Source organism: Melospiza melodia, chromosome 6 (genome assembly GCF_035770615.1).
Source record: "Melospiza melodia melodia isolate bMelMel2 chromosome 6, bMelMel2.pri, whole genome shotgun sequence".
Taxonomy (NCBI): Eukaryota; Metazoa; Chordata; class Aves; order Passeriformes; family Passerellidae; genus Melospiza; species Melospiza melodia.
Window position 1 is genome coordinate 23,294,408 of NC_086199.1, and position 139,214 is coordinate 23,433,621.

General features: G+C 46.7%; 9 protein-coding genes across 16 annotated transcripts; 5 read left to right on the forward strand and 4 right to left on the reverse strand.

Annotated features, from left to right (window-relative positions):
• Window positions 1–880: 880 nt before the first annotated feature.
• Window positions 881–4,082, reverse strand: ZC2HC1C (zinc finger C2HC-type containing 1C). The gene is made up of 2 exons (XM_063160274.1): window positions 2,362–4,082; window positions 881–1,714 (listed from the first exon to the last, which is right to left on the reverse strand). Exons 1-2 carry the CDS (start codon window positions 3,598–3,600, stop codon window positions 1,448–1,450), a joined length of 1,506 nt encoding a protein of 501 aa, XP_063016344.1. The 5' UTR covers window positions 3,601–4,082; the 3' UTR covers window positions 881–1,447.
• A 387-nt stretch (window positions 4,083–4,469) lies between these two features.
• ACYP1 (acylphosphatase 1) lies at window positions 4,470–5,726 on the forward strand. Its single transcript, XM_063160275.1, is given in 3 exon segments — window positions 4,470–4,590; window positions 4,593–4,711; window positions 5,078–5,726. Coding segments are annotated over 3 exon segments (456 nt in total). The 3' UTR covers window positions 5,294–5,726.
• Window positions 5,727–6,147: 421 nt separating this feature from the next.
• MLH3 (mutL homolog 3) lies at window positions 6,148–26,324 on the forward strand. Of its 4 annotated transcripts, none has more exons than XM_063160278.1 (13): window positions 6,148–6,161; window positions 6,834–10,169; window positions 13,679–13,777; window positions 14,437–14,507; window positions 15,482–15,586; window positions 17,574–17,646; window positions 18,290–18,361; window positions 19,327–19,435; window positions 22,545–22,704; window positions 23,366–23,389; window positions 23,589–23,670; window positions 24,950–25,101; window positions 25,834–26,324. In XM_063160278.1, the coding sequence occupies exons 2-13, from the start codon at window positions 6,893–6,895 to the stop codon at window positions 25,942–25,944; spliced, it is 4,335 nt and encodes a 1,444-aa protein (XP_063016348.1). In that variant the 5' UTR covers window positions 6,148–6,161; window positions 6,834–6,892; the 3' UTR covers window positions 25,945–26,324. The 4 variants fall into 4 exon arrangements, with proteins under 4 accessions (XP_063016348.1, XP_063016346.1, XP_063016349.1 ...); XM_063160276.1 differs by lacking the exon at window positions 6,148–6,161 and adding an exon at window positions 6,215–6,326; XM_063160279.1 differs by lacking the exons at window positions 6,148–6,161; window positions 13,679–13,777 and adding an exon at window positions 6,215–6,326.
• Window positions 26,325–26,686: 362 nt separating this feature from the next.
• Window positions 26,687–32,471, reverse strand: EIF2B2 (eukaryotic translation initiation factor 2B subunit beta). The gene is made up of 8 exons (XM_063160281.1): window positions 32,309–32,471; window positions 31,643–31,763; window positions 30,966–31,114; window positions 30,086–30,249; window positions 29,717–29,812; window positions 28,750–28,887; window positions 28,048–28,114; window positions 26,687–27,169 (listed from the first exon to the last, which is right to left on the reverse strand). The coding sequence occupies exons 1-8, from the start codon at window positions 32,469–32,471 to the stop codon at window positions 27,012–27,014; spliced, it is 1,056 nt and encodes a 351-aa protein (XP_063016351.1). The 3' UTR covers window positions 26,687–27,011.
• A 9,763-nt stretch (window positions 32,472–42,234) lies between these two features.
• PGF (placental growth factor) lies at window positions 42,235–48,671 on the forward strand. The gene is made up of 7 exons (XM_063160282.1): window positions 42,235–42,300; window positions 42,452–42,491; window positions 43,107–43,303; window positions 44,407–44,483; window positions 46,129–46,158; window positions 46,249–46,311; window positions 46,996–48,671. The coding sequence occupies exons 1-7, from the start codon at window positions 42,235–42,237 to the stop codon at window positions 47,015–47,017; spliced, it is 495 nt and encodes a 164-aa protein (XP_063016352.1). The 3' UTR covers window positions 47,018–48,671.
• Window positions 48,672–52,443: 3,772 nt separating this feature from the next.
• On the forward strand, window positions 52,444–60,258 carry RPS6KL1 (ribosomal protein S6 kinase like 1). Its single transcript, XM_063160283.1, has 10 exons — window positions 52,444–52,681; window positions 52,970–53,094; window positions 53,937–54,029; window positions 54,815–54,862; window positions 55,582–55,714; window positions 57,063–57,959; window positions 58,766–58,855; window positions 59,007–59,089; window positions 59,368–59,463; window positions 59,589–60,258. Exons 1-10 carry the CDS (start codon window positions 52,444–52,446, stop codon window positions 59,697–59,699), a joined length of 1,914 nt encoding a protein of 637 aa, XP_063016353.1. The 3' UTR covers window positions 59,700–60,258.
• A 2,061-nt stretch (window positions 60,259–62,319) lies between these two features.
• On the reverse strand, window positions 62,320–78,550 carry DLST (dihydrolipoamide S-succinyltransferase). Of its 2 annotated transcripts, none has more exons than XM_063160285.1 (15): window positions 78,443–78,550; window positions 74,030–74,063; window positions 72,810–72,858; window positions 71,703–71,758; window positions 71,275–71,349; window positions 70,828–70,883; window positions 70,020–70,131; window positions 69,383–69,538; window positions 69,016–69,101; window positions 68,258–68,355; window positions 66,263–66,393; window positions 65,624–65,697; window positions 64,653–64,736; window positions 63,962–64,129; window positions 62,320–63,505 (listed from the first exon to the last, which is right to left on the reverse strand). In XM_063160285.1, the coding sequence occupies exons 1-15, from the start codon at window positions 78,509–78,511 to the stop codon at window positions 63,371–63,373; spliced, it is 1,383 nt and encodes a 460-aa protein (XP_063016355.1). In that variant the 5' UTR covers window positions 78,512–78,550; the 3' UTR covers window positions 62,320–63,370. The 2 variants fall into 2 exon arrangements, with proteins under 2 accessions (XP_063016355.1, XP_063016354.1); XM_063160284.1 differs by having other exon boundaries at window positions 73,985–74,063.
• A 3,973-nt stretch (window positions 78,551–82,523) lies between these two features.
• PROX2 (prospero homeobox 2) lies at window positions 82,524–88,146 on the forward strand. Its single transcript, XM_063159483.1, has 5 exons — window positions 82,524–82,559; window positions 83,489–85,060; window positions 85,575–85,679; window positions 86,128–86,322; window positions 86,422–88,146. The coding sequence occupies exons 1-5, from the start codon at window positions 82,524–82,526 to the stop codon at window positions 86,605–86,607; spliced, it is 2,094 nt and encodes a 697-aa protein (XP_063015553.1). The 3' UTR covers window positions 86,608–88,146.
• Window positions 88,147–102,601: 14,455 nt separating this feature from the next.
• Window positions 102,602–138,231, reverse strand: YLPM1 (YLP motif containing 1). Of its 4 annotated transcripts, XM_063160289.1 has the most exons (22): window positions 137,203–138,231; window positions 131,872–132,108; window positions 130,778–130,972; window positions 128,853–129,595; window positions 124,430–126,742; window positions 121,965–122,070; window positions 119,386–119,464; window positions 119,221–119,274; window positions 117,963–118,055; window positions 117,429–117,603; window positions 117,122–117,267; window positions 116,601–116,788; window positions 115,914–115,976; window positions 115,510–115,629; window positions 115,035–115,211; window positions 114,737–114,820; window positions 114,426–114,509; window positions 112,896–112,982; window positions 109,872–109,923; window positions 104,960–105,090; window positions 103,356–103,535; window positions 102,602–103,004 (listed from the first exon to the last, which is right to left on the reverse strand). In XM_063160289.1, the coding sequence occupies exons 1-21, from the start codon at window positions 138,229–138,231 to the stop codon at window positions 103,389–103,391; spliced, it is 6,303 nt and encodes a 2,100-aa protein (XP_063016359.1). In that variant the 3' UTR covers window positions 102,602–103,004; window positions 103,356–103,388. The 4 variants fall into 4 exon arrangements, 3 of the variants coding, with proteins under 3 accessions (XP_063016359.1, XP_063016358.1, XP_063016357.1); XM_063160288.1 differs by having other exon boundaries at window positions 116,601–116,755; window positions 119,221–119,464; XM_063160287.1 differs by having other exon boundaries at window positions 119,221–119,464.
• Window positions 138,232–139,214: the final 983 nt, after the last annotated feature.

The following is a 139,214-nucleotide window of genomic DNA, read 5'->3' on the forward strand; positions in this document are numbered from 1 at the left end:
CTTAGCTCCAAAACATGTAACAATGAAGCCTGGTGATTTAATTTTAATAACTTTTATTTAATCTACAGTGTCAATCTTTTCAATCTCAGCCATTTGCCTGTCAGTTATGAGAAGTCCCATGGGTTTATTTTACAGCATCAATGCTTTTTAGTGTGTATCCATGTGTCACTATTTACACTGCTGACCTTTAGGGTCCACTAAATACAGTCAATAAAACATAGTGCAAGGAAAACAGAGTTAATATTAGAAGACAGGCAGTGGTGCTGAATTTTTAAACTAGTGTGTTCAAATCACTTGTTCCTTTCATGAATTCAAGGAGGCATAAAGGTTTCAATTTACCCCTTTCCTACCTTTTGCTATCCTGTTTTTCAAAACTCTCAAGTTAAAGCATTGGTCTTGCTTCTCCAATCAGTTTGGATACAGTAAATTATTTTCCCTTCTTTTGAGTCTGCTTTTTGTCTCAGGTTTGTACATGGGTCGTTGGCTGGCACAGTGCAGCAATGATCCTTTCTGGGACCTTCATGCTTTTCCAGGGTGTGCCAAGGGACTGAGATTTCTGCTCATGTATCCATAGGACAGAAGCTCTCCAACCTTTTTCAGGAGTCAGGTTCAGTCATTGTGGCTGGTTCACTCATTGAAAGCTGGAGTATTTCTTCGTATTCAGCTTCTGACTATTCCAGCTTAATCTAGTTGCTTTAGATCTTTCTCTAGGTTCCCATGAGCTGCTGCTATTGCTACCAGGGACTTGCAAAAGGAGCTTCTGGAGCTTCTTTATTCCTTGTTCGTTTCTGTTGCAACTTTCTCATACAAAGTAGTCGTTCTTACTGTGAGAACACAGACCACTCTGTGACCATTTAAAAGAAGTTTTACACAGGAGAACTAGTTTAATATATTTAATAATCAGAATCTAGAAAAATAGCATCTCGAGAAGAAAACAAGGGATATATTTTTGTCATAATTCCCTCCCATTGCAGCAACCAAGACGAAATAAGCAGATGACTTCAGGAAGGGTGAAAGCTTTGCTTTTAGAGGTTCCTAGCAACTTGGCCTGCAGGAAGAAAACTCCATTTTTAAAAATCTGTTTGTTATGGTTGTTCTGTTGCCTCAAGGGCCTGGCTGATTCAGAGTATCCTTGTTCTATGCACATGAATTGACTTAAGGATTTAAACAGCAAGGGCCTGCTATTGCTAGCTTTTCTAACCCCTGGAATTTCTGATCCTGAGCTTCTTATGCTGAGGAAAGGGACATCTTTTGTGGGGCAACCTAGGGTGCAGGTCAAAGTATACAATTTCTGTTTTTCAGCTGATTCATCCTGAGCTGTTCACTGGCTTTTCATAGAAGCTTGCAGCCAGTATTGAGACTACAGAAAACACAAATGTGCATAACTGTGGATCTGGCAAAAACCAGGCAGGGAATCACAGCAGCAGATACAGCTGGCACTGCCTCATCAGAGCCTCCTCTGTGGTGGAGGTGGGGGCCTATTCCTTATGTTTTTGCATTTGGGAATGTGCCTCTCAGCTGCTCGGGGAGCAAACTTTCGTCCGCAGTAGGTGCAGGCAACGTAGTCTGGGTTGTCGATGGGAGGCAGGGGGGGCAGGCCAGAGACCTTGCTCCCCTTAGCGAGGGTTTGCTCCACCTGGCGGGCCTGTGACATGATGTGCATGAGAGCCTCGTGCTTCTGTTTCCAGTTGTTCTTTCTGGGTGGTGTTTTACTCTGTGGAAGGGAAAGGCAGTCAGGGCAACTGGGACCACCATCAGCCTCCATCCTCAAACTTACACTCAGAGCCCAACCCATGTCACCTGTCCTGTGCATTCCCTGTTGACATAAAACCCAGCCTGAGAGGGAGTCAGAAAGACCAGCACAAAGGAGGATGTAAAGGAAATACTGATGGAAACATCAGTATTTAGGAAGAGCTTCAGGATAACCAGAAAAGCAAGCAGTAGGGCCAAGGAACTAAAGAGGGTTGCTACATCTCCTTTTCAGGAAGGCCTGTTTCCACTGCCTTCATTAACAGATTGTGCTATTATCTGGATTTTCAGTCAGCTCCCTGCAGTCCCTGATGTCACAGAGCTTTACTGCAGCAGAACCACTCTGCATCCTAACTACAGCAAGGAAGTGAGCTTTCTCCAGTGGTACACCCTTGACACGTTACAAAGCCAAGTCAGGACTCCTGCCTCCATCTATGACATTTTAAATGGATCTATTTATCCATTTGGCAAGAACCTTTCAGAGACAATAGCTGCATTGTATCCCTTGGCCCCATGTACATGGGAAGGTGCTTGCACCTCAGTCAGAGGTTGAAGTGGAAGGAGTGGGAACAGTAGATGTGGATCCAGGGAGGCAAAGGGACTGCACTTTACCTGAGGACTCCTTGAGCTCTGCTGCTGCTGCTGCTGATACTGTTCCAGTTCTGTTCCCCTAGCTCTGGCCTTGCTAGAGTCAAACACTTTCCTCTTGGAGTCTTGGTTCTTGCCACAGATACTCATGTGTTTCTCAAGCCTTTCGCAGAGAAACTTACGTTTGCAGAAGCTGCACTGTCCAAAGCCCTCTGGCTCCACAGCACTGGCAGCCTGCATGTGAGGCATCTCTGCAGATGGGTGGGCGTCAGAATCTCGGTCTGAGAGGGCAGAGAGTGAAGGGCTCTGTTTGGGGACCAGTTTTGAACTAGAAGCTAAATGCTCCATGGGGATGTTGTCTTGTATTTTGCTGTTGTTTGTTTTGTTGTGTTTTGCGACCACCAGCCACTCCTTGAGGTTCCCCACAGCCAGTTCTTGGGGGTGGGGAGTGGTGCCAGGCTTGGGGATGGAGTCCTCTGCAGACTGTGCCCCGCTGAAGGTCCCAACACCTGGCGTGTCTGCAGCTCTGAAAGTTTTCTCTTCAGGGTGCCTCGTCGCCTTTTGCTCATGGGTCCTCTCCACTTCACTTTCTCTTCTCTTCTCTACCTTGATAAGCTCCTTCTCTCTTTGAATCCTCCTAAGTGTCTCCTCTGTCCTCTTTAGCTTCTCTCCAAGAAGGGCCTTTTTCTTTTGAATTGCCTCTTCTAGGTTCCTTCTATCTTCCTCCAGCTTTAGGATGTAGGCCAGCTCTCTCCTGCAGAGATGGAGAGCTGATGGTTCAGGCTGTCGTGTCCAAGGGCAGAGCACTGCAGCTAACTGAGATCTCCCAGCTGGAACCATCTCTTTGCTTATTGAGCTTGATTTACTATTTGGAGCTTCCTGCACGTGGGGGGAACTTCCAGTGCTGAGCAGTGGATCGCTTGCACTCTTGTGGTGAGAAATTGGTTGCAGGGGATATGCACGGTCCACTCCTTCTTTATGTCTGCCTAAGGACTTAGCTGACAGAGTGCAGGTCTGGTTGATGAGATACTTGCTCTCTAGTCCACCTGACTGAAAGCCTCCATGCCTGGGTTTGTCCTGAGTGCTTTCTGCAGACATAGAGTAGGAATATCTTTGGTTCTTTTGTGCATAGAGATATTTTAAACTTTCCTCTTTGTCAAGTATGAGTCTACGCTGAAAGTTGTCCTTCTGGTATTTCAGTTGGGAACCAGGAGAAAACTTAGTAGCTTCCACCACAGGAGCCCCCGGTGGAAAAAAATCCATTCAGTGCCTGAGAAAGAGCCTGAGGTTAGAAGCTAAGCCATTACAAACAATTTTATCCAAAACTGGACAAATCTTCTCCTAACAGTTTATGCATGGACGCTGCAGACAGAGGTTATAAGTATTAGTAAAGGTTTTGTAACTTTCCTGCTTTCTATAAACCTTTACATTCCTTCCATCTAGGGAGTTTCCATGCTGCCTCTTCCAGTCCCAACCGTTTATGCAGACAGAAATAAGACACACTTTTATTTCTCTTTCTGTCTGAGCATTTCCTTACCATGGTAGCAGCAGAAATATACTGCAATGACAGAGGAATTGTTATAGTACCCAGCCAGTTCCCCATAACGTGTCCCTTCACTTTGTCACACACATCTGACATGCAGGAGTCCGACCAAGCTCGGCACGATCTTCCTGTGGCTCGTTCCACCACATCCCCCGAGGCGCGGCGGGGCGAGCGGGGTTACCTGCGGGGCGAGCGGGGTTACCTGCGGGGCTGCGCCCGGCGCTCCGCCGGCCTCCCTCCTCGGCAAGCTGCGCGCCGCACGCTGCGCTCACGGCCCGAGAGACCCGACCCGTCCTGCCGCTGCCCGCGGCTCCCGGGGCCCGGCGCGGAGCTGTGCCCGCCGCGCCGCCCTCGCGCTGCCGGCGGCTGTTGCCGGGAGACCGGCGCCGCTCCGGCCGGCGCGCGCCCCTGGATCGCTCCCGGCCGCGCGGCCGTTCCACCGCGGCACGAGCGCGGCGCCCGTGGGCGGCCCTGCTGCATTATTCATGAGGCGGTCCGAGATGCGCTACTCGTGAGGAGACCCGATATGCATTATTCATGAGGCGGTCCTATATGCATTATTCGCGAGGCGGTCGGATGTGCATTATTCATGAGGCGGCGAATGAGGGACCGGCCCGACCCCGCTACGGCTCTTCATTGGCCGCGGGAGGGAGGCCACGCCCCCGGCGGCCCGTGCGCGGCGCAGGCGCAGCAGGTCGCGCGGCGGCTGCGGCAGCCGGCGAAGCGGGAGGCGGCAGCGCTGCCGCCATGGCGGACGGCGAGGGCTTGGTGTCCGTGGACTACGAGGTGCACGGCAAGGTGCAAGGCGTGTTCTTCCGCAAGTACACCCAGGTGCGTGCCGCGGTCCCGGGGGCGTGCCTGCTGCCAGCCCGCTGCGGGCGCCTTGGAGGGGCCGAGCCCGCGGCTGAGGGCTGAGCTCCGGTTGCTGCTAAAGGGGGCCGGCATCGCGGTGCTGCTGGCAGCCCGGCCGGGTTATGTAAGCATGACTGAAGAGAGAGTTTCAGCTCCTGTATTTCGCGTGAAAGAATATATTGAGTAGTGGAGTGAATCCTCTGCTGCTTTCCTGTTGCCTGAGCCACAGGAACTTCCTTGGAGGTCTGTGTCTTGCCCGCAAAATTGTCTCCTGTATGCGAATGCTGTTCTGTTGCTCTCTTACAGTTTGGATTAACCTCATTTTGCTCTGCATTGTCTTCTCAGGCAGAGGCTAAGAAGCTGGGGCTTGTTGGCTGGGTCCAGAATACCAGCCACGGCACTGTGCAAGGGCAAATCCAGGGTCCGGCTGTCAGGGTACGGGAGCTGCAGGAATGGCTCAAGAAGATAGGAAGTCCCCAGTCCCGTATCAGCCGAGCAGAGTTCAGCAATGAGAAGAAGATCAAGGCGCTGGAGCACAAGGAATTCCAGATTTTGAAGTGACGTTGTCCAGGAAGAAGCAAATTCTGAAGCGTGAGCTGCGCTCATGGAACATTGCCCCTCTTCCTCACTCGTTCAGTCAGCCAATGTTCTGCTTTAGAGAACTTTATTTTATTAAATTTCTAATTTATTGTTTTGTTAGTTTGATGCTCAGCTTTTCACAGAATTCCTGTGGATAGTGGAAGGGCTGTGTTGTCTCTGTTAAAGGGGCTGTTCAGGGCCAGAACCTCTGTTTCCAAGTGTATGTGGTTTCGGGAGTTGTACATGAGATAAAACTGAAATTTGTAGTGTGGTGCTCATGTGAAGAAAATCACAGGGTTAGTGCCGCTAGAAAACATCACTAAAAATATTATTTCTATGTACTGAATGTCTCAGAAACAATTTATTTTATCCCAGAACTTCATATTTTCTGTAGAATAAAATTGCTTGGATTTCACCTTCTCTGTGGAATGGATGTCGGATGGAGGGGCTGGAGGGGCTGAGTGGATGACGGCCCTCGGAGCGGGGTCTGGTTGCCAGATCTGCCCCTCAGTCTCCCCGCTCGGTGCCGCTGTGCGGGAATGGCCAGGGGGGAGCCGGGCCGAGCTCTCTCCTTCCCCGGCCTCCTTGGGCCCAGTGGAAGTGGGGGGGGGAACTACAACTCCCGGCGTGCTCTTCGCCGGGCCCCGCCCGCTCGCGGCTGCGCACGGGCTGTCGGCCCGCGCGAGGGACCCGGAGGCCCGGCCCCGGCGGTCTCGCGCTGCGGCCGTTGCGGGCCCGCCCCTGTCCCGGTGGGTGCTGAGGGGCCGGCGCGGGACGCGGGAGCGGGGCCCAGGGCGGCCGGGGAGAGGAAGCAGAGGGCGCTCCGCCCGTGAGGGGGGGGCACGAACAGGTTGTGCTGGCGAGCTGAGCCGCGGGTCCGCGCTGCCCTCCTCAGCCCCCGCGGCCAGGGAGCCTCGGCAGACCTGTCCCAGCGGCGGCACCGGGTCCCCGGGCACGGCTAGCAGGCCCCTTGAATGCCACTAGGAAACCACTAGGCGCCAACGACTTGAAAACAGTGGGTTCCCTTTTGCATAAACAGCTTGCTCTTTGTGCCTGACACCCATTGCTAAGCGTGCTTTGCTCCTTTCCTGCGTAAGTAGCAGCAGATGCTATTTGACCAGGACTGTCAGTTTTTGTGGGGATGTAAAAACAGGAGAAAAGCATCTTTCTGCCCACTTCTTGGTGATATTTACTCTATAATTCTGATGAAAATTGCAGTAGAAACCTTTTGCTTACAGGTTCTTTGAGTTTTGCCTCACACGGTAGGAGTGTGATTTGGATATGGTAAGTTTGAGAGCACAGCATGTTAGTAAGGAGCTTAGGCTCAGGCTCTGGCTGTCTACCCTGAAGGCGCTGACAATGTGTAGTCAGAGCATGAGCATGAAAATAATCACAGAAAAAGCCTCTGAATGCCAAGAAAACTAAGAAAAGTGTATCTATGAAGATGAATGAAATAAAGTCTTTTCAGGTCTTTAATTTGTATTTATTCAATTTTTCCCCCTTTATCTCTCCGTGTTTTAAGGAATATGGAGCAGTGAGCTCCCTGCGGTTTCTTGTGGCTCTCATCTATCAGATTTTGACATGATCAAACGTTTGGTGGAAGATGTGCGAGCCAGGCTGCGTTCTGGGGTCACTGTCAACTCACTCGGGCAGTGTGTTGAGGAGCTTGTCCTCAATAGCATCGATGCCAAAGCAACATGTGTAGCTATCAGGGTGGATTTGGAAGCTTTTAAGATCCAGGTGGTGGACAATGGCTCTGGGATTGGGAAGGAGGACCTAAAGGCTGTTGGAAAGCGCTACTTCACCAGCAAGTGCAGCTCAGTGAGAGACTTGGAGAACCTGACTTTCTATGGCTTCAGAGGAGAGGCTTTGGCAAGTATAGCCAACATGGCCAGTGTAGTGGAAATCTCATCTAAGACCAGCAGGACAGCAAAAACATTCTTGAAGCTGTTTCACAATGGGCAAGCACTGGAAGTGTGTGAAGCTGAGTTGAACAGACCAAGTGGTGGAACTACAGTCACCGTGTGCAATCTGTTCCATCAGGTGCCGGTGAGGAGAAAGTGTATGGATCCTGTGCTGGAAATTGAGAGAGTGAGACAGAAGGTAGAGGCTGTTTCGCTAATGCATCCTTCTGTTTCTCTTTCCTTAAGAAACGATGTTTCTTGTTCCATGGTGCTTCAGCTCCCTAAGACAAGAGATGTGTACTCTCGTTTTTGTCAAATTTATGGACTGGGCAGATCCCAGAAGTTACGAGAAATAAATCACAAGTCTGGGGGATTTGAGATAAATGGTTTTATCAGTACTGAGGGACATTACAATAAGAATATGCAGTTCTTGTATGTGAATAGGAGGCTGGTTTTAAAGACAAGACTACATAAACTAATTGATTTTTTATTAAGAAAAGAAAGCCTAATTTGCAAGGCAAAGAGTGTCCCTGCAAGCCGACAGGCTAATTCAAGTCCTGGTCGCCATCGCTGTGGGCCAGAGTTGTATGGGATCTTTATTCTCAATGTAACCTGTGCATACAGTGACTATGATGTGTGCCTGGAGCCTGCAAAGACTCTGATTGAGTTCCAGAACTGGGATGTTCTTCTAACTTGCATAGAGGAAGGAGTGAAAAAATTTTTGAAACGAGAGCATTTATTTATTGAACCTTGTAGTGAGGACATCAGAGAATTTAATGAACACAATGACTTTTGTTTACATAATGCTCCAGTTCTGAAGCCTTCAATTCTTGATGAGAAGAGCATCCAGGAAAATTTTAAGAAAACATGTAATGAAATTGTGGATTCTTATGAAATATGTAGCTTGCAATCAAAAGATGTCAAGAGGAAATCTATTACTGGGAAAAAAAGTTCAAGTCTTATAGAGTCAAGTAAAAATGTACAGGAAACTAAAAATGCCCCAGTTCAGAACACTGCTGAATCATCTGATCCATGTAGAAACAATAAAGCAGAGATTCCATTGCCAAGCAAAGATGACACAGTTTCTGATTTAATTAAATCAAATACCTCAGAACAGAAGCCAAAATACACTAGCGGTTCCCAAAAAGTATCTGATACTCGTCTGAAACCTTCAGAACATCTTTGTTCCTCTTTCAGTGGAGGAGCCAGATCAGAAATAAGGGAAATAGATGGTTGTGGTGACCTAGAGGATTGTGCAGAGAATAATATAAAAGATGTGGGCAGCCAGCAAGGTCAGGTAATGCAGGAAAGCAATAAGGTTCTTGTCTTAAATAAGGATGTTATTCAATCACTGCTTGAGAGAGAAGACCCCACTGAAACAGCAGTGGGACCTGAAACTGTCTCTAGAAGTTCATTAATAACACTGTGTAATGCAAGAAGAAACAGGGGAGCAGCTGAAGTGATAGATGATGCCAGAAGAGGGGCTGTTAGTTCAATACCATTAAAGTCGCGCCTTACAGACCTTATAAAAAGTGTTGTGCAAAATGAGTCCCCACATGACTGTGAACAGACAGAAACAAATCTTGCATCAAACTCACAGTGTAGGCCTGCCCGTGTCAGTGCCAAGGATATTTTTGACCATAAAGTAAATGTTGTGATTCAGTCTTCAAATGCTAAGGGTATTTCCAGTGATGCTAATAAAGAATATACAGCTTCTCTTACCAGAGAAGTATGCAAGACTGATGGTCATGAGAACAAAGCTTTGTCACATCGGGTGAGGGAGGAGACAGCTCTGCCTGCTGCTACCAATAAACGACCTTATGAAACATCGAACAGTGCGGAATTGCCACTGGCAACTTCTTCAGGTATTCCTCGCAAGAGAATTGTTATCAAAAACACTAGAAGGCAGATAGCTGTGCCAAGATCGCAGCCCTCTAAGAAGCTGAGCTTGTCCACACAGCTGGGATCATTAGAGAAGTTCAGGAGATATTATGGGAAAGTTAAGTCTACACTACCAACACCCACATCAGAGCAAAATGAATGTGGTCTCCCAGTTCTTAATTCAGAAACTAACTCTGACTTTTCAAAGGATGGGAATGGCAATCATGATAACTTTGGCAGTTGTGAAACTCCACCTGCAGCAGAAGATAAAGATTCTAATAATATTAGCCAAGGTTTTGGTTCCTTGGAAAAGACTTTATTTTGCAGTGGAGAAATGTCACAGGACAAACGAGCCCTTTGTCAGAGTCCTTTGACATTGTCTGATTACTCTCTGGTTAGTAACAAAACCACAAGTTGTAGAAGATCTCCAGGATCGTTATCATCCAAACTATCCAGAATGAAAACGGATCACAAAGAAGTAGAACAACTTGGTGAACAGTTCCAAACAGACTCAAATAGAAAAGATGTCCATTCTTTTGATTGTGAATCCTCAAATAATGATTTTTTGTATAATGTTTGTCAAACATACAAATCCTCAGTGGAAAAAATGAGGGAGTGTAAGTCCAGCATTTCTAAGGAGGCTGTGTGCTCGCAATCAGATGGTGTGATAGCAGAGTCTGTGAAGAGTCCTGTCAGCTCATCACCACTCAGCAGTATAGAAGGAGAGTACACAGTCTCTTCAGTTTTAGCATCACCTGCTAAAAATGATTGTACTGACATCATCTGTAAAGTCAAAAGTACATTAGGTGAATCCTCAGAACAAAATATGAAAGATACTGAGGTTCCCCATGTGACCTTGCAAAGGCACTTGTTCTCTGATGACAACATGAGCACAGGCAATCTGAGGAATGATTCTGTCTGGCTCCAAGATTTCGATGCTTTATCGGGTAAGACAGTGTACATCAATAAAGCAACTGGACTCAGCACCTATGGCACTCCTCCTTGTGAAGGATTTCAAACTGCCTGCATTCAAGATATAACAACAATGGCTGTGAATGTTGTTTCAGAAAATGGTAAGAGGGGTGGTGGTTGTAAAAATGGAATGAGGAAAACTCTTCTTCTAGGTGCATGAAATAAACTTGCTGGCAGTACCTGAGAGCTTTTACTGCATCAGTTACTACCTTATAGTTAATAGCTGCATGGAAAACAAGAAAGTGTTGGGAACTATGGAGACAGTAAAACATTAACAGTAAAGATATTAAAAGATCTTTTTAAATAAAATGATAAAAAGAAATTCAGCAGCATGACCATTAACTGATAGCTGCCTATTTTTCGCTGGGCATCATGACATTCTCTGTGATAACAGTTACATATAGCTGTTGTCACATGTAAAATGAGGAATATACTTCAAAAGAGGTGTACCAGAAAAGAACTGTGTTTTTTACCATTTTGTCCTAAATAGTTATGTTTCTAAGAATGTCTAGTTAAAGAGAACCTTATATTAAAATGATCTTTTTTCAAACTGCATACAAAATTTAAAGCTATCCATGAAAGATAAAGAAAAAATCTAACTTCATTGAGAATGTGTAGTCTCCTGTCCATGGATTTTAGAAGGGCTGTTCTTTCTCACTTTGTAGCAGATGTTGTACAGCATTGTTGCTTTTTTGTTGGTGGGCCTTTTCCACTAGTGAAAGAATCCTGCATAGTATTATTTTTTCATGGGCACAGTGTTCATGAGTCTTGCAGATCTGTCTAGGAATATCTCTATATTCCTGATCTAGTTTGTCTGTCTAGTACTGTCTTTGATAATTTTCCCTTTAAGGGAAAAAATATCTGTGTTCTTGTTTTGCATTCTGTCTGTAGGCAGATTGTATGAGTGAAGATGCAGCCATTCTTGGTGTGGACTTTATTTTCTACTACATAAATTATTTTGAAAAAGTAGTTTGGACTTCTTTCTAGTTATCATATTAAAAATTTGTCTAATCAATTGTCATGGCCTTTGGTTTGTTCCATTTTTGTCTGTTACTTCCTTGTTTGTCACCAGTCACAGAAACACTGGTGCAGTAGGTGTTTCAGTTGTTGAGCTATTCCCCTTTATGTATAATAATTGATGCCAAAAGCTTTTAATATCTATCTAATTATCTGAAGAAAATGTGATGCAAGTTTTTATTAAGCAAAACTACTTGCAAGTGCAAATATACACTTCTTGACTAATATTTTTGTTTCTGTGGTATACCAGTTTTGTTGCTCACAGTACTCTTTAGTAACCAGCCAAAGCCCTGAGATGCAGAACTTGACCTTCTATCCAAAATGTTGGATAGTGCATTCATGTTTATAGAGATATGTACTCTTATGCTTTCAGATGATGTACAGTGTGTAGGCTTTGAAGACACATGTTGTATTGCATCTTTTTACCTCCCATGGCACTGTCCTTAGCCTTAGCATTGGTGTTACTCTTTGTTGTATCAGTGGTGCCAGTCTTTCTAACTCTGCCAGTTCCTTGGCAGTATGTCTGATTTTATTCTTTACTTAGATTAAGAGCTGGACCTCGCAATTCTTCACAAGGTGTTTGAACTGTGGCTAGATCCTGTGGGTCTTAGGTTTTCAAAGTTCAACAAACACATTCTTTCATATGTTTTTGAAGCAAAGGATGGTTGCTCCTTTCAGCCATAGGAATGAATATAACTGTGTCCTAGCACAGCATTCATGTCTCTTAATGTTGAGCACTGTTTTAGACTGCTGTTAAGGCCCAGGAGCAGAATCATTTCCTCACTTGTATGCTTTCATTTTGGTTTTTAGAGTAGTGTCAGTAACCCCATGTTGTGTTAGAATTTGACTTAGAATTTCATAGCCCCTAAGAATAGCATCTTTACACAATTCTAGGGAAGTTACACTGCTTAGCAGTAGGTGGAAGTAGGTAAGAACAATCCATACCCTCCTTTTCATGACAGCAGTGGCTGTCTGACATCTTTTCCAGCCACAAGCCACATGCTCCACAGAGATGTTGGATTTTGTAGGCCAGACCCAGGCAGCTTCATACTGATTAAACTGATTGCTACAGGAAAATTCATCAAACTTCATTTCACCATTGGATGCCTTCTTTAACAATGCATTTGTAGTAGGAAACTATCCTAGCTCAACCTGGTCTTTATTGTTATGCCAGCTATATTTGCAATTTTTGTTCCTTACATTATGTTGTGTCATTACACGGGAATATCTTCATGATCTAACTGAGGCAAGTGAAAATGAATGCTCAAGCATGGTAGTTGTATGGGGCTTGCCTGCATGAAGTATATACCTTACTATCCTCTCCACCTTTTCTGATGCTACTTGTCAGAAGAATCATATTAATAATATCTCTGCCAAGTCTGAAGTCTCACCAGCCTTGAAGCAAGTAAATCCTAACTTTCTGAGCAATATATATCTTGAACAAGGATTTTTCCTTCAAAAAAAACCCCCAGGGAGATGACTCTTTGTCTATCACATGTATAAAATACTGGACTTGTTTTGTTACAGATGGTAGATTCTTCCCTGAACTTGAGAGATATTGTCTTTTCATGACAATAGTTATAAAAGTTATGCCGGAGTCTGAATTAGGCAGCACTCTTCAATTTGCCACAGTTTAGCAGGAACTACATCAGGCCATTTTGTCCTTTCCTCTGGGTTTTGTGACAATGGGATGCTGAGTTACTCTCCAGTGCTGGGCTGCCCATTTGGATTCTTGAAAGGATTCTCAGTCCCCAGGGTCACTAGTCCTCACTGGAATGGAGCCAACAGTCAGGAGTCTATGGACTGGCCCAAGATTTTATAGAGCCTTTTCACACTGAGCTTATCAGCACACAGCTCGTTTTCTTTGGCATTATCACTCTGCCTCTTTTCCTGATGCACACCCTTAATTTCTTGGTAGAAAGGAACTTTATTAATTCATTATTATTTCACAAAGAATAGAAGACTGAATTGTACCAAAGGAAGGGTGAAATGTTTACCAACGTGCTGGAAATCTGAGCCACTTTTCTTAATACTCTTGATAACAATACAAGTTTGTAATATTAAATCATTTCTGGGTGGGTGAGAACATATTGTTGGACTAACTCTGTTACCTCATGTGGGCTCACTGATTTGTAGTTTTCAGTTTTACAAATTCCTGATAACTGTATTAAATATTGATAGGAATGGTGATAGACTGACAGTTTTGCTGCTCCTTAACAGAGGGAATTCAACAATGTTTTGATCTTTGATAGACTACTATGTGCATCCTTTCTCTTTGGGGAAAACACTTCTGGTTGCACTAATTCTGGAAATAATTATTACAAGTTTAAGGCATCAGCCAATTTTTACATACAGTCCTGCAGAAACCATGGTAATATTTTTACATTTCCTAAGGTGTGTATGTCTGATAATTCTCAGCTTTTTATGTGTGTGTTGTTATTTCTCAATGTTAGGTTGCAGAATCTGTGTGATACTTGAAATTTTACAGGGCTAAGCACATGCTCATTTATAAGAATATGGGAGTTGTATAGCTTTTAGTAATTTTGCTTGCTGCTTATTAAGCAGCAACAAATAATTATTATTATTTGTTTAGGGTTTCAGTTCAGATGCCATCCCTTTAGAAGTGAGATTGTGCTTCCCTTCCTTCCTAGACCTCAGAAAGAGAAGACTCAGACAAGCCAGAATCTGAGAGGTAGGGCCAGCTTTCCAGGACACAGTGTTCTGTGGTAAAAACAAATAAAAAAATTCTCCCAGATGTCCCAACAGGAACCAGAATTACTCAAGGTCTGTTAACAATGGGACTGTGTGAGTCATCTCAGATCTAGAACTGGAAAAAAAATTTTTGGGTTGAAGGCAGGTTAAAGAATACTTATTTACAGGATGAAATACCCAGTTCTTTGTTGAATTATGTCATGAGTTTAAAGAATAATTACCTACTCACTTCTTTGTACTCATTCCAGCCTTGGAATGTGAAAAATAGCTTCAATCCTCACACTTTTTTTTTTTTTTTTTGTAGTGGAAAGGATGAAATAATCTTTTTGGTATGTAACTTTGTCCAGAGGGAGTGGGTAGCTAAACAGGTCTTTCTTTCCCTACAATCCCTCCACCCCTTTTCCAGGCCTGTTGAATTGTGCTGTAGCATTTTTAGGAGTCAGAAGGATGCACACTGCCCTTCCTAGTTAAAGCAGACAGTACAGAAGCCTAGTGCCATGTTCCATTATTTATTTGTACACTCTCCCCTTTTTGTGAAGGAAAAAAAAGAAATAATATTTGAGTGAGGTTGAGGTTCCCAGTGAACATTCTATTGACAGATGGTGGTAGTTCCTCTATTATCTGTGTGTTCTTTCCTAGATGCTGAAGGGGAATCCCTCCAGTCATTGCTTTTGGAATGGGATAATCCTGTTTTTGTTCCCTGCCCAGAGGTAAGTATTGCCTTGCATCTCATGCTGAAATAGGAATAATTTTAGATTTTTGTTATTTTCTGACATTGGGTCCAAAATTGCAAATGTAATGATTGTTGCCTATAAGTTATTCACAGATATATTACAGTATGGACCTGGAAGTTTTGGTTTTTACAGACTGTTTAGATGCAAGTCATTGTTGTGGGTTTATTCAAGGAGAGGCAGGTATCAGGCTAATCTTTCATTTTACATAATTCCAAAACCAGAACATTGTAAACTGTCTTTCCCTCTACAGAGACAGTCATCTCAAAATTAGAAGTTATCGAATGGCAAAATTGTAATATATTGTTTGTCTGCTTTGTGGACAGAGATAAAATAACCCAGGTTTGAACAGGTCTTAAAAGTGTATTTTAACATAGCTGTTTTTAAAGCCTGGCAGGGTTACAGCATGTGAGAGGGAAACAATGTTGGAGCTTTTATAAAAACTTCCTTTGCTGTCATGAGGTAGCATTATCTTTAATCCTCATGTTGTGTGTGTGTAAACATATGTATGTAACCATTTCCACCTGCAAACAATAGGCACGGAGTGCAAACCACCTGCTGGTGAGTTTCTGGAAGGGAACACTTCTGTTCAGCCTTGCAGTGACGTGTGCTCTGACTCATTCCGGGGTAATGCATCCTTTGTAATGCCATCCCCTGAGAGCTCACGTAGGCTGATCATTAACTTCAGCTTTTGATAGCTACTTGGAATCAGCTGGATGCATTGAAATTAGCAGGTAATAGCCAGATGGGAAAGATACGTGGTGGTAGAAGCAAAGGTATTGCCAGATGGTTTTTTAGTTGCTGTTATTCTTGTATAGAAAGCTTGGTTTGTGAAATGCAGAGTTATTTCTAGTTTTTGTTAAAATGGTTCATTGGGAGTATCTGCTCTGTGTATTTGGGGTTTTTTGCCACACTGTTGAGCTTTTCCTTGATGTGGAATCCTGTTTTTACAGATTGCAGTTGATGTGACCAGTGGTCAGGCTGACAGTCTGGCTGTGAAAATTCACAATATCTTGTATCCTTATCGTTTCACCAAAGACATGGTTCATTCAATGCAGGTACAATATAATCTATTACTTGCTTTCATCCCCAAAATCCTGCTCAGCAGATGGGATTTGCTGATGTTTCTACCTTCTAGGAAAGAAATATCCAGGAAAACAGTTCACATTCCTAATTTTCACAAGCACTAACAGAATTCTTGGTCATATGTGATATCAGCAGACATGTGTGTCATGCCATATCCTGGTATCATCTCATGGTTAACCAGCTATCTGCAAGTGACTCTAAAGCTACTTGACTAGTATGATTAGATCAAAATCAAGAGATAGCCCTGTTACTGCTGCTTAGAAACATTATTAACTAAATAATAGTTCAAAGTACAGTTTTTATATTTGTTGTTTAGCATTTTCTTAGTTCTTATTTCTATTAAATCTGTGCCCTGTATCTTCCTTTTTTATTTACCTTAGAAATGTAATTCCTTAGTAGAGTGATTTCAAAATCAAATCCAAATTTTAATGGAAAAACTTGAAATTTCACCCTAAAATTTAGTCTGCACTTAAAAGTGATCTTTAATAGTGGCATAATAACATCAAGTTTTATTATTTTGGTGGTTTTTTAATCAAATGTTTTGAGTGTTAAAAGCTAATGTAAATATAAGTCTTCAGCTTACATATGCGATGGTTTGCTTGGGTAGGAATGCCAGAGTGGATTCTCTCCCTCTCTTGCATCCCAGTGACAAAAGACCCAAAGGTCCAGCTGACACTTCTCTTATGCAGTCAGGCTGCTGACTTTGAGATTGCAGGTTCTGACTCTGTGAGGCATGGTAATGTTCATCTCCAGGGTGGAGATGATTCAAATGATTCCCTTACTTATGTTGTGAGTGCATGAATAATAGGAATAAATAAAGTTACTGTAGTGGACAGGTTATGTTTCACAAAGACAAGAGAGGAAAGATGGAGAATAGAAGGTACCATTTGTCTGTTTTCTCATAATAAGAACTGTTCTTTAAAACTTACTGAATGTTTCTGTGTTTACCTGTATTGTGTTTTCCTTTCTATGTTTTCAAGAAGGCAAAACTAGAGGAAGTTACTACTTTCTGTCTCTGAAAAAACAAAATACTACTTCCAGTACCCTACAGCAATTTTGAGAATCTCTCTACAAAGATTAAAAGCAGAAAATGTTGCATCATGCAACAAGAAAAGAATAAAAAGAATCATTAGTCTTGTGTCCCTTCAAAGAAATAGAGTCATCCATTAATTTTTACCTACCAGGTGAACGTGTTGTGAAACAGAGAATTCAGGGTGAGCTGTCTATGTAACATTGGGAGAAATTCCTCCATAACATCATATCTGTATATTTGAAATCTAACAATAAGATATGAAAGCATTGTGCACCTCATCTCAGTATTGCATGTTGCTCTGGTGGATTTCTGATGCTTGAGGGGAAAGTCGAATCAAGTCACAGAGGCAAATTCTGCATCAAAAATGAAGGGAAAAACTTTTCCTTTCTTCTGCAGATGATTATCAAGTTTAAAAAAAGTTGTTTACATTCTCTTTTGGTGATAGCAACAGATCAATTACTCAGAGTCACTGTGCACAGCTTTCATTCCCAACTCAAGGAGGTTTCTACCTGGCCATTTCATTCACCTTAGAACAGTTAGTACTCATGCCCTTATTATTATCTTTGAAAAAGTTTATCCAGATTTTTTAAAATATATTTTGAAACTTTCTCTTAGATCCATTTAGATAAACTGTTTCATGACCATTTAATGGTCATTTGACCTTCTGCCAATATTATCTTTTAGCTTAAATAATGTCTGCTTTTTCCATATTTAGTTCCCCAATGTATTGATAAAGAATAACTATGTAGCTTCTCAGTCCAGTTTTGCTAGGCCTTTTGGGTTAGGAAAGATGTGGCTTCCAGTCCTCTAGTCATCATACTAGCTATTTGTTGGTCTTGATCCATTTTGATTGTTGTTTCTTTTGTTTGCCTTCATTTTAAAAAGAATTGTACTGCCCTATAATGAGTTTTTTGAGCATTTTACAGGTTCTTCAGCAAGTGGACAATAAATTTATCGCTTGTTTAATTAACACTAGGAATGGAATGGAAAAAAAGGCAGGTAAGACTGGTTAATAGCATGAAGTTGAGGTGGCTGTCAAGTGGACTGCAGAGGGAGCACTGTCCTATTTGTAATCTCTTCTTGCCTTGGGCTGATGTTGTTAGTAGAGGAAAACCTTAGTCTTTGCTTGAAATTTCTTGGATCTTCTTTATCTTTATTTTGGACATTGTTGAGTGTTCCTACCGCCTTCAGATTAATGTTATAAAAATAGATGTACTCAAATTGCTAATATCTTTCAGTCTCTGTTCACAGTGTCTGGACATATTCATTGTTGAAGCTTTCTGAAGCTGTACAAAAAGGCATTCAAAATCAGTAGGTTTTGTAACGTTTTAAAAGATAGTGTCAAACAGAACAGTTTATAGGTGATCTCAGCTCTCATTCTGAAGTTAGATGAACATGTCAATAGACAAGAGTTTCTGACTCAATTTAGTTACCTAATTTAACCACCATTTTGGATCACTGAATTTCTGTTCTATGGTAACTTTATGTTCTGCCAACACAGTCTCCTCCTCACTTTGTTTCTGTGAAACAAGCTGATACTTATCTTCTAAATGTGGCTTCTGGGAAGTGGTTATTCTTTCTGACCCCTGCAGTTGCCTGGTACAAAGTTGCCTATTTCTCATCTGTTGTGGTACATTTTTAGATGGAAACCTCCTGATTTTGGTGGACCAACATGCAGCTCATGAACGGATCCGCTTGGAGCAGCTGATTGCAGGTGAGGATTCAGGTGGTCTAAGAAACAGATAATCAGTGCACAGAAAAGTACAAATGAGCTCTCTGGCATGTACCAATAGGATATTTATCCATTTAACATCTTTATCCTGATCCCTAGAAGAGTGCAGGCATTCAGTATCTGTAGCAATCATAATATTGGCAGCTGAAAATTCTTACAGCCTTTCCAAAAATAAAAGATATGCTCCCTACCCACAGAACTATTGAACTAAAATAGTCCTGACATAATGAAAGAGCAGGAAGACTGATAGGAAAAACAATGAAGAGGAAATAAAACAACATCAATAAGTTTGTGTGGTTACACTGTGAAGAATAAGACATGGGATGCTGAATAAAGAGTCTAGTTCACTTGGTTCCTTTTTAGCTGAATACTGTGCTTAAAGCCTAAAATTTCCACAGTCTGACTGTTTGCAAAGGGATAATAGTCTTCTGTGTAAGCTCATTAGCCATTGGTTTCAGTGTTAAAAAGCACAATAGCCATCCATCAAGCACTTAAAAATCATTGACCTTCTCTTACATCAACAAACACTGTGCAGTTCCTGCCGAGTGTTCCAGGAACTCTGCTCCTTTTGGTCAGGTACTGAAAAAAGGTAAAGACTGAAGGGAGAAATGCTTAATGAATACTATTTTAACTCCATTTATATCTGACTTTCTGTGGAAAAATTGTTCTCTCTGAGTTGAACCAAATATATCAGTAGGTTGTTTTGCTATTTAGGGTGACTCTTTTTTGGAGCTGGTGGGAAAAAACAAAGTGGCATTAACCAACCCTTCCCCAGAGACTGGATGTCTGGTTTGTGACATTCCCAGTCCTCCACAAGTTTCAAGAGAAGGCATTCTGTGGTCATTTTTTAATCCAAGCAGAGGATTACATGCCAAACCAGAGGGTCATTAAGGGTAATGCCTCCGTAAATATTTTAAGAGGGATACTTCTAAATGTTTCATTCACAGATTCCTATGAGAAGGAAGCTGCAGCATGTGGCAAGAAGAAAATACTGTCATCCTCCATCTCTCCCCCTTTGGAGATTGAAGTTACTGAAGAACAAAGAAGATTTCTACGGTTAGTAGTGACAAATAGCTCTCAATTTTGGGGGATGGCTCTGTTGATCAGGAAGATATCTATATATTGTGACCATGAAACTCAGGAGAAAAATTGTTGATTCTTTCCTGAGCAGAGCCCAGTTGGCTCTCTCTGTACTGAGGGAAATGGATACACTTCTTAGGCACGTTGTTACAACATCTCAAGACAAAACCCTGGGGTGTGCCATTTTTGTGCCTTGCAATGTGCTCTGATTTCCCTGGGAAAGTAAACCTTCATGTGTGGGCCAGAAGACTGCCAAAGCAGCTTCCAACAGTTCCTCCTGTCTGGGGCTCAGGACCTGGGAGTGCTCAAAGGACTGCAGTGCCCAGACTGTCGACCTAGGTACTGACTTTACAGGCACTTTCTGAGAAGAGGAGGATGGGATATGGAAAATCTGTATTGTGAATCCTTCAAAAACACATTCCTTTTTCCTAGGTGACTGCCAAGAGTAACTAATGAACACTGTTTCCCAAATGTTTCAGAATGGTGACCTAGCTACAATTAGGATATTTAACTTTTGTTCTTCAAGAATTTAGATACAGATTTCTTGTTGGACTATTGCAGACCTATTGGACACTCATCGAAATTTCTTTTCCCCCACATCCTTGCCTGTCGCCTGCCACATCCATTTGTAAGGTTTTTTCAGTGCATTGTTCTGAATTTTTAGATGAAGTTCTGTCAGTATTACCTCATTACTGTTCTTTTTCTTTTTTGTGATTCCTGTGGCAAGCTCAATAGCTGCTGATTCAGTCCTTATTAAGATTGTTGCCTACTACAGGGATACACTTGCTTAGTGTTGATCATATTTCAGTAATATTTGGATTTTTTTTTTTGTTCCCACCTCTCAATGATGTTGTTGCTAACATCACAATATTTGTAATGCCTCTTCTTCAACTTTGATTTATTTTTGCTCTGATCTATGAATGTCTCTCATTTCTAATAGATCTACTTTAGAGAATGGATGGCTAAAACTGAATACAGTATTCCAAGTGGGAGAATCCCATTGATTTGTACAGTAGCTTTGCAGCTGTGCTCATGTTTTCTGTTTATTATATCCACACCTGATATTTTGTCTCCTTTTTTGTCTATTGCTGCTTGCATGAGCTGCTTCTGTGTGGATGGTCAAGGCAAAGAAACAGAGTAGGGGAGGTTATTTTTTGAATTTCTGTTGTTTATGTAGAAGCCAGCCAAAAGTAGAAATAGATTAAATTACTTCTGATAATTTGTATTTATTTGTCTTTAGGTGGAGTAAATTCTGGTTTTCTGCCCATTTTTCATTCATCCTACTGATTTCTATTCTATTTTTCTTCTATTTTTCTACTTGTTTTAAATTCTGGTTGAGTTCAACTTTGTCTCTATCTAGTCTCAGCTGACCAAAATAATTTTGTGCTTTCTACAAATTTGCTTGCTTGACCATGCTTCTTCTTTTCCACATCATTAATAAACAATCATGAAGATACAGATGAGGACTTGTGTTGAACACTGACCATCTGTTGCCGGCACACCTTGCTTCCGTAGTCTCTAAATCATAATAGATGTTCCTTCTCTATCCATGACAACCTTTTGCATTTCCTTTTTTATCTACTTTTAAGTGGTGACATGAAAGACTTTTGGAAAGAGCTAATAAATTATGAGAGCTACTATTTTCATCAGGTAAATCACAAACATTCTACAAAACTGAGTAAGGAAGTAACTCAAAAAGGCATGTGTTTCTTCTAAGGACATTGGTTGAATATTCAGCACAGAGGGATGCCAGTTGTGATTTTCAGCAAGAAGCTTACTGGTGCTAGCTTACTAGTACTTTTATTGTGTGACTTAATAATTTTTCAGTATGTATTAGCAGTTCATCCCTTGCTCTCTGAGACTATCATTACTAAAAAGTTAGGAATTAAAAGTATTATGTGAAAGTCTAAATTCTATTGTTATTGTTACTCTCAGATTGTGACTGTATTCTGAGGTAAAGTTTGGTGTAATAAAATAAAATAACCTGTCTAAAAGACCTTTCTCTTCAGCTGTGCTTGCAATTTAATCATTCAGCTGGACCTCTGGTTCACCTGCAGCTTTGGTTCTGTTATTTATCTACTAGGCATTGTAGTAATGCATTGTTCTGTTGACTCTCTTGAACTTCCTTCTTTATTTTTTCTTTTAATAATAATAAAAAAAAATAGAAAAGCCCAGTTGACTTCAATAGCTGCTTGGATTTTGTAATTTCATTCACAATAGGCTTTTTGTCTTTCTTTCTGTATAGCCTGCTGAAGGCTATACATGTCTTCTTTTTTTTTAAATAGAATTTCACAAGCCACGTTCATATGGAGGCTAATAATTGTACTATTCTCATTATTGATTTAGGTAAGTTTAGATTTGCTTCTTTCTATTTTTTGCTCAAGGAATTTCTTTTCTAGAACTAACCTTTACCACCTTTGTTTTAAGTGAATACTCCCTGAATTAATAAAATATATATTGTTACAATTGTTTTCATTTTGGAGATAAGCTCTCATCTGTCTTTGAAGTCTCATTTTTGTGTGTATTTTTCCATCCACAGGCTGACATATGTCATAATTAACTAGAGGTTGTTCTTTCCTGTATTCTCTTTGCTTAACAGGATATAAAGTTCATTAAACCATCATAAATTTCTTAAAATACTTTTTCCATTTTAAGAATTTGCTCATATGTGTTAATTGAAATCACAGTTCTTTTAGATTAGACTTAAAGTAGTCTTAATGCTGTGTAATTTCAATATTTGGAATGTTTTTATGTTGAACCAGACATCTCGTGCACCTTCAGAAAAGGCAGATTTATAGATTTAGAAACAAAGCCTCTCTTTACATAACACAGGAACTCTTAGATCTTGTAGGTGTGGAACATGAAAAATGCACGGTTATTGGAGTAAAAAAACGTGTCTGAATGTAAGCTGAAAAGGCAAAATTACTTGGAATCTCATGAGGCATGGATTTCGAGATGGGAAACTGTTACAGGAAGTGATATGAGAAACCATGTATGTGGACAGAAATACAGAAATATTTACATGTGCTATGGAATCATAGACACAGTGGTTGATGTCTTATTTCTCTTGGTTTTTCTTCCTCAGATGCTGCTACAAAAATTTGGAGGACTTGGGTCTTGAATTATCATTTCCTGAGACAAACAACTCCTTGATTCTTGTGAGGAAAGTGCCAATGTGTTTTATAGAAAGAGAAGCCAATGAATTACGGCGGAAAAGACAACCTATCACTAAAAGTATTGTGGAGGTCAGCTGTGTATATGGTGAAGTTATGATAGTGGGTCTTGTTCTGTATTCATGGCCCAGGAAATTACAGGATCTCTGTTATGAAGGAGACAATGAACTCCCCTGGCAAATGTGAATGCCATCCCTTTTTCGTAGCTAAATAGTCCCCAAACTGAAACCACTGAACTATAACTGAAATGATAGAAGACTGTTTCAGACTTGGACTAGTGGAGAAGCTAAGAAAAACTGTGTATAGCAAAGATATTTTAACTGATTACTGCACATGGATGCTTGAATGGACAGTAAATGCTTCTTGCAGGAACAGAAAAATTATTAAATGAAGGAACAGTAAAATGAATAAGTAATAACAATATTTATGTATCAGCAATATTAAAGTTGCTTCCATGAAATCTCTATTATCAGTAGGGTCAGTGGGGCTTTCTAAAAACCACTGTTTCAGATGTTCTGCAGTTTTAGGGTGAGAAATTTCTGAAGTGATTACTTGCAGTGGGAGGTCAGGATTTTCACCTAGGTCTTCTACACCATGGTCAGTACATACAAACAGTATCACTTTTTCTTATTCTGGCAGTCACACAGTAAGTTATACACAGATATGAACAAAATAGGGTAGGGGGATGGAAGGGAAAAATAGCAACTGATGACATTACCTTTTTTCTTTCTAGGAGCTTATTCAAGAACAAGTTGAGGTGAGTTGCTGTCTACTTCTAGAGTTGACTATAACATCCAATGCTTACTGCATGAATCAAAGGGAGCCTGTTGAGCTTCAAATGACAGAGTGGGCTAAATAATCCCCTAACTTTTCTTCATTTTTAATTTCCTTTGTGTTACAGTTCTTTTTTCTCATATTAGAAGGAAAGTAACCTGATGTTCCCTTACTGCTTTTAGCTATTGCAGACCACAAGAGGAGGAGCGCGAGGGACACTGCCTCTGACGTTTCTGAAGGTGTTAGCTTCCCAGGCCTGTCATGGTAGGGAAACTCTACTTTTCTTTCATTCTTTCTTTTTGACTTTTTTTTTCCCCCAAACCTTTGTCTCTACACATCATCCTCCCTGGGACAGTGTCTGGATGTGTTTGCAGCTATTGTAGGGTTAAAGAGTATATCTTAGGGATGAGGAGGTAATGCTCATGGACAGCACTAAGGGATAAACAATACTCCCCCAATTTATTAATGTATGGGCCTAACATACTTCCCTTCATGTGAAACATACAGTTCTGAGATGCATTTATCTGTGTGTGCTCTAAACCATTCAAATAACAGCTCTATGATGGGCCAACGGGGAAGGTGCTACAATCTGCTTGTAAGCATGCAGGAAAGAACACTTAACCACTCTTTCCAAATTTTTAATTTCCTTTAAGTATCCCAAGTGGTAGTTTAAGTGTGCCCGCAACATTTCAAGTACTTTTGGAAGGAGTGTGGTAAAAATTTACATCTTCTCAGGGAACTCTTGCTTTCCAGCACCTGGCAATGAGCAGGCCTTCTTGGTCTTGACTGCAGTAGCTCCAGCATCTTGTTGCAATTCCTGTGCCATATACAGTATCAATGAGATCACGCTGAAAGGGCAAATGTGAACCAGAAGTATCTGTTTTCTCAACAGTGTCTCAGTTTTCAATTGGCAGTCCATAGGTTTTGGGTTTTTGTGTCTAAAAAAGTCTCAAGGCTGAAAGCATATTGCAGATGGTCTTTTGCATCTGTGCAGGCTGAAGTTTGCAAACACCTCTGGAATAACTCCCTAATGTTGTGCTTGAATTTCCTCTGGATGCCTTTAAGTGCTCACTTGTGAGAATGGACCCAGTGGCAGGGCTAGCACTTGGTTTCAGAAGTGAGACCTGTCCGTGGCAGCCACAGAGAGCCACTCAAGCCTGTGAAACTGTTACTAACTGTTGTCTTGGTGTAATACTTCTTGATTTGTGAACTGTTTCCAATTTCAGCTGTAACACACACACACACACACAAAAAGCCCATTTGCCTCTTGCAACATTACCTGAAATGCCAAATGTAATAATCTTACTGTCCATCAGACTTGGAGTACGTTAAAGTTTAAGCCATGAAAAGCTGATCTCCTTGTACAGCAGACTCTTTAACTGAGCCAAGCCTCAAGTCTGCCACACTGCAGCCTTTGGGTTGCCTTTGCAGCCTCTCAGCTAATCTCTGGGAGATGCCCCCAAAGTTTTCACTGAAAATCACAGCTGTAGAAGAAAGTGGAGTCCTCTTTGGCAGCAGGGGCAAGAATGTGTCTCTTTTTCAGGAGCTATTAAGTTTAATGAGCATTTGACTTTGGAGGAGAGCTGCAGGCTTATTGAAGCTTTGTCATCTTGTAAGCTACCCTTCCAGTGTGCTCATGGAAGACCTTCAATGCTGCCTCTTGCAGACATAGACCATCTACAGCAGGAAAAACAGGTACTGTGTGGGACACACCTCTGGTAATCCGTGCTCTGGGTTATCAGAGGCGCATCACGTATGTGTGCTAGAGCTAAGATCATACTGTTTGAAACCACCACCACTGGCCTTATATTACTTGACTTGTTACATATTGTTACCAATAAAATGAAACTTTAGGACAAAAGCCTCTGTCCTGTAAACACTTAAGCAAGGATGTTATCATACATTATTTGAATAGTCACACTGACTTGAAGAGTGTCCTTAAGGTTAAGCATACATTTAAAGTGCTTGCAGTTTTGAAGTGTAAAATTTGGAAAGCATGGAAATTCTGAAACTCTGCTAGTGGCAAAGAGGCTAATTAAACCAATGCTTACTTTCCCAAAGTTTAAGATGCTATAAAATGGGGATAAAGCACAGGAATAGCAACATTTATTATAAAATCATAGAATGGTTTGGGTTGAAAGGGACCTCAAAGATCATCTTGTTGCCATGACTACGAACACCTTCCACTAGACAAGGTTATATTTAAATTATATTTAAATCAGGTTACATTTAAATTTAAAACAAAATCATTACTCCTCCCTTTTGCTGTTACTGTGCTTTATTGTTATTAAATTGGATTCTGTTGAAAGTCAGGTGGGACTTTGAATTAGATATTAACTTAGGAAGGGCTGTATTAGGGCAAAGAGTATGGAAACACTGAAACTTATTTACTTAGTTATGACTTGTGCTTAATTTTTCTTCCTCCAGCCTAAACCTAATTTAACTAGACTTAGGAAGATGGCAAGAGCATGGCAGCTATTTGGAAAAAAAAAAGAACCTATTTTAAAAAAAGTTAAAACTGTAAACTGCAACCAGTAGAAGCATTGGTATGATCCATGATCCTGTGGATAGACTACCCTGTGTGAAGCCAAGTTCTGAGCCAGTGCAGTCACCAGAGCTCTCCTTTGACTACTGACCGAAGGAGCAGAGACCAGCCAGGAGAACATGGCAGGAGGAGCCCACCCTTGGAGCCTGGAGAAGCATCTTCAACCTTAAGGAATAGCACTGGAAGGCTGGGCGCTATGTCACTGCTGCACTGCTGGGTGTAAGGAGTTGCAGCCACTTGCAGCTACTGAAGCAAAGCACTTCTTTTCTGCAAGCACAGCATAATTCTGCATAATAGGGGAATTTTAATTAGTGTATTTTGTAGTACTTTGAAAATTGGAAGGTATTTTTTAATAAAGTTCACATTCAACTCACTCCTCGGGCTCATGGCAGTGGTTGGAATGAGGATTAACCAGCTTCATAGTATATATAGGCCAACTTAGACTCAAGAAACACTTCACTTGGCAACGAATGACACACAGCTGCCTTCTCCAACTCCTTGCAGTTTGTGTTCTTGAGTGAGAGATTCTAAATCCCCACCTATCCCCACTGAAATAACTCAATAGCTAAATAATCCATTTTGAAGACAACTGTTGATGGGTTCCTAGTCCCACCATATTTACATGTGAAAGCACACTGTAAAGCCGACCACAGCATCATGCAGTGAGTGCAGGCAACTGACTACACTGGTAAAACTCCTGCTAGTTAAATAAACAAAACAACTGCATATGGAAAATGTGCTTAACAGTGAGATCACTGTCAACAGCCTTTATTGCAGCAGACTTTGAAGTAACAGCTTAGCTGCCCCAGAGTTACACATATGCCTTGCTATTTCAAAGTCAAAGTGGGTTAGCAGCTCCACATGGTTTCTCACACAGCATGTGATTTAAACCTGTACAAGAGCTTTGCCTTCTTTTGCTTTTGGGTAGAAAAGACATTGCTGAGCAAATTCCCACTGGCTCCCCACAGCAACTTGCCTTTGCAACATACACTTTAATTAGCTGTTGTGTCTTTCTAAAGAGAAAGGTAAAAGAGTCTGAACAGTGATGTGCTTCACAGTATTAGAGTTCATAGTCATCGGGATGGTAGAGCTCGCTCATCAGGCGGTAGATGTAGGAAGGTGCGTTACCCCCAATGTTAGAAATGAAGAGAGTAATGAGCTCCGGAGGGACGTAGTCAAACACTGGGCAGTGAACATTGATTTTTGCCAGGATCTCCCCTGTGAAGTGAGTAGCAGCAATATCAGTCAAAGCAACTCAAAGTACAGTTAGTCTTTTGCACAGCTTCTGGAGTCCCTAAACAAACTGGCTATGCACACACCACCCCGAAGTCAGTACCTGAACATCCTGAATACTTTCTGACTTCTTCACTGATGTCATCAAATTACAGCTATACAGCAATCTTCAATGAATGGCAATACTTTGTTTCTGGTCATTTTTGCTGGTAGAAACCCCAGATCCCCTCTGATGTAGACTGACTAATTGCTAAAAAAACCCTACCAATATGTAAGACAGTCCTGATACTGCCAAAGTTATTATTTAAAGAAATGCTTAGAAGGCCAAAAGTAAAATCTGCTGCCAAGCTGCTATCTTCATTTCAAAACCCTTTGTCACATAGAAATGGGGCTTTGAAAGAGACTTTGCTAACTGAAAATGGGCTTGGGCACTGAGGCCTTTCTGAAGATGGTGCTTGTGTGGGAAGCCCATGGCAGAGACACTGTTTGTTTCAATGGCTGTATCATGTAACAAAGTTTCAAAAAGTTACAGGAAAGAACGGAAGGTGCCCTTGGTGACGGGCATCGGCCCTGTCCCACAGAAAACTGCTACCTACCTGGCATCATTATCACCATCCTATAATAAAACAGTTTCAGAGCAGAAGCAAAACTGCCAAGACAGTGTTTAAAAGAAATCCTTTTTCTCTACGTAATATACAGTTACAAACTGGATGGTTCAGAGCACTCTTTTCTGTCAAAGACAGTAAAAAAGGATTTTCTCTCTAAGGTTATAACATGCTCTGATGTTTAATTTTTTGTATGAGTTACAAAAAAAAAAAAAAATCTGAACCAGCTTGACCAGATGTATAAAGAATAACCAGTACCTTCTGTGAATGGCAGCACTTCCTGTGGTGACACAAACTTGTGGAATGAATCTTCTTCATTAGGGAACTAAATGAGAAAGAGGACAGGAAGATGAGGAAAAAAGTCCTACCTGATTATCCTTGTGAAAACAGATCCTGGCACTGGAAGGAATTAATGCAGAGGAAGATGACTTGCCAGGTGATATTAAGTCTGTTTACAATAATGACATAGTGCCTGTGTCTACAACCTCTCTAACATTTACAGGTGAAAGGTTTTTCCTCAAAGCTTTTAGGGCCTTCTATGACATGGCTGCCCTTACCAAAGCCTAGTGAACTGGAGGAGTGACTTCCTCAGTCTGCAACTTCATATTGACAATATTGAAAAAGTACTGAGTGTAAGAGTCTCATTCTGCATTCTCTGCCTTTCAACACTAATGGCATAAACTGAAATCTGTCATGGTTGAGGAAAAATAAGTGTGGCAATGCCAGTCTCAGTCTAGGCAGTGGTTTACATCCTGATATCCAATGTACTGCTTTGCACATGTGGCAGAGGTGCTTCAAGGAGATCCCGAGGTGTGCCAGATTTGGGTAAGGATCTCCTCTCTGAAGTAACAAAGCTAGATGGGGGAGATGGCCCATTTACTGACAGATGGTGCTCTCCCCCCTAAGCTCCTACAAGCAAAAGCCCCTGCAGGCACAGTCCTGAAGAGCTGCTGTACTTACCTGTGGTGAAAGCTTGAACATGGGGGCACACACGATGAGTGGAGTGGAGTGGTGTTTAGCTGCCAGTGCCAGAGTGTGAGTCCCACTCACAGCAATCAGGGCACCATTGGCCAGGATTGTCTTTGTACCAATGATGACCTTAAAAGGGCAAATCAGAATTAGATAGCATGTTCCACAGCAAACTGGGGAAGGAACACTTCCTGGCTCAGACCCTGACAGATGAGCTGGAGGAGGACTGTGTCGGTAGAGCCAGCCAGCAGCTGGAGTTCTAGGGCAGCTGAATGCCTGATCTGTTTCATCTGGCACTGGCTCTGCACTGAGTTCCTCGCTAACAAGAGCATGACTCCAGCCCAGAGAACTTCAGGAGACAAATGTATGTTCCACTGCAGGGAACACCAAGCAGAAACTGGGCTGTGGTCCCTTTTCTACAAGCTTTGTACAAGTAACTTGACTACTCACTGCAAAAATTCCCTTGCGTTATGCTTGAGGGAGTAATATAAAACAGCTCAAAATATATAGATAAGAACTGATGTGGCTGCATTTTAGTATGTTACAAGTACTTTTTATTCTCCCCATTTTGGGGTGCCAAGTTTTCATCTCTAAAAGTACAGAACATGTCTGTTTAACAAGACAAACCTTAATGATTCCCTTCATCAGTCATCTTCTGTTTCAGGCAAAGGGGTGTTTCTTCCCTTTAGAAATGCTGCTTTTTGTTCCATCTCCTTTGAAAACTGAGGCTAATCCTTTGAGGCTCTCTTGTAAGTGTAGCCACTAAGCCAGAAAAACCTGTCACCATTCAGTCAGTCATCATACTGACTCTGAATCTCCACTCCAGCAGTGAACAGGGACTATTACAATTCTGAGTCTTCATTAAAGAGACACATCATCACTAGGACCTGCAGCTGATTTGAGAGGCCTAAGCACCCAATCTGCCATGAAATCCCTCCCCCAGTGGAGCCCTCCTTACCTTGTTGACTCGAGACATGACAGCAAAAATAGCTGCATCACTCATGACAGTAGTTTCAATACCCTCTTTAGACAGTCGGACAGCCATTTCATGACCCTAAAAAGAGGGAGAATCCAATTGGTTCCCTGTGACATAGCTCCTGCAGTGTAACTGTAAAGGTATCAGCACTCAAGTCTTGTCTGAACTGCAAAACTACCAAGTGATGAAACCTGAACACGGCCCTTCAACTGAAGGATGCTGCGGTAGGATAATGAGCTATCTCCAATCTCTCAACTACAGAGGAATTTCCATAATGTTCACCCTGATTCCAGACACAAGACTTCAGTAAGAACACGCGGGACAACAGGGTCCAGCCAGCGTGGGCCTTACCTGGCAGAAGGGCGCGCACTCTGCCACGATGACCTGGAACTTGCGCTTGCGAGCAGCTTCCTTCAGGAAGGCCTCAACCGTGCGCGAGTAGCTAATGGTCATGATCACCTCATTGGAGTGGATGTGCTCCAGGGCCTGCATTGCAATGTTATCAGTCGTGCCCTCTGGAACACAAGGAACGCGTGGGTGTAAAGGCAGCCAGCAAAAGCAACACTTGTGCTGCTAGGACTGTCCTACAACAAGAGATTTTTCACTAAAGCAATGTTATTAGCACTGGGAGAGCAGGAGCAGTGTTTCTCTCCGTTCTTTTTGCCAGTGGAGTGGAACCAAGAAGCTGGCCCTTGAATGCCCCATGCTCCCTAGCTATACCCTCATTATATATAACAACAGCTGTACTGAAAACTCCATTGTGAGGAGAGGGGATTATGTCAGCACTGCTCCAGATAACCATGAGACCCACAAAACTTCAACACTTTTGTAGTTCAATAGGGGGGCAACTTGGGCCTCAGAAGGTGGGTCGGGTGCCTGATTTGTCACAAGAATCACAGAAAAAGAAAACTGTATCATGGTTCTTTGTGACAAGGGTCAGGTTATATGTGCACAGGGACTTTACACTCTTCTTTACAGGACTCAAGACTTCCCAGAAGACCAAGAGCACAGCCTACAGCCCCCCATATTGCTCCTTCCACAATCTACCCATCTCCCCATTAGCCAAAGAGGACTTAAAACTAATTCATGGGAGCAGCAGGGCTTCAGTCCCTTGGTTCCTTCAGATTAAGCCTCCCAGATCCTTATTGTTTTATTTCACCTAAAGAAGGGGGAACCATCAGTCCCATCCCATAAGAATTTTCACTCAGGAGCAATTCAGACCCATCCGTACCTAGCTCAATTAGCATCTCATTAATAGCTTCAATAACATTAGCTCTGAGGGAGGGATAAGGGGTTCTGAAATCTTCGCTCAGTCCTCCAGAAGTCAGGAGTTTGTGCAGGGATTCTTGCTGGTCGCTTTCCTCACTGCGCCCGTGAAGCCTGTGGAGAGAAGTGGCCTCTTCAGCCTCAGGAAAGAGCACAGGGCCACAGCCAGGCTGAGCTGGCACACCTGGATGTGAAGAGACAGGAAGGAAAACCACCCACAGGAGGCACACCATGCCACACCAAAGAGCCTCCCATAGCTGTCTTGGCAGAAAAACATCCAAATCTCTGCCAGAAAGTGCCTTCTTAAGACATGTGCAAACACTGCTGTCCACAGACAAGGAGCAGGCTCGAGTCTACTGCTCCAGTGGCATGGACCCCCCTAGGCACAGAGAGAGAGCTACCCAAGGCCAGGGCACAGACTTGTCATGCACTCACAACACATACACCAAGGGGTTTCTAAAGAGGAAATGTCACCATCCATAGTGGAAACAACAAGGTCTCCTTTGGTGTTAAACTCCCTGAATCCCTCTCTAGGAGAGGTGGGAAAAGGGGCTGATGGAAACTTAAGGGGTTTTACAGAAGCAGCTTAAAAGGGCAGTTCTGGGTTTTCAGAGAGGTACAGGGAGCAAGAGGGCGCTTTACCGGCCATATTCCTCACGAATGACCTTCAATACCCGTCGCACCATGTTGCCCACTGTTGTCTCCGACGGCTGAGCTGCTGTCATCCTCTGGCCCTCTGTCCGGATCAGATCCATGAGCTCCCCTAAAAGAGGGGAGGGCCTTGGTTAGCGCTGCCCAGAGCAAGCCCATGTGAGCATCAAACCAGCGCACCCCCTCAATATCCCGGGGCCAGCAGCTGCTCCAGCACAAGGACCACAGCACCAAGAAACACCAGCAAGGGGCGAGCAGAGAGCCCTCACGAAGCAGCCGGTTCCACTGGTGGGTTTTGTAGGAAACGCTTGGACACAACACAGACCTAAGAGAAGGCCATCAGCAGTGCATCTGGCCTTTCCTTTGAAAGAGAAAACGGCGTGCTGCTGGAAAGGCCCGTGCTCGGACTGCCGCCGCGGAGGGGAGAGCACGGCTGGAGCAGGGCAGCTCCGCAGTACCGCGGCCGTGAGCGCGGCAGGCCGCGCCGGGGCAGCCACTGCGAACGCGGGGGGCGCTGATTCCTCCGCGCCCGACAGCCGCCACTGGGCCGCAGCTTCCCTCCCGCGGCTCGCCCCGCCGCCGCCTCCTCCCGGCGCTGGGGGAGCCGCAACCGCCCGGGGAAAGCCCTGCGTCCGCCCGCCGCCGCCCGGCCCTCACCGGCCCGGCTCCATCGCCCGTGCCCCACGATCTTCCGCAGCAGCGAGAGCGTCTGCCGCGCCGTGTCCTCGGAGCGCGGCCGCTCCCCGCCGCGCCGCAGCCGCGCCGCGAAGGCCTCGATCTGCTCGGAGAGCTCCGAGCCGCGCTCCGCGGCGCCCGGCATGGCGGCGGCACTTCCGCTTCCTCCGCCCCCCCCGTTCCATTGGTGGAGGTCGCGGAGTTGTGCCCGCCCCCCCGCGGCGGCTCGGCCAATGAGAGGCGCGTCCGGCGGTGGGCGGTGCCGCGGCCGGGGCCGGGCGGTGCCCGGGGCTGTGGGAGCGTCGGGAGCGCGCACGGGCGGGTTTGCTTTGCTTTGCTTTGCTTTGGAGCGCGTACGAGAGGGTTTGGTTTGCTTTGCTTTGGAGCGCGCACGGGCGGGTTTGCTTTGCTTTGCTTTGGAGCGCGTACGAGAGGGTTTGGTTTGCTTTGCTTTGGAGCGCGCACGGGCGGGTTTGCTTTGGTTTGGTTTGGAGCGCGTAGTGCCGGCCTCTGAAGGGCCAAATCAAACGAGCTGGGAAAGGCGCAGTTCCTGGCAGCCCAATTGTTCTTGCTGGCAGAGCCAGAACCGGCCCTGGATAAGGCAGGAATGTAGCTCCTTTGTGTCTAGTTCCTGGAGCCATGGAATAATTCTCATTGCTCTACTGCTTTACTCTATCGCTCTGGTCTGTGTCCTGTTGTTTGAGATTAGGAAATAAAAGCAAAGAGGTTTATGTTGGAAGCTTTCAGTGATTGCTTCATGGTGAGGCCGGTAGGGCCTTGGATGTTCATGACATCTTTTGTTCATCTGGTTAGTTTAGGACTCACCCTACAGCCAGCTCCTGTCCAGGGGCTCCTGGGTCCCCAGCTGGTGTGCTGGCTCTGAGCACTTAATGCAGGTGATTTGTCACCCAAAGCCTGCAGGGGACTGAGAGTCCTTCCATACCTCTCTTTTCCTCCTGCTTGCTCTGCCTGCCTGGCAGCCAGAGAGCCCAGCAGCCTGGGGCAGGGAGCTCGCTGTATGCCTCCCATGCCTGGCAAAGGGCCACACATCTGAGTTTGGCTGGATGTGCTCGGGGAGTGCAGCCCTGGGTAGAAGTCAGAGCTTCACTCCATGATGAGCTTGTGCCATCCTTTGCCCCTGGCCAGAGTCAGTAGAGGGTGACAGGGTTTGCCCAGCTGTTGGCTCCACTGTGCTGGGCCCCACTGTCCCAGCTGGACCTGTCCTGGTTCCCGCTGCCTTGTCTCCTCCTTCCCAGATTTAGGTGTGTGTTTTCTTCCACAGTGCGTAAATCAGAGGCTCCCTGGAGCAAGGTCTGCCCAGCTCTGCATTTGTGCAGGGAAACCCCATTCCCCTTTGCCCCTGTGCACAGCCACTTACTGGCATGCACTGTGCCCATCAGTTGCCTGCTGCTCGTCCTGCAGGGCTGTGTGCCAGCTGCCTTGGTGTGCAGAAACAGCTCCCACATGTGCACCCAGAGACTGGGACCTGCAGATTGGCCAGAAAAATAAAAATCACTGCGTTGGAGCTTTCCTTTGTTTGTTTACTTATCTTGCTAGTAAACAGAGCAGCTCTTGAAGATTAGGCAGGGTGGAGAAGAGGAAGGGAAACAGGGCTCTGAGGTTATGACCTCCTTGTGGATGCTGGGCTGTTTACATTCCCTGCTTTGGTCCCAGCAACTACTGCAGGACAGTTTTTTCCCAGTGCTTTGCCAGGCTGCAGAGCTTTTCCCGTTTGTGCTGTTTCTGTTCTTTCCCCTGTGGCACTTTCTGCTGGGCACTGCTGCCACGGCCAGTTTAGGCAGCTGGCAGTCTGGTGTCCCTTGAGGGACAGAGTCCTGTGCTTGGTCTGCTGCCCTGTGTTTCATGAATGAAAGCCTCTGAATGGGGATTTCGGAGCCGTTAGCTCTGCAGAGCTGAGCTGGGCCAAGGCCTGGGGCTCTCTGGAGAGCTGCAGGCAAACCCCAGGCAGCTCACAGGGACCATGGCTGCGAGACATCCAACTGTCAGCAGCCAGCTGCTCCTGGCAGGACCCAAGGAGTTAGACAGGAACTGTCCAGCAGGACTGAAAAGGAGGCATTGAGGAGGAGGATGGGCAGCAAAGACAGCACAGGGACTGTAGGGCAAGGGGGGAAGGAAAGATGCATGCTGATGCCCTGGTGTAGTCTGCTAAAATCCCACTGCCTTGAGGCTGTGGCAGGGTGCAGAAGGGATGGGGGGTGGGGAGGTGCAGCCCTGTACAGCTGGAAGGAGACTCACCTGCTGCTCCACAGCTGCTGGATGTAATGGACCCCCCTCTGCTGCCACAGCCACAGGGAGCTGTCTCCTGCACAGCCCACCCCCCTTCCCTTCCCTTCCCTTCCCTTCCCTTCCCTTCCCTTCCCTTCCCTTCCCTTCCCTTCCCTTCCCTTCCCTTCCCTTCCCTTCCCTTCCCGGGTGTACCCCGGGCAGAGCTGGTGCCTGCAGCTCCCCAGCTGATGCACGAGCAAGCGAGGAGGCTGGCACAGTGCAGACAGTGCTGGTCATGTGCACAAAAGAGCTGAGCAGGGAATGAGCTGGCCAGCCGAGCATGGCAGCATGTTTTATGGGCCTGCAGGGGAGCTGAAAGCTGTCTCACCTCCTTGGAGAGCTGCCAGCCTAGCCAGGATGGCATCCTGCTCTGTACCATCGGGGCTGACTGCTGGAGACACTGCTTCCCTCCAGCCAGGGAATTCTGCATCCCTGGGGGCTGAATGTCATCCCACAAGTGCTCATGTGAGGGAGGACAAGGCAGGACAGAGGCTGGGTAGAGCCTGGGAGCACTGGAACATCGTGTGCTGGGAGGCTGTTTGGATTAGAAACTCTCAGTGGATAAGTGGGCTGGATAAAATGCCAGGGAGGAGAATCGGTTTGCTGAACTCCAGTAATTGGACTCATCTGCAAGAGTTGGGTAAGCAAAGTGAGCTGCTCACGCTCAGCACAGGCAAAGAGAAGGAGCCAGCAGAGCAGAGCCAGCTGAGCCACGGCCCAGCAGGGGCAGCAGGGCAGGCTCTCAGCTCAGCATGGACTGTGGAGGCTGGGTGGGTGACATGGGCAGAAGCAGTATACTGCTGGGTGCCTAAGCCACTTGCTGAGCACAAGTGACTGAATTAAGGACATCACAGTGCACGGGTGTGGGGAGAACACAAAGCACAGTCTAAAGGGAAGGATCCACTAAGGTATCTTTGGTGTGATTTGATTGCTCTTTAGAAAACCTGTGCTCAAAGGCCTGGGACAAAAACAAGGCAAGACCAAAGCTTTTGTAGTCACAGATGGAGAGGCAGGAATGAATCTGCTGAAGGGAGCCCAAACCAGTGTCTTCTGTGTGCTAGAGGGGAGAAACCAGGCCACTTAGTAAGTGAAGGGGAAGGAAATGGTGAGCTGAACCGAGTGTGGAATGCATGTTTAAAACTCAAGCTTCCAGGGAAAGAAGACAAAAAGCCCAAACAAACAGCTGCTGATCCAGTGCAGGTACGTGAGCAGCTGGAAGGCTGAGCTCTGTGGCTGTTCAGGCGCACGCACATTGTCTGAGTCATCGGCAGCTTTGGCATGCTTGAAATTCAGCCTGACACTGCAGGTACCAGGACACGTGTTCTGCTGGTCCTCGCTGATCACTCTGTAACAGCTGTCTCTAACTGGTCATGCTCAGGAAAGCCTGGCTGCTGTGGCTGCCTGGGTGGCCAAGGGGAGACAGGCAGGGATTGCTGAGGGGAATGACAGGATGGATTCAGTACCTCAGGTTAGCAAAGGATTTGGTGCAGCTCCTGGCTTGGCCGCCTGTGTGTACGTGTGCTTGTCGCTGCCTGGAAAATGGCTGTTGTCTCATCCTCACGTCAGCACAGCGCACACAGGCAGGCCAAGCCCATAGCCAGACCCTTGTGGTACCAATGGAGTCCACAATCCCTATGGAAAATGAGTAGGCGGTTCTGAATCCGGCCCAGGGACCGTCTCTCCTGCCAGCAAGTTTGTAATTTGCGCCCCCCTCCTTTTAGGAGCCTTAAAAATAGAGACCAAGGCTGGGAAGCATGAAGGTTTTTCTAGGGCTTGTTGTGGAAGCAGAGCAGGCTGGGCTGCCTCTTGCTCTTCCCAGCCCCTGGGAGAGGCATGGGAAGCTGGCGTCCAAATGCCTGCCCTGGATGTGGAGCCTCACTCGTCGGCTCATTCATCTATGGCAGTAGCCCAGGTCTCCCCTCGTGATAAAGGCAGCTGGAGGCAGCTGGTTCAAAGGCCAGGCTGGTCAGGAAGAGGTGAGGGAAGTGTGGGAAGTCACTGCATGTCATGTAGGAAAACAAGCTCTAGCAAGGGATGAGAGAGCACGCTACAGAGCTGGGTGGGAGCTGTTGTCCTCAGCATTGCTATTAGTGTCCTGGACCTTCACACCCTGAAAAGGCATTTGCTTTTTTCCCTGCCACCAAAGGCACAAGTGCTCAGAAAACCCAGTGGCACCATGCAGGTGTTGGCTGTGGCCTTGCCACCACTTTGAGGGTGCATGGCACATGGCACTCTGCCTGGGCCACAGAGGAGGTGCTGCTGGGGGCTCATCCCTCCGGGCTGGCTTCAGAGGAGCCCCGGAGCAAACCTGGTGTGGCTGCAGGAAGCCAGGCCCTTGGAGCGAGACAAAGTGCAGCCCGGACGCCGTGTGGTCACCAAGGGGTCCGTGACACCAGCAGTCTGGGCTGCTTCCTGGTCACCAGCCAGCTCCCCGCAGTTCCTCTGCTCCTGCGCTGCAGCTGGCCCCGGGCTCGCTCTGCTCATTGTCTGCTGCGGGTGATGGCAGCTATTCAGCGGCTGCCAGATTTCAGGGAAAGGGAGAGATGAGCCACTCCTCCACCCACATTCTAGGAAAGCCTCTGGGCTGAAGCCCTGCCGATACACACGTCCACTCTCCTCATCAGGGAGGGTGTGCTGTGGAGCTTATATTCCCCCTCCGCCCGCATCCCACATCCCCCTCTTATCAGCAGGAGTGATGCTGAGGAGCAGAGCTGGGAAGCAGCCCTGGCTGCTGCCCTGTCCCACACAATAGCGGAGTCTGCTACTCCCCGTCTCCTTGCCTGTTTGCCTTCCAGAGCCAGGCAGAGTCTCGCCATCACTATTATTTTGCTTTGTGTCAATATTATGACAACTAAAAGCAGGAGAACTGCATCCACATGATAAGCGGCCAGAGGCTCTGGGCTGGGTGTGGATTGGGTTCCAGTTTGGCAGGGGAGAGAAGCGCCTGGCAGCCCCTGCCCACCGACAGGCTGGGCTGGGAAAGCTGGAGAGCAGGGGCAGCAGCAGCGGAGCAGCAGCCAGTTTGTGCCTGTGTGCCGCTCCTCTTGTTCAGTGCTCGCTGCCCTTTCCCCAGGGTAGGTGAAATGTGATTAATGTGCAGAATATGCTTGATTCTCTGGTGGAAAAGTAACCTCTGTGTCTTTCCTGAGGAGAGGGCTGCTCAGCTCCTGCTGGGAGAATCTCACCCCTCCCACGGTTGCCATTCCCTGTGCCTCCATCTGCTGCGGGCCCAGGCTGTTCTGTCTCAGCCCGTGGCAGAAGGCCATGCACACTGCTGCACCAGTCCGTCCTGCTCTCAGCCTTGTTTTTCCCAAGCACAGCACTCTACAGCTACTGGAGAGAAATTCCTGCAAGCTTTCTGGGACTTGAAGCTGCAGCTCCCACCCAGGTCTTCAGGAGAGGAGCTTTGGCAGAGCAGGGTGAGCTGTGCTGTGATTTCTGTCTCTGCCTCCTGCTCTGGTCTCTCAGGCACTTGGTGTGCATGGGGCTGCTGTTTTGGCGCGGTAGCTGTGCTCGCTGTCGGGGCTGCTGACTGAACGCTTACCTGTAGGTGCCCACGTATGCTTGGGGCTGTGGTGTGGCTCTCCAGTGCGTCACCCTGCCCCAGGCCTGTGCTTTTCTGCAAACACCCGTGGCCTGGCCAGTCTCCACAGCGTGGGGCTGCCCAGGCACTGCCACTGAGCACGGTGCAAGTGGCACTATGTCTGCCAACGCTGATGTGTTCCTGGAACGCTGGCTGGACGAGGGCCGCACGCACCCAAACCAGGGCTTGGGTCTGGCACTCTCAGGGACACCCTTCTTGGTAGCATCATCCCTGCCCCCACGAGGGATTAGTGTCTGAAAGCAGCACCCAGGCTTGCCAAGGATTCCCCTTGCCTGAGTTCTTCACCTGGAGTGCTCTCAGGCAGTCCTGGTGCTCATTCCATGTCCCTCCAAAACTCACGTCTGACCTAGGCCAGCCTGCAGTGCCCGTGACCCGCGGGGAACAGCCCCTGATGTCCCCAGGCATGGAGCTGGAGTGTCAGGTGCCTGCAGGTTTGGCTGTGGGTCCCCAGGGAGGCTGAGCTCCCCTCCCCAGGAGCCCAAACAAACAGCAGAGTTCCTGCCACGTGCGGCCGGCGCTGACTAAGGCCGGACGCTTCCGCCTGCCGCGGGCCGGGGCTGCAGGCCGCCACCATCGGGGCGCACAGCCCGGCCCATTTCCCCCTATTGTCAGCCTCCCCCTCAGCAAACACATCCCCTGCACACCTGGGCTGGGACAGGCGCTGACGCCACCGTAGCAGCCGCCAGGGACAGGGGATGTGCTGCTGAGGGCATCTCGGAGTTGGAGCTGCTGCAGCACAGCTCTGAGGAGTCCTTCGGGGCCCAGGTGCCCAGGCAGCTTGTTTGCAAGCTGTTTCCTTGAGGAGCAGCCCTGACTGTTCGGGGGTCATTGGTGCAGCTCTGCTTGCCTGCAAGGGCATTGGAGATCCCTGCATTTCTCAGAAGTCAGCAGCAGTGTCCTGAGAGAGGCCTGGGTTACCTGTGCCAAGAGGCTGGAGCTGGGGATGCCCCAGCCAGCCCATTCCCGTCCTCATTCTCACTGCGGAGATACAAACTGCAGGTGATTGACCTGGTTTATCCCAGTGCTAGCATGGACTGACTCTCTGGTAGTGGAGCTTAGGAGACTCTCAGAGAAGAGGTCACAGAAGCAGAGAAAGCAATCAAATGAAACAGTGAGGGTGAGACCTGGGGGCTCTGGGATGATGGCAGGTGTGAGGAGCCCAGTGCCCCACATCCTCATGCTGCTCTGACCTCAGGAGTCCCGTCACAACGCAGGATATAGGGAGCTGCTGGTGGGGTTCTTGCCTACTGGGGTCAAACACAAGAGGGTGACTGTGCTGGGCACTGGATAATGGATAGACTGGCCCTTCCCTTGGTAGAAGCCTATAGCTTTGATGAGACTGAGTTATCTGTCCTAAATAGCAGCAGAACAAAAATAATGCCCTGAGGATTTTAGAGGTGTTCTCCGAGAGCTTCAGGGGTGACACAGGAGGCCCTGGCTGCAGACAGTTTAAGAATGATGCAGGGACAAGTTTTTATTGGGTTTTTCCACGCAAGATGCCAAAGGTGGGATTTTGCAGAGTATAAGATGCCCTGAGAGAACTCTGATGCTGACATGGGGCTGTTTTATGGAAAAGATTACTTAGGAGGGACCTTGCCTGCAGTGAGCAGGGTGGGGTTTGCAGGGAAGAGCTGCTGCTTGCTCTGGGCTCCTTCAGTGCCCCTGGGCAGCCAGGGCCCCTGCTCTTCCCCCTCACCCTGAAGGAGGCATGGAGGTGACCCTGTTCCCTGGCAGGGCTGTGCCATGGCATGCTTGCAGCGGAGTGCCAGGGCTGGCCTTCCCCACCTGACAGCCAGGGCTCACCCACAGCAAGGACGCTCCGTCATTCCCCACCCACCTCGGTGAGCAGGGCGGGGAGGTGGCAGAGGCAGCAGTGCCATATTCGAGGGGATGCTCCCAGTCAGCAGCCACTGCGTGGGGCTCACTGCAGGGAGGCATTTGCTCTTTAAGGAAATGTCTCTGTTTGCCTCATGTCCCTGGCTGGTTCCTTGAGCTTCCTCTGTCCCTTCTCCCTAATGCGTAACTCCGCTCCCCAGAGCCGAGTGGGGGCGGCGCGAGGGACATGCTGGTGCATTTATAGCATCGACCTCCAGCCCTGTCCTGCAGCTGGGGAAGGGCACATTTGGCCCCCCAGGGAGGAGCATGGCACAATGCTCCAGCAGCTGTGACCCCAGCCGGCTTGATGTTTCTCCCACATGCAGGAGGATGTTGCTGATCACAGGTGACTGGTGTCCAAATATTATTCCTCTTCTCCTGTCTCTGCTCCACACTACCTAGAAAGTGGATGCTCATCCCAGGAATGTAAACTCTGCCCAAGGCCTCTGAGGAAATAGCTTCAGACCAGGAACAGGACTGCACTCAGCAATTAAGGGCTGGTCTCCCAAGCCACACAGCTCCTGGGGGAGAGCCCTTTGCTCCAGCGCCAGAGGCTGGCCTTGTGTCTGAGAGGTGGCCCCAAGGGACCTTCCTGCAAGGACAGGCATGAGGCCCCGTGTGGTCACGGTCTTTGCAATAACAGGATTCTGTCTGTCCAGTGAGTTGGCAGCAGCTGCTGCTCAGGGCGGCCTCTGCTCTGGGGTGGGAGGAAATGCTCTCTCCTCACCCCATCTCACAACCAGCCCTGGGGAAGTGGGAAAGGGGTCCCCTTGGCCCAGGAGGGTCTGTAGGGTGGCAGAGGGAGACCACAAGCATGCTCCAGTCACCACTTTAAGGATGTTACCTGCTTTTTGCTGCCCAGCCAGGAGAAGGAGCATGAACAGGCACTGACACTGCCACAGCAGCCCCAGTAGCTGCTGAGTTGGTGCTGAGTGATGAACTGCAGCACACCCTCCCCGCGGTGGGGCTGGGAGTTCTCTGTGCTTATCTCTGCAGCATCTCCATGCTAATTTGCCAGGCCTTGCTCCAGCAGCTTTGTGACACACTCAGTGGTACCAATGCCTAGAAACTCCCGACTGAGCCCAGCTCCTGCTGGTGCCTGAGTCACTGCCACTTGCATGGCCCAGCAGGGCTGAGGACAGGCAGCTGGCATGCCCTGCATCCCCTGGGGACAGATCCCACAGGCTGGGAGCGGATCACTGGCATCCTCATGCTGCAGGGACAGACCTCACATGGTGTTGGGTAGGGAAGCCCTGAAGCAGCCTCCCCTCTCTCCCAGGAGGACGTGAATCCTGGCACGGACACAGAGCTCGTTATTTCCCTGGGACCTGCAGCCCACGGGGGATCGTGTTGCCTGTCGGCATCTCATCACACCTCCCATAGTTCCAGCTTCCCTGGCCTCTGGGGCTTAAAAATAGAACAGAAAAGGCCAACAGAGCTCCTTTGGGTTGGCAGCAGGGTTTGACCCAAGACCTGCTGTGCCCCCTTCCCTTCCAAGCTGTAGACCAGAACCAGGATGCTGTAGGTGAGGCTGAGGGGGCTGGAAACACTTTGGCAGGGGTCCAGCGGCAGGGGCTGATGGAACAGGCACGGGGCAGCTTGAGGGGGAAGGGGATGGGTGGACAGGCACGGGAAGTTTGGGTGGGAACAGGGCATCAGTAGAGGAATTGAGAGGATGGTGGGAAAGGGGCTGTTGTATGGGGGCAGGAGGCAGGTGGGCGCAGAACGGGTGGATGGGCATGGGGCAGCGAAAACAGCAAGCCGAGAAGCCCAGCAGAGCTCCGGTGGTTCCCGCCGGCCGGGGATTCACCGGGCACGGGGCGGTGAATGGAAGCGCCGGGACAGCCCGATGGAGCGGTGCCCGGAGGCGGTGAGGGGGCGCTGGAGGAGAGGGCTCCGCCGCGTCCGGGAGCACCGGCCGTGCCCGCGGCCCCCGGGGCCAGCACCTGCTCCCGCCCCGCGGCGGGGCCGGGGCGGGGCAGCGGCGGGGCGGTGGCGGTGAAATACGGCGGCGGAGCGGGGCGCGCTCCCATGGCCCGGCGGCGGCGGAGGCGGCACGGCGGGGCCGGTGGCCCGGCGGCGGGGCGGCATGCCGGGGGCGGCGGGGCGGTAGTGGCGGCGCCGAGTCTGTACCGGGGCGGCGATGCGGCTGCTCGGCGCCTTCCTGCGGCTGCTGGTGGCCGGGACGCTGGGGGCACCGCCCGCCCCGGTGAGAGCCGAGGGGCGGGAGGGGGCTCGGAGCGCGGTGCGGCTGCTCGGGGCGGCCGCGGGGGCCGGGACGGCTCCTCCCGGCGCTGGGCGGGGGGCGGCAGCGGGTCACCCCGTGCTGCCCCCGCAGAGCTCGCCTTTCTCTCCTGTAGGCCCCGGAGGAACGGGGGACCGCCAGCACGGAGTCTCCCGGTGAGTTGGAAATGGGCGGCCGCCGGTGCCGCGGCTGGGAGGGGGCAGCAACCCAGGGAAGGCTTCGCGCAAGGCCGGGGCGCGTTGGGTGCTACCCGGGGCTGTGATACCTCTGGAGCCCCGTGGTGACAGCCGGGGAGGTGGCCGGGAGCTGTGCCGAGGCTCGGAGCAGGCTGACGCCCCCAGCCGTCCTCGGGCACCGGGTACCGCCGCGGGCCGGAGCGGAGCGCAGCCCGGTCCCGAGAGTGCCGCCCCTCCGGTGCCGGCATGCGGAGTGCCGGGTGAGAGAGCTCCGCTCGGCTCTCCCTGCCCAGGGGACGGCTGTCCGGCTGGGCGAGCTGCGGGGGAGCCCCTTGGCGGCGGAGCTCGGGGGTGAGCAGAGAGCCGGGGCAGGAGACCCAGCTGGCGGATAGAGGGAGAAAGAGCCGTCGGGGCGGCCGTGTGAGCCCCCGCACAGTGATGTGCACAGTACAGCGACGGACTTACTGGGAGCACAGAGTGGTCCTTTGCTTCCCTGTGCTCCGCTTCCCTGGCTGCAGGACCCCCCCGCGGCTGCTGCACCTGCCCGGCTGGGCTCTGCCGCCCTGGGCGCCCCTGACAGTCCGTCTCTTGCAGTCCTTACCTTTCGGGAGATCTGGAATCGTAGTTTCTGCCGGCCTCTGGAGCAGCTGGTGGACGTCATTACCGAATTCCCCAACGAGGTGGAGTACATTTTCAGACCCTCCTGCGTCTCTCTGCAGCGCTGCGGAGGCTGTTGTGGGGACGAGGGTCTCCGCTGCGTGCCCGTGGAGACGAGCACGGTCACCATGCAGGTACGAGCTGCTGCTGCGGGGCCGGGGCTGGGGCTGCCGCACGGCTGGAGGGGGGCTCACAGCCCCGGGAAGTCAGCTAGCAGCTTTGCATCCTCTAGGCATTGTAGCAGTGTGGCTAGCGAGGGAGAGGACTTACAACTGCTGAAATGCGAGCCAAGCCAGTCGGGTCCCTCTGCCTGCTCTTTGGGCTTGGCCCTGAGGTCAGGTGTCACCCCATGTACCAGGCAGCAGCTGTCCTCACACTGCAGCCCCTGCACTGAGCTGCCAGAGATCAACCTGCTGATCCTGCAGGGACCAGGGAAATGCTCTGCTTTGCCATGGATGATGGACTAGGGAATGCCTGCAATAAACCACCAGTGATTTTGGTCTCTGAGGTTGAAAGTGTGTTGGAAGGCAGGATGGCAAAAAGCTCTTGGCTGGGATGGATCAAAAGCCTGGTGTGAGCAGAAGACAGCTCCCCAAGCACAGGTCTCCCTCTATGGGAGGGATCTTGCTGCTGTGTGCAGGGTGGAAATGCCAGACGCATCCGCAGGGGCTAGTGGGGATCACGGAATGATGAATGTATCCCGTAAGGCCCTTGGATGTCCAGCCTGAGCTTCAAGCTGGGCTGTGACATGTGACACTGCAAATCCTGTACCCCTGGGCTGGAGAGGCACTGTGGTACTGACTCCAGGCAATTCCAACTCAGTGCTGTAGGAAGCGTCCAGGAGGAGGCAGCAGCAGTGGGATTGGCCTGAAAAACACGACTGGAAGCATATTTCTATCAGAGAAGGGAGGTGTGCAAAGGGGTCAGAAACGTGAAAATTGTGCAGAAAGGTAGAGACTGAAAAATCTTTTCTAAGGCTGGGAACTCCCAAGGCCATGGGACTTAAATTAAAGCCCTGAAGACAAGGGGTGGCACTGGCAGAGCCTCCCAAGCTGCCAGGGCAGCTGGGCCCGGCCAGTGCTGCCTACGTGTGGAGGTGGACTCTGTTGTTGGAGGTCCCGAGGAACAGGTTAGACATGCATCTTCCCAAGAGCCTGGGGTGGCAAGGCAGTGGCTCGGGTGTCTTTCCAGCCCCCTCCTGCCACTGCCTGAGAAGTAACCTTTGCTCTTCTTTCAGCTCCTGAAGATAAAGCCAAACGGGGAGGCACCCTATGTGGAGATGGCGTTCACCGAGCACAAGCAGTGCGAGTGCAGGTAGGGACTCCTGGGGTCCAGCACGAGCAAGCATGCCAGCTCTCCCTGTGTGCGGAGCAGGGGCACCCTCTGGGCACCCTGGCTGGGCTGGCACCCCTCTTGCTGTCTTTGCACTGGGGCTTGCAGGTGCTTGTGGCCCTTGTCCAGCTGCAGGCTGCAGCACAGCTCTACACCTGCTCCCCGCAGACAATGGGGTGCGTGCCATTGTGAGCACAGGTCAGGCACCATGCTCTGTCTGCAGGCTGCGCTCCCCACCCCTGCAGCTGCCTTGGCATGCCTGGTCTATGCTCTTTAGCCAGGGGATCTGCCTGTGGGTAATGGAGCAAGGCTGGTGGCTCTGTGGCAGCAGTTTGGTGTGTGATAGCACGTCCAAGGTGGTGGCTCTGCAGGGAGCTCCGTGGCTTGGCGTGCCTAGATGTGACTGTGGCCCAAAGAGAAAGCTCAACAGCTGAGTCTTGGGCCACCATTTAAGGGAGGCTACCCCATACAGGCCTGGGGGTACAGCAGAGGTTTACATACAAGCCAACAAATGAAAGCCTAAAACACACAGTGCCACCCTGGGCTGGATGTGCAGTGCTGGCCTGGAATGGACGCACAGCACCTGCCTGCCGCAGACTGCTGGCACCTGTCAACCCCTTGGGGTGCTCACTGTGTCCCAAAAGTGGTGAAAGCCTGGGCAGGATGGGGCCTCTGCAGTGCTGTGGGAGCAGCTCTGGTGCTGCCTGCAGCTGGTCCTTGCCATAGAGACTCCAGCACTGCCTGCATGGGGGCCCTGGTCATCACTCTTCATCATGATCCCAGGGTGATTTAGTATTGTGAAAACTGGGGGATGAGTGTCCTGCTGGGCAGCCATTAGACATGGTCCTTTCCTGGAAGAAGATCCTGAGGATTCCCAGACTGGTATTCCCCTGCAGTTTTACGAGCAGCTGTACTGGAGCAGACCCAGCTCCACACGGTCTCTGTCTGTCAGTAGATGCAGAAGGCAGAGTGGGAAGAAGCAGATATATTACTTGCCTCCTTCTCTGCTTCCAGCTATTTCCCATGCAGGGAATTTCCTAAGCCTTTTGTGCTTTTCCTCCCTAGGGTAACTTTCAGGGGATCTCCTATGAGCACTTGTGCAGGCTGCCCTCTGTAGCAGTTTCTGGCTTCTTCCTAATGTGCTCTCCACACCTGTACATCACTGCCTTCTGTAGTTAGTGTAGGAATGGCAGATGTCCTGGCTGTGACGCCCACAGGGGAGGTAGGTCATGGCTGAGAACCCACCACCAGGACTTTGCAGCAAATCCCCCATGTTTGTCACTCAGGATGCTGCACCTTGTTTCACTATGGGATGTGCAAGCTGCCACTGGGAGTAGCTAAAGCTGAGCTTGCCCTCTCCAGTCTCACTGGCAAAATGTCACAGCCCCAGGGTAGTCACCCAAGCCAACCAGCCCCTGTGCTGTCTCTGCCTGCTCTCTGCCTGCTGCAATCAGCTCCTGACTGAGGGCTTGATGAGGTCAAGAGAAGAGCTATTTTGTCTGTTTTAAACATGAATGATGACAGGTAGATTGTGCAGTGTATTGGGCATGTCCCGGGGCCAGCTCCTGCAGCTCAACATGCAGCACTGCCCAATAACCACCTCTCTCTGTCATTTTCCCATCTGCAGGCCCCGGCAGGACCTGATGAGGTTGGGAAGGTGAGTGACACCAGGGGCTTTGTTACTGGCTGGGATTGTGGGTCTCATCTCCCACTCATCAGCCCTTCTTGTGGTACTTTCCTTCTGAAGGAGGAGGTCCAAGGGCCGAGGTAAGAGAAGACAAGACAAGAAGGGACGGAAAGACTGTGAACTGTAAGTGAGCAGGGGCAGGTATGGGTGGTGTCTTCTGGGTTAATTTTCTTGGGATGTGTCTTCATTAAGCATTTAGATCTTTACTGACACTGTGAGCAGTCAAGGGTTTGTGCAGAGCAGACACAGAAGTAAGCAAGAGGGGACAGTGGCTGTGGGGAAACAGGCCTCCTGCTGAAGACTCGGGAGGTACCTGGTAGTCCCCAGGCTCAGCAGCTCAAAGCTGGGCAGAATGGGGATGGATGGGCTTGGTGACTTGATCGTGTTTTGCTCTATTGCTGTCACAGACCATGGTGGATTTCATGGATCCATGAATTTCCAGTTTCAGCCTCATCTTGCTGCCAGTTGTGTCCTTACTGCCGTCCTTGACTGATTGTTGTTTGGGTTACTCTACTCTTTCCATCCTTTATCTCACTTTCTCAAACTCCTTGCAGTCACAGCACAGGCTGGACACACTTTTGAGGTGTGACACCTGTGGCCAGCAGTTTGCTCTGGCATTCCCCCCTTTTGTGTGGAGGCTGCTGTTGGGGCTCAGCAGTGGCAGCCCCACCACCCTCACTGCTCCCCCTGAGGAGGCTGCCTGCCGGCCCTGCCCCTGCGCTGCTGTGTCCCAGGCACAAAGGGGGCCCCAGGGCAGAGCAGGTGCCGTGCTGGCGGTGCTCACCCCGTGCCCTGCTCTCTTTGCAGGTGTGGCACACCCCGCAGGTAGCCCCTGCCCTGCCCCAGCCCCGCTCCCACCATGGGCCGAGCCAGCTGCCCCTGTCCCCAGCGCGGGGCACTGTGGAGCCGTGTCCCTCCAGGACTCCAGCACGGAAGAGCTGACTGTTACTCCCGCTTGGCCCTGCTGGGAGCACCGCCTGGCACCAAGGACTCCCTTGCCCATCTGCCCCACTGGCAGCAAGAGAAAAGGACTTGAGACCAAGCCTGGGGCTGAAGATGAGGAGCTCAAGCAGTGTGCTGCTGTTTGAGGACATTCTAGGGACAATGAGGAGCCAAGCTGGTGCATGTGCTGCTGGAACTGGCTGGGGAGGACAGCATGATGTGGCAGTGAGTGGAGATGGCTCACAGGGCTGCACCTGCAAAACTTCTCTGTCCTGCCAGCGCTCTGCAGCTGGGGAGGAAGGAAACCTGGGGCAGGCAAGGCTGTAGGGCTGCATCCGTCCCAGTTTTGGCACGGGGCAGGTGCCAGGGATTTGCCTGGGAAGCTGTTCTGCTTGGGAACAGAAGGGAACTGGGCTCCTCATGTTTTCACAGCTGCATCTCAGCTTTGCCCTGCTCAATAAAAGCTGGTCAGACATGGGAGCTGGCAGCTCCTGTCTGCTTTCCAACAAGGCAGGGAACTTCCCCATGGGCACCCACTCAGGCTGGAATAGGGCTGTGACCCAGGGTTTGTCCCCATCACCAATCCTGCAGCACCAAGGGACTGCCCTTGCTGTGATGCTGGAGATGGGCAACCAGCAGGTTGCTCCCTGGGCTGGGGGCTATCCTTGTGCTGGAGCTCAACTAGGTGCTGGGAGACCCTTGGGTGAGCTGCCCTTCCCCTCCACAGCACAGTGTGGGACTGGTACCTCCCTGTTCACCCTGCCCATCCTGTGCTCACCCATTCTCTTTTTTTGTTTGAAAGCTTCAAACAAGACCAGAGGGCAAGCTCTGCAAAGGTTTCAAGGTTACCCTTAAATGATGGGACCTGTGGTTTATCCTGCTCTGAGGAACAAGAGTGGAGCCCAACCCAGCAAGAACTGGGGTCCAAGGTGGCTCCTTGCCACACCTGACAGAGCTGCCTGTGGTAGGGGTTACGTTATGACTCTCCAAGCCGTAATGCTGGTGTTGCCTGAGGCTGGGGACATGGGGACAGGGCAGATCCCTGCCAGGGGAAGCTGGAGGTGGATGTTGAGGTTATGTAAACCTGCATACTGCCATCATATAGCAGGGAATTGACTGTGTGAGTTGTAATTGTGCAGCTGGGCATTTCGTTCAGGAGCTTGCTGGATCCCTTTTGGATCCCATTTCCAGGCATCCACAGTGTCCTGGAGCACAGCCTACATGGCCTTTGCCTCAAAAATAGCCCATGAAGTTCCTCCTTCACTACCTCACAGATGAGGGGAACTCACTGCTCCCCTTCCCACATCACTCAAAGTCTGTGTGGACCATGTGCTGGCCTGGTCCACGCAGGCTTTCCCTGTCACTGTGTGTCATTTCTGCCTGGCTGGCTCTGCTCTGAGGCCAAGGAGAACCAAGTGCAGCACTTGAGGATGTATGTGATGGTTTCTGTATTGTCTTTAATACCCTGGTAGTATTATGTGTTTAAAAAAGGAAGCTACATAAATCAAGTATGTTAATTAATAAAAATAAGTTTATCAAGACTCATGATTAGGATTAAAACAAATTCAAGCACACTAACACACAGTGGCTTTTCCTGTACACAGTTCCTGGTGTCTCTTTGGCCACTGCCTGGCACTGAGGTGTTCCAGGCAGCTCTGCCCATCAGACGTGGCAGGGCCAGACCCCTGCCTTGCTTCTCTCCCTCCATCACCTGGGTGCAGTGTGTGGCCTTGTCCCCTGCTGCTCCTGTGGCATGGGGTGTTGGAGAGCAAGAATGTGAGTGCTGGGAGGGATGTGGCTGTCCCACTGCAGCCATGATGAGCAGAATAGCTGGGGCAGGTCTGGAGCAAGGGGAAACATCACTTCCACAAGAGGTTTGGGAGCTGCATCTCCAGCTGTCAGGGCTCCCTCCAGCTCCATGGAGGTAACAGGAACGGAATGAGCCCTAGCCCATGAAGTTCCTGTGATTGCTGCAGGCATCACATGCCCAGGGCAGTGCTAGCTCCTTTCCCTGTCCCTGCCAGAGGGGAGAGTCCTCAGACCCTCCTCACTCCAGGGTGGCAGGGACTGCCAGCAGGACCTCCCCCCCAGTGGAAGGATGAGGATCAGGGTGAGGGACTGCTGCTCTGAGGGGCAGAGGCTTCCTGGCTTCAGGGCTTGTGTCCAATGCCCGTGTTTCCTCTCAAGGGGACCCACCACTGTCTGCCTGTCCCTCTGTGTGGTCCCTGTTGTAGCTCTTTTTATACCACAAGCTCCTGGGAGCTCTCCTTGGCCACAGCAGATGTGTGAGCACTCTGACAAGATCAGCTACATCTACAGAACCCCATGTTTCCAGGTACTACAGTGCAGGACTGTAGGTGCCCTTGTGAAGGGACCCTGACATACCCCAGCCCCAAAGACAGCAGCATCCACCATGGGCAGGCAGAAAACCTGTTCCAGCCCCAGTGCTCCCAAATCCCTCACCTTTTCTTTGCCTGAGTACCCCTTGCAGCTGTCCCACAGAGCCCAGGAACAACACACCACTGGGTTATCAGCGGCCCTGGGCTCCCTGTGCCTTCCAGCTTTACAGGGCAAAGGTTTGTTTAATAAGGCTTTAGGAGCTGCAGCAAGATGGTTTAGGAGGATAGTTATAGGGAGACAAAACATAAGGCAGCCTCATGCACCAGGAAAAATATCTTACATTTTTTGGGAAGTAACTGTAAAGGTGATGTGGGCATTGGCCCAGAGATGTAGCATTGTAGCTGGTGAAGCTGTGATGTTGAAGCTTCCCTGTCACCTCTGGTGTCCCTGAGCACAGGCTGCCATCAGAGCTCTGCCACCCAGCAGTGTCTCCCAGCCATGCCCAGGCAGGTCTCCCGCATGTCTCCATGCAAATAAAGAAACACTGAGGTCCTAACTTCACGATTGTGACTTATAAGTGTTTTGCACCCTCACAAAATTTGGCATAATCCTGCCTGGTGAAGCCAATGATGTTTGCAGTCTCAGCATATTTTAAGCTTTTGCCAGCTCTCATGTGTCGGTTTTAGCTTGTGAGAAAAGAGGCAGCTCTCACTCCTCTCCCTGCTCTTGGTCTGTGCTGGTTCTGCTTTGGCAGTTCCCACTTCCCAACAAGGAGCACAAGCTCTTCAACAGGTTAATCTAAAAGTAATCCCCTAAGTTCAAGGGACTCTGTCCAGCACTGACATGCAAACCTGGAAGCCCACAGGTAAAGGCAGTTGTGTCTCAGGGCTGGTACTAATCTTCTTCCCCTGCAAGGCTTTTCCTCACAGGAGCATCCTTGAGGCACTTCCTGCTGATGCCTTTGACTCACTCTCTTCTGGCCACTCCAGAGATGTTTAATGAAGAACTTAACTGAGTTTTGTACCTTCTTGGTGACTCCTCTTCCCACATCTCCCTGCCACCATCACCTCAATATCCAAATCACTCTACAGATAGATTGTGCTGGATTTTGTGCTTTTCCTGTGTTCTGTCCTCTCCAGGCCCACACAGATCTGCTGAAGCCAGGCAGGTGAGTTGTGCCAGCAGCACCCCTGCTCTCATCCTTGACTCTCGTTCACTTCTTGCCTACTCAGACTTTTCACTTCAAGGAGGAGCCTCCAGTCTCTGGTGGGAATTAAAAGACCACCAAGACTGTGGGGTGTAAATAGGCTGGGCAGAAAAAATTGGTCTCTGTTAGGCAGAGGCTGGAAAAGGAACCTGGAAGTGTTTTGAGAAGAGACCAAAGAACCAAGCACATCAATTGTGTTTGGGCAGCAAGTTGTCTTACAAAGCAGATGACTTTGCATCCTCCTAGACCTGCCCTCTGAGGCACAACTAATACTTTCATACTCCCAAAGAAATGGTCTTTGTAAGAGAGGCAGTGTTTGGTGCTGGATGCTGAGCAGTGGGCACAGGCTTTACTGCCCTGTGCTGTTGTTAACAGGCTGGGCTGTGCACAGGAGCTGCCCAGGGCACCTGAGCCCAGGGACATCCCCTACAAGTGTGTGCAGGGTAACCACAGGCCTGGCACAAAGGGGGGCCCCCTCTGCCAGCCCCACAACAAGTACCAGGTCCAGCAGGGGCTGGACACAGTGCCTGACCAGGCTGGTGTGGCTGTGATGGCACAGCACAGGGCCAGCTTCCCAGAATGAAAACCCCCATCCTAGGATCATTTCCTGCTGTAGTGGGACATGCACATAGGTTAGCAAGGGATGGATAAAGATGCAGGGGCCTCCCTTTTCCCAGGCAATCTTAGCGCAGTTTTCCCAAGGGTGTCCCTTAGCTTTCATTCCAGCCCTTCTCCCTTTGCAGATCCCCTGCCATGCCAGTGGTAAGGAAGTTATCTAGTCTGGGACCAACCATCCCACAGACACAGCAAACCAGCTGGCCAGTCGGTAGTAACCACTTGAGCACTCCTGGTTCAGCAAATCTCCTTCACTAAGAAGTGCAGTGGTCTAGCAGACCCTGCAAGGCCTCCTGGCCTTCCATGAAAAAGCCAGGCCAGGAGGGCAGGAATACATGTTTCTAGGATAAGCCAAAGACTGGTATTTTTCACACACAAAGCATTTGTTTACCACCAGCTGGGATATCGATTATGCTGTCACTTTGCTGCACCTGAATGCACTTGAGCTGATCTTCCCTGTGCTGTACATTTAGAATAAGTTGGTAAAACCCAAAGAGTCTGCAAGAGCTGGTAGAAGGTCAGGCTGAGAGCTCAGTGTCAGGGCCAACGGCACTCACCTGAAAGAGGAAATCGGGAAGGGCCAGGGTACCCTGGGCTGGCCGTGATAAGTGGCAAGATATCACCATCGTAGCTGGCAGTGGGGAGCTGCTGGAATGGGTGGACGGCAGCAACAAAGGCTAATTAAAACACAGCTAATTAAGCTTTATGGGAGGAAGGAAACACGGCTGCGAAGGCACAATTTAATGAACGGGAGCTTGGTTAATTAAGGACAATTAATGGTGAACAAGGATGATAATAAAGCAAGTGGAGCGGCGCTTACCGCGCGTTAACGGGGAGGAGGAGGGCCTGCTTCGGGCGGGGGCGGGACCCCGGCGGGGGGGCCCGGGCGCAGACCCCGCGGGGGGCGATGATGATGATGATGATGATGATGATGATGATGATGATGATCTCATCCGCGGCCAATCAGCACGGCCCGCCCCTGCCGCGCCCCCGCCGCTCCGCCTGGCGGCGCCGGGGGATGCAGGCGGCGGCGCTGCCCGGGCGCGGCACGGCGGGGCTGGGGGAGCGGGGCCCGTGCCGGGGGGGCCCCGCGGGTGAGCGGAGGGGCCGGGGCGGGCGTCGCTGCCCGCTGGCGGTGTCGCGGCGGCGCCATGAGCCGCGCGGAGGCCGAGCCCTGCTCCCGGGCGCTGGCGCAGGCCCGCGTCTACCTGGGGCAGCTGCGGGGCCGCGTGGGGCCGGCGGGGCCCGAGGGCGGCGGGCGCCGGGATTACCTGGTGGAGGCGGCGCGGCAGCTGCGGCTGGCGCTGGAGCGCGACGTCAGCGAGGACTACGAGGAGGCCTTCAACCACTACCAGAACGGCGTGGACGTGCTGCTCCGCGGCGTGCAGGGTGTGTGCGGCCTCCCGGGGGCGGCGGACCGGGGCATCCCTCCGGGCACACCAGCCGGGGCTCCGGGGCATTCATACCTGTGAGAGGGCCAAGGTATCCCTGCAGGGAGAACGACGAGGGGCCGGGAAAATCCCGCTAGGGGGTGTGTTGAGGGCGCTGGGGCATCTCTGCAGGGAGTGCATCCCTAGCGGGAGGAGGGCGAGAGGGCCGGGGCATCACCTGGCGACTGTGGCCAGTCCTTCGGGGCCGAGCCAGGCCCCTCACAGCCACCCTTTGCCCCGGCCGCAGTTGACCCCAACAAGGAGCGGCGGGAGGCCGTGAAGCGGAAGATCACGCAGTACCTGCGGCGCGCCGAGGAAATCTTCAATTGCCACCTGCAGCGGGCGGCGGGGGGCGGCAGCACCGCCGCCACGGTGAGGGCTGGCGTGGGGCCGCGCGGGGGGACGGCAGCGGTGCTGTGGCACCGGGACACGGGGTGGGGATGGGGACACGCACATAAAGCAGCCCCAGTGGTCCTCCACGTCTGCCTCTGCCAGATACCACGCTAAGATGTGTGGAGAAAACGGCAGGCAGGCGGAGCTGCCGAGGGTCCTGGCCTGCCAGGGGCTGCAAGGGAGCTGGCAGCTCTTCGCCCTGCCTGCATCAAGGAGCCGAGGTGGGCCCAGGCTGCCCAGGGTGCTCCCAGGACCCCACCCTCCAAAGTGTGTGTGCTTAGCTTGCTGCCCCCATAGTGGGTATGGACATTTTTGTGGAGACTGAAGCCACTGCAGGGAACCACCCTGTCAAATGTTAGAAATGTGCTCTTCCCATCTGTCATCGTTTCCATCTGTATGAAAACCAAAGGCAGTGGCTGCTTTCTGCGTTGTGGGAAGGAGGTGGTTAAAGAAGGGAGAGGGGAGTGAGGCAGGGCAAGGTCAGAGCCTAGTGGGAAGAATGCAGGGAGAAAGACAACTACCTTTCACACAGATCCCCTTAATGTTGAAACAGTCCAGGTCTAGCTTCAAATTTTGGTGTGATTTTTAAATCTGCTGCAAGTGCAAGCTTTCCCTAGAAAATATAGAAATCCAGGGGTTGGCCAAGAAAATGGTTTAGCTGATGTTAGAAATGAATCATGGACATTGGAGTGTTTTCTTTGCATGTTGACCAGCTGGGCAGTATTTCTGTGTACTCTGGAAAATGCAGGGGCCTTTTTCACCCACTGTAATGAACAACAGCATTTCTAGGTCCTACCTCCTCTTCCCTTACCACCCTGCAGGGCTACAGCAGCCTGCGCTTCCGGCCCATCAGAACGCTGAGCTCGGCAGTGGAGAACCTGAGACGGTGCAAGGTTGTGGGAGTGATTGATAAGGTAATGACTTCACCTGGAGGGAGGGTGAGGCTGGGGCTGGACCAGAGGGAGCATAAGCTGGAGGGTCCTAGCAGCTGGAATGGGGGTGCCACCCTCAGCACATCCATCAAGCGATGTTGGGGTACCCATCCACACCATTCCCACCCAGAAAAATTCATAGGAGAGGACTCAAGACCTCTTAAGGAGTTGATTGGGAAATCTGTTAATGTTCTATCACTTTTGCTTACCATATCTCCCAAGATATTGACAGGAAGGTTTATGCACCTCATTCTTTCCCACATATGGAATTGTGTTTTATGCCCAGGTGCCGCAATGGTGGACTCCTGTGGGTAATCTAGACTTCAGCAAAAGCTGAACTGTCTGGAAATAAACTAATTAGAAGTTCATTATCTTGGAGTGAAGGTGCCAGGCTTACTATATCCACACACACGGCACATTGCTCTCCACTGCTGTTCACACTCCTCAGTTTGTCAGGACTGATGGGATCCTCCTGTCCTGCCAAGGCCCAGTTTGAGCCCAAAAAGAGCACTGTGAAACCCTTCAGTGTGAAGGAAGTAAAACTGGCATGGGAGCCTCCTCCTGGTTTAATTCCTGCTTCTTGGCTGCACGGCTATTTCCTTGCCCATTACCTGTGTTTTGCCTTTCAGAAATAGGGGTCTGAGCCTCACAAAACTCTTCCAGTTGGGTGGGAGTTTGTAACAGTTCCAGAGATGAGACCCTTGGGTCATTCCTGTAGGCTATGTGTTGGGTCACCACTTCTGACCGTTCTGTATGTACTGTCCCAGGTGCAGATTGTCCAGGATCCAGCCACTGGTGAGACCTTTATACTCAAGGTGGGTGTTTTCAGTTCCATCTGCCTGCTTCTCCCTCTCAGCCTGGGGCCACCTTGTCCAAGCTGATGGCTGGGGCAGATGAGAGGATGACAAATAGCTGCTCTCAGAGGCTGGATGAAGTTCATGGTTCAAAAACCTTCTTTTGGCTGCCTCAACCACCCTCTGTGATCAGAAGGGAAATGGTTCTCCTTGGTCATCCATTTCTCTGACTTTTAACACTTCAAGCCTGTGTGGAACTGAGTCAACCCCTGAAACAGGTTGTCAGAGGTGCTCATTACAAGTCCTAGAGTATTTTTCAGTGTCCTTGGAACTAACAATGAAGTACTTCATTAACTGGACAAGGAGGATCTGGCACAAGAGGGAGAAGCATCATTTCCAGGGGAGGAGGAGAAAGGGTTGGGATGGCAGGTTCCTCCCTGCAGGGAGCAGGGTGGTTGCAGAGGAGTCAGTGCTGTGGAGCAGCTGTGCCCTGTGGGTCCCACAGTGCAGATGGGGAGTGCCCTACCTTGGCAGAGCTCTGCAGAGCCCTGCCTTCTCACAGCTGGGTGCTGGGGACTGACAGTGCTGTATGAGCCACAGGTTTGTGCAGATGGGGGAGCTCCATCATGGGTGACCTGGGAGCAGCCACGGGGCTTGGCAGAAGGCACATTCTGCCTGTGCTAGGCTGCAGAGAGGCCAAGTCCCTGCCATGCTGTACCCATCTGCCTGTCCCTCCTCAGAGCCTCCCCAAGTCCCACGTTGAGACCCGTGCGCGGCAGACCATCATCCCTCACGGGGTCCCCTTCATGGTCAAGCTGTTGTGCTACTATGTGAGCGAGGACTCCATCTTCCTCCATCTGGAGCACGTGCAGGGTGAGTGAGGACATCCATCTGTGAGGCATCCTGGTTTATCCCAAACTGCCCTTTCTTTAAAGGCCAAACTATGTTTCTCCTCTTGTTTTGGGACCGTTTTTTATGGTGATAATGTATGCTGTCTTCTTCACAGAAGGGTGGTGAAGGTACCAGGGCTTGGGGACAGTGAACAGAGGAGTTCAGCTGTGAATTGCAGAGGTTTGATAAGAACTGGCTGGGGCTGTGACCTAGAAATGGGCCTATGGAGACCCATATGGAGAAAGAAGTTGTGTGTGTGTGTGGGTGTGTTATACAGAAACCAGCCTCAGTCTTTAGAGAGATGAGCCACTGTGCCTCATGGGAGGAGCAGTCATGCCTTTGGGTAATGAAGTTGATGTGATTCAGCATCTTGGAAAGAAAAACCTCTCCATTTTACTGGCATTGTCTGACCATAACAGGAAGGTGATGGAGAAGGAAAACGAAGTGAGGTAGTTCACCTGAATGTTGTAGAACAAAACTATCTTTTGACAAGACCTTTATGAAACACTTTTTTTTGGTTACAAAACGTGAGACTAGATTTTGAGATCACACCAAAGAGAGGGAATGGAAAATTAGGGCTTAAAGGGCAGTGAGCATACTGGGGTTTGGTACATTGAGGAGGCTTACTTGAGGCTGTCCCAGATCCTGGTGAAGAAGTATGACAAGGTGGAGGCTTGTCCATGGAGCTCATTTACTCTGCTGGTTAAATGGATGTGTAGGGAGCAGCAGCTGGAGTCCAGTAATGACAAATAGAGGCTGATGTGGAGAACAGGCTCAACTCCTTGTGCACTGCTATAGGCTGAGTTTGCAGAAAGAAGCCAGCACTGAATGTAGTAAGGCTGGGAAGCCCTGGCAACAGGCAGTGGGCACCAGGCTTTGCTGCTCTGGCTCCTTGCTGACCCATGGCCTCGTGCCATGCTGTGGGAGCTTTCTGGCATTTCTGTCACACAGGAAGGAAAGGCTTTCAGGGGGAAGCGGGGATGGCAGTGGTGTCAGGAGCATTTGTGAACAGGTTGCTTGTCTGTGACATGGAAGTGACAGAGGTGGGATCAAAGAGACTCTGTAGAATGGGGAGAGGGCTGCTAAAGGAGGAGAGAATGGGACTTAGGTGTGCCAGGTCCTAGGGAAGCTGTGGCATTGGGCATGGTGTGCTTGTAGGGTGGGGGTGCATTCTGCATGGACTTGAGCTTTGCTGCTGGGGACATTTATGCTACTCCATCATGACCCCACTATGTGGGCTTTGGCCTGGGCCCCTGAATGGGCCATGTCAGCAGTGGGGGAACCAGGGATACTTTCTGCCTCATCACTTGTTCTCCTTTCTGCTTTCCAGGGGGGACACTGTGGTCTCACCTCCGCTCCCAGTACGGTGTCCAGCAGGACTGTGCCAATTCAAACACCATTCAAGCCCTCCAGCACCACGGCACAGAGGATGGTGTGGGAAACTCCCAGGGTGGCAGCCAAGTATCCATCCTCCCCGTTTGGACAGGCAGTGGCCTCCCAGGCTCTGTGAACTGCCAAGCATTGGCAAACACTGATGCCTCACTCCCTCAGGAGCAGTCCCCCGGCCCCACAGACTCTGGCTCAGGGAACCACTGCCAGCTTCTCCTGGCTCCTGCTGGTGGCAGTGGGGCTGCACCTGGAGGACAGGATCTGAGTGTGACACAGACTGTGTCTAGTGGTGTGGACCATTTTCCAGCAGTGTCAGCCAAATGCCCTGGCCAGGGCCTGGTTGTCTACCCATGGAATGATCTAACCAGCAGCACAGGCTGCATATCGGAGAGAACACCCTCCCAAAAAGGCCTCAGGCTTCCCCAGGGGCTTGTCCCTGTACCAAAGACTGTGAGAGGGGGCCAGCCAGGGGCAGGACAACTGCCGACTCAGAAGGTGTCTGAGGCCTCCCAGGCTCAGCCCCTCCTGACCCTGGGTGAGAGGCAGCTTCCTGCAGGAGTTGCCCTGTCCAGCTCTGGCAAACCCAGTGTGCCTGACCCAGCCGTGTGGGAGCCCTCTTGGGGAGCAAGCCTGACCTGTGGCTGGCTCAGCAAACAGCCACCATCAGGACAATGCAGAGCTTTGGCTTCCCATGGGCACAGCCGGAGAGCGTGGGCTGTGAAGGAAGAGCAGGTGCAGCTGTGGGCAGCAGAAATCCTCCTGGCCTTGGAGGGACTTCACCAACAGGGTGTATTGTGCCGGGACCTCAACCCCAGGAACCTGCTGCTTGATACAGCTGGTAGGTAATACCCCAAGGAGGAGGAAACTGGTCTCCCAGCTGGGAGACTGCTGCTTAACCCATTTCCAGAAGATGTGGACTTTCTTGTGTTTGCTTTGGAGGAGGGAGGGAGTCTGGGAAGGTTTAGTATTTCTGAAATTGAAAGTGTGATCTCACTTAGGTTTTCCAAGTAATTATTACAAGAGATGGCTCTGCAGCAGGAGTCAAGGGCCATAGCCACAGAAATGCATTGCCCCTGCTCCCACATGGGGATTGGCTGCCTGGGAAATCCCAGTCTGGGGAAGCTGAGACCAGCTGAACTGTGCCTGTGGTTAGTGGGACTAGTGGGTTAGATTTCCCCTGCTTATAGTAACTGCCTGCTGGGGACGTTCTGGAGCTGTCCCATCCCTCTGAGCCATGTCTTGCTGTCAGTGCAAGTCCCTGCTCAGCTGGCAGCATCTGGGACAAATTGGAGAGCTACAAATTGCTTAAGAAAAATGCAGAGAGTTGCGCAAGGAGAAAGCTAACCTTCTCCTCCCCTTCCCCTTTAAAACCTTCTTCTTCCCTTACCCCAGCCTGCAGTGAGATCTGGGAGCTCGGAGCCTGCCCCAGCAGTCTCACCTGTTGTGCACCTGGGGCAAGCACTGGGAGCCAGCAGAGGGGTGTGTGGTGCCAGGGGATGCTCAGTTCCTCTGGGCTCAGGGCATGACAGGGCCCCTGTGCCCTGGCTGCTCCCAGGGGCAGGGATATGGCTTGGCTTTGTGCTATGACCAGAGTCCCCAGTCTTTCCTAAGCTTCCTGCTTTTGACTCTGGTGCTGCTCTGCAGGTCATGTCCGTCTCACCTTCTTTGGCCAGTGGACAGAGGTGGAGCCCCAGTACTGCAGCCAGGCACGGGAAGAGCTGTACAGTGCTCCAGGTAAGGGATGTGTCCCCTGGCTTCTCCAGCTTGCTGCACAGTGGCTCCAATTAGACAGAGGGGGCTTCTGCAGGCAGTGAGATGTGCCCAGCACAGTGTGGTCACTAGTGCTCCCTGCCTCCAGCTCTAACCCCTCTGTCTCTTTCTGCAGAAGTGGGGGGGATCGTGGAGCCCACTGAAGCAGCTGACTGCTGGAGCTTTGGCTCTCTCCTGTATGAGTTGCTGACAGGAGTGGTAAGAGGCTGAGGAGCTCTGTAAGGAGGACGGGGGAGGAGGAGGCTTAAGGGCTGCCTGATGTGTGGGGCTGGGAGGGTGCCTTGCCCTGCTGGCACCTCAGTTCTTGGCCAGGTTCCTTTAGACATGTGATTCCCAGTGCCTGTGCATGGTCTCTGGGTGTTAAGGGCTTTTAAACGCTGCTGTGTAGGACTGGGGTTGTGTGGCAATGAAGATTCAACAGGGTGCTCCAACCCTCCTTGGTGCCTCTGCTTACCATCACCCTCTGCCTCCTGCAGCCACTCTCCCAAAACCATCCATCAGGGATTCAGCCTCACACCCAGCTGTATCTGCCAGAGGGCCTCAGCCTGGCTGCTACATCGCTGCTCACTGAGGTGAGGGGCTCGGGTGGGTGTGGGGGAGAATGGGAATAGATGTTGGGGGAAGGCAGGGTCCAGCCTGGTACCATCTCCAGTGTCCCCCTCTCCCCATCCTCCTGTCCCATTGCTTATCTCTGCAGCTCCTGCAGTACAATCCCAAACGACGCTTGGGCTCTGGAGGAGGCGGCATAACAAAGCTGAAGTCTCACTCCTTCTTCAGCACAGTCCCCTGGAACAAGCTGGTGGGCTAGGCAGGCTCTCCTTCCCCCAGGAAGCTGGGCCCTGGGCTGCTTCCCTGGCACTTGTGGCACTGGCAGCACTGCTGCTGGAGAAGGCTTGCCTCGAGGGCTGCCCTGAGCTGGGGCACACGAGGTTCTGCAGCCTTACCTGTCCTTCTGTCTCTGCTTCTGTTTGCTCCATCTCCAAAGAGGAGGCGTCAGGCTGGGCCTGTCTTCTCCAGGTCCTCCCTGGGGGCAACAGGAACCTGGGTGCACCTCCAGGAAGTGGTGGTGTTCCCCCTCTTGGGGCATCTCTTCTTCAGCTCAGCACCCTGCCCTGGAACTCCCTCCCTGTGTTTTTTATCTCTGCTGCTACCAGTGACCCCCCTGCTCTGCTATGTTTTGTGGCTTTCAAGTGCAGCCCCCCTGGGCCCTGCTGGCTGGAGCCCAAGCCTGTGGTCTCTGCCCCTCCCTGACTGCATGTGTGTGTGTGTGTATGTGTGTGTGGGTCATCCCTGCTGCAGGGGTGGCACAAGGAGCCCTCTGCTCTTCTCCCCCTGGCCCTCTGAAAAAAATAAACTACTCAGTATCACTTAGAGAATTGTCCTTTTCTTTCTGAGCTGCATCAGCCAGGTGTAGGCCAAGCCTGCTGAGTGACAGAGAGCCCCAACTGTGTTTCTGAAACCTGCCTGGGAGCCCTGGGTTGGTGTCACCCCCAGCCATGAGCACCCTGCAGCCAAACCCCAGAAGATGGTGGAGTGCCTGGCCTTCTGTCCTTGTGCTGCTGCCTGCCTCACAGCCTGCCAGGTCTGCACAGCTGTTTGGCTGCAGCTCAGATGTGAGAGAAATGCCTGGGTTCTCTTCCAGCCCTTTGTCAGTGTTAGGTGTTGTGGCTCCAGCCTTCCATGCTGGGTGCTCCTTTCACCTGGCAGGACAGCAGCCCTGCCAACCATGCTTTGAGCACCCTCATCCCTGGTGGACCACACAGTGAGGGTTTAAAGGGGAGGAACTCTGAGAGCCAGCACAGAGGGAAGGAGGCCACATGTACAAAAATTGTGGATTAAAGAAAAAGCACATACACAGGTGTCTGCTGACAGCCCAAGGTGGAGGCTGCTGTGCCCAGTGGTGCAAGCAAAAGCCACAGGCTCAAGGATGAGCTGGCAATGGCAGCAGTTCAGTTCTGGCCCTCCTCTCCCAGCACCCCTCACGCTGCTCACTGATCTCCCATAGCAAGGAATGACAGCCACATGTCTCTGTGGCTGCTGGTTCCAGCTCCTGCTTGCCCACGGCAGCAAAGACACCCTCCCAGGCAGCAGCAGGAGTTCTCGTCCACCAGAGGGAAGCAGAGCTCTGGAGAAACTCATCTACACCAGCAAAGGCGGACACCTCCATTGCAGTGCAGAAACTGGAGGACTGAGCAGGAGCAGCTGAGCCTGGGGCTTTTCCTCGCCGTGGCAGCCCGCGCTGCACCCTTACACTCCTGCCCATCAGCCTCCTAGTCCTGTGACTCAGGGGAGGTTCAGGAGGAAGGACCCTGTGTCCAAAGCCACAGCATGGCATCTTGCAACACAGTGCAATGAGTGTCACCCAAAGAGTCAAAAGGAAGTTTCAAGCACTACTCTCTTACAGCAAGCCTTGACAGGGCAGATTAAATAAAGCAGTTTGCATAATTTTAAGAGTTTGACTGCATATTCCCTTCCTGATTGGATTGAAGGCTTCATTTATTGCAGCTCCAGACAGAATAAAGGCATCCCCAGGCTCATGTACAAAGTCAAGGTGGACCCTCTGTATCCTAAACCAGCACAGAGGCTGAGTGCAAGCAGCATTTTTTAATCAAAACCTTCTCTTTCATTCAACTGATTTGTGCAAGAATTAGACTCTACTCTTCCCAGAACAAGGAAGGGCTTTTTCCTCTTCCCCTAACCTACCTTAGCCAGGGCCAGGCAAAAAAAGCTGACTCTGCACTCAGTTTTTGTCCCTAGCTGCCAGGAAAATGAAGGCACCAGTACCAGGAACTGCCCTCCCTTTCATCTGCTTGGCAGCTGTGAGTGCAATTATTTTCTGTTAGAAGGGGCTGCCCTCTTCAGCTGTAGCTGGGAAGGGTAAACCATCTCTGAAGTGGATGTCAGAGATGGGAAAACCCTGCCATGATCCAGAAATGATTTTGTGTTGTCCCAGTGATGACATCTTGTTAGGGAAACACCCAGCACCACAGACAGCTTCCACTGTCCCTTGTTCTTGCTTCCTTTCTCCCTTTGCAACAGCCTTTCCACACTTGCATGAATTCCAACTCTTCCATTGCAGCAGTAAAAATTCAACTTCTGAAAAACTTTATGAGCCTGTCTCAGGTCTCCCTCTTGGCCATCATGCCCTTTTGCTAACACTGGGAATTCCTCACCATCTATTACAGTTCTGTTGCTAAAAAAGGATGACTTCCAGCCCTAAATCCCTCCTCTTTGCTGGGAAGAGGCAATTCTTTGGTAGAGGGTTTGAGGCCAGCAGTGTTCACAGGCAGAGGATACTCAATTTAGTACCACCAGCAATGGGCTCAGTTCCCATTGCCTCTTTTCTCTCACCACCAGGTAACAGGACTCGCACTACACTCAGGATGCTGCTGATGCCAGAGTCCTCACCCACTCGAACACACCCCACCTTGCAGTCGTTGCACAGTTTTATTTCATTTAAAATCCGCTGTGTTAAATATTTTTGTTACAAGTTCTGTGTAGGGGGTAAGAGTAATAGACTCTGCAGGCACTAGCAACCCCCTCACCCCTCAATTCATGTGTGCGCTATCGGATTCAGAACTGCCCCCCTCCCCCCAAACCAGCACCCGTGGGCTGGGATGTACATTGAAAGGCCTGGCCCCCCAGCTGGGTGTGGGCTGGGGGCACGCAGGAAGCCAGCAGTCACACCCAGTGAGCTGTGTGCCAAGGACAGCTGCTGGGGGCTGGTTCTCAGCCCCCTGTCGGGCATGTAATGGTGAAAGGGCTGTCCCCAGGAACAGTGCTGCCTCCACAGAGGTCACGGGCTCTGCCCACCCCAACACGAACATTCACACCACCGTGACTGGGCTGGTGAGAGACAATCACCAAGGGAAAGTAGGGGAGCTGCCACCCCGTGTTACTGTCTGTGGAGGGAGTGTAACCAGGGCACTGCCAGAAGCATGACACCTACCTCAAGCCCTGCTCTGACCAAAACTTTTCCTGCAAGTGGCCTCGGGGTCAGACCACCCTTGCAAGGCTGATGAGTGTGAAATATTTTCAAGCAAAACATGGACAGGACAGTAGCCTTTCCTCTCCTCTCCCTCCCAGGAACCTCAGTGCTAGGCAGTAAAGCTGAACCTGCCATGGAGGGGCAGGGAAGGGTACCCTAGCACAGCAGCAGCAAGCAGTTTCCAGTGGTATAGGACAAGCTAGAGGTGAGAGTTTGGTGCTGTGAGGGAGAGGATGCCACGCAGATGGCTCTGGAAAGGCAGTGCCATTCAGTGGCTGGCCCACTGCACGGCAAGTTCTCGTGAGATACTAAACCTTCATTAAACAAAATAGGAAAGGAGGTAGGAGCTATTCCCGTAATTCCCTTTGGGACAGCTCCAATCACAGCGGAGGGAGAAAGACTGGAATGACCCCTGCCAGTTCCTGAATGCCCTGCATCGTCCCTGCTGGTGCTGCCCTGTCCTGGGTGCGTTGTGTGGGGGTGTGGCTGCCCTACAGGTCGAGCAGCAGCACGCGGGGATCCTCCACCGCTGCCTTGATCTTGCGCAGGAAGGTGACGGCCTCTCTGCCGTCGATGAGCCGGTGGTCGTAGGTCAGCGCCACGAACATCATCGGCCGCACCTCGATCTGGGCAGGGACAGCGTTTGTCAGCTCAGTGCTCCTGCCTGCATGCTCCCCTCCTGTGAACCCAGGGAAGACCTGGCTTCTTCCCACCCCAAATCCTGTGTTCAGGCCCTCCTGGATTTGTCCTGCATGGCAAAATTATCTACCCCCCACCCAGGCTGGGTCCATGCCACGTACAAGATAAGGGCCTTTCCTGGAACCGCTCCCTATCACAAAGGCTACAAGCTCCTCCTTCCCACACCTAAGATTATAACCAGTTTGCCCACTCACAGGTAGGACAAAGTCCCCTGCACAGCTCAGGCAAGTACCAGAGCCAGCAAAGGTGCCCTATACCCATTAGTCTCTGCTCCTTCTTCACACTGAAGTGTTTCAGAAGTGACACCAATTCCTTACAGAAAGGTCCTCAGTCTGCTGAGCCCTGTCCTTTGTTCCCAAAAACTCCTGTGCAGGTCCACCTACCTTGCCTCCCACAGCCACAGGCCTGTCAAAGATGGCATGCATGCCTAAGATGGCAGACTGGGGTGGGTTAATGATAGGTGTTCCAAAGAGTGACCCGAAAACCCCACCATTGCTGATTGTGAAAGTGCCACCGTCCATGTCTTCAATGGCCAGTTCATTCTTCCGTGCCTAGAAGTAAAAAATAAGGTCTTAGGAAGCCACACAGAGCACACAGAGCATAGAACGAGGGTTTGGACATCCACTCTTTCCAGGAATACTGATTGCAAGAGCTTTGCTTATTGACTTGTTCAGCTGAAAACCAACACAAATTGCTCAAAAATGCATCCTGTCTTTAGAGTGAGCATCTAGTGGCTTTGGGGAAGGATTCTCTCGCCTTTGCTTCCAACTCCTGCTTTTGCAGGAGACAGACACAGGGACTTCTACCCCAGGGCAGTTCAGCCTTGGCCTCTAAAGACAAAGGTGAAGATACACCATGTCCCTAATGCAGACTGCAGTCTTCTGGATGGGCAACGAGTAGAGCTGTCCTAGAAGGCAAAGGCACAGCCAGCCATGTAACTGGATCACTCCCCACAGCACAACTCAGTGTGTTAGACGTCAGAGATGATGACACAGAGACCAAATCAATACATGCCGATCCAGCATTTCCAGTTCTTTCCATTCCTCCCAACCCTCTTCAGAAAACTTTCCTTACCTTCTCCCCCAGCTCGTAGATAGCACGCTCTATGTCAGCAAAGTTCATGTTTTCTACATTCCTAACCACAGGGACCACCAGACCCTGGGGAGAAGCAAAGTCCATGAATAGCAAATTCAGTGCAGCAACACACAGATAGCTGTCATGCAGCAGGAATCTGGACACAGCCCCAGAGAGCTCCTGCCTCCTCCTTGGCCCACAGCAGCCGGTTGGCGGAGCTGCCTCACACCCTGGTAGCCTGACAGGAAACCTGGCAAGACACACATCAAAGGCTGACAGCTTAAAATGAACCATCATCTTTGCCTTCGCTAGCCTATCTCATAAATCAACCAGGTCTGTCTGGAGCCAGCTCCACATTGATAAATTCTCAGGTAAGGCATTGGGAGATTTCAGCTGGCACCTCTTTCTCTTGCCTCTTTTTGCTGGGCCTCCCATAGACTTCGGGAAAAGACAATGACAGAACTTCAGTCCTTGTCAAACCCCTGCTTCATAGCAGAACCTTCTAATCAAGAAAGTAATTGACTAATTCAACATCTGTAACTACATCCCATACTCTCCCTGGACAGAAACATCTCTGTGGAACAGCACAGCAAAGTTAGCCAGAGGACAGGACGTTCAAAGCTTTTACTGCCTATGTCATAGATTCATGACAACAAAGGGGTTCCCTAATCTGGCCCTACTCATTAACAACTGAGATCTATATTGACCCTGTTACTTATTAAGATGAATATAGTGGTACAATAATTATTATTCTCTTATTAAGATGAATATAGTGGTAGAATATTCTTGGTCCTCCACCTTCTCTCAAAATTCATCTAGTAGTCCCTAATGCAGCAGGTGTCTCATTTATAGAATCAGTCTTATCAGTTAATTTCTGCTGCAGCAGAGCACAAAGCTGAGCTGGCTCAAAGTATATGATCATCCCATATGAAAGGCTGCAGGAAGCACGGACAAAGCTCCAAGGTACCTACCCGGGGAGTTGCTACAGCAACACTGATGTCCACATAGTCCCTGTACACAATCTCTTTGGTCGTGTCATCAATCACTAGAAAGAGAAACAACTTGTGTTACATATGCAGAACCTAAGATCAAAGGTTTGACTAGCTAAAAAATCCTAACAACTTGCTCACATCTAGCTTAAACGTAACTCCAGAGAAGAATGATTCCTTGCTGTACCTGTGGGAGAGGCACCACGACAGACAGAAAGAAAACAGTCCACACTGCTCAGTCCTCCTCAGTTATTGTCCCCTTGGTTATTCTGTTCTTCTGTTTCAGCAAGCCCCTCTGACACGCCCAGGAACTGCACTGTGCCTACAGCAGTCACCTGTACACAACCAGCAGGCTCTGCCCTCTGCAGGCTGCATATGCACGGCCCCAGCCCCACTCCCGGTCACCCCTTCCTAATCGAGCCCCTCTTGGCAAGCTGAACGTCTACCTGTGTAAATGGCTTTAGCAAAATCAGCAGCAGCATGCAGGACTGTCCCCATGCTTTCTGTGCATTTGGCTTGCTTCTCCAAGCTACTGCTCCTGCCATGGACTTGGCCATTGCCTTTCCCCCGTTTTGCAGCGCTCCCTAGATATGCAAGTCACCAGCAAGGGTCACCACTCACCCGCATTCACAACAGGCTGGTCCTGCAGAGCAAAGGCCGCAGCTTTCACAAAAGCTGACATGAAACCTAGCTTCAGGTTGTGCTTTTTCAGAAAGGTATCCTTGTGTACAGCTCTCATCTCCCGAATGTTGCTGTGAAACACACAATAACAATGGTAAACCAGGAGTCCAAGAACACACCATTCCCTTTGAGTAACAGATTTCAGTGCCAGCCCCAAGGATGCAAATCTGCACCACCAAATGGGAAACCTCCAGTCTGCTGCAAAAGCCTTCACATGTGACATAAACATGGATCTAAGGTTCCTGCCAAAGGATCAAACAGAAACTGGTCCTGGACCACGTGGACCACGAGCTCCACAGCCAGGGTAAACCTGCAAGGCCCACACTGCCGAACAGAAGTAAGGTGTGGCATGGTATATTTCCTGCTTAGGCCTGATGCTGCCACCTATTCTCTGGAGACAACAGTGCTCATACCAGTGTGGCACCACAGACAGCAAATGCAGGTGTGGCTGGACTGACACAGAAGAGTGAAAAACCAGAATGTGGCAAAAGCAGTAAACATGCAGGAAATAAAATCAAAGTGATCAAAGGAAAAGACCTCAACCACTCTGCAAATTCAGCACCAGACAGCACAACACCACTTTTGTACCCAACTCTCTGGCATTGGGAGTTGACCGAATATTAAAGGAATTTTCCCAGGAGCTATAGTAGTGGGTGCCAGTCCACCCATAGCTCTTGACCAGACAAATCATGTTTTCCCACTGTTTCTATTAATCAAAATTGAGGCCATTTACAAAACATCAACCAAGCTGTGGCTACAAGCTCTGCCTATTCTAGCCTAACATCAGATGCTGTGGAATTGCATAGTTCATCCCTTCTCCCTTCAGAGACCTTCACACTTTGAAGAGACAGTTTCACCAAGGAGCAGGATTTTCCATGGTTTAGAGTGTTTGTTTTCCTGTGTCTAACCTTGTTTAGAGTTAGGATTACTGCCCAAAGACATTAGTGTCTCCCAAGACACAAGGGCTGCAGCAATGAGGATACAACCTGCTATGGAACTGCCTCATTAAGGCCACCTCCTTTCAGACACTGACCCCCGTGGGAAGCAAGAGGCCCCAGCACAGGTCTTCACAAATCAACTTCACAGTAATCAATCCAAACCACATTACCAGATGCAATGAGAGCCCCAGGCTGGCGTAAAGCGACACCTCAATGAGCCTCTGAGAGGAGATAAAGCTGCAGCACTTCCCTCCAATCAAGACTATTTTGCCAGCCTTATTGTTCTGAGACCCAAATATTTACATGTTTTGTCTTAAGGAGTAGCATAGGATTTCACAAGACAATTTGATTTGGGCACAATTTCCCCTTAATGCACTGTAACATAAGCTGCCCACCCTCCAAAGACATTAGAGTGCTCAGTCCATGCAAGCACTTGAGTCAGGAGCCCCCACCTGCTTGAGAGGATGGGGAAGGATGCTGCTCTGTCTCTAGAAAGCTGTACCATCTGACAGCAAAGGCCTTAGGCCTAAACAATGCTCACCTGAAAGGCTGATGAGCCCTGGAGAAGCAACTCACTGCAAGTTAAACACCTCCAAAAGCAGTAACCTGGTGGAGTGGCAGAAAGCAGATGCTACATCTTGCTGTCTTCTAACAGCCACTATATGCAAGTGATACTAGCCCCTTCTGGTCTTCTGCTCAACATTTACCAGTCCTCCACCAAAAAGCCCACAGAAGAGGAATCAGAGACTACCCCTATTACAAGTAGCAGGTGACTCCCAAGGAACAACAGGCCATTAGGAAGCTCTGTAGCCCCTCATACCACACCAATGTGGTTCTGAAGAAGCTGCACAGACTGTGGTACATACCTAAGAAAGAGGGCCCAAAAGACATGCTGCCAGTCTCTCCAAAGAAAACCTGCAAGGTTTTGACTGCCATTTAAAGATTACTGCCTTAATCTGTTTCTACTCATAAAGGGAAAAAGAGGTTTACTCCTCACCTCATGTCAATCTCATTGAAAGTGGTCAGCATGGCACAAGTATTCTGAGCCTCTTTCAGCCGCTGAGCAATACGCTGACGCATCCTATTCATTTTCACCTGCAAATTAAAAAGGTATAAGCAGAAGCTGCCTATAGCTCATCCTAGGGCAAAATGCACAAGAAACTCAAAAGGCTCTCCTCTTGCCATCTGATTGACTAGATTCCTAGGGCCAAGGTTTTCACTCTAGGTCAGGAGCACAATAGGCTGAGGAGTTAATTTCACTGCTCAGCTCAATGCACAGTTCACTTGAAAAGCAGTGCTGAAATCACAGTACAGCTACTTCTGGCCTCTGCATTCCTCAAGACCTGCAAGCATGCATAGCTGTCCATGTGGCTAACGTGAGAAGGGCAAGACTGCTAAGAAAGCAGGCTGCTCAACCATGCTCTCTTAAGAATGCACAAGGCAGTTTCAGCAGCCTCAACCCTTTGCTGAGGGCTTGTGGACAAACCAAGCAGATCACACAGAGTCCTTCTGTCCCGAGTCAGCAGAGCTCAAGACAAGACTTTTGACTAGAAGAGACCCGTGCCAGAGAGGTCCAGGCTCTTCCTCCACACCACCTGTAAGTGATTCCTGCATGTAAAGAATTTTCCCACCTGTCACAGCCCTACTGAGCTGGGTGTGTACAGGTGGATATGGACACATCCGGCAAGCTCCAGCCAGAACAGATTATCACCTAGCAACAGAAGTGCTGGCAAGGTCCCTGCTCCCACAGCTTACCCTATGCTCTGATCTGGCACCTTTGGTGGGCACTGCCTCCCCAGGAGGGGCTGCCGCTGGGGCTGCAGCCGGCTTCACAGCAGACACTGAGGGGAAAAACACATCAGTCAAAAACAGAAGCCAGGTAGGAAAAGCCCTGAGATAGAAAGCATATTTGAGCTCCTTGCTTAAGTGACAGAGTATGGAAGCAGCCTTGAATTAGGCTGGGAAGGTTCTAGGCATAGCTGAGCAGTCCAGTCTGGAGCAAGCAGGGCAATACTGCAGGAGGCCTTCACCACCAAATGCCTCTGTTTGAGGTCTTTAGCCTTATACAGTGTCCCCCAAAGCAGAGAGACTCGAGAACAGGAACAAATGGCTGTGGCCTCACCTGGTTTGCTGTCGATGGGCTGAGTTGACACAGGCGGCACTGGTGGCATTGTAGTGGGAATTGGTGCTGCAGCAGGGGGAGGAGCAGGCGCAGCTGCAGGTTCAGGGGCTGCAGGAGGAGGAGGGGCTGCTGCTGGTGTAGCCTTGGCAGGAGCAGCTGAAAGACAAGGAAGAACCATGGTAAAGGCATCAGCTTCCACTGGCAGAGATCTGTGAGTCCAACCAACCTAACAAAAGTAAACCCTCAGGCAGAGTGCCTTTATGTTCTCAGCACTACTGAGCTGACAGAAGTCACCACAAGAGAAAGCCATTGTGAAAGTGTTTTACTCATCAACATCCTTGACCTCCTCACTGGAGGAGGCTGGATGCTACAGAGAAGAGGGCACAGAAGGGAGTTAGGGGAATTCTCAACTAGTTATAGCTAACAGTTTAGTCTCCTCCAGAGGGAACAAAAGAGAAGATCCCCCTCAGAAGGACTAAAATTATGCTTCTCTAATGGACAACAGAACAGTATTTTCTCAGGATCCCTCTAAATGCTTTATTGAATGCTAAAAAGCATTTTATTCTAAATGCGTAAATCCTCAGAAAAAACCTGGTGGCAGCACAAGGCCTATGCAAGTTATACATGCCTGACTTACCTCCAGTTTTCCTGAGTTTGAATAGAGGTGTCCCCCCTTCCACTTTGCCACCATCGGGTACCAGAAGGGCTTCAATCACACCAGCTGCTGGGGCTGGAACTTGCACTGATGTCTGAAAAAAAAGAAAGTCAGTGAAATTCTCCCAAACATCAGCTGGAGACCAAGTGCCCAAGAGAAGATGCCAATATGTGCAGATACACATTGCAATTTGGCACAGACAGCAGTTGTGTCTCACACTATTTGCACCAGTTTTCACACCCTCCACCAGGATTTTGTGCCAATAGTTAGAAGCTTTAGGAGATGCTGGCAGTGTAATATATAGCCTTATCTCCAGGGTACAGTCAAGAACTGACCCACTGCCAGCATCTTCCTGACAGCAAAGCTGAAAACAGAACTCAGCAGAGAATTCAGCAAGAACTTCAAGGCTTAACAGTCCTTTCAGGAGTGGATGAATCTAAAGCCTAAATTTTAAATGATCTGAAGACAACTTATGGCTGGCAGATTTCTCCTTTGTTTAAGCACAAACAGGTTTCAAAACTCAAAGCACTCAAATCGGAAGGAGAAGTAAAATTACAGCTCCAATAAACAACACCACCAGTGATGATTAATCAAATGGATGAATAAGGGTTATCAAGAATTCTCACCTAAGGCACAGCAAGTTTTATATTAGATGAGAAAAGCTTTTCTCCATGAAGAGAGCAGGAGACACAGTCAGGGCCCTGCAGGCTCTAGGAGCTCTTAGCTGGAGAGAAGCCATACAGGGTACCTGCTACAAAACTAGAAGAAGTTTTGGTCCAGAAACTCCTACCTTGTCTGTTTCAATCTCACACACCACTTCATCTTCCGCCACTGTGTCTCCAACAGCTGAATGACAGATATGAAGACCACTGTGAGGAGGGAGGTGTGCTCTGGCCTCCCCTCTTTACCCACAGCAGTTTCCCACACTAACCCATAACTTCTTCATCCCACTTCTCCACAAGCTCTAAATAAAAGACTAGCTCAAGCAATCTACTGCAGTTAAGAATCTGATTCCGGCTTAGACATCTCCCTTCATCCATCATTACCCCTGACAGAGAGGTGATGAGGCAGTAACTGCAATTCTTAACCCCTTAGGAGAGCTGCAATTAAATGCCTCATTTGTCACAGACTGAAAGGCACAGAGCAGGATGTCAGCCAGTGAACTGTAATGCATCCCCAAGGTGTCCAACACAGCAGTAACAGTGATGAGAATTTCAGGGAAGAGGCAATTGCTTACCTTTCTCCCACCTGACATCTCCTTCTGTGACTGACTCTGCAAAGGCTGGTGTGTTCACCGTAACCACGTCATCCCCTGTGAGAGAGACAAACAAACTTGACTGCTTTCAGAGCTAAAAATTTATGGTATTGCTTCATTCTTGTCATCACAACTCTGCTAAAGGGGGTAGGCCATCAGACATCAATTGCTGTCTGTCTCCTTTCTTCAACACTAATCAACATTTAAACACCAGAGAAATTCATATCTGACTGAAAGCCACATTGTGACAGGAATCCAGACAATATCTTTAGGACCCTGGGATATAAACCCTGAGTCACCCATGAAGGCAGGACAGCAGAGAGCCTTGACCAAGGATGGAAGGTGGCTGCTGGCAGGACAGCAAGAGGTAGCAAAAGAAGCATCACACTGATTCCTGCCTTTTTACTTACTATGTACCGCAGTGGTTCTGAAGTAGCGGACAGTGAAGACACTGGAGCTATTCACTCTGCACAAAGAGAGAAGAGTGTGAACACAGCAGAACATTCCTCTGCAGGCTGCCAGCACCAAGCTCAAGTACAGAATTTACACTTGCTTAACTGAAGTGACAGGTTGCTCAGCTGTTCTGATGTATTTGTTGCAAAGGACTCCTATTTACTGCTCAAGCTGCAACAATCCAGCCAGAAAGGAAGCATTGCATCCTACCATCACTAGTGCTCTCAGAAACTCAGTGAGAACTGACACTTACGGAATTTCCATTTAGACACACAACCCAACAGAACCCTCATAGTTTAAATACTGATTAAACAGTGACCTGGCCAGCCCATACAATGCCCAAGACTAGTGCGGCAACAATTTTTTTACCTCCAGATTAGGACTGTCATCTCTACAGAAGTTGTTAGATTGCTCCAAAATAAAAGAAAAGCACGATAAATTGCCTATGGCAATGCATCCAAAAACCAGCTATTTCTCTCCACCATGTTTCTTCACAGGCAGCTGGCAATCCCAGTCCTAAGGATGATTTTTATATCTACCCACATCATATTTGGAAAACTGAAAAGAATGTGCTTTAGCATTTCCTCTAGCACAGGGTACTTTGTACAAACAAAGGATTTCAGAGTATTTCAGGCTTTTATGCATGTACTCTTATGGTTATTTCCCCAAATACATTTTTATAAGACCACCCCACTAGTGCAAACCCTTACATATGAACAACAATGCTGTGAATGACCCCACTTCTCCCAACAGAAAATCTACCAGGAGACCATCATAGAGCAAACAACACCTCTAGTCAGATAATCAGAGTAGAAATCCACTTTTCGCTGGTTTCCCCACTCCTGTCCCTTCCCTGTCCCAGTATCTGGTTGCAGAGAGAGCTTGTTTTCAGTTCTCAACCTGCAAAACCTAGATTTCTTTTTAGGGCTAACTCCATACTGCTACAAAGTGCACAAGGATTTCATGACAGCCAACCATATTCTGTTCCTCAGACCTCAAATCTTATCATGGCTAGAGCAAGAGCAACCCCAGTCTCTCCCCACAGCTTTCCTGTGCATACTTACATAAGCTTCCTGCTGTTTGTGTAAGCCAGGCCTTGGCTCCCAGACACACCTGTGAATGAGAAAGGAGTTATATTATCCAGCTGTCCAACCCTCAAGTATCCCCATCAGACAAAAGAAGGCAGAGGACACTGCTGCCCACCCTGAAAGAAGGTTGGGACCAAATGGGGAATATATCCATGCAGAGACACCTCAGTGCCATCAAACCTGCCCAGAGCTTGCCAAGAACAGTGGTTTTGTCTTCATCTAGATTTGTAGGGATGAGGAAAACAGTTATAGCTTGACAACAAAGTTAATAAGGATAACATTGAAATGGGCAAACGAAGCAGAGCATTCAGAGCAAAATCAGGAAAGAGCTATGAGGAACCACCTCCAGAACTGCTGCGTTATCCACACCCATACAAAATATGGAGCAAGGTATCAGCCCTGCAAGAGGCACCCCCAAAAGCCTCGCAGCCCCAGAGACAGCTAAGGAGGAATAAAAGGACTGAAAAGAGAGTGTAGGGCAGAGAATTGAGCCACCATCATCCCTCTTCTCTGCCCACTCCCTGTCCAGAGAAAATTAGTTTCCAAAACTCACAATAGGGAAATACTTGCACAGCTTCCCAGTTTCACATACCCCACTGTCCCCTTCCCACACTGCTCATATGCCCTGACACTGCATTTTTTACTATGAACTGGACTCCTGTCCTTTGTCACTTACAGGGCACTGGGCAGCTCTCCAGACTGATCTTAAAGAGAGTCAGCGTAGTAACTGGAGAACATAATTATCTCAAATTACACAATGCCAGAGGGAAGAACCATTTCCCCACTTGATTTTTTTAAAAAAGCAGCACAATTTCTACAGCACAGCTAGAAAAACCCAGAGCTCTAAGGAAAAACAGTTTAGGCATTGCAGTGGAGTTCACAGGCACACCAGATCTGACATGTCACTTAATATTCATCCATCATTTTCAAAGGAGCTTATTAGAGAGCTAGGGCTCTGCAACAGCATGTGCTTTGAGCACTGCAATGCCTGAAATACACTGTGCTGCTGCTGTGAAACCTTCACCAGAGCCAAATGGATCAGGCAGCATGTACCTCAGGCAAGGGAGGCACTCCTATGGAAACTTAGCTCATTCCACTGCTTCTTCACTACAGACTGACAGAAACAAACCCCAATCAGACCTATTACCAACCTCCATCATCAGCTCTGTTCTTTCTAGGTAAAGTGTAAGACTCACCAGACAGAGGGGATCTTGCCAGAGTACAGTTCCCCTGTCAGAGAGAAAAGGATGTATCAGTAATGCAAGAAGAAGAAGACAAATCCATCCTAGAAGGACTTTGTTTTTTTCCTGAGATCTGAATCAGACACAGGATCCACCATTCCCATGCTCCAGTCTGCAGGCATGCCACTTTCCCCCAGTGTGCTAGAGCAGGAGAACACCTATGCCCTTCTTTATCCTTTCTCTCCTCCCAGGGTGCTTTATGATGCAGTGATGTTAAATTTGGTGCTTGCATCTTCCAGTTCCCGATCCAGAAGTTTTGACCTTCTCATGCACTTTCCTCTTTAAGAAGGAACAGATTTCCAATAGAATTTGCTATGAACGAGAAGATAAAGGACACCTACTGGATATGATGATAAAACATCCCATGATGTTTACTCCTACAGTCATGAATGCAGCATCTAGGGGTTTTAAAATTTTTTTCTAAAGCTGTGGAGCCTTTGAACTCCCAAAGACCAGAATTCCTCTCAGTGGCAAAATTTCTACTGCTGTCAGTTAGTCAGGAATTCCACATTCTTTGATGTTTCACTTCATACCTGTGTAATCATTGACTGCACTCCTAGATCAGCATAACAAAGCTCAAAAGTAGAACACATTTCAAAATATTCAATTTCAAAAAATTCAATTACCTCCCTCTACTGTTATTACATATTTCTCTCACATCAAACCTGCAGGATTGGAGAAGATAAGAACTCTTTAAAAGTAATTGGAAAATAGCCCTGTAGCCATGATGGAAATGCACTTTACTGGCTTAGAATGACAGCAACTCAAGAGCTCAAAGCATCCTTATCCAGCAGCTAAGTTAAAAGTTAGATTTCCTTCACACCTTCAGGATCTGAAGTTTGCATACAAGCCCTGATTCCAGCTTCAGCAAAGCAAGCAGGATGAGATATAACTGACCTTAAATATCAAAATAATTTGAGGAGCTGTGTGGCAAGACAACAGAGACCAAAGACGAACAATACACTTAAGCTTGGCACACCATCTACAGGACTGAGTGCTGCAGCATACAAAACCAGATTCAATGAACACTTTGTATCAAAACTAACAGGCCTGGAATCAAGCCCTCGGTAGTTTAATTATCCAAGCTTATAAATGGATTTGACTTGTTGGATATTAACACAGAGACAACTCAATGATCAATGGGCAATTCAACAGGGTTACAATTAGCTGAGCTGAGGATGCAGGCAGCCAGTCTGACTTACTGCTAAGCTCCAGCACAACACCATGCAGCCACCCTGCTTGCCACTTCACTGCAGGGATCAGTGATCCTGAACCAACAGTGCTGCAAAACCAGCTTGTGGCAGGGCCTGCTGAGCCCCTACCCCAGGTCTGGCTGGGTAAGGGAAAGCAGGGAGCACTGTGCAGACTTGGCAGAGTCATCTTGAATGCTACAATGCCTCATCTTGGTGCAGCACTGACCCTGCTGATTCAGATCTGGTTTGTGTAAAGCCAGCTCTAAGCCAGGATCAGCAAGACAAACTCCAGTTTATCTCCACTGGGTCAGCTCTCTAGAGCACCACAATCCTCAGCACTCTGTATTGACCATATTTTTCCCACTTTCTGTAGTGTCCCAGATAGCATGGAGTCAATCACAAATTGAGTATCAAGCAACCTGAGTTCCCTTTATTCATTAATGTTTCCCCGGGTGCTTTAAGTGGTTAAAGGCATTCCTAGCACACCAGACAATAAATTGTTAAGAAAGGAACAGCCTCAGACTGATGCAAAACCAGACAATTTTATTTGCTCAGGACCAGTTTACCGTGGAGTTAAAACAAAAATAAAAGTTTAGAAGGTCTGTCCTAAAAATAATCACTGTGAGAAAACATCTGCAGCTCTCTTCTACCAGTGGTGTCAAGTTTGTGTTCTACAACTGCAGCAAAATTAAGGAAAAAACTGGTATCACTCTACCCTTTGCCTTTAAGATTAAGAAATTAGGGCAAGAGCTTAATGTGAGGAGGAAGCCAGTAATAAAAGATACTGTGATTTCTCTTGCTAACATTCTGCAGAACTGTGTCTGTATCTTAACCACAGTACCTCAGATGAACACGCAGCTTCAGGAGACACTGGACAGGGCTGCTTCCTGTTCCCTTTTTCCCCTGAAGGAATCCTGACTGCACCTCTTCCTGGATCACTTGGCTAAATTTGCCCTCTGCCTTCTATTGGAGCTTTTTCAGCAAGAATGGAAATGTTTCAGTTTTGCCACGTGGCACTAGCACTTTGGGTCAGTTTAAAAAGACAGCCCTCACTTGGGGAAAAAAGTCTTGGTCTAATTAGCCAGTGACTCATGTACCAAGTGATTACTATTTCCCTCTCATTTCACATGACTTCTCAGAATTGTTTTTATAACTGTTATGTCAAAGTGACCCTGGCATGCACCGCCCAGGCCACACCTTTCAAGGAGCCATCACCTTGCAGCAGGTCACTAGATACTGAAATAAAGGATGGAATACATCAGCTACAGCAACAGCCTGTATACCAACAGTAGGGACCAGCTCAGGCAAGGAATCTGATGAACTTGACAGTGCAGCTCATTCCAACAGAGGCACACCAGAAGGCCAGTGCTGTGCAGCTCCAACGACAGGCACAGCAGCAATTGGTTCTCCAGCCATGGCTTCTTGAGAGCAAAGCAGCTGCTGCTTCGACAAGGATGAGCACAAAGCCCTGCTACACACAAAACCCCCCTGCACGGCTTTCATGGGTATCAAAACATTATACACGGCACGGGAGGGCAGATGCCGAGAGGGGATGGGGATAGCAACGCTGAGTGGTGGATACTGTTACTAACAGGCTCAGAACTCTTCCAGCATGAGGGGAGGATCAAATAGGGAAGAAGAAGTTTTTTACCAGCTCTTGCCCACAAAAACAGAAGGATTTGATTCTCAAAGCATTTTACACAGCTCCTGATCAAATCTATCTTTTCCAGACTAGCTTTTCTCTGGACTTTTTCACATAGCCTTCAAGGTCTGCCTACCCCTGCCCTGACTCTCACGTGCTACATTGATGCACATTCATGGTTTCTACTTGATATAAATTCAGGACCTCTTCTTTTACAGACAGTCAAAACCCAGCCAACCTTTCCTCATCCTCAGTGACTCCACTCTTCTCCAATTCACTCCTCCACTTCTGAATTTTGTACAAGTCTACTGTTCTCACGTCTGCCATCAGAGGTTTGCCAAGTTCTGGAATTTCTTTCCATCTCTCCAAAAAGCCTGCATTACATCACAATCAAAATTTACTTCTCATATCACTGTTCAAATGGAGATCAAACTACTACTATAACTCTTCCAGTACATCTAACAGGTTAACTAGCATTCAGCCTAAAACCTCCTGATTTTCAGACTAGTTTTGTGAAAGGCTTGAATACTCCGCCTGACTTCTTTCTGTTCTTTATAATTACACAGCACCACTGAGAGCTGACAAAGGCCAAATATCACTAAAATGCCACTTTAATAAGCCTGTTTAAACTGCATTATAATCAATTTGTCTCTACATTTCAAACTGTAGCTTATACAGTTACTTGTAAGTTGCAGTTTGACGTGCATACACACACATTTATAACACAACGGCGTCTTTACATTACGATCGGTTGTCAACACTTGCTCGCCTACATTTGCAGGATGCCTAAAATCAAGACTCATGCTCAAAGGCTCCAGCTGGTCAGGGGAAGAGAAGCGATGCTCCCCATGCCGTAGGTATGCACGTCTGTGTGTGCACATGGAGCTGGGCATGTTTGCTGTTCAAACGGAAGATGTGTGCGGCAGGACACAGGACCCAGCTGGCCAAGGGCAGCCCCAGGGTTAAGCAGCTACCGGGCTCTGTCAGCCCCCGCTGCAGCCAGCAGAGGTTACCACCCTTTGCCGCGCTTCAATGACTGCCCTGAGAACCGAGCGCAGCATTTACACAACAAACCGCACACCGGTTTGTGGCCGATCCTGCACCGGGAGCACCCCGGCCGGGGGGGTCTCTGCCGGCGCAGGCCGGCGGCTGCCAGCAGCGAGGGCCCCGAACGTGACAGCCACTGACAGGCGGGGACGGCGGAGCCCGAGAGCGGCGGCGCTCGGAAGCCCTTCCCGCGGGTCCGCCCTGCCCGGTGCCGGGCGCCGCCGCCCTTCCCGCGGAGCCGGGCCTGGCAGCGGGGCAGCGGCACCCGCGGGGAAGGGGCAGCGCCGCGCTCACCGCGGCCCCTGCTGCGGGACAGCCTCGCCGCCCCTTCCCGTGCCCTGCCCCGCCGTGTCCCCGGGGCGGCGGTGCCCAGCGCCAGGCGGCAGGGGACGCGTCCCGGTGCCCTTGGCGCCGCCGACCTCGCCCGCCCGGCCGCCGCCCTCCCTCGCTGCCCCGCTCCCCGCGGCCGGTGCCCGCGGGCCGTACCTGTCGGAGGGCGCGCAGCGAGCGGCCCAGCGCGCGGCCGAGGCAGCGGGACCGCCACAGCGGCACCATCGCGGCGGCGGCGGCGGCGGCGGGAGGGGCCGCAGGGCGGACACCGGAACCAGGCCCGGCGCGAGGCGGAAGCGCGGGGGGCCGGACCAAGCGCCCAGAGCGGGGGGAGCAGCCGGGGCGGGACCATCGCGGCGGGGCCGGGCTGCGGGGCCGAGCTGCGGGGCCGGGCTGTGGAACAGGGCCGGGCTGCGGGGCTGCGGAACAGGGCCGGGCTGCGGGGCACGGCCGGGCTGCGGGGCACGGCCGGGCTACGGAACAGAGCCGGGCTGCGGGGCTGCGGAACAGGGCCGGGCTGCGGGGCTGCGGAACAGGGCCGGGCTGCGGGGCACGGCCGGGCTGCGGGGCCGGGCTGCGGGGCCGGGCTGCGGGGCCGGGCTGCGGGGCACGGCCGGGCTGCGGGTCAGGGCCAGGCGGGACGGGGCCTGCTCATAATATTGCTGTGTGTTACCGTATACGTAATAATGTAGGTATTAACACATCCTGTATAATATATGTGATATTGAATACTATTACTTATAGATGACATACATATATCTATGTATTACATATGCTTATATAAACACGTATGCGTACATATAGATGTTATGATACGTAATGGCATATATATATGTGTATAAATAACCCCGTGCATTACGAGGAGTGCCGTTTCATGAGCTGTGCTCTGAAGCAGCCCTGGGTTGCTGCAGGGCGGCTGTGGCCGCGTTTTCCCTGCTCGCCTTGGCAAACCGCGGCGCTGAGCCGGTGTGAGATGACATTGCCGCAGGCATCACCCCGTGGGATGCTGCATGGTTAGAAACGGGCAATGAGGTCATTCACCATGGCAAACAGGAAAATGAGCCCACAAGTAAGCCCTGTTCCTCAGCAGCACTCAGTATGTTGAAAACATTTGAGAATTCCCCAGCCAGCATCTGTTTTCTGCCTGCTTCCAGGCAGGGAACCACAGGTGGAGGAAAACCCAAGGAACCTATTTACAGATTCTGAGAATCAGCCGAGGACAGTTACAAAGGGCTGTCTGGCAGCCAGGCATCTCTCAGGGAGCCAAGTCTGGGTTATGCACATGTGCTTAATTTAGCCACTGCTTAATAATATATGAATGGTTAACTGCAATCTTCAAAATATGAGACCATTTTCAAAGGAAAGAGGTTGAATAAAAATCAACAGGGGATAGTCTCTGAGGCTTTGAGGATGAGCTGACTGCTCTAATAAAAGGTAACTGAGCCAGAAAGGCTCTCTGCCAGGGATATCTCTGTGATCTGTCTCTCGAAGGCTAATGTCCTTGCCTTGAACAATATTGACTACCTGATGTCAACTGCCTTTAAGCACAGCCTCCTGCCTCCCCAGTGAATACACCAGGCATTGCCATGCTCAGTTAGCCTGTGGAAGCACAGCAGATGAAGCCCCAGGAGTGGCATGCATGGCTAGGCTTTGCCCACCCACCCACAGCTCCTGCATGAGGATAAGTGTCTGACAACCACGTGTGCTGCTGGGGCAGGGGGGTTTGTCCTGGGGCTGGGGTCAGGATGTGCTCAGCTGGGAGTGATGCCAGCTCTGCTGGTGCTGTCTGTAAAGCACCCTGTGACAAACAAGGGACTCTGTGCTGCTGCTTCTCCTGTGTGGTCCCATTTTTTGCCCATGTCCTGTGCTGCAGACCTCCAGGACAGCCAAGTTACCTCCGTGCCCCCACGGTGCGGGATGTGGGAAATGCCTGGCCACCTTCCATGGATGATGGGTAGCTTCTGGGATCTGGGCCAGCTCCTTCCTTGCCGGTGGCACGGCTTGTCAGCCTGCTGTGTTTGCATTGTCTCACCAATAATTCACTATCCTGAGTCCTGAATGGGGCTTGCGGCCAAATTCCAGGCCAAAATTTCTCCTCTGGGCCTCTGCCCACCTGGGCAGCCAGCAGCTCGGCACCTGATAGCCCTTGCCTGACTGGCTCCAGGGGCTACGAGTGCGGCACACAGCAGGGAAGGTGGCCGGACGCTGGTGTTGGACCTGACCTCCTGGCTGTCCATCTGCATATTCAGAAGTCCTTTCCAGCTGGTTGGCTGCCTCCGGCCTCCCCACTCCCTCTTTAAAGGCCCTGAGCGCGGAGGGAGGACGCGCCGGCACTGTCTCTGCGACTGCCCGCGCTCCCGGGGCTGCCCGCGGCTCGGCTCGGGCACCGGTGCCCCCGCCCAGAGTCATGCGGCGTGCGGGGAAGGCTCTGCGGGGAATTGCCGTCCGCAGGGACAGCCCGCCGCTCCGGGCACGTCTGTCCCACCGAGGAGCACCCAGGGAGCCCACGAGGGGCGGCTTGAGTTTTGGAGAAGGCACACTGCCCTCGTCTTCTGAGCATCTTCGTTCCGTTCCTGTCTTTTTCTTCAGGTAGGAGAAGTCTCGGCTGCTTTTTAGTGTTCTGGAGGGTGGCACTAGTGAAAGCTGCCAGTAAGAGTGGGAACCAAAGCACGCACCCGCTAACTTCGGGGGCAAAGAGCTGCACCAGCAGGAGGAGTTTGCTTAGGGCAGCACCTGCTGGTCCTGGGGATGCTGCGAGGGGGAGCCAGGGCCACCCACAGCGGGCTGCCGTGGCCTGGGACGGGAGGCTCTGCTCCCTCCCTCCAAATCTCCAGAAGAAAGACGGTGATGCTGGAAACCTCAAGCAGGTGGAGGTCACCTTGCCAGCTCTGAGTTGATCTGTTTAAAAGGAATGTATCACAGGTTCCAGGGGACTGGGAAACAGCCCAGGGGACAGGCAAGTTCCTGACTGACCCTGCTGTTGAGCGCAACAGATGAGAGAAGTTGTGAGCAAGTGTCAAAATAAGGTGTTTCTGTAGAAAAACAAGTGAGGTTACAGGACCACACCACTGAGGAAGGATTAAGGCTGGATGGAATCTGTGACTGCGGTGTGTTTGCTGTGTGACTGTGCTGGGAGCAGAGGGCAGGCTGAGAGGCAGCTGCAGACAATGCTCAAGCTTGTAACACAAGGGCAAGGCAGGATGGTCAGAGCTGCTGGCACCCGAGCCTTGTGCTGGCTGAGGATAAACCGAGCACTTTGAAAGGCCCTACACCAGACTCTTGTGAAAATGAAACCCTAATCGTCAGGATGGGTGGGGAGGCAACACAGATCAACATGTGGTGTCAGATAACCCAGAAAATACTTGGTTTGTCAAGACTATGGCTCTGCAAAAGGTAGAGCCTCCCAGGCACCTGCCTGGAATTCAGGGTGTTTGAAGAAAGGCAATCGCTAAAAACCTGAGAAGAAGCCCATTTTCTACACTGCCTGGAGGACTCGGCCTGGAGCAGCTACAGGGACAGGAGACTGATGGTGTTGAAAATGATCAGGTACTTCTGGGAACAGCAAAAGAATCTCAGACTTTAAAGGCGTCCGGAAAAGACAAGAGCTGTCCTAATTTAGCGGTGCAAAGCTGCTGCTAATTAATGCGGATAAGGAAGAAACATCCCTCAGGGATGGTTACTGTGTAATCGCCCAGGATACAATGTTTTACACTTTTGCAAAGCTGTGCAAGCGGGGAGTGAGCGGAGGGGGTGAATCCCTGCTCGGAGCCAGCATGACAATTTTAAGCCTGGGGCTGCTGGCTCAGTATTTTTTCTCTTCCCTGATAATCCCCATCCTCACTTCTTTTATTCAGTGTTTTGCCAAGCCCTTAGGAACCCCATGTTGCATTAGCCTGACCATCTCGATGCATCCTGCTCACAGCAGGTGACATTGCACTTTTACCCTCTCCGTGCCCTCCTGCACCGGGCTCTTTGTGCAGGCCCAGCCCGCAGGTGCTGCCCCCCATGCCCGAGCCCCGGGGGCTCTGGGGGGTGTTGGGGCCAGCAGAGCCGGCAGCACCCATGGCCCAGGTGCCTGTGTGAGTACCTTCACCAGGGGTGCAGCTGCTCCTCTGCGCTCTGCCAGCACCCAGGAGCGCCAAACCCACCCTTTGCCCGGGTGTACGTGGCAGAGGGCTCTGCCTGCTGCTCCCTGCCCTCACAGCAGAGTCCACAAGCCCAGAGGGCAGTCTCCCCAATGCCTCTGGTGCAGATGCAGCTGGTGATGCAGGAGGTTTGTGCTGCCAGGCACTGCCGGGCCCAAAGCAGGTTGTGAAAAACGCCAATCACTTGTTTTTAAAATTTTAAAAGTTTAATAGTAATAAAATGGTTATAAAAATAGTAATACAATTAGAGTAATAATAATTTGGACAATTTGGATTAGAACAATATGAGACAATAGTAACAAAGAGTTACGGACATCCGGGTACCTTTTTCTGGACAGCACAAGCCCAAAAAAGGACCCTCGTTAACAAAGTATTAAGCCTTTAAAACAAAAACCTGTTGCACACTCATACACCCCATACATGATGCATAAATTCCATTCAAATACAGGATTCTGTCTGGTCATCCTCAACTTCTTCCTCTGAATCCTAACAGTGTCTTCGAGGTGCGAAGAAGTTTGCTTCTTCTGATAAGAGGGCAATAAATTCTTTTTCTCTGAAAGATTTAGGTGTCTTGTGGCTGCTATCTTGCTGTGAGTCCTTTCTTAAAAAAAAAGTATCCTACATAGCATAGTTTCTATTCCAACATTCTTTTCATAACCTAAAACTATATTTAACACACTACTTAAGAGAATTAATACAGCATTACTTTCTAACACAACACATATAATATTCATTTTAGTATTTGTGAAAAGCCAATCATAAAATACCCATTTCTCACAAGGTGAAATGTACTTTAGGCATGATGAATGCCTGGCTGGTAGGTGGATGGTGGGGTGGTGCCCAGGGCATTGCTGCTGTCATGTGACATCTGACAGTCTGCTCACAGGTTTTGCAGTGCCTGGAGGTTTCTGTCTAGGTCATTCCCTGGTAAAATAGTTTTTGCAGGGGAGCAGGGATGCCATGAAAATCTGGGAGAAAAAAAATCTCTGGCCCTGTGCTTGGAAAACTGCTGTATGACGTCCTGTTTCTTGCTCTTTCTCCAGTTCCACAGCACTAGCAGGCTGAAACATCAAACATCTGGAAGGCTGCCAGTCTGTCCAGGCAGGAAGAAGATATGATGGACAGCAGGACTGGCTTTGAGCGGGATAGAGACCGTGCCACTTCAGGGCATGGCCAGGGGCTGAAATTGGAGCCCTGTTTCCAGACTGACTCTCTCTTGCCTTCCCTCAGTGCATCCCTGATTCCACAGCTCCTCAGCCACACAATGGTTGGCAGGAACCTGGATCCCACCGTTCTCTTCCCTTCCTCTCAGGCAGTGGCCCTGCCTCATGACTACAAACGTGGTGCAAGCCTTGGAGAAGAAGCACAAGCCCTGGCTTTCCCCAGGACCCGTGCCCCAGCTCCCCTGCCCTGTGCTGGTGGTGGGGACCAGCTCTCCAACCAGCACCCACGGGAGCAGCTCTGTGACCAGCACCTACGAGCCAAGCGGGCCAGGGTGGAGAGCATCATCCAGGGCATGAGCCTCCCACCAACCCCGCAGGCATCTGACACGAGCCTGGGGGCAGCTTTTGGGCATGAGAGGGAAAGGGGTGGGGAGATGCCCCAGGAGAGCAAGAGGAAGCCAAGAGTGCCCCAGCAGGGCATGGGGGCAGCTGGAAGAGTGGCTCCCACAGGGGGCAGCTGCCATGCCAAGGGCTGCCAGCAGCTGAAAGAGCAGCTCTGCTTCTTAGAGCAGCAGCTGAGGTGGCTTCAGGAGAAGTTCTACCAAGTCTGTGACACTGAGGATGCTGCCCAAACACAGGAAGATTCAGAGATAGTGCAGCCACTGCCTGGAAAGCCCCAAGACAGACTGAACAAGGACAGTGGCACCGCCACCAGCAACACACGGCGAGTGCCTCTCAGGAGGAGTGTCCTGGAGGAGTGTGGGCTGGAGGAGGCTGAGGACACAGGTGACACAGGTGGCCTGCCCTCGGCAGTGAGGGTACTCTCACAGGCACTGAAGCACGAGCTGTCTGTGGTGACATGCCACGTAGTGGACTCTGTCCTGAAGACTCTCTGGCCAAAGGCAGACAGCCACATCCAGAAGCAGCACCACAGCCCTCCAATGCTGGGGCCAGATGCCAGGAGAGAGTATTCTGCTGGTGGGAAATGCAGAAAGCCACTTGCTAAGCCATCTGCCATGAATGCACCAGGCTCCCTGGGCTCACCCGAGGCTGAGGCCCTGACAGGATCTTTGGGGAAGAGCCTGGGCTCTTATGCTGCCTCCTTCAGCTCAAAGGGGGTCAGAAAATCCACTCGGCTACCCAGCATGGGTTATTCCCTGGGCTCAGCCATGCCTGTCCAGAACATCCAGCTGCTGAGCCAGCTGTTGGGCCATGGCCAGCACAGCCCCTGGGGCAGTGACTCTGGTGAGAGCCCATCTGCTCTGGAGAGGGGGTGTCTAGAGCCCCTCAAGCTGCCCTGGGGATCTGTTAAACTGAGGTCATCGATTGCGAGACAGCAGCAGCACCATCCCCTGCCCCTGAGCCCTGCCAGCATGGAGAGCCTGGCACTGCTGCCAGCTGGCAGGGATGGCCACGGTGAGCTGCCAGCTGCAAATGATGGAGCACCCTTTGCCTCGACCCACATATCCTTTGGGGGCAGCTAGAGGTCCCTGGGGAATGCGCTCCCCTTGTCCTCTGGAGCCACAGCTTGGCACTGCCCCACTGGTCTCCACAGGGCCAAGGTCCCTGTTCCTCCATAGGGGCTAAAGAGGTGTGGGCAGGAAAGGAGCCCTAAGCCATGGAGGGGCACTGCCACTCCTCAGGGCTGGCCAGATGCTGTAGCATAGCTGTGGGTACAAGCCAGGAGCTACCAAGCCTCCTCTTGGGCTGTACTGGGGGTCCTGTCATCCTAAACCACGAGCAGGAGTCTCATAGAAATTCTGGCTCTCACAAGATTGTGAAGGGGAGCATTAGCTTCCTCAGGGATTCTTAAGGGAAAAACCAGTGGCTGTCCAGCCAAGGATGAACCCCCTCTGCCCCCCTGACAGGCCAGGAGGGGCTATGGAGGGCACTGGGCATGGTGTGCCAGGGGTGGTGCTCAGGGACATGCCGGGCTCGGGGTTGGCTACGTGCAGGCTTTCCTTGACCCCAGGGCAGATGCAGGAGGCGCTGACCCCCGGGCACCTGAAGAAGGCCAAGCTGATGTTTTTCTTCACCCGCTACCCCAGCTCCACTCTGCTGAAGACCTACTTCCTTGATGTGCAGGTAAAAGAGCAGCAGCCAGAACTGCTGCTGGGCAGGGCTCCCACGTGGGTAGCCTGCCTCCCCGGGAACCATGAGGAAAGGACTGCTCTTGTGTCCTCCTGCCTTGCTGGCAGGAGATGGGGGACAATAAATAAACCCATTTATTTCAGCACGGGCTGCCCAGGAGCAGGTGCACAGGGTGGTGGCAGACATGGGCTGTCAGCTCTTCACTCTGTGCAATCGAGTTATTCAGATTAAAGCACCCCATGGATGTGCCTTCTCACTGCAGGGCAGCTGGGATCCAAATCTCAGCGTGGAGAGCACCTGGGACACGCTGATGTCACTGCCCCAGCTTGGGGCAGGGCTGGGTTTGGGCCAGCCCAGCAGCACCTGGCTGGGTGTGCAGGGGCTCGTGGGGAGGGAGGATCCAAGCTGGCCTAACACCACCCCCTGGCTGTCCCCCCACCAGTTCAGCCGCTGCATCACCTCCCAGCTCATCAAGTGGTTCAGCAACTTCCGTGAGTTTTACTACATCCAGGTGGAGAAGTTTGCCCGGCAGGCCCTGCTGGAGGGTGTGGTGGATGCTTGCACTCTCCAGGTCTCCCGGGACTCGGAGCTCTTCCGTGCCCTCAACATGCACTACAACAAGGGGAATGACTTTGAGGTGAGGAGGGGGATGGGGGAAAGGGGGTGGCGGTGTTTGTGGGGGTCAGGAGGCACCATGGCATGGTGGTGTCACTGGCTGGTGCCTGTCTTGCTGCAGGTGCCAGGGCGCTTCCTGGAGGTGGCCAGCCTGACACTGCAGGAGTTCTTCAGTGCCGTCAGGGCAGGCAAGGATGCCGACCCCTCCTGGAAGAAACCCATTTACAAAATCATTTCCAAACTGGACAGTGACATCCCAGAGGGGTTCAAAGCTGCTGGCTGCTCCCAGGAACTGCTCCACAGCTGAGTGTCTGTGAAAGCAGCTCCAGGATGTGTGTGCAGCCACCATGGGCACCTCATGGGCACTCTGTAGAGTACCTGTTATTTGGCTCTCTCTGAGAGCCATGCACTCTCTGTAAGACAGCTTCTTAGGTGAGGCCTATCACTTCCCTCATGTGCTGGGATTTTATGCTGCATTGCATATGCTGCATTATGTGCATTTTATTCGGCTGCTCAGAACCGGTGAGGACTGCCAGAAGGGAGGGACAGAGATGAAGCCATCAGATTGGAGCCTGAGAAGTTGCCCTGTTCCAGCTCTCCCTATGATCCTGACTGAGCTGCCTTCATTCTCTCTTCCAGAGGGTCAAAAACCAGGGCAAATAGCCTTGCTGTTTATAAAACAGGAAGAGGTCCTAGTAGTGGGCAAAGTTTCCTTGGCACAGCAGACTAGCGGATGTACCGAGTCCAAAAGCATGACTCAGTTTCTGTCCAGATACAACACACCAGTGTCCAAAGAAAACAGCTGGTGAATTCCAGCGCTTCAAGCACTCCATGGGGATAGCTGTTCCTGTCTGGGATATGTAAAAACTATGCTTGTTGTAGCCAACAAGAATAACAGTCTCCTCCACCTCCCCCGTGCTGTTAGACCAGATCCCCCCGTGCAGCTCTGTGCTGTGGCCAAGCAGTGCGTGCTCTCCAGCAGTGTTCTCTGGCATGCTGGAGGAGAGCAGGGTGCACAGCCAGCTCTGCTTGGCACTCCAAAGAGTCTCCATCAGCCCATCACCTGGGAGGAAACCCCCATATTAAACACCCATCCACATTCCCTCACACCGTGCTCCTGCTGGCAAAACTGCCCCAAGCATCTCTGTCCTGTACTCTGTCCCTGGTGAAAGAGGAGAATGTGACTTGAGATCCATTAGTCCCTGTGGGTTTAACACAAGCTGGGGAAGAACTGGGCCTTGACATCCATAACCCCATTGCTGTAAGGGCTGTAAACTCAAGGAAGTTTCTTTACCCTGTGGCCAAGGTTTAGTGACCACTTTTCTACCTGATGGAGAAGTGTTTTGTGTTAAGGGCTCTCTAATCCTGACAGAGGTGGCAGTGGAGAGGAAAAGGCTGTGAAGAGGAGGGAGTCCTGACAGAGGCATGGCACAAGGGCACTGGGAGGGCGGTGATGAGCCACAAGATACTCACATAAAACCCTCAGGGAGAAGAAGACTGGGAAAAGGCCAAGGTAATTTTGGGTGTGCTGTAAGGTGTCAGCTGGTACTAGAGTGCAGCAAGTGACTCTTGAGAGGAGAATCACAGCTCCAGCATCAGTCTAGTGCATGGGGTGATCCACAGGCAATGCATCTACAGGAGTAAAGAAGTGGAAACATCAGGACATAATGGGGAGCTCTGAAATAGGGGCAGTTTGACAATGGGTCCCCCCATTACGAGTGTGGCCACCCAGATTTCCTGCTTCTTTTTGTATATTTATTTCTCCAAGTTTGTATATTTTACACCACCAACACAAAATTTACATGATTCCTTTTTAAATAAACACATTGTTTAAGTTACCACTTTACATTCCTGATGACCTATTTGATGATATCTGTTCTAAAGAGTTCTCCTAGAAATTTCTGGCCTTTTGTTGGGAAAAATAACGCTGCAGAAAAAGGGCAGACCTTCTGCCAGCACTTCTGTGGGGTCAAGCAGGCCCCACTAACCAACACCAGCTCCTTTAAACCTGCCCCCTCACCCCAGTGCCTCACGGTTAGTCTGCTCTGAAGTGCAACTTGTGAGGATCAGGAAGGGGGCTGGAGGTACAAAGAGCCATATCCCAAAGCTTAAGGGTGCTGGACTCAAATGTACAACATCAGATAAATGCTGCTGCTGGTACCATGAATGTGCCATTCCTGCAGGCAATAATGACCCCAGAGCTTAAGTAAAGCTTTGGATAGGCAAAACCAAAGCTGCTGGAAAGGGGAATGATGGGCTGGCTCAGGGAAGGGTCAGCAAATTCATCTGTTGTAGCTAAATAATTAGGGAACATAAGGTACAAGTTTACTGGAGGCATCCTGCTGAAACAAAGCCTTTCACACACAGTTCCTGGTGGGGGTACCAGCTTCTTGCTTCCTGTGGTAACATGCAAGTCTATGAGTGTCAGTAAAACAGCAGATGGGGGACTGAGGACAAGACAGTGCCCCAAATTGCAGTCACACAGTGGCTGAGGTTGTAGGAGATGCCTGGGGGTCATCCTGTCAAGCCCCCTGCTCTAGCAGGGCCACTGAGATGGCTGCCCAGGACCATGTCAGAGGGGTTTTAAGCGTCTCCAAGGAGGGAATGTTCGTGAAAGGGTCCTTCCCTCAAACACACATTAATGAAGACATTTAACAGGACTGGACTATTTGCAGCAGTATTTTTGCTCCAGTGGTTGCCCTATAATTACAAGTGGGAACTAGAGAGCTGTGTATTACACTGGTTTTTGGGAAATGTGGGCCAGTATGACCACGACAAACAGCATCTGGCACCAGTTATCCTTTGCCTGTGCTGAGGTCTCACTACTTGTATCCATGGGTTCAATTCTTACCATGTAGATTTCCCATCCCACAAAGATGTTAAAAAAAACCCCAAGAAACCCCAAAATAGGCAAACAAAAAACCTCCACAATATCCCCCCCAAAACAATAACAACAAAACCAAAACAAACTCCCAGAAAACAAAACAAAAGGCCCCCTGCACGGCTAGAGAGACTGCAAAGGACTCAAGATTACAGGCCACTTGAGCCATTGGCTGGCATCTTCTTTGGCAGCTTTTTAACCTCTGTCTACCTTCAGCCAAGTGCGACAGAGACCACAGAAGTGTCAGAGGTGCAGAGGTAGAATCTGCCCACCTTTTTGTCACCCTGTGGTCCTCCCACAAGTAGAGATCCTGCCTGGGGAGCCTGGTGTGCAGCTGCCTCCTCCAGGGCCACTTGTCTGTTTGGAAGCAAGGGGGTTGCACTCAGACAGACACAGCTCTGCTGCTGAAGCTGAGTGAGCTGAATCAAAAAGCCTTGTGCTCCTATGAGAGCCTGGGAGAGCAGCAGGCAGCTGAGAAAGAAGGAGCTCACACTGCCTTCCCTCCTACCTAAGTCACAAAGTACTGATATGGAGAAGGCAGTACCTCTGCTGGGAGGTGGGGAAAGCTGGAGTTACTCCAGGGGCAATGGAGCCTGAAGAGTGAGGGAAACAGGGAATGAATTCCAACACTGTCCAGTTACTGGTGGGGTTCTGCAGGGCTCCAGTTCTCTTCAACATCTCAATGACTCAGGATCAAAGGAATACTCAGAATACTAAGTTTGCCAATGTTAACTCCCTTGAGGGCAGAGAGGTCCTGCAGAGAGACCTCAACAAATCAGACAGATGGGCACCAATTGTAAGAAGCTGAACAAGGGCAAGTGCTGGACTCTGCACCTGGGATGGGGTAAGCCTGGCTGTGTGTCTCCACCATCCTCAGAAGGTGAAGCAGAGGGGCAGGCACTGCTCACCAGATTTCTTCTCTCTGGTGACCAGTGACAGGACTTGAGGAAATGGCATGAGGCTGAGTCAGTTTAGGTTAGATATCAGGAAAAGGTGTTTTACCCCGGGGGTGGTTGGAAACTGACACAGACTCCCCAGGGAAGAGGTCACAGCCCCAGGCTTGACAGAGTTCAAGAATTATTTGAACAATGCTCTCAGACACATGGTGTAACTCTTGGGGTGTCCTGTGCAGAGAGGGGAGTGAATTGGATGATCCTGATGAGACCTTTCCAACTCAGCATATTCTATGCTTCCATGAAATGAAGGTTTCACTACCTGTGCTGTGCAGGGTATGCCGTGAAACATCATTTATGTTCTAGGTGTACCCAAGACATAGAAGCTAGTTTTCAAACAAAGCCTAATGGGTGCCACCACAGAGAGAGTCCTACTGAAAAAGTGAGTCTGCTTGGAGGGCTGAGGGGAGAAGGGAGAGCTGCTGCCCACACAGAGACTATGGTCATGAGTCCCAGGCTTGGCTGGGCTCTTGCTTCACCATTTCCCTCTAATTAGCCAAGGAAGTAATTTGGGTAGTGCAGTCACTACTGCTGAGTTTCATCTTTAAATAAAAAAATCCTTTCCTTCCCTCTATCCGAATTTCTGTGGTACATGCAGAAAGCCCACAGGCACTCGTAACTATCTCCTCTGGGAACAATTCCTCAGGGCTATCCTTTAACATTTCCAATTGCATTCCCAGCCCATCCATAACAGCACACAGAGTCCACACAGCTATACAGCAGCAAAGGCTGCTAAATATTTAAAATCACTGATTTCTGCCTCCAGGCTATGGCTGCTGAAAGAGGGAGGTGTGACCACACTGACTAAGCTGACAAGGGCCTGAGAGCCCTTATGTACTCCTCTATGTTAATACCTACTATAAGAGCCCTTATTACTCATGTGTAGCTAATTAGAGCTTGAAGAAGTTCCTACTGAGTGTTTGCCCTGTATGCCAAAATAGTTTGGGGGAAATTGACAATAAAATATATCTGTTTTTTCATTTATTTTATTTAATGACTTGCACCTGTCTACAGTGACTGAACCAGCCCTAGAAGATCCCAGCTCAAAAAATGTTTGTGAAAGGGTCCTTCCCTCGAACATGCATCTTAGATTCTTATTTGACATCAGGGCAGCTCTCCACAAAAGTATCCCTTAGTGAGCCAGTGGCCCATGTTCATGAAAACTTGGCATTTGCTGTCCCATTATAAGCACTGGAAGGACAGATTAATCCAGTGTACAATTACCACATTTGAGAGATGTGACTTTTCACTGGAGAAGACAGCTCTTCCTCTGCCTCTTGAGCACAGTGCTGCCTGTGCTGCAGACCAAGCACCGCCTGGGGAGAAGGTGAAGCAATGCATAGAGAGACTGTGGAGAGCAGTCTTGAGAATAAAACAGGCTGTGGGTCACTCAGGACAGACTGGTATGTCTAGCTGATAGCAAAAGCTTTTTCCTTTTGCACACCAAGAAATAATGTATGACTTGAACCACGGACCAGGACACGTGAACTGGGGCTCTGCCAGGCGCCACTGCAGAGCAGCAGCCAGGTGAGCTGTTCTCTCTTGACTTACTCAATGAAAGTCCTGTTTTGCCAGTGGGAAAGGAGCCACACAGCCATGGCTGCCCTGGCTCACCAGCCTGCTGTAGCAGCTCAGGTGGAGAGATGAGGATGCTGGAGAAGGGAGATTGGAGCTTTGCCCAGACATGACACCACAGGCTTGACACCGTGACAGGGAGGCCATCCTGTAACCCAGGGGCTTTTGAGGGAGATACTCTGATCAAGGGCACACAAAGGAGCGAGCACAGCCAGCCTCTGCTGGAAGCTATCTCCACCACCCAAACCCCACAGGCTGGTGCTTGTCTTGGAGGGGGGTGGCTGGGGTGGGAGAAGAGGACAGACAGGCTGCGAGAGAAAAAGCACACATGTCCATGCATACATATACACCAAACCAAGAAATTAGTTTTTAAAAGCAGGTCTGGTAGAGAAGGATTGAGAATGGCTATTCAAGTAAAACCAGGGAGAGGTGTGCACAGATCTGAAGAAAAAGCAGATTTAAGTCAGCACTAAACATTTGTGAGGACAGAGTTCATATTCATATACTAATTCCTTCTTATCTAATGATACTGGCTCTGAGTGACAGGTGAAGTCTCATGTTCAACATTTTCCTTTTTCCGGTAACATACAAACATTAGACCTAAAATTTGAGAAAATTTCTGTTTTTCTTTCCTTTAGATAGCTTTTAGCATCTTTACAGCAAGCAATCCCACCTGCCATCATCTTCTGCAATATTTCTACAGGCTTTCCAAATTTAGTCATGTTATTTGGCACTAGGCTTTTGATTAAAAGTTTAAAGGGTAATTTTCACTTTATGTACAGGGGTTAAACACTGTTCTTGTTTTTGCTAATCCAGTAAAACAGGCACTATAGATGACCTACTAAGCAACTCTTAATGACACAGCATAAAGTCCAACTAGCATGAACTGAAGTGGCAGCTTCCCTCCTGGTGTTTATTGCCTTCAGATTAGTTGTTTTACTAGATTTAAAAGGATAATTTTAAAATGTGCCAGTCTGTACCCAACAGCTCAATCTTTTAATCTTACTACAATCATAGAAAATAACCAGCTAAAACTAAGTGGTGAAGTGAAAAGGTGAGTATATGAAAACTACAAATGGAGGAAAAAAAACATGACACTTCAAGGAAGATATTTTACTGGATTTCCCAAAGCACATTGGTGTCACCCACAGCTTTACACAAAGAAATGATAAAAAGTACTTTGCATTATTTAAAAAATACCTAACATGTACACATATAAACATGTATCTATACATCTCAATAGAAAACCTGTCCTCATTTGGTTCTCAGAGAGCAAACACAGAATATACCACAATTTAAGTAATTGTTTTTTATGTCTACTTTCCAGATTATTAAGAAAATGTAACCATAAAGAGAATAATAAAAGCCACAAAGAGTTCATGCTCAAGGGAAAAGTGAGGCCAGCCCTGTAGATCTCTGCATGTACTGAATCCCTATTATTGGCATTGCAACCTGTTGAAATAAAAACAATTACAAAGGTTTGTTTTAGATAAAATGCTTTAGGGATAGTACCTACAGTTACAAAGAGGTAGTGCTGTAAAATGGTGTTTTTCAAACCCAGAGTGCTTGCCCCTCTTGCACAATCATTATAAAGCTGAACTATCACCTGTTCATGTTTCCCAATGTCCGAGGCTGCAGCTGTGAGCCCACAGAGCTTCAGTTTGTTGGAAGGCTGTGCCCATAAAAAGGCATTTCCTTCTGAGCACAGAACACCAGGTGCTTTTTACTTGGCAGTGCTCTTCAAATAACCTCTTGGGAAAGCACAAGCTCCAGTGTAGCACCCAGAGTCAATGCTGCTGCCAGAGCTCCACTGCTCTGTGACTTCAAACAAAACATTTTTTCTTTGACTTCAAACAAACCACTTATTCTGCAGCTATCTAACCACCGAGCTTCACAGCAATCACCTCCATTTCTGACTAAACTTCTAGTAAGCAATGTTATCCAAAAGACCAGGGCAATTCTTACAGGAACTGGAAGCATCAGGAAGTAAGAAACATCATCTTGGTAATGGTCTTGTCAGTGACAGCATTCATGGCACAGTTCTTGGCTGTAATGAAGTTGTAGCAGACAGGCCAAGGAGGGAGTGTGTGATCTGGTGAGAAATGTTCTGCTTCAAAAACTTCAAGTAGCTTTGATTATTTATTGAAATGTACAGGAGTGACAATACTATACTCACCCATGCGTCAGCACGCAACTGGAGACATGTCCATTAACACTGTATGACTTGCTTGTGTAAGCATCTTCCAAACTGCAGTGTAACCAGGATGCTGCTGGCAATGTTTTCTGCATTTGAATAGTCATACTGACCAGGGAAACAAAATCCTTGCAGGTCCTGGGCTTACTCATAAAGATGACTGCACGTCATTTTTTAGAAAGGGCCACCTCATGCTAGGAGGAATTACCTTTGGATTGGTGTTACTTGACAAGCTACACTGGAGAAGATTGCAGTGGCACAGAGCATTTGTTTGGTGCAGAACAAATTGTTGTTGTGTGAACTCTTGAGTAGCTAAGACAAAACTACAGAATCATCTTTCTCTTGAGCTCCTGTAAGGCTGTTTCTGTAAAACTGCTTTGGGTATGTCAAGGAAGAAAAACAAGCAATTTCTTTCCTTTACACCCTCAGCAACACCAATGACTATCCCATTCCCTGGTATCTAGTGGTATTGATACACTCCAAACACCACATCACCTTTGGTGATGATTTGCCTCCAAATTTATTGCCAATGAAAAGCAAGTTTAGCTCTTCACTGTGTCATGAATCACAGGCCAACACTTATGTGGGAATACTCCAACTTGACAAATAATGAGTATGAAGGCCTCAGTCAGTAACCACAGTTATCAATACAAGATCTTACCTCTCTTAATATTACTGTGTGGCCTGTTATGTCAGCCACAGCCAACCATCCACCTCAGGGCCATCCAACTGCTTTTTTCTGCAGAGGCTGTTCTCTGGCAAATAGTGGCAGTAGCAGTCCTTTGCAGAGCAGCTTCTTATTGTAAACGATGCTGGAACCAGTGTGGGAGGTGTTCTTTGGGAGCATTGCACTGACATCTCCTGAAAGCAATATGTAGTGCCCCGAAGGCCCTTTTAGAAAAGTTTACTGTGCCTTGCATCATCCCTGAGACATAGTCATGATCCAAAGATCTTGCTGCTTCAGCAGTTCACAAAACAGCTCACCATTTGTCAAAGCGGCTCCTATAAGCCTTTTGTGCCAGTTCAATTGTCTTTATTCAGTCTATTATTGAATGGAATTCAGTCTATTATTGAATATGTTTGCAACCATTCAGTGACTTTTTCCACGGGAAATAAACCATAGAATTGCAAGTCCACACCCAAAACATAACATCTCTAGCACACTGAAAGCTAAAGCCGAGAAAGGATTCTCAGACTTAGGAAATAATAATTAAGAAATCTGGGGGAGAAGAAGGTAGAGAGGATAGAGAAATGCAAGCACTGTTGATGTAACTCAGATATCATGCAGGTGTAAAACAGAAATCTGTAGAAGTAATGAAGTAATGACAAGGTAAGTATGGCGTTCCAAAAAATCCGGTCCTACCTGGGAAAGATCTACATGTGATAGCTCTAAATCCTGTTACAAATAAAGGAGCACTGAGAATTAACAGGGAGGAAGGTTTTGTGCAGATGCCTCTCCAATGTCTGTTTTTCCCCATAAGATATTTAAACACAGCTGTAGCACTGGGAAAGTGTCCTGCCATAATAACTGATTTCTGCACTGATAAGACTGAGCACACAGTTATGTTATCAATACACTTGACCATAGCATGCCTTCAGACATTGGGCATGCCTCAGCACATGAATCCACATCCCACACAATTCCAAATGACAAGACACTCATCCGTCATCCTGCATGAAGATGGAGCATTCCCCCAAATGCAAAATGGAAGAGGGAGATCCAAAACATCAGTAAAATAATTGCTTTAAAGGCATCTGAATATTCTTCTCAAGCTACATTTGAACCACATACACTGCAACAAGACTACAACAGGTAGGCTTTGGAGTAAAAATGAGGCTGTTTATGCCCAAGTTAACTTCAGGGTCATCTCTTCAGCCTTACAGCAGACTTTTCTCTGGCTATTGAGAGAAGGGAAAGGAGATACAAATAGTTATATTCTTAATAAAGCAACATGTAGATTGCCAACTTCTTGGAAAAGAATATTCATGTTCCTCCCTAACTGTAAAGCACCTCCTGCAAACTGTGCAGCACTCATACTGCACATTGTGCAAACCTATTTGAACAGTTGGCGTTACAGCTGCAAGTTTGTTCCATTGTGACAGATCTCCGTAGTGCCTCTGGATCCAGCTGAAGTTCTGAGTCTTCTTAGCAGAGAAAAGTTAGCAGGTTCTTCTACAAGAAGTATCCTTGGTGTTTTGGCTTGGATATTTATCCTTATTTTTCTTCACTCCAAGAAGAAAAAATCCAAAACCAAAACCCACAAAAGATGCAATAAGAAACTCTGGAAGGCTTCAGAAGCATTATTTCTTACTACAATATATTTAAAGACTTAACACTCCAAAAGCAGGTATTAGAAAGTTAAAATCCATTTTCCATTAGAAGTCAAGCATTGTAAAGGTTTCTAGGAGGATATATATGACCGTTCAATTTTGATGCCTCTCATTATAGCAGAAGAAAGATCTTGTTCCATGTTTATACTCGGCAGGTTCAATGAAGCACAAAATCTTGACTGTGACCTGCAAGTGGTACTCTACACAATAGTACAATGTTAATCACTGATTTTTTTTTTCATAGAAAAGCAGCCTTTCCTTCATGAAGTAGAAGTTACTGGTTTATAACTGTATCAGGCAATATGAAACCAGAAAAATCAAATTATTCTGTAATCATAGCATGTTTTTTTCCCCTGATTTAATCCTAATGTGAATTCAATGCTTTAGTGCCATCTGATTGATGCTTTAGTGCCATCTGATTGTCATTACCTGAAAAATCTTGATTTCTGGGTGACTAATTGAGGAGATCTGGTATCAGACTAGTTGATCTGTCCACGCCTTCAAAGAAAAGAATTTGGCAACTGTAGTTCAAGGGAAATTGGACCTCAAAGCATAGCAGTTAAGACTCATTACTTGCACAAGTTTTGAGCATCCACAGATGAATACATTGAAACAATGTGGGTGTTTGTCTGCAAGGTTTTCTGGCCTTCAAACAGTGATATGGTCTTCTCAAAAAACCAGAAGCCACATACATACAAAGGCTTGTACATGGGTCAGTAACAGCAGTCAAATAAAACTTTTATTACTATTTGCATCAAACTTCCCAAAACAGAAAAAAAAAAAAAACCAACCCTGAACTGCTGTTTAAGATATCTTGTCATCCACATACAGTGTATGTCACCACTGAAGTAATTTTCAATATAAATATTTAGAGTTTCTGCAATTAAAGGCTATTTACACTCTGACACGGAAGACTTGCTGCTCTGTTCCCTTCCTGTGCTAATCCCAGAGAATTAACATCCTACAAGATTTAAACACAAAACATTTTAGATTTCAAAGACTTTTTTCTTTCCTTTGGTAATGTTTCAGTTTACATGTAACCCTTCAAAAGCTTCTTCAAGACAAACTGCTTTCTAAATCTGCTTGCTCAACTATACTCTTGACCTGTAGGCAAAAAAATGGCAGGGATTAATTTAAGATTCTCCTCCATAAACATATATGCAGCCAGTAGCTAAATCAGACATCTCAGACAGTGGAGCTGCTAGCACATTCTACCCACACAAGACAGATTCCAGCTCTGATAATTAGAGTAAAAGTACATGAACTCCTTTTCCTTCTTTGGGTTTGGTTCCCCCCCCCCCCCCCCCCCAAGGACCACTGCAGTTATAATTTCTCTCCAAAGACAGCAACATCACAGGAATTGATGATGACAACCTTGCAGTCTTCAGGTATTTTTAAGAGTACTAACTGTTCAAACAGTAACTTCATATAGGAATATACTGGTCCCAGCAGACAGTTCAGATGCCCTCCTAAAGCATAGCATGAGGAATTTCTGGTGTAAAGCTGAACATCCATTCATACAGGCGTACATTGACCAGTTATGGAAACAAAAGTTGTCCCTGTACACACATACAAGGGAAACAGTATAGAGAAACACTTGACTGACAGACACTCCAGAGACAAGCTGTAGGGAGAGGTCTCCCCCCGCAAAAAGATTCAATCCGAGAGTTCCATGAGGTAGAAAAATCTTAGGAAAAACTGAAACTGTGACATTTCCACCAAGACAACTTTACATCTTTGGTTTTGCATATTGAAATACTAAATCCTACAATTCAAAGAGACTAGAGCCTTCTGTCAAGAAACCTGACACAGAATAGAAAATATAAGCAACTTTAAAACACTTTTGCCTCTCCATTTGCACTAACTTGCTGTGCCTTTGTTTGGTAACAGCTTACCTGATTTCAGCAAAATTGTGAATAAAAATACATTCTTCTTCCAAAGAGTATTAATCAGTTAGAAGGTGATAATTTACCTGAATGGAATATTGTTGTTACTAATTTTCCAATTTACATTCAAGAGGAAGACGTAAGGCTCCAGGCTACAGATTCAGTACCATGCAAATTTGGAAGAGAAATCGCAGTTGCTGGAACACTCCAGAGGTAAGAATAAAACAAAGCAGTTTCATAATGAAGAAGTAAGTTATTAATCCTGAGCAGAAATAGTAAGTGTTCCTTGGAGTAAAAAGTCCTTTAGTTTGTTGAAGGATTCTGACTCACGCATTAGAAATAGATGAACAGAAGAGAAAACAATTCTGATTTAAGTTTTACAAGAGAATAAAGATGATTGTCCTAGAGGCACAAAACCAGAAATGTGCCATTCATATTTTAAATTCTATGAAACTTTTGTTCTTTGTCTTCTCATTTCTCTTATGACAAGAAAACTAAGTATAACCACAGTTTAAGAATAGCTGATGCTGCAAGTGCACAGATCTCAAGTGAGATGGCCACCTCTGCTCCTCAGATTCTACCTCATAGTATGCAAGCTGTCCTGCTGCAGTTGATCACAAATTGTCAGTGGACCTAAGATCAGAATTTAGAACTCATTTTCCAGAAGTTATCTGGGAAACATTAAACAGTGAAGAGAGACATAACAGAAAGAAACCATGTATCTATTATTATTTAGCTTCCTGAGGATGCATGCCATGCGAACATTCCATAAGCAAAGAAAACGCAGTACTGTTTCTCCTTTCCAGTCCTTGAATGCTGAATTACAATACTCCCAGGAGAGTTCCAGGCCTTCAGTTCAGTCAGCTCAAAGCTACCTAGCTGCATGCTGCCTGAGACAGCATGAACTTCATAGCAAAAAAGCATCTTTTGCTTCCAAACCCAGCTCAACTACATTTCTTCAAATCCCAAGGTCTGTCCAGTATTGCATGGGTGGCAACAACATGAGATGGCACAGTCTGCTAAGGGAAATTGTCTCCTAAGGGCTCAAAAAATGATTCACCATGACAGCTGCATTTATATAAATGAACAAAATATTTTTTCTTCTGGTAATAATAAATTTGTTTAGATGACAGCAAGGTGTCCCACAAGCAGAATTACTTTATTCCTTTCAAAAGGATTCTCAAAGTGTCCTGATGATGTTGAAATCTCAAACTGGGAAAAACTGATTTTGGCTGGTGAGGTCATGCTCTTCTCTCTCATTTGAAAGCACACTACCAACAGACTATACTTCTGAAGGAATCACACTTTCTAATGTGACTTGCAACTTACAGTTCTATGATAATTTTTAACTATTCAACTGCATTAGACATGGGCTTTTCGGGGATAGGTTCATATTTGCTTCAGTGTTATGTCACAACTCTATTTTTCCGATTCAATCCTTTCAGAAAAGATTCTACGGAAATCTTCTCAGTATCCCCATGGTTACCTGAACAGTTGCTCAGAGATTAAAAGGCTTCTGAAAATATTTAAAACAACGCCTTACAAAGAGAAAAGTGCAGTGATGTATTCGATGTATCAACAGACAGGCAAGGAAAAACTAATGGGCAGGGTTAACAAAGATGACTGAAGCAAAGTCCAAAAAATGCCAAACTCAACTTGATGTGTGAAAAGTAAAACTAACTTGTACCAATACCAATTCTTCCCTTCAAAAGACTCAGAACTAATAATGCAAAGTAAGTTATTTATCTTTGTTGATGTAAAAATTCAAGGAAAACAGAAAAACAAATTTCTAGAACTGACCTAATACTCTCAGCTATTATTTCACTCTTTCTTACCATAATCAGACCATAACACTTAAAAAGCAATCCTACAGTAAAACACAAGGAGACTGAGGATGACAACTGTGCTCTATTCACATAGCACAGCATGTTGCACATTCCCTTGCAACAAACCACATGTACTTATCTCATGAGACAGGTAGCTTCAATATTAAAAAGGCAAACAGACTTGAAAAAAAACTGAAGTGTCATAAGAAACTATAATTCACAGAAAATACTGTTTTAACAGTCAACTTTGCTGAGAAGGTAGCAACTCCATTCTGCAGTAGCTGATATTTTTTTTCAGAGCTGAATTTTTCAATATGATGCACAGAAACAGCTCAACTTAGAGTTAGCACAATTGCATGCATGGTCAAAGATTGATCATTACATGAGAGTGCTAGATGCATATCTTCCTATTTAGATACCAATGAAAGCTGAAATTCATTCTGCTCAGTGCTGTGAAAGGTTCTACTGACAATTTCAGCAAGCATAAGAGTAAGAGCTAAATCAGGATCAGGACAATGTATTCTGTACTTAAGGACTTCCCAGACAAAAGCAAAATCACTAATTACCAAACTCTGGTTAGAAGTCAAGCAAGGGATTAGCTAGCTATTCTCAATTCTGCCAGCATCAATGATGAATTTTTCCTTTTTGCTTGTTTTCTTCAGTCACTGAATGTCTGGAGTATGTAGAATCTGCTATAGGTTGTAGTTCTGGCATAAGTTATTTTCTTTCAGAGCCACTTCCCATCAAGAAGTTGAAGAGTGGTCTGCTAAGCATTCAAACCAACTGAAACAAATGGCAAAGATTATGGATACATTGATATTTTTGTACTAAAGAAGGGGAAAACAACTGAACTTCAGGAAAACAACAAAACCCAAGCCTTTCAGCCTTTTCTGGTCAAACAGTCTGACAACAGTCTACAATGGTATGTTTTCATAAGTGAATTTTGCTTTAAACTTCAAGACTGATGTATTTTCTGCCAGTTCTTATCAGAGTAAAATATAATTTTATGAATATTCTCTGCTCATTTTTCTTCAGTTCTACATGCACCACAGAATAAACAGCATGACATAACCTCCCAGTATTATCTGCTAAAATAATATAAAAATTTGTAAAACCAGTAAACATTATAACTTCTGACAGACACTATCCATTTGAATGCTCCAGAAGTACTCTTTAGTCTGAAAAGAAAAATGTTAGAAAAGGATCTGGTACAGTTGTATTACCAAAAATACAGGCAAAATCACTATCAGTTCTTAAGAGTCAAGAAGCAGCATCAACTCCTGGTGTGCCACGAGAACTTCAGTTTTGTTATGAAAAACTGAGTATAGACTGAAATCCATTTTACACATACCTGAGAGTAACTTCTCCAAAGTGAAGCTCACCTGATTTCCACAGCAATACACAGTACTCATTTCTTGTTAGCTATTAGCTTTCTTTTGCCAACAATTGTCCGTCACAATTCAAAGAGTACTTACTGAGCAACATTTTAGAAGCATATATGCTATGTAAAGTAAGTGTATGCAGAAGATGTACATTTAATACCTTCTATTTTAAAAATACTGGATTCAGGGAGCTCAATTTTCTTGTATTAAACATATTCGGGGCATCATACAAGTTCAGCTATTCCCCTTGTTTACTGAAGAACTTTTAATCATGCACCACAGAGAAGGCTGAGAAGCAGCCAATAAACCAAAACATTAGAATGGCAAACAAACCCATCTATTACAACCATGCTCTCCTTTAACAACCTAAACTACACCATCACACCAGAACAAGCTGATTTACCAACCTAGATGCAAAGCACAATGTAATCACACAACAGAGAAGGAAAATTCAGGACTTCATTTTCTTTCCTCAGAAAGATCAGGAGGAAAATTCAATTCAATATTAAAACAGCAATTATTTTCAAATTTAAACATCCTTCCTGATATGACACTGTAAATGCAAAGCATTTGCTTTGAAACCTGTGAGGACATAAGAAAGTTTTCACCAGCAAACTCAATGCTCTGCAGAAGTGATATCCCAGCATCTATGAAGAATCTGTACCACTTTTAGTAGTGTGGACTGTTATTCACTCATCTTTTTTTTTTCATCAAGCTTAACACATTTATCAAAGGTAAAGAAGGGTATAACTTCTGGTCTTTGTCACTTCTTTTAATGATGTATCTCTATGATTCAGTAGACTTATGAATGGAATTAAATACACTGATAGGGATTAGTGTTGAATAAAAGACATAAGAAGACCAAAACAAATTTTCTAGGCTGCCCCTCAGAAAACTCTATAGTACCTGTTTTCATATTGAGCATTAAAGACAAGTTTTTCATACACTGCTACCTTGAACATTACAAAACCACCCAACAGAATTCATACTCACGTAGTAACGAAAATTTGATATAACTGAGAAACTAGGATCCAAACATAATGATATTCCTGCTTTCCAGGAACATGAACTCCTAAAGGCCAGCAAGACCTGGGGTCTTAATGGATCTGTCTATGAGAAAAGAGCAGGTGAAAAACCTAGAAGACAGGACACATTCCAGAGTATCAGCACAGTATGTCTTCCAGGTAAGGATGGTTCTGAGCACTAACATGTGAACACAGAGCACATTCAAAATGTCAAACAAAAACCATACTACATGGTCCACCAAGAACACTGAGTTTATAGTGAAATTTATTGTTCTGCTTCCTAATACAATAAGCTACAAGGTACATACAGTATAAAACGAGAACATCCACAGAGCAAAGGTGATAAACATTCTGTGATGGTACAGTGGAGGTAACATCTGTCTAATCCTTCCACTTCATCCCACAAAGAGCAGCTAAAACTACTGACCCTCCCCCTCCCTCCCCTCCAAAAATATTAAGAAGTAAACTTTCTCTCTCACTTAGGAGTAGTGGGATTCATTGAGTTTTTTGAGGGCACTGCCAGTTATCTGCCAGTATCTCAAGAAAATTGCTGAAATTAAAGTAACAAAGAAAAACTGTGAAGGTGGGAGTGACATGACCCATGCAAGATGCTCATGACACCTTGGTTCACTTCTCCGCAGAGCAAATGGCCTGTAAAGAAAGGAAAAGTTTGTTATGTCATGTAAACCAGCAATTAACATGGTTAGAATTAAGATATAATAAGCAACATCAGAACTCAACAGGACTAATAGGCACACAGCTAAACTACTCTAAATGGAACCACAAGCTTCCTGTAATAAGGCTGGGAGATCTGAGAGCTGATAATCCTTCCCCCTTTATTGTCAGGTGATGTACAGAAGGGTGCATGTCAACACAGGCACAGCTGACACCTACTATACAAAGTTCCAAATCAAATAACCTTGTCTGGGAGAACTCAGCCTCAACTCTTGAAAAACAGCAAGGCTACAAACATTGATGGAACAATGGAAGATGAATATTTACCTCAAAGGCACGAAAATCCATTTAACCACTTTTTCAGATATACTTGGTGCGGTTGAGGGCTCTCTCGGCAAGGTGACCACTTTCATCTGTTATCTTCTCCCAGTCAGTCTGTCCAACAACAAAACCGATGGCCCTTTTCCTGTCAGCATCTTTTTTTTCTTCTAGATCTGCCCATCGCACCTATGGAGAACATCCTATCAGTACAATAATCTTCTAAGAAATCCTGATATGAATCTAGGCTTTCCACTGCAAGTAAGAATAAAAGAATGCTAATTTCTACTCTTTTTCCTTAGAACAGGCAAGTATTATTTTTTTGTGATAGGTAAAGAGGGAAATTATTTTTAACTGAATGGACCAGGTGTTCTACGGAGCAGACAAAAGGTATAGATGATAAGCTTTTTCCATTTCAGTGCTATAGCTCTGAGAGTTGAAATGTAACTACTACAAATATTTCTCTGTTCAAAGCAACACTTTCTGCAGGAAGAATTATCCAAGACTCATTTACTGTTTTATTTTTATGGAAAATGTGTCTTTCAATTGCACAATGGAAACATCTAGAAGATGACTATGAAACTACAGAAAGACAGTGTTAAAGAGCTAGTCAGCAACGAATAAATGAATGAAGGAGTTTTCTTCTCTAGTTTTCATGATATATTTCTGTTTAAAATTCTCCACTATTTCTTTACACTAAGTAACTTTTTCATACGTATGTTATTTCCCCATCTTTACATCTCCTTATCTGCACTGCACCTCTTCGTGGCAATGCAGATCCCTTTAATTTATCCTGTTTAACATACACAGTGACACTCCCAAAACAAGACACCAATGGGAGGGAGCAACAGGAAGGAGGGAGGAAGAGGTGCAATGGAGAAACGCTCCAGGCCAGAAACTCAGCTGAAACACACCATTGCAGGACAATGAAAAACAGTAAGTGAAAAGCTCTTCTCTGCACACTGATTAGTCTCACTCAGGCCTCTGTATTACTGGGAAACGTAGCCTTATCAATTATCTGCCAGCACCTCCCTATCCTCAATCTACCTGGATTTCCCCTGACATTCCTGCTGATAAGCAATATCAGTTTTCTTCCACCATCATCTCCTCTGCTAGTGCCTTAAGTACCTCCATTTCTCTCAGACACGCTATCCAGTACTACCAGTTTTCTATTTGACATTGCAGAGCAAATTAATACCCAAACACTGATAGCTAATTCAAATTACTGCTAGTGGCAAAAGCTGGCCTTTCTATTTTACAGAGAAGAAAAAAAAACACATTACCTCCTTCTATTACATCTGTCATCTCCCTCTATGATTTTTCCCCTTTTTTCACACCAGAATTTAAACATGCAGCACTTGGTATTCAGATCATGTCACCCATAGTTAATCTGTATTATCTACAATTCCTAGCTGTTATAACTAATATGTTTACCTCTGGAAGACCCTACTTGCAGGCATAATTTCTTACAGAATCTAATGGAACAGCAAAATGAAAAGGGAGTCAATGAAATTCCCATATTCACAGACAATGAATGACTTGATATAAGCTCTCTTTCACAGAGACCATTAAAGGGTTATATACAGACAGTAAGTCATTTGAAAATTTATTACCCTTTTCTTTCCAGGTTCAGAAGCACGTGTATCATAGTCATCTGGAAGCTGCAGATAATCTTCTATTCTGCTGGCAATTGCTTCCCAGTCACGTTTTCTTTTAGCGCCAGTCCGCAGTCCGTCCAGCTTGTCTGAGAACAAACACAGAGCCTCAGCGTTAAGGGAGATTATTTTTTCTATTATTCACACAAACAAGACAAGAGTGGAAAAGTTTTCAAAAGAATGAGCAGCAGAATTTGTACATCCAGCTTGTCTTGACAGGTGTAATGATGAGAGTTGAAATAAACTAAAGAAGACTCAACACAGTTTTCAAGTTTTATTGATCTTTCATGTTAACTGTGTGGCAATAACACCCAGTGTTGTTTTCCATATGAGGGAGAAAAGGTTTGCTCTTCCGGATCTACATGGAGTCTGCCCTTACAGGTACAATATAGCCAACAATAGCTGGGAACCACAGATCCATCTTTCTGTATTTGAACACAATACTAAAGCTGTAGCATTTTTTCCCAAATTTGGGGATCAATACTGTGTCATACATGGCATACATGCAGTTTCAGGGAACAAGTGGCAATTATATAACTTAATGCATCAAAGTCAAGTTTTTGAGATACTGTTTCTGCTAAACAAAACACTCCTTGGAAAGCCTGATTCTCCCCTTTCTTTTTCTCTCCCCATAAGGCAAACCACTTAAAAAGTCTTCCAGGACTGGGAGAAAAATATCTCAGAATCTTTTCTTTCATGGTGTAAGAGGTCAGTCATGAATATTTGAACAGTACATTTGTCCAACAGTCCTCTTTTTCTTCTTTTTCTTATTGAACCGATACATGAGGAGAAACAATTCCATTCCTAGGTTCTAAAATTTTGTTCCACTTTAGACACTTATTCTCAGTAAAGAAAACAACACCTTCTTGAAATTATGTGGCAAACTGTGTTTGGAAAGGAGATGAAACATTCATTATAAGATTATGAACAACAAAGCATGAAAAGGAAAACCGGCTCTACAAGTCAAAGGAAATTCTGTTACTTCTGTCCATGTAAACTACCAATTTATAAGCCAACAATTCAAGTATGTGTAGAAGGAACACTAAGCTTGGCAATTACATTCATTAAACCATTACCAGTGATGTTAGAAATACTGTTTCAAAAGTCACTGTTGTAATTAAATTCACCCACAAAAGGCCTCAGAAATAGACCAGATACAAGGCAGCATTATTTTCTGGATAGCAGAAGATGATATTCAAAGGTATGTACTTAAAGAAACTCAGTTCAGAGATGAGTTTTTTACTTAATATGGGAGAGAGAAGAGTAACAATGGAGATAATATGAGGCAATGGTACTGTAGACATGCTAGTATAATTTAAAGTCCATAAAGTTGTTTCTCCCTCACATACCTCAAAACCTTTTAAAGACTCCACCTCTGCCCCATTTCCCTGGAACAGATACAGAACTTCTTCTAAAAAAACATTATAATCCGCCTGCTTCTTAAAATAGCCAACATTTAAGAAAAATGTTTGGAATATTTGTATCTATTACATTATTTAGTTAAGGTTCTTCTTTTGCTCTAAGTTAAATCTGCCAAATTTGATGCTCAATCTCCATAGAAAGGCGACACTCCCTCTAGAAGACAAAATTTATTTATACAATATTCCTCTATTACTCCAGCTGCATTCAATCAGTGTAGATCATTTGTGGCATTAAGCATTTTCCAGAAAAAAATAACATTGAAGAGGAGATCAACAAACTCATTGAGGAGCATTTAGGAACATGAAAAAGTGAAAATGTAGGAGTTCTCTGTTGGCAAGTACCTGTAGACAGACATATTCCTGTTGGAAGGAAGCTATGATGCAAGCTCAGCTCATTACCAATGTGAAAGTAAGTTAAGTCTCCCACTCCCTGCTGCACACCAAACAACTGAAAACATTGCCAAGAAATGTGTAATGCCCAAATGTCAGTAGAGAGCTCAGAAGCTGTTCTGAATATGCAGTTCCTCTCTGTCCCTTTTTGTTACTGCTACACAGGATTTATTTTAAAAAGATATGTCCTTCCACGTTTGAAGCTGGATTGCTTTTCCAGAGAGGTCTGCTTCCATCCATACTATTGCAGTTCAAGGTACATGTGTCATGCAGCAGATACTACACAAATGTCAAAAACCTGCCACAAAGGATTATTTCAGAATGTTCTTTTCTGAAAATGAGACAAGGTGTCATTTTGTAACACTGGTGCTTGTGATTATTTATGGCTGATGATTACTTAGTGTTAAACTACTGAACATCATTTTATCATTTCATGTTTAAAAACAACAAAGCAGAAGCATTTCTGAAAACCCGCAAAACTTAAAAACTCACCTGTAAAATTTTTAAAGTAACATCTGAAAGCAACTAATTTAATTAGCTCCTTCAAAACCTAAATAAATCAATCAGTTAAACTTTGCCCTTCTTACACAAAAGTCACAAAGTTTTATGTAGAATCCCATTTGTATTCTAAAGCAAATTTTACAACGGTATCAAAGTTTCAGGTACACCGGAGCCCATTTCTCCATTCCTGAAAGTTTGTAGAACTTGCCACTAAGCCACACCTTGAAACAGAGTATTGCACTAAACACTACAGTCAAATTTTTAAAATTAGAGCCCATTACTTTAAATTTCAATAAAAGAACCTTTGTGCACTATGCACTGAGAAGACCCATGAATAGACTTTCAGAATGAAATTGTGGCTGTGCACAGCATATAGGAAAGGATAAATCACACACATACCCAAGAGGAATATAAGAATAAAGTAAGTCTGTGCTAAAGCAAGAGCTCTGGGTCATATGTTTGGCAATTGTCCCAAGTCAGTGTTTGCAGTTAGAACTCCAAACTTTTCAGACATTTTCTGAGGTTTATTACAATCAGTAAGATCTTACTGTGCTCTTACTAGATGTAAACAACATCTACTCAAAAAGAAAACAAAAAGGAAAACAAGACTAGGAGCATCATTTTTGGAGTCTGCACTTACGTCATTCTGCAAATGTTCACCCTCTGGGACTAAAGAAATAAACCTAATGGCCAGCTCCCAGGAAATAATTCAGTCTTGCAGTAACTAATGCACACCACAGCTCACATGCCTTTCCAGAAATAATTATAATTGATCATCTACAATGAAGCCTTATTGTGAACTAAATATAATAACTCTTACTCACAGACTGCAAGTGCTTCTAATGTACACCTTAAGCTAAATGTTCACTGTCCTGGCAGAGTAATTTTCCAAAGAAACTGTATTTTTTACATAGGAATGCCTGGCTTTTTTAAAACTTAAGTTCTGTCAGAATTTATTTTTAATCTATAGACTTACATATATATGAAACCGAATCTAAAGGGTAGTTATAAAAGTAAAATTGTAAATGTGGATTTAATAGAAAGCCCTTCTCAGCACCTGGATCTGTCTTGCAGTATGCTAACATCCAGTTTGTTAATGAAGTTCGTCTGTTAAAGGATTATTTCAACAGCCTTGCAAGTAACTTACTTCAGTATAAAAGTGACCCTGCTGCTTGCTCCCCATTTTACATTTAAGTGGAAACTATATAAAAATCATGTTTTTTACATGATGAAGTTTTCATTACGGAAGGAAAGAACACAGTTCTTAGCATGAATTTCAGAAATAATTGTACATTATTAAACAAATCACTGCTTATAACAAAATGCAGACCAATCCTAGCTTAATTGTCTAGCTGCCTAGCTGCTTGGTATGCCAAAACCATAGAGTACAAGGTCCTCTGCTTGTACTGCAGGTGCCACATCATCGATATAATCCACAACTATTTCTATGACTTAAAAGAGAGCACAGCAGGAGAAGAGATGGTGTAGCTAAGTCCTTAACAGCAAAAGGTGAAAGGCTGCTTTATGCAAACCAGACCTCCTAACTCTATTTCTATAGTGCAGTTGTGATTTTGGTTATTGGAAAGTTATGTACAGGGCTGTACCACACATGAAGAAGCAAACCACAAATGTTAAGAAATATGTGTCCCATTAGCTATTTGTGACTTCTCAGGGACATGACACAAAAACAGCAGTTCTGAGCAGACTGCCTAGATAAAACCTTCATTTAGAACTTATACTGTTCAGTAAAAAAAACCCCATAACAAAACTGATCATAATGACCAGAAATCCCTTTCCATGAATAATCCTTTCACCATAGCTGTGGTGCATGCATTTCTGCCTGAAAGTTGCTTTTGACTTTGCTAGAATCCTAATATCAGCACTATGAGAACAAAAAAGTACAGCAAAAATTGTGCCCTTATGCTCCTGGAAAGTCAATTTTACATACTACTAAGAAGAATTCTATTACTCTCCTGGAACTGCAAAGCATAATGAACTTTAAACTTTTCAATGCCTAAGATGCTGAAAAGATGTACTGACACCTAATAATTCAGAACCAACTACAAAGCATGCCACTACTTTGTCCTCACAGACATCAATTTTGAAAAGTGAGAAGCATCTTCAATACAGTTCAGCTATGAGGCATGTCTCCAAGAATGCAAGAAGTTACTGATGACACTTAGGAAAAAAGGTATGCAATATGAAAAAGTACAGTGCGACGTGAGTTGATCGTTGCTTATATAAAAACAATAAACACAGAAAGATGAAGAATATAAATACTGTTTTTTTCAAATTTGAAGACAAAATACTTTCCTTGACCAGATGGAACAACAATTAATGAATATATAAAACAGTGATGATTAGAAAGTAGTAAAGTCTCCTGCCTCTGGCAGAAGATGAATTCCTGTTCTGTACAGACGCTTTTGCAGTTTCAGACACATGTATGAAATCAACGCATTTATTTGTCTTTGCGAGGAGGCACAGTAAAAACAAAAATTAAAGTCTTGCAAACATCATTAGATACCAACTATAAGAAACAGGAAAAAATAAATACCCACCTAGCTTTGCCTCAGAAGTGTCCATCTCCCATTTGCTTTTCGGAATGTAACCCTAAATCATACACAGAAAGAAGCTCGGAGGATTAGAGAGAGACACACATGCATATCACTTTTGAACTGGAAACAGAATTACAACGGGAGTTCAAGGAATTTCTTTTTGTAAGGCACAATTCCCATTATCAGATGGAGACCAATTACTTGGTATTTCAGAACTTCTGCATCCACTTGCCATTCAGTGATTTCAGTAGCCCTTGCAAATCATTACATGAGTGCTGCCCTCTGCAAACACAGAACTCCAGAATGAGTCTGACAGACAGCAAAGGCACACAAAAGTGTGCAGTTACTGTATTGTATTATTCCAGGTGGCAAAGTCACACAACTTTCAGGCATAAAGAATATTCAAAGCTTTACAAACACAAATGAAAAAGTTACCGTAAGTTTTTATGAACACATTCCCAGATTTAGTACACACAAGCTTCACTTACTCCTTTTGAAGGGACATACTAAATTAATGTATGAGTGGTTAATCCACAATTTAACATTTTTTTTTGTTTAAATGAGAGAATCTGCTGAGTCACTAGGATTTAAGTATTACTTTTAATTTTAAAATGGTACTCTTAGTGCAATGATTCTTATAAAACAATTTTGCCCTACAAATAATGTCACCATGTGTAATGATCTTTAGCCAGTTTATTCTTTGTAAATGAGCATAATGAAAATGAATTTGGCAAAAAGGTATTTATTTAAGTTAGCCTCTTGTTGTATTTTCTTTTTATATTCTTTGACAAATAAATTGTTACTAAGCAACCCTCATTTCAGCTGTTCAGTTTAGGTATAAAAGTACTTATGTTCCTCTGCAACCACTTAAAAAAGCTCAAGGTAGTGAATGGAAGCCCTCTGAGAGAATTTAATTATTTTTTAGAATGTTTTTTAATAGAGAGGGAAAAGAACTACTCTAGAAGATTTCAAGAAGAAAACAAACAATCCACAAACCAATTTCATTACACTAACTTCTTTCCTGCTTTATTTATCGGTTGCTTCCACTGTGGTAAAAATATATGTGTATTTGTTAATACTATGTGTTACTAAATTTGTGTATTGCAGTAAATTCCAGAGAGCCACACTGCATTTGATTATATTCAGCACTGCCTTTAAAAAATCCTTGAATGACCTTTTTCTATCAAACATATATCAGTGACTTGAGGTTATCAGATCTCTGGATTTTCTTGGTTTTAATCAAATCTGTAATTAATGCAAACCAAAACAGTTTGTGCTGCAATGTTTCCTTGTAACAAATAAATAAACTTCATGTATATACATATGTTTATACATTTAAATCAAGTTGCACTTTAAAGCTTGCTCAGAGAGTTTACACCACAGCTAAAAGCCTGCATTAAATAAAGTGATGTGGGAAACACTGGTGAGAACACTAAGTTAAATGTATCAATAATTCATATCATCAAGCACAGAAAAGCAGGAATTGTCTGACTGCTACAAACAATCCTATGGGAGTTGATAATAGCAAGAAGAGTGACTTTGATGGTGTGAAATGGCCTATTGTGTGCTGAATCTATACAATATCCTGGTCCTCAAATAGGATAAGCAAAGATTCAGACTTTATCCTTTGGTACAAGACAGTTGGATATTTCAAAGATATCTGCCAGATGGCAGGAGCTTCAGACCTCCCTTTTCTTACAGGATTAAATGCAGCAAAATGAATTGCATAACCCTTATCAAATGCTCTCAAAAGGGCAAGAGATACCAAATACAGTGTCCTGTTCCACTTTCTGTCTGACATAATTCTCTGAGATTAGCCATCTGACTGAATTCAAGAGATTACCCAGAGCAGATAATGCTCTTTTTCACATCTTGTGCATCTGAATAGAACACATTCTTATATGCAGATTACTTTTTGCTTTCTCTTTGTCTCAAAGAAAAGGCCTATTGTCATAAGTGCTGTACATTAGGACACTCCCCAGAACCCATAAACACACACATACACACACAGATTTATGCACAGATGTCTCAAAAGCTAAAGAAAACTTTCTCTTTTAACTACAGCTCATAGAAATGGGACTAGCAGCCATATTCTTGTAAACATGGATGCATCTTTGAAATGTTCTAACCACACTTTATGCAGTCTCATATTCTGCACCAAAGAATAATTTAGTAAAGAGAATAAATCAGTCATGTTGAAAAAAACAGATGTTTATTAGAATCCACATTTCCTAAGCTTTTTAAAATTCTGATTTCAACTGCTTTCTGACCTGCCACTCCTGACGAATAGTAAATTTCCATCCAGGAAAAACACTCTGTTCAACTCAGACATTTTTGGTTACTTCCTGTTTATTGAACTTTAACTGCTTGGTTGTGGGCACCAAGATTTGAGACATTCAGCTTGTCAAGCACAGACCAGTTGCAGCTCCAACACATACCAAGAAGTTACAGCAGGAAGCCTTTCGTAGCCTTTTAAATACATACCTAAAAAAGCCAGCCCTCAGGGCAATTCTGTAACCTTTATTTATCCAAGAGACCTAATGCCTCACCTTGGAAATACCACCTGACAAACAAAGTCAGTCAACCGTGGCAGAAAAAGCAGTCTTCATAACTGTTATCATGTACTGTGACAGTAGAGGAGAGTTCTTTAGACACGTGAAAGGAAATAAGCTAAATTAATCTTTGCCCATTGTTCCCATCCCTCCACTTTGTGTCATTCTTAGATTATCTGGAAGACAGCACTATTATGTATTGCAATTTAAAGTATCTCTATGAGGCATGTTAACATGCTCTGCAGACAATACTGTTTGTAGCACATACTCACATATTCTTAGAAATAAATTAGGAAGAAATAATAGGATTTATCATTAAAGTTCTCCTAGAAACATTTAAGTAAAAAACTGATAAAAACATGTGTGTTAAGACTGCACTGCTAAGAACGGCAATGGGTTGGCATTTGTAAGTCTGAGATTCTCTCTCAAACACATTAATGAACAATTTGTTAGGGATGGCTGATGTGTCTCCTACCAGTTCACTTTCTTCTTCCTCTGCTGTGTCCTTCTTTGCTTCTTCTTTCTGGTCTTCAATATTTGCATCAAAATCCTCCATCTCCACCTGTTCCAAAGCACATGCACAGACTTACAAGGCTCTGTCTGGATTTGAATTATCATCTTTATAACACAGAAAGTAGAGATGTCCAAATTCAAATAGAAAAGAAAGGATTCATCTTTGAAAGTATGATGATGCAATATATAAGAATCCTGTGTCCATTCTGGCTTTCCTAAGAAGCATGTTCTCTTCTAGCAACAGTGACAAAGAATATTCTTTACAAAGATTTTCTGGGGAAAAGCAAAAATTGTTCATTCCTTCCTTCACACGCATTCCTTGCATTACCACTATCTGTGACACCAAGATACTTTCCTTGCTTCTCACACAATCACATTTAAAAACTTGCAATCTCAGAAAAAGTTCTTAAACTTGCCATCTATATATACCTGGAATGGCTGCCTCTTGCATAGAACATCTCTACTGAGCCTTTATCTTTTATGTTTTTTTTTAATCACAGAAAAGAATAATAGTAACCACAGAGTTCAGCATAACAAAATAGAAGAATGATGACATAACATCTAACTCTGCTCATCTAATGCAATACTTTCTGGGCTCCACAGCTGTACTGGGGACCCATGCATATACTCTGGAATATGTAGAACTCCTCACGTGTGTACAGTCCTTTACATAATTTGCAAAACCTTGTAAATCCCAGTCTGTCGTTCTCTGAACCTACTTTATTGTGGAACCTTTTGCTGTCCTCTTAAAGATTACTATTTTCCAGTACAAAGAATTTGGAGATGCAATAATAACTTGCTAACATTGTGGCAACCTGCAAAGACTGTCTGTCTACTTCAGCAGTTCATCAGTTTCTATGGCTGTGTTAAGAGATGTTCTGACAGCAACAAGCGGTTCATTCAAAAAGACCACACAACTGAAACACTAATTTATCCCCACAGCTCCTGACAAAACTACTAAAAAAGAATGCAACAATACAGTAGGCTGACACACCAAAGATGCATGTCATGGCAAACTGCAAATGAAGTGAAAAGGCAATTTTAGCCTTCTGCCACATGTGATTTATTTCTCCATTCTCTGCTAAACATCTGTATTTCTCAAAACAAGGACCGAGTTCAAATTTGTTTATTTCCTTATCTTACTTTCTCAAAATATGATCTAAATGATTCAGTAACCTGTAAAAAGTGCTGAGCTTCATCTAAGAGTGCAAAGTTTCTCTTTAATCTTCTTAATTGGTATTCAACAGTTGCTAAGAGCAAAGTGACTTCAACTCTTGCTCAAAGATGCCCAAGTCTGAGCTTCAAAAAGGTGATAAAAGGTAAAAATATACATTTATGTTTGGGGTAATTCATAATAACAAAATACACTTTCCTGACAGTAATTTTGGCTTTCTAAAGTGCCTTGCTGTGATCACATCTTTGTCAGCTTCATATTTTCAGTACAGTGACATTGACCTAATCTGCAGTTTTAACAAGCACAGAGATTCCTCACCTCTTCGATAGCAGCATCCTGCAGCAGAGAACGAATGTCCAGGCGCATCATGTGGCGTGGTGCTGCCTCCCAGTGATCAGACATCTAACAAAACACACAAAAATGAAGCACCTCTAAAAATCTAATAGATTCATTGGAAAATTTCGTTCCTGATTGCTAACAGGATGTATCTGTACTTCAGTAATTTTAATCAATCCCATGAAATAACTACCAGTACTTCTTAGAGGAAAAGTGCAAGCATTATGTAGTCTATAGTTTTCAAACAGCAGCCCCCCCAAAAGCAGAATATGACTCCAGATGTATATAGTTACCCTGCTGATATCCTTTAGCTTGCGCCCATGAATATTCCTCTTGGAACACGTCTGGTTATCTGCACTCATTTCAGCTAAGTACACCTAGAAATAAAAAGACTGTTAAGTACTGTAAACCAATTTTTAGAGTTCTTTTCTACCTTGCAATACACTCTGCAGTTATACACTTTAAGAAAGGTCAATTTGTAACTGTAAACCACAGCATTTTTCCTGAATGTGGGAGACTTTTCCATTCAAAAGTTTAGAAACATCAGCATATGGCTGTCAGCAAGTTCAAATGCTATTCAGGCTCCATTACCTCAAACCCCTTTGTTTTTGCAGCACTCCAAAACTGTTCAAAGTGTCGCACTCTGTCATTGATAGCATCAAGGATAATGAAGGGAAAGAAGCCGTCGTCCAAGGTCTTTTTGAAAGTTTTAAACATGCTGGTACGATAGGTCTCCTCCATATCAGCCTCATATTCGTACTCCATCACCTTTACCAAGGACAAAAGCATTAAGAAAGAGGACATCCATAAAATGGCTAATATTCAACACCTGAATGGCATGACCACAAAGCACACTGGTGTGGGAAAAACACCTTTCAGATCAGTTTTTAAGAATTTGCTCATACCACCCTAATATACCACCCAATATAAGTTATATTGGCTTGTTTTGAAAAACAGCCCAGAGACTTCTGCACTCTTCCCAACCCACAGACTGGAATTCTGATTGCCACTGTTTTTTCAGAATGTCTTGTTTCTTTGTCAAGAAAAATAACAGAATTAAGATTACCTTCTTTTTAACTTTTTTCCCTGTATCTGGGTCTCTCTCCTCTTTCTCCACTTCAGTGATAAAGTAGTCATCCAGGCTGAGCACTCTTGGTGCAGGTCCTCCACATTCTACTTCCTTATCCTGGGAAGAAAGCAAAAAGAAAGTATATACCTTTGCTGTAAAAACTCCATTCTGCTACACTTCAAAATACTTTTGGTCAACAGCAGTTCCCTGCTCAATAGTAAAAACAAAAAGAGAGTAGTATCCCTCCTGCTTGCTAACACTGGTGGAGATTCACATAGCACATGAAGACATGGAACACAAAATAACACCAGACTTGAATTCTAGGCAAACACAAAGTAAACAGTAGAGGAAGCACATGTAAAAGACAAGCAACACTACACAGTGAGTGCCTGTTTACATACCCTGATGAGTTTTGCTACATGTGTCTTTCCACTGCCAGGTAACCCTCTCATGATGATCACAATCTGAAACAAAGATCATGTAAGCAGGTATGATACTGTACTAAATTTAACAGACTCTTTTGCAAATATTTTCTTCTGGATAATTATGTGCTGTGGGGTCACACTTTTGCATATCATCAAGCACTCACTGTCTGTTTTAGAAACCAGGCTGTGAGAAATGGTAGTAGTTCCACATAATTCAGAGTTTTTGATGTTAATCATGACAGCAGTTTAGGCTGCTTGCTATAGATCTGGTTCAGTTTCACTAACTTCTTTCATTCGACTGAATGAAACTTACCTAAATGTTTTTTAGCCTAAATTGTGTTCTTTCTTATATAATACGTGCATTGCCAAATCTCTGGGTAAAGACAAGTCTTTCCCCTGATACATCAAAAACCAAAGTGAAGACCTCAGAAGAGCCCAAAACACCTTAACATTACACACAAATTTGCTTTGAGAGCTCCAATGAAGTTTACCTCTCCTGTGGACTCCTAATAGCTGTGCTACAACACTTTGCAAAGGAACCAAGCTAACTTCCAGAGCCTCCTCAAATGTATACACTTGTTCCCAACATATTACACCCACCAGCACTTTATCTGAATACAGACCTTGTTCAAACTGATTGCTGCTTTCAGAATGTACACTCACCCTCTCTGGCCTGCTATCCCGTCCTGGTGGCTTTAAGATATCATCTACATTTTTAGATTCTGGCTTCCTTTCTACTCGTGGAGCAGGTGGTGGCTGACGAGGCATTGATGGAGCAGAAATAGGAATCCTTTCCTCAGGGTAATTTCTACGATCACCTTCAAATTCCAGTATTTGGACAGAAGAATTTTCTTAGTTCAGTAAAATAAAAAAATTAAGATGTTCTGAGCTGATTTAAACAGACCTTCATTATTTTAAGTTAAATTCACAGATATGTCCTCATAAATAATTAAAATTTCTATTCTTAAACCTATTGCAATCAAAGACAGTTTTTAGCAGAGTATCTAACGGTTTCATTCATGATCTCAACACCACTGAGAACCAAACCTAAATATCACCACCTAAAGAGATTTTCCTGCATTATATATTTTGAAAAAACAAATACTGCAAATCAATCTTCTACCAATTAATCTTCGCCTCTGCAATAATATTCTAGCAAGACTTTTAAGATAGAGAAACTGTACCTCCAAACATGGAAGGCCCATGATCATATGCTGGACGATCTGTCTTTCGTTCATATGGTGGTCTGTCAAAACCACCTCGCCTGGAGGATGGATGGTCTTTCTTGTCACGGTAAGACTGAGTCCTTGAAGGTGTGGTAGGAAGAACCCTGCCAAAAAAGTATTTTGTGTATTTTGTGCATTTTTGTGGATTTTCACTGTGGATTCCAGAGTGAAAGGAACATGTACCTCACAGGCAAAATGGACAGCCTGATACACAATACAGCCGCCTCAACTGTATCAATGTCCATAGTGCTCCAAAGCCATGTACCTGTCGTCTCGGGGGTGCCGCTCCTTGTCAAACCTCTCTCGTTCGTAGTCCACAGAGCCTCGGTCTCTGTGCAATTCCCTCTCCCTCTTGAAATCCCGGTGATCTGTGCTGGAATTACCCTGACGCTCAAAATAAGGCTCACGGTCTCTTTCTCTATTGTAGCGACCTGGATGCTCTGGAGGGAGAAACCCATAGAAATCCAAACTACTGTTTTGGGAAAAGAAGGCAACAGGTAAGAGTGCAAGAAAAGTATATGGTATGTGAGCTAGGATGCACTTTATCAGACACTCTTTTCCAAACTGTACAAGAGACAACCATACCACGCAGTCCTACTTAAAGTTACAAACTGAGTTTTTAAAGTGGCTAGGTTATTGACTCCTCTTGAAAATATAAACTGTTATTCTTATGGACCTCCGAAGAAAATAAAGTAGTTGAAGCGTAAACAAGAATTACTCAGTCTGAACAAGCTTTTAGCATTTTACAACTTTTCTAAGAGCTAACTAACTCCTTGAAAGCCAGCCAAGCACCTCCTACCTTTTTGAAATGTTTGCCTGTCTGGTAGAGGTTCTGGACGAAGGGTTACCCTCTCCCCATATGGAATCTGTTCCACTTTACTCGTGGTTATATCTGGTTGAAAATAAACAAAAGAATCCTAAAGTTTTAAAACACATGCTTGTATTTTCTTTCCTCTTCTTGAAAAGTAATCAGTCAATGGCACTAAAAGTGACTAGAACAAACTACCATAATTTCATCTAATGGAAAATGCAAAAAGAGCTTTACATAAATAAACAGCACCATGGTTTTTAAAGGCTGAGTTTGTGTGTGTGTATGTAAACCACTCATCTTAACAATGGGACTGCCTTTTCAGGTGAGTTCAGGTAGCATGCAGTGTCAGAAAATTCTAAACATTAAAACACTCTGTAAGTTTTAATAACTCACAGAGTTACTGTAATGTCAAGAATAGTATCTGAAAGTCTCACAACAAGGACATTTTTTCAAACAGCTTTTAGTAAAACATCTACTTAACGGAACAGATACAGCTTTCAGTCCTGTTATGGTACTTTAGAGAGGGGGAAAAACAGTCTTTAAATGACAACACACAATTTAAGAACTTCTTTATGACATGATTTCACTCCTGTTAAAGGAGGGAGATAAATTCTATTAAAAAGTAGTGTTGAATTTTAGCTTTGGTAAGTTCAGTAGTAAAAAACAGAGCCTCCTGTATTTACTTATGTGTTAAACAAGTGTATAGGGTGCATGCCCTTCAGAACCAGACTCTGCCTCCTCCTCTGGGTAGAGGGTACCTCACACCCATTATGCAGTATATAAATAATGCAAACACCAGCCACATTCTGTTTTAAATCACTAGTCACACCTAAGAACTCTAACCATCAGAAGTACCTTCTAGTCCAGTTATTTCCATACTCACCTACAAAGGGATTAAGGGAAAGTAACACTATCAACCTAAAAACAGCACATCATTTTGTACTTATTAGAAGCACCCATGGCTATACACCATTCATGGAATAGTAACCATAGAAAATACACTGTTCACCAACGTGAAATAGTTCTTTCTAAAACCATCAAGAAAAACACTAAACTTAAGAGTCATAACTGGTTAAAGGTTAGAGACTCCTTATAACTGCACTGATCAGCATTACATCATTAATGCACACAAGCCTACACATCAACTGCAGAACATGCATACTTTGCATGGCACACTCCTTTAAAAAAAAAGGTCAGGAAGACTAATTAGCTCTTTGACACATATGAAATGCACTGTGATACCCACCTCGCCCGTGGCCATAATCCACCGTTTGCTGAATGATGGGTGCTTTGGGAACTGCTGGAATAACAGGAGAAAGGGACACTGGTACAGCTGGTGGCATGGAGGTGTGGACAGCAGGTACCTTCACAGGTGAGGAGACAGGGGGAGGCATCATGGACTCCTGCTTACACAGCTCGTACTCCATGTTGGCACCTTTATCTTCATTTGTGTCCCAGAGTCCGTGGAAAGAGTCCTCATCCCAGCGTTCCTGTTCCACAGTAGAAGGTGATGGTTTTAAAGACTGACCATGACTTGGGGTTGTAGTTGCAGTAGAAAGTGGAGCATGTGGCCTTGTCATGGGTGTAGTAGGCCTTGCCAGTGGGGCACTTGGTCTTGTCACAGGGGTGGGCTGTCTGAACAACACAGGAGGCTTTATAATAACAGCAGGAGAAGGTTTAATAGCTTGGGCTTCTACTGGTGCCTCTGAAGATTGCTGAGAAGAGATCTAGATGCAGAAAGCACTTTTAATGTAGATCTGCAAACTAACCTTCTCTCATCCTCAGTATGTGCAATGGCAATTGGTAGTCAAACCATACACGTTTTCTAGTACCTCCATCAAGGTGCTACAGGTAGGAGGACTATTTTTAAAAACTGGTGGCCTGATTTAATTTTGCGTATGCTCACTATGTGAAGGCTTAAGCACTGCTGATTTTCTTCAAAATAACCGTACCAATTTTAGCTCCAGTAGGCCTATCTCAGTTCAAAAGTGTCTACTGTTTATTTGCAAAGACTCCTGCTGTCTGCAAAGATTCCTGCCGTCTGTGTGAAGGCTGAAAATCTGAAAGTAGGGCAGCTTGGTGGGATGCAAAAGGATTGATAAGGCCAGTTTCTTTGTGGAAACCACTGGAAAAATTCAGAGAGCAGAAATACCTGGAAAACCTTAATAAAATAAATATCAGAAGAACATAAGAAATTGGAAGGTCTTGCCTAGTCGAAAACCAAACCAAACCAAATCCTTAATGAACCAAACATCCACAAGAAACCCCACACATTACAAGACTTTTCAGCATCAGAGCAGATGCCAAGTTACAGGCAGCCTTATTAGCAACATACAACAAAAATTGCGGGATGGTTGTAGATACAAAGCTGAGCTCTGTAATAACAACTCAAAGTCATGGCAGAAATATCTGGAAGGAAGAATTCCAAGAAAGACAAAAGTTGTTTGAAAACCTCTAGACAAGTGAAGTAGTCTGAGATACAAAATATCAAAATAGAGCAAAGTAACTTCCTAAAGGCATCAACATATCTGCAGTTCTTGGGAGCTAACCAGCTCCATTATTTTACTTTACAGACACTGTAAACAAGGAAGAGGACACCTAAGCAAAAAGAAAACTTGCAGTGCCTCATTCACTGCATAACACTTCCCTGGATGGAGGGACAAAAAAAGGTTGGTCTGGCTAAATGTCAGAGCCAGAAGACCTTATGGCTAAATTTATTGGTGTGAGTAACTTTGGGGTTAAGGTGTGATGAAGAACAAAGACGGTGCATCAACTCAGACGTCTCATCCAATACACATTTAACAAAACTGTTTACTCATTCTAGGAAGGATTTATAAACCTGAGTTAGCACGACTGCAGAAGTTCAGTTGATTTCTGAATTACCAAAAAAACCCAAATATAAGCATCTGAGAACAGTTCCCAGAACTGCATAGGAAATTAAGCAGTACAGGAGTAGTTGCATCACAACAGGATGGAGATACACAAACATGAGTTTCCAGGCACTTCATGATATTCTAGAAGGTAATAAAAATTTCCAATTAAAACAGCAAACAGAAGGCTAATGCCCATGCTACATTGAAATATCTCAATTTTTGATGGATGTATCCTCAAGTTTTCCCGACTTCAAAGAGGAGATAGCTCCTGAAGCAGGAAAAGCAGTGTAAATTGAAAGAATTTAAGCAAGGAAAATCAGGGTCTTCTTGTGAATCTTACATCCCTGTTTTGGGAGAGCTCGCCTCTTTTTGCACATTATCCTACAGCAATCTAGACTGTTTTATGTGCAACCATCCCTAACGGGTCATACTCAGACGACATGGTGGATTTTTAGGTGGAGCAGAAGGGATTACAAGGGTCCTCGCCCTTGATAAGTCACAGTTGTACTAATTACCAAAGAAGAATAGCCTTGCCTTTAATGGGCTCTGATTAATAAAGGTGTGATAGAAGGGATGGGTTGGCCAGTCAGGGAGAGCCTTGAGGAAGAGGATCTTGGAAAGGTAGAGGAGGCCTGAGGAAGAAGGAATGATCCAGAGAGACACAAAGAAGAACAAAACAAGGAAGAGAGTTGCTGCTGCAAAAGATCTGCTGCAAGGTCAGTCTGGGTCTGATAGAGTTAGAGCCTGCTGTTGGAGCCTGCAGTCAGAGCAGTCACTCTGTCAGAGAAGCCAACAGCAGGAGTTTGCTGCAGTCAGTCAGGATGGCTAAGCTGTAAAGAAGAATAAACCAGGACCCTTTTCAGGTTTTAAATGAGAGTCTGTGTCTTGGCTCATTTCCAACCCTAATGAGAGATCTGCTGCAACAGACTGAGCAGAAAATGCTTTGGAAAATTTAAAGAAATGAAGAAGTTGTTTTGCCTCAACAGAAGATAGCTAAGGTTGTAAGATAGCTGGGGAAGCACTCCAGAGAGAAATTTGACCATCAGTGTGTAGAACTGGCTCAACATACATAAACAGTAACTGCTACCAATATCTTATCAGTGTAAGATGAATTTACCTGAAAGGCACCTGGCCTTGTGCTTGTGTTCTGTGATCTTGGAGACTCTTGGGTGGAAATGTCAGGTTTGAACTCCTTCAACTTCTGTAGCTGTTCTTTTTGCTCCCTGCACATGCATCATAAGAAAATGTTATCAGTCTATAGCTTAAATGAAAAATAAAAGAAATCAATGCTCATGGTGAGAACACATATTACACTAGTACCAGAGACAAAACCAAAAGAAGAAAAGGACACAGCAGGGTTTATACGGGCAATGCTGTGATTCAGAAATCCCTGTTTCACATCTACCTAACCATGGAGGCATTTAGTGCATTAGCTGCACGCTTTTTGATCACAAGTTTCCTGAGACATGTAGTTATGTTTTTGTGCTTTGCCAGAGCCACTCCATTTGAACAGTAAAGAGAAAAGCTGGATTTTGGTTTCTGTCAACACCTTCTGCAAGCAAGAAACCCCTTGGAAACACATACCTAAGTGCTCTCAGTTACTTGCTCTGGTTCACATGGTAACAGGATTAAGGCCAACAAAGCACAAGAGATTCCAATATATTAAAAACCAAACAATGAGTCTAACTTTTGCTTCTTTGGTTTATATATCAAAATGCTATTTAATACACAACCAATACATAGTCTACAGAGCAGAGACCAGGTTCAGCTGTGAGTACTATAATCACTGGATTACAAAGTTCTAGTGAATATAATTTCCTTTCACTTCAGTTTTTGTTAGCATTTTTAATCTAGGTTTTTCAATTGCTAATAACTCTGCATTGAAGCAGTTTTTAAATGACAACTAGGAATGGGATCCTTCTGTAGCAAGACGTAAGAGAAACCACCCTAATCAGTAATGCATCAATTGAGTGTTCAGCAGAAGGGGAACTTGGCTCAAAGAAAAGAATCCTCAGTGGTTTGTAAATACAAAAGAGTAAACTGAGCACTACACTAAATCACAAATACAGAACAGGCTACAGCTGAGACCATGCTGTTTTAAACACAATAAAAGCAAAGCCAGATGAAGGCTTTAGTTTTGGAGATGAAAGCAGTTATGTACCACACTACTGGTATAACTCTTCACTCAAAAAATCCCCATAAAAATTAATAAGTAATCTCCATAAAGTTGTTCCTACTGTTCAGACTTAAATCATCGGTCTATAAGAACCAAATGAGAAGTACCAGTGTAACTAATTTGAAGATCACCCTCATATTCTATTAAGAATCAGTATCATGTTTATATTTCCACTTTTTACTGGCTTTGAAAGATGTATATGTAACTACTTTTTACATAAAATATTTTAGTGACTATGTTTAAATTATTTAAGCCCTAATAAATTTCTCTCATAGTGATTCCCAGACTATGTTCCTTAGCCTAAGCGACTGGCTTGCAGCAAGTCACAATAAACAGCAAAACACATGCTGGGCAACTGAGGCAATGGGATAGACAGGAAGCTGAAAATAATGTAACTCCAAACTTTCAGCAAATACTGCTTTACAACATGGATTTCACAGTTAATAACACCATTGAAGTAATCTGATTGCAGTAAATTATTAAATTATTCAGAATAAAAGTTCTCCCTTTAAAAAACAATTTTTTCTTGCATTTTGGCATGCATCCAAGGCCTTCTGTATGGGACAGGTGTTCAGCAATCTTACAAATATGAAAACAAAACAGTCTGAAGAAAAGTGCAAAACATCTCTCTCATGAAATGGAACATCTCTCTCATGAAATGGCTTGGGTTGGAAGGGACTTCAAAAATCATCTAGTTCCAGCCTTCCTTTCACTAGATCAGGTTGTTGAAAGCCTCATACAGCCCCATCTCTCCTATTACTAATTTCATAATAAACACTTATTAAAGCCTTAGGAATGCTAGTAGCTGCTTTCTAAAAATGCAGTCCTGATAAACTCTGGCATTCATATCTTCCTAACTGTTAGATCACTCCTTTTATGCTGATTCCCAGAACTTAAGATCAACCAAATTTGACAAAACTTTTCACCAACAATATCTGGTTTCAAATGAGGAGGTTCTGTAAAAAAAACAAACAAACAAGCAAAACCTATGTTTTAACTTAAAAGTGAGCAATATAAAAAAATAGGTCTTAAGAACCACATTAATGTATGTCTTGAGGGGTAAGTACTGAAAAGCAATTATCACTAAGCTCATCTGGTACCACCAATAATACTGAAAAGCAATTATCCACAAGTTTGTTTGAAGATAACAAAAAGATTGGTCAGATGATGGGACACATCTCTCCCTGGAAAGGGACAATCACTTATTTAAGAAAAAAACTCCATCTACAAAAACTGTGGTAAAGGTACTCCAAATAACTTCTTCCACATGAGCTCCTGCTATCATGCTGCAGGTCAAAGAAATGAAGCCATTACTTTTACTACTTTACTTATTGATTGATCCATTGATTCAAATGGATCCCACAGAATGGGATTCCTATTCAAAATCATAGAACCAGACAACTCACCGAAGCATTTTGAGCTCCTGGGCAGCCTTCAGAATTATCTCATGCTGTCTTTGGCTTAGGACCATCACTCCTCCCAAGGACTGGTCAGAGTCCAGGTTTGAATCTGCTCCCAGCATATCAGAGGAATGTGAAGGGGGAGGAAGGGATGTATCTGAGTGGTCATCCAGAGACCTCAGTCTCTCTCCATCATCTGGATACCACCTATCTGACAAGCGTTCTCTCTCCCAGTCAGTCCTTTCAGGAAGGTAGTCCTGCTTCTCCCGCCACGTGTCGTATCTCTCTGGATATTCTCGAATCCTAAGCTCGCCCCTGTCTCGGAGATCTCTGTCATAATGATCTCTGTTCCTATCGTCCCTCCACCTATCTTCACGATACCTGTCCAGAGGTGGAAGGGGTGGTAATGGTGGTAGAGGGGGGATATCCAGGTCACGATTCCCCATTTCTCTGTCATCCATATGTCTCATGTCCCAGTCTCTATCCCATTCTTTGTCTAAATCTTGATCATAAATATCTGACGATCTTCCAATTCTATCTAGATCTCTCTCCAGTTCCCTTTCTCTTGGCCTTTTCCAGTCATCCCACCACGAATCTCGTCTGTCGTGATCAGATGATAAAGGAGGTAGTGGTGGTAGGGGAGACAATGGAGGCAGTGAATGGTGGGATTGCAACCTGTCATCTCTGTCATATACATGTACAGAATCATCCTGATAATCAGAGTTGTGATCTCTCCAGTATTGTTCTCTTTCCCACTCATCCAACTGCTCATGCTCCAAAGATGGGTCATCTTGACTATCTAAAGGAAATTCCTCCTGCATTGTATCATCTTCATGACCCCAAGAACCCCTGAATGTTTCATCTCGATGATATGGAGGCAATTTGTCAGGGTCATCTCCTAGGTGAATGGGTTTACCCATACTGCCTGTTTCAGATCTTCCTGCTTCCCTCTCATGGCTATCTCCCCTTCTGATGGGACACCTCTCCCGGCTACCTGCCCGCCTGCCCAGGTCCCTCTCCCGGCTCCCTGCCCGCCTGACGGGGACCCTCTCCCGGCTCCCTGCCCGCCTGACGGGGACCCTCTCGCGGCTACCCGCCCGCCGCACGGGCTCCCTCTCGCGGCTACCCGCCCGCCGCACGGGCTCTCTGTCCCGGCTAGAGGCGCGTCTCACCGGGCCTCTCTCCCGGCTTCCTGCCCGGCCCCTGTCCCAGCTGCCTGTCCGTCCAGGTGGCTCTCTGTCTCGGTTAGAGAATACCCTCTCATGGCTATCTGACCGTCCACCCGGCCCCCTCTCCCGGCTGCCTGACTGTCCATCAGGCATCCTCTCCCTGCTGCCTGACCGCCTATCTGGCATCCTCTCCCTGTTGTCTGCACTCCTGAATGCTCCCCTGCCACGGATGGATGGCTGCCTAGCCTGTCCTCTGCCTCTGTATACATATCCTCTACCACGGCCATCATCCATCCTGCCCATTCCCCGGCCATGGCCATCATCCATCCTGCCCATTCCCCAACCACCGTCCACCCTTCCCATTCCCCGGCCACCATCCATCCTTCCCATTCCCCGGCCACGGCTCATTCCCCAGCCACGGCCATCCCCTTGCCCTCTGCCACGGCCCCTTCCTCTGCTTCCTGGTCCCTTTCCTCTATCTTCATGCATGAATGGCCCTTTTCCTCTGCCTTCTGGTCCAGGTAGGCCCTGGGTGCTATCTGGAGCAGTCAACTGGATATCTGGCGTATCCAAATCCTCATTTCCTTCTGCAGAGGGTACTGTATTCTGGTTCTGAATAGGTGGGGTGGGTGCCTTGGACTCTTCTACTTGCTGGTTGGGATCATGTGAACTCCATGTCCACTTTTTAGGAGGGTCTGAAGTAGGTTCTTTGACTTCAGGTTTGGGTGCTTCCTGTTGAGTGTCTGTCAGGTCCTCATTTGGCTCAATGGGACCTGCACTCTGTGCGTCAGGAGTAGACTCAGTTCTGCTCACAGACTGCTGATCGCCAGCTGTGTCTGTAAAAGGCTCTTTGCTTTCTGACTGTGAGTCTATCTGCGTCTGCGTCTGCTGCTGCTGTCCCAAGTGAGGCCTGGGCCCCATCCACCGTGGACCACTAGGTCGGGAACCGTGTCCATGTGATGCATTTGCTGTATAAAATTGTCCTGCTGGTCCTCGTGGGATAGAGCCCCATCTGCTTGAAGACTGTCCATCTGTATTCTGTCGGTCAAAACGTGACCTGTATCCTTCTGAGCGCTGGGAGTCAAAACGATGTCCTCTCTGCCTTGAGCCTTCAAACTTGTCATATCCTCTTCCTCGAGGCCCATCAAATCTACAGATGATGCAAGAGAAATTTTATTCAAATGAAGATGTCATATTAAAGTCCTATAGAATAATTTCACACAAAATAGAGAACTCATGTCTAAAGTCAAATTGCTTAGATGTCTGGGATTCACAGTTGTACATCACCAGATGAATCAGGAAGGCCAAAGCAAGGCCATCAGCCAGAAAAGAAAGGTCATAGAAAATGTACCCCTTGGACAAACACAACTGGCAAACTGGTAAAAATGCATGAGGAAAAGACTCGGATACTCAACAGCTTTTTTGCCTTAGTCTTCACTGACAACTCTACGCCTCCTGAGTGGATGGACTGCAAAACAGGGACTAGGGGTGCAAAGTCACTCCCACAAGAAGAGATCAGGTGATGACCTGAAGAACCTGAATATATGTAAGTCTATGTGACCTGATGAGATACATCCCAGAATACTCAGGGAATTTGCTACCATACTTGCCATGCCATGATATCTAGAAATGGTCACAGTCAGTGAAGTACCTGGTGACTGTGAGAAGGAAAACACTGCACCTATTCTAAAAGAGGGTAGAAAGAAGGACCCTGGAAACTAACCTGTGAGTCTCACCTCTGTGCCTGGGAAGACCATCCCAGAAGCTAGGCCAAGGCACATGGAGGACAGGAAGGTCATTGGAGACAACCAGCACAGATTCATCAAGGGCAAGTTCTGCCTGATCAACCCAGTGGCCTTCTATGATGGAGTGACTAATGGATAAGGAAGGGGTATTGATGTCATCTGTCTGGACTTTTTTAAGGCCTTTTCCATGCACCCCCAAAACATCCTTCTTTCTAAATTGGAGAGAGGTGGATTTGATGGATGGGACTATTTGGTGGATGAGGAACTGGCAGGATGGTGACATCTAGAGGATAGGGGACAATGGCTCAATGTCCAGACGGAGATCAGTGACAGTGACAAGTGGTGTCCCTCAGATGACTGGGCACTGTTTTTTATCTCCATCAATGACATAGACAGTGGCACTGAGTGCACCTTCAGCAAGTTTGCAGGGGACACCAAGCTGAGTGGTGTGGGTGACATGCCTGATGGACAGGATGCCATCCAGAGGTGCCTAGAAAAGGTTGAGAAGTAGGCCCATGGGAACCTCATGTGGCCAAGTACAAGGTCCTGCAGCTGGGTCAGGGCAGCCCCTGGTCTCAGTATAGGCTGGGTGATGATGGGATCAAGAGCAGCCCTGCCAAGAAGGACTTGGGATTACTGTGGATGAAAAGCTGGACATGAACCAGAAATGTCTGCTCACAGCCCAGAAAGACAACCTGGGCCTATCATTGCATATCACTGAGCTCTAAACCAACACACATAAAAGACATGCACTAGCAAGTCATGAAAACACTCTGTTCAGAACTGTACATCCAACAAATCCACAGGAACTGAAACACTTTTTAAAAACTACCAGGAGGTAAAATTGATTCATTTGTATAAAGCTCATGTACATTGCTAGCAATTCACAAATTATTATTCATGATTGATCACTTTGGAAGCAAAGAGAAGGGGAATAACCATGAAGATATTACTGTAAAGTCTAGCAGAGTGCACAAGGATAGAAACAATTGAGCAGAACATCACTGCCCTTTGATTCAGCAGACATCACACCAACCCATCTTGAACTAATCAGCAGATAGAACAGATGTTGTTTTTGCACCCTGGTATCATGTATTAAAGAAAAACATTCAGAAAAACAAGACCTTGGATTAAATTATATAGCAGGTATAAAATCAGCAAAGACACATAAAATATTTACAAAAGCTTTCCTATTTTCAAAGAAGGAGCATTGTGTCTTTGTGACTAAAAAGGGGCAGCATCCTCAAGCACTTTACCAAAAAAAAAAAAAAAAAAAAAAGCAAACTACTACTCTCTCTAGATTATGCTCAGGTGAAAGCCATCTATGTATCCTTGCTTTAAAAATATTAATACAGAGAGTATGGTGTACATACATTAAAAACAAAACCTCCACTGAAATACACACTTCCCACAACCTCAAAAAGATTTGAGAAAAAGATATATATTTCATTTCTTAATAAATCTCTGAAAATCTTGTAGCCTGGAATATGTGTAGATCAACAAAAACTTTCTTACCTAGGGCCTCTAGGGCCTTCAAAACGTGCTGATCTGGGAGGATCTGGAAGCAATCCACCTGACCTCACCGGTTTATCCTGCACAACAGGTGTGTGTGTCGAAGACACTGCAGAAGTGCCTTTCAGTTCCCCACACTGCTGTTCAGATGAAATATTTACAGTTTGTTTACTAAGATGACCTTGAGATTTTCCATGGTCAGATGAACCAAAGGATGAACCTACTTGAGAATGGTAAGGTGAATAGCTAGTTGAACTAGCTATTTTTGATGCATAGGTACCAGGGGTGGGAAGGAGAGCTGGCCTTGGTGCGTCAGTAGCTTGACTGCTTTGAGAACCGGATCCTGAAGGGACAGAGGAATTGGATAACTGAGAAACAGAAGAGAGAGGTGGGGGAGCCAGTGGAGGTGTAGTTGAAGGTAAAGTTGGAGGCATAACAGGAATGCCACCTTGACCAGTTTGGGAATATGGAATAAATGGAGGTGGCAGTGACACATTTGCAGGATACTGATTCTTCAGATTTTGGAGTGAGGTCACTTTTTCCTGCAGATGTGACTGAGTAACCTTCATCTGTTCATCCCATGCTTTCCACTGCTTCTCATACTCTTGAAGCTGGTCTTTGTGAGGGTAGGTTTGAAGCTGATGCTGCCACTGCTGGTTCATTGATCGCTCCCAATCTTTATGAAGCTGCTGGAACTGTTTTTGCTGTGCCTCATAATGTCGCAGCTGCATGTCCACTGACATTGTCTGCAATGAGATGACAAGAATAGGTTCAAAATACCTTAGATAGTCAGTTACTCTCAGAGCCATGTATTTCAGTATCACTTGTACTATCACAATTTCTGATGACTTGGGTGCAAGGCTGAGGAAGAACTACACTGTAACAAAAACAAACACTAACAGTGACATCTAAAGGCACTGTGAAAATTTATATATTTTATGACCATATACTATATCTATGTATAGAAGACTCCAACAGGACAGCTGAAGAAACCTATAATCTGTATAAACTGTTTTATTACTGCATCCTAACAATGGCTAAAGCTCAAATCAATCTTCACATATATACATTACGTGACTATTTCTCAAGGCTTCAGTTTTTGCTATTAACCTGCTCAGAATTCCCTCAGCTGTCTGCCATTATTTTTCTCTAAGCCTTTGCCAGATCTTATTTGCACAAATGAAGCTTCTTTCAAATTCTGTCCTTCATTATGTGAAGATATCGGGCTTCATTTTGCCTGAGATTTTTAAGGTTTACCCAAAGAGATTTAAAAGAAAAAACAAGCCAACTTTGTAGGCTGGGCAGACAGCCCAACCTACAAAGAAATGTTTAATGTATGAATTCTACCAACTCAATAAGAGTTGATTCAACCCTCTAATACAATAATCAACTTCTACTTAAAAGCTTAAAGGTTACAATATTGGTTTCAACTGATTACTTGAGTTAAAAATAATGTGAGATACTGATTCTTAAAACTACATTTCCTGTCTATTTTTGTCATGTACATTTATAATTGTACATATTTATTTCTGTAAAAAAGAGCAGCTTCCAAATTGCTCTGTGCAATCATCTGTTTACATGACTTTTCTGAATTGTTTCTCCAGTAACAAAACACTCAAAGCTGAGTAAATTCAATATTGTGTTCAGCTTTGCTCCTCTATCACCTAGGTACATCCAAAAAAATCTCACAAGAAGTGTAAAATATTGTATTTCTCATCTGACTGAAACTTCATCACCATCTGCCAATGTTTTTTTCATTCGGAAGTTGAGTGACAGTAGGGAAAATGGATATAAACTTCTACCCAAGCAGAAAAAGTAGCCAGACAAATGAGCCAACCATTACAAATTATTCAACTATGCATTTTTCAGCAGACTGTGAGTGCTGGGTCACCTAGGATGTATATCAAACCACCTCCTTAGTGTCTCACCTCTAAGTGTGGAGGCTGTTGCATGATCTGTTGATACTGCTGTACTATCTGCTGCAGCTGAGCGTGCTTCTGCATTATTCTCTGATATTGGAACCCAACCCGCTGATGGGGGTGCTGCTGCCATTGAGCTGCTGCTGCTTGCAATTGCTGCAATCTCAAATCCTCCTCAGGGTCATCAGGAGGTTCAATATTGAGCTACAGAAAAAGGTAAATACTATAAACAAAGGAAAGTTGCATCTGTCAGAAAAAAATACACTTGGTCACTACACATCTTACAGGAACTTTCTCACTGTTCCTACTTTATCACTTTATTTCAGCCACCCACAGCTCTTGGAAGGCTGATTTTTACCCCACCTTTTCTAGATGTGAACACATATTTTCTTAATGTGAACAGTCTAATCTGAAGGTTAGGCTGATGGCAATTAAGTTATTCATACATAAAGAAACTACCTACAGGAAAGAGCTTAATGAAAATCTGTTATCTGCTACTCACAGTAAATGTAATGAGAAACAGGTTTCTCACAATGAGGTAAAGTAACTCCAAGTGCATTATTTTTGCCACTTTGTAGGAACCTGCATGCTGTAAGTTAAAGTGGAGCACATACTGTTCAAACATCAATCATGACCTCCATCTATTATGCAGTAACTGTTACTGAGCATGCTGAGTAAAAAAAAACTCTGTGCAAAATTCTTGGCTTTCAGACCAATTCTAACACACAGAGAGAAGGGGAGCCAGAATTCACCAAGTGCCAGTGAGAGATTAAGAAACAGTGTCTCAAACATAGCATTCCTCAAGAACTGAGTACCTACCTGGTTTTGCACTTCAATATCATGAGGTGTTCTCACAGACAACGCTGTGGATGGTGCGGGGGACTCAGATCAGACTTGTTTGGTGCACGTGTGGGTGAATATGTAATTTTATACACAAAAAGTGTATTTTCTAATTGGTGCAGCTTTAGCAAATGTTTCTTTTAAGACTGCTTCACAACATTTAGTTGTTACAAAGTATACAAGAGAATTTGATGGCATTAATTTTCCTGGGGTTTTGGCTCATCTAGGACACAAATGGAGTGGCATCACTTTACAAAGCCTACCTGAGGTTCAGTGGATGTAAGAGAAGACTCCTCTTCTTTGGATGCTGGAGGCAGGGATTCATTAAGAGCAGGAGGTTCAGACTGCTGATTTGAAGCACTCATTTTCTCTTCTTCAGACTTTGCTCTCTGCTCATCCTTCACTACGGGGCTTTTCATCTGCTGCTGTCCCTGAGCATGGGCCTTTGCCCTTTGCTGCAGGCTAAGCAGGTGCTGCTGGTACCAGTATTGCTGCTGTTCCTGTAATAGATACACATTTTCTAAGTTTCACAAGAAAAACAATAGAAAATCATTAATGTTAGCCATTAGAATCATACTGTAGAAAAGTTTTTAAAACTGTTGTGAGGAAAAACTCACTTCTTCAGGAACAGTATTGCAATGGATGTCAGAAAATTAAATCAAAATTCATAAACCATTGTGTGATGCACAGAACCCACAACAGAATTTATTTTTTTACCCCAACAAGCTTACTATTCTCTAACTATAGCAAACAATACTAACAAAAATCTGGAGCACAGGCAATAATAAGCAAAATTACTACAGACATGCTATAAGTACCATGTCTATTGGTTTTAGAGCTTTTTATAACTAAGAACTACAGTAAAGAGAAAAAGAAGGAAATGTACAGAAGAGATTAAGAGGATGAACAGGGAACACAGCTATCAAGTAGACTGAAAATAGCAGCTGAGAAATTGTGGTGAAGATGTCTCAACAAAGCTATGGAAAGAAAAAGAAGAATCAGAACCAGTATATAGTGAAGATTATGTATAATCTGAATTCTCATTAATTCTGACTCATTCAACAGCTGAAGAGGGAAGTGGATATGGTTCCATCCCAAAAAAAAATGATCCATTTAATAAATAATAAGCTTTCAGTCTTAAATATTTCAGGGTAGAATTAAGAGTACTCAAGCCAGATGACAGAAGCTTCAAAAAGTAAGCTGCCACTAACATAAAGAACAAAAGACTAGAGATAAGTATCTCAACACTTAAGCAGTAGTGTTTACAAGAGGCATGAATAAGAACCAACAGTTCTGTATCTCTTCCAATATGAGAAATATCAGTCATCAAATTAACAGAAAGACATCTGTGGGAGGCTACTCTTCACCTGACATGGTCTTGTGCCACCAGAGTCCCTACTAGAGATCTCTCTGAGGGCTAAAATTTTGTGGATTCAAGTCATAGCTCAGAAAAATCTACATATTTTGAAAATAAATACACCATTTACAGCTAAGGCAGCTCCTGTATCCTAGGAAAGTATTACTATACCCTTGATTTTTAAGTTGTTCTCTTAACATCTGCTTTTAGTCACCATCAAAGACAGAATGATAAAGTACTCTAATTTTTGGTCTAACCTAGTGCAACCATTCTTGTGCTCTCAATTTCATTACCTCTGAGAATCTGTGACTGATCTCCATCCTTTATACCTTCTGTTCTTCCTTTCCACCCAAGCATGCACAGTTAAGAAAAAAAACCTATATCAAACCCAGTCAGAAAAGAATCCAAAAGATGCAGGCATTTCAAAATAAAAGCGTGACAACATCAAAGCAGCAAGTACTGTCTGTTGAGATTTCTCAAAAGTGAATCACTCTGCCCATCTTAAACAGGTTTAGAAGAAGAGTAACTTTCTGCTAGAAACCTACCTCATGCTCAGATCAGAAATTATGTTTTCTCTTGGTAGGAAACACAAATATGGAGCTGCATTTTTAAAAAAAATACTTCTGTAACTTGGAAATGAGGTCAATGAAATGAGAGACTATGCTTCACAGACTTTAAATTGATCATGCAATTATTCCTGCCATGAATCTTTTTAACAAGAAATGTCTCAGAAGAGTTCCATAGTTTTGGGTGGAAGATATGCATTCACACTGCAGCACAGACTGTCAGAAACATTCAACAACCTGCTGAAATAAGTGCAGCTCAAGGGAGGAAATACTTTGCCAGCTATACAAAGCCTGATTCAATTATCCATCTCAAAAGGCACTCACTATAAGGTGATTTGTCATCATGGTGCTAGATGCTATGATGGGTGAGCACATGTTCTACTGCCACAAAATTGTTGTCTCCACAGATCCATCTTGTTTCCTCCTCATTCCACCAACTGGACATAGGGCTAGAACTCATAACATGACATGGGCTTTCCAGAGCTATGGTAATATAACTATGTATTATTTTCAGCAGATGAGTCTGGGACAGCTATTATTGTGCTATCTGGAAAGTATAAGAAAAACAGAAAGGTAGATCTTTACAGCTTAGTTGTAGCAGAACAGAAGTCTAGTGTAGAAAATTTTTCATTGATGAAGAATTCAGTTATTGAGTGCTCACCTCCTCACAATGACTTGTCATTCAACTGGACTTGTCATCTTTCAAGTCCAATTATAATCCTTTAGCCCAAGGAAAACACGAGCATCAACAGAGGCCTTTTCCCATCTCTGGCTGACCAAGAGACAATGCCTGTTGCATTTTACAGGAACATGAAACCAGCAATATCAGCTCCTGGCCACAGGACATAGCACCAAATACGTTAATGTGAAGTCCACACCAAAGGACTACTCCAAACATAATACCTGTTTTGGGGGACACTATGTCCTTTCCAGGTGAAAACTGCAAAAGAATGGTTCAGCACCCTCTACAAAACAAAGGGGCTGTTTAAAGAGAGCAGCAGTCTGTTAAATGGTGAGGTGGTAAAGCTGAGGTAGCTTTAACAGATGTAGATAAATGCATATTTATGGGTACAGATGTACCCATGCATCCTTGGAGTAGGAAGAGCATTGCCAGCAGGTTGAGGAAGGTGATCCTGCCCCTCTGCTCAGTCCTAGTGAGGCCACAGCTGGAGAGCTGTGTCCAGTTCTGGGCTCCTCAACACAAGAAGACTTGGAGCTCCTGGAAGAAGTCCAGTGGAGGGCAATGAAGATGCCAAGAGAGTGGAGCATCTCTCTCTAATAAGAACAGGCTGAGGGAGCTGGGACTGTTGAGCCATGAGAAGACAACTGAGAGGGAACCTTGTCAATGTGCAGAAGTATCTGAAGGGAGGGTGGCTAGAGGAAGGATCCAGACTCTTCTTGGTGGTACCAAGGAACAAGGAAAAGAGGCAATGGGCAGAAACTGATGCAGAGGAAGTTCCACCTAAATATGAGAAAGAACTTTTTTACATGCAGGTGACTGAGCACTGTAACAGATTGCCCTGAGAGACTGCGGAGTCTCTCACTGAAGATATTAAAGAACTTTTTGGAATACACAACTCTGTGCCATGTGCTCTGGGATGAACCTCCTAGAGCAGGGAGGTTGAACCAGATGACCCCCTGTGCTCCCTTCCAACCTTACCCAGTCTGTGATGTGATAAACAAATAGCAGAACACATTACCCAAGTCTCAGATGGAACATTAGGGAAATACCACAGTTATTTTAACCAGATTTGATAAGAATCCAGCAATTTAATCCAACTATATACCCATGGAAGAAACTACACTAAGCTCATGATACTGTCAAGGCAAAGAACAGTATCTTAGACTGGAAAGGTAAATAATAAAACACCAACTCATGGCAAATTGTGTAACATCTTCTGAGTTAAGAGAAAAATACTGATATATTTGTTTGCAGCCACTGTTACTGTGGGATGAGGAACAGAAATAATTGCTCTCAATTGCCAGTTTAAACAATAGCTTAATAGGATACTACAAATGACAAATTACAGTTTCTTCACGTGGCTTTTCAGAATACTAAAAGGCATGAAAGCCTTAGCTTTTCCTATTCCTTATAGTGTAAAAACTTGTTACTCCAAATCCTGTCCCATTTTACAGCCTAAGATAGCCAAAAATGTATCAGTCTGTTATAACAAAGTTATGACCAGGAAAATATCATATTCCTTTTGAATTAACACTGAACTTGAATGAGAGCAAGCAAACTACTCAAGATAGAAGCTGTTTGTATAAACACTCATAAATCAGACAACATAAATTTCAGCAGTATTCTGCTGCTTCCATGTGTGCATACAATAAAGCATTATTTGCAACTCTTCTGGAGATATTTTATCAATATTTTATGATTGAGCTCAATAATTTAAGAAGTCAACAAGCTGACTCAATGCCATATAAGCACCACTTTCTACACATGACTTTTTGAGGTTTTGGTTTTGTCATTAAAAAATTAAATCTTGTTGTTATCACTGTAAAAGATCAATTAGTACTGTCCAAAACCTTCACAAAAGTAAGTGAAATGAACTGAAAGCACTACTTTGCCAGGCAGTAATTAGTTATATGGTACAAATGTAAAAATGGCATATCCCAGCAATCAGCAAATTCAAAGTGCCAGTGACTTCAGTATGACACAATAGGACTTTTGCAAGCCTAGCTTTAAATAGATTTAAATAAAGGAATTTCAAAGAATGCAGCTCAATTTTGTTCTTGCAGGTGGATGCCAATAAGATAACTCTAAACCCATGCAAAAGCCTCAGTGAATCTGCCTGACCATGTACACAGCTGAGGGCCTCACAACACTCTGCCTTGCTGTGCATGCTGAACTTCAAGCTTGGATTGTCCCTGACAGTGCAGATGAACGGTCCCATCAAGTTCACTGGAACTGGTCTCATTTAGGAAGTGAAGCACACAAACATTTTGCAGCATTTCGGCCCCAGTGTACACATCAAAATCACACAGCTATAACATTTTTCACTTAAAGGCATTTCAGAGCATTTCCCTCCAATGCCCTATGCAATTTTGTACTGGAAGATCAAGCACGTGTAGCGCAAAATGCGAATTAAGTGTAAGTAGAGGGCAAGTACGTACTGCAACAGAAACATTTTTGCAGCTTTAACTGTGTGTGATAAGACTAAAACAGTCACCATTCCACACTGATCAGGCAGACAACTGCAACTCAACACCTTAAAAAAAACTATAATAAAGAAATCACTGAAGACAAGTGACATCCCGCAATGTGCAACAGGGAAACCGACTGCTGCATCTCACAAGTGGCCAGACAAAGCCAACAGGGGTTAGGGGCGGGTCACACACATGCTGTACTCCGGAATACATTCTCCAGAGACCAAAGCACGCTCAAGAAAATTAAAGCCAACCAGGATTTACATTTTTCCCTAAACAATTTTTCTCGGGAAATGACAATTTGTTACATCCCTACCAACCTATCAACACCACTGGACAAATCAGCCTTTATGAAGGTTCCCCTGAGCTGTGCCATTGCCACACTTCCACGGATTGCGTCCAACTCCTTTCAATAGTATGCAAATACGGTGTGTTTATTAACTGCCCTTACTCGGGGACCTTTGCAACACTCAGTAGCCAGCGGCTCCTCGCCACCGCTGCCCGCCGGGCGGCCTTACCTGGGGAGTCATGGTGGAGGGGTCCGGCTGCTCCGCGCCCCCGCCCTCCTTGGCGGCACCGGGCGCTGCCTCCGGCGGGGCAGCGGCGGGCGGGGGCAGGGACGTCTGGGGCGGGGGGAAATGAGCCTGCGACGGCTTCACCGGGGGAGGGACGGAGGGGGCCAGGGCGGGCTGGGAAGGAGAGGCCTGGGAGGAGAGCAGGTAGGGCTGGGCATGTGCCATGTAGCCCTGGGCAGGAGGCGGCAGGTAGGGCTGGGAGGCGGTGGCCGTCGGGGGCTCCAGGTAGGAGGGCGGGGGCTCGGAGAAGGAGGGGGGCGGCTGGGAGGGCTGCGCCCGGGGCAGGTAGGGCTGCAGCGGCGGGGACTGCGCGGGGGGCGGCTGGGCGGGGGGCAGGTAAGGCTCGCTCTGGGGCGGCGGCAGGTAGGGCTGGGCGGGGGGCAGGTACGGCTGGGCGCCGGGCTGCGGGGACTGCGGCGGCGAGGACAGCTCCATGTCCATGGGCACGGGCTCGGCGGGCACCGGCTCGCCCCAGTCGCCGTGCCCGCCCGGCGGCTCCTGCCCGTCGCGGTCCCGGGCCGCGGGGGGCGGCTTGCGCGGCGGCGGCTCACGGTGGCCGTACTGCTTCTGGTAGCCGCGGACCGGCGGCGGCACCGGCGGCACCGGCGGCTGCTGCTGCCAGTCGGTGAAGGAGCCGGGCAGCGGCGGCGGCGGCAGCCCCGGCGGGGGCGGGCCCGGCGGCGGCGGGGGACCCAAGAGTACGGACTGCAGCTGCTTCTGGTGCATCTGCTGGAGCTGCTGCAGCTGGGCCAGGTGCTGCTCCTGCAGGCTCAGGAACCCCGAGGAACCGGCGGGCGGCGGCGCGGCGGCGGGGGGCGCGGGCCCCGGCGGCGGGTAGCTGGGGAGCGGCATCGGCGGAACGGCGGGAGGCGGCACGCTGGGGGGAGGGATGGGCAGCGGCGGGGGCGGGATGGAGGTGGGGGGCGGCGGGTAGTGCCCGGCCGCCCCGTACAAGCCCCAGGCCGGGTACATGGCGGAGCGCGGAGCGGACACAGGCCGCGGCGGCGGGCGGCGCACGGCGCCTGCGCGGGGAGGCCCCACCCCCGCCGGGCAGTCGAGCGTGAGCGCCGCGCCAGAGCGCCCCGCGGGGCGGGTGGCAGCGCCGCCTGGCGGACAGCTGCCCGTAGCGCGGGTGAGGCGAGCTCGGAGCGACAGACAGACAGACTGACTGACAGATCGCGCCCGCCCCGCTCCAGGGGCAGGAGGCGGGACGGAGCTGGCCACACACGGGAGCCGCTACGGGCCCGGCGCCGGGGCTTCCGATGTGTGTAGGGTGCCGCCAGGCGCTCCGCAAGCTAGGCTGTGTATAGCGGGCCCGGCGCTCCCGAGGGCCGTGGTGTCCCTGGGGCGGCGGCATCGGTGCCCTCGGTAACCCGCGCTGAAGCACGATTTAAACGTACAAATACGTTCTGCAGGCACTTAGCAGTGACTTATGGCAAGTGCTGAACGCCTGTGGCAGGGCAGAGGTGTGTGTGTGTGAATTCCAGCAGCTGGGCCTGGTGGAGCCTGGCAGCTCCGGGTCCGCAGCACAGCACCCCGGCGGTGCCCCCGCTCCGTGTCCTCTGCAAGCACAGGAACCCTGAGCAATTTTTGTTATGTTCACTCTCTAGTTCATATCTGCTGAATTAAGGATCCCTTGCCAGTGGAGAAAGGCGTGGAGGAAAGGTCCTAAGACTTTTCAGTCAGGAGAAATATCAAGAAAATCACATTGTTAGGCAGAGAAGAAACTTTATCCTCTCTGGTGGAAAAGCTGGACTTTATGTTCATTTCTTGCTAAATTTCAGGAAATCCACAGAAGAGATACATTATGAATCTGTAAGAAAATATTTGACTAATTCAACTGAGATGCAAAACTTTAAGAAAACTATCTTGATACTTCTAGAACTGCCTTTTCTATTCTTTAGTATCCCTTCTTTTCATTTAGAGGTGATTATTGATCCTTTTCTGTTTAGGAT

Excerpts from the sequence above, each read along its gene's own strand:
- ZC2HC1C (XM_063160274.1), bottom strand. The coding sequence starts at position 3,600 with ATGGATTTTTTTCCACCGGGGGCTCCTGTGGTGGAAGCTACTAAGTTT. Across the intron at positions 1,715-2,361 it reads AGAGCTCAAGGAGTCCTCAG|AGTAAAACACCACCCAGAAA; the intron begins GTAAAGTGCAGT and ends TCCCTTCCACAG.
- MLH3 (XM_063160278.1), top strand. The coding sequence starts at position 6,893 with ATGATCAAACGTTTGGTGGAAGATGTGCGAGCCAGGCTGCGTTCTGGG. Across the intron at positions 14,508-15,481 it reads TTTTTGTTCCCTGCCCAGAG|ATTGCAGTTGATGTGACCAG; the intron begins GTAAGTATTGCC and ends CTGTTTTTACAG. Across the intron at positions 23,390-23,588 it reads TTATTCAAGAACAAGTTGAG|CTATTGCAGACCACAAGAGG; the intron begins GTGAGTTGCTGT and ends TACTGCTTTTAG.
- EIF2B2 (XM_063160281.1), bottom strand. The coding sequence starts at position 32,471 with ATGCCGGGCGCCGCGGAGCGCGGCTCGGAGCTCTCCGAGCAGATCGAG. Across the intron at positions 30,250-30,965 it reads TGAGATGCTAATTGAGCTAG|AGGGCACGACTGATAACATT; the intron begins GTACGGATGGGT and ends CTTGTGTTCCAG. Across the intron at positions 28,888-29,716 it reads TCATGTCTCGAGTCAACAAG|GTCATCATTGGTACAAAGAC; the intron begins GTAAGGAGGGCT and ends TGCCCTTTTAAG.
- PGF (XM_063160282.1), top strand. The coding sequence starts at position 42,235 with ATGCGGCTGCTCGGCGCCTTCCTGCGGCTGCTGGTGGCCGGGACGCTG. Across the intron at positions 43,304-44,406 it reads CGAGCACGGTCACCATGCAG|CTCCTGAAGATAAAGCCAAA; the intron begins GTACGAGCTGCT and ends CTCTTCTTTCAG. Across the intron at positions 46,312-46,995 it reads GGACGGAAAGACTGTGAACT|GTGTGGCACACCCCGCAGGT; the intron begins GTAAGTGAGCAG and ends CTCTCTTTGCAG.
- RPS6KL1 (XM_063160283.1), top strand. The coding sequence starts at position 52,444 with ATGAGCCGCGCGGAGGCCGAGCCCTGCTCCCGGGCGCTGGCGCAGGCC. Across the intron at positions 54,030-54,814 it reads TTGTGGGAGTGATTGATAAG|GTGCAGATTGTCCAGGATCC; the intron begins GTAATGACTTCA and ends GTACTGTCCCAG. Across the intron at positions 54,863-55,581 it reads GTGAGACCTTTATACTCAAG|AGCCTCCCCAAGTCCCACGT; the intron begins GTGGGTGTTTTC and ends GTCCCTCCTCAG.
- DLST (XM_063160284.1), bottom strand. The coding sequence starts at position 78,511 with ATGGTGCCGCTGTGGCGGTCCCGCTGCCTCGGCCGCGCGCTGGGCCGC. Across the intron at positions 66,394-68,257 it reads TTCAATGAGATTGACATGAG|CAACATTCGGGAGATGAGAG; the intron begins GTGAGGAGTAAA and ends TGTGTTTCACAG. Across the intron at positions 63,506-63,961 it reads CTGTGGCTGTGGGAGGCAAG|ATCGAGGTGCGGCCGATGAT; the intron begins GTAGGTGGACCT and ends GTCCCTGCCCAG.
- PROX2 (XM_063159483.1), top strand. The coding sequence starts at position 82,524 with ATGCCTCTGGTGCAGATGCAGCTGGTGATGCAGGAG. Across the intron at positions 85,061-85,574 it reads CCTTTGCCTCGACCCACATA|CAGGAGGCGCTGACCCCCGG; the intron begins TCCTTTGGGGGC and ends CCAGGGCAGATG. Across the intron at positions 86,323-86,421 it reads ACAAGGGGAATGACTTTGAG|GTGCCAGGGCGCTTCCTGGA; the intron begins GTGAGGAGGGGG and ends GTCTTGCTGCAG.
- YLPM1 (XM_063160287.1), bottom strand. The coding sequence starts at position 138,231 with ATGTACCCGGCCTGGGGCTTGTACGGGGCGGCCGGGCACTACCCGCCG. Across the intron at positions 122,071-124,429 it reads CAGGAGCTCAAAATGCTTCG|GGAGCAAAAAGAACAGCTAC; the intron begins GTGAGTTGTCTG and ends ATGCATGTGCAG. Across the intron at positions 103,536-104,959 it reads CTGAACCTGGAAAGAAAAGG|GTGCGATGGGCAGATCTAGA; the intron begins GTAATAAATTTT and ends TGTTCTCCATAG.